At 44.1% G+C, this 110,000-nt stretch overlaps 1 protein-coding gene across 6 annotated transcripts; it reads left to right on the top strand.

Moving 5' to 3' along the window:
• Positions 1–10,076: 10,076 nt before the first annotated feature.
• Positions 10,077–77,076, top strand: LOC139404895 (histone deacetylase 9-B-like). 6 transcript variants are annotated; one of them, XM_071147437.1, is made up of 12 exons: positions 10,086–10,790; positions 11,067–11,154; positions 39,068–39,303; positions 44,069–44,237; positions 47,442–47,574; positions 48,097–48,218; positions 61,006–61,137; positions 62,511–62,626; positions 64,587–64,712; positions 67,196–67,382; positions 67,699–67,916; positions 76,699–77,076. In XM_071147437.1, the coding sequence occupies exons 2-12, from the start codon at positions 11,127–11,129 to the stop codon at positions 77,074–77,076; spliced, it is 1,845 nt and encodes a 614-aa protein (XP_071003538.1). In that variant the 5' UTR covers positions 10,086–10,790; positions 11,067–11,126. The 6 variants fall into 6 exon arrangements, with proteins under 6 accessions (XP_071003536.1, XP_071003535.1, XP_071003534.1 ...); XM_071147436.1 differs by having other exon boundaries at positions 10,087–10,790; positions 11,063–11,154; XM_071147435.1 differs by lacking the exon at positions 11,067–11,154 and having other exon boundaries at positions 10,077–10,790; positions 44,078–44,237; positions 47,451–47,574.
• Positions 77,077–110,000: the final 32,924 nt, after the last annotated feature.

A 110,000-nucleotide genomic window follows, 5' to 3' on the forward strand; every position in this document is an offset into this window, starting at 1 on the left:
TCTGTTAGCTGCCAATGAAAGCTTGTCTGTGGAGAAAGTGGGGTGATTTTGTTAGATATGACTGATTGATTCGTGCAACGTTCCAAGACATGCGTTGTTTATATGCAGTGCAAATATTAAAAATGATTCTGCTGGGGCAGCAGGTAGCCTAGTGGTTAGAACGGTGGACTAGTAACCCACAGGATGTAAGATCAAATCCCTGAGCTGACAAGGTCAAAATCTGTAGTTCGCCTCCTGAACAAGGCAGTTAATCCACTGTTCCTAGGCTGTTATTGAAGATAAGAATGTGTTCTTAACTGTCTTGCCTAGTTAAATAAAGATCATTCAGGTCAGAGTTGATAAATGCAATTATTTTTGGAATTGGTCATATTTAGGCAATATTGTAACACAGTATTCCTAGAACTCATTGTGAAATGATAATGGTATCATTATGTGACTAGTCATTCAGGAATTTCCTAGCCTGGTTAACCAGCTTTCTGTGTGTCAGGACTTTCCACCCAGTAGAGTTTTAATTTCTCAAAATAGGAATTGCATTGTCATAATCCCAAACCTAATGCCTGGACGCTTGAGACTTCCTCTGTTTAGCCTGACCTCACCTGTGACCTGTGACCTGTGACAGCTCCAGGTCTCTAGGTTTTAGGATCAGAGCTGGTCTGTCACTGTGACAGCTCCAGGTCTCTAGGCTTTAGGATCAGAGCTGGTCTGTCACTGTGACAGCTCCAGGTCTCTAGGTTTTAGGATCAGAGCTGGTCTGTCACTGTGACAGCTCCAGGTCTCTAGGTTTTAGGATCAGAGCTGGTCTGTCACTGTAACAGCTCCAGGTCTCTAGGTTTTAGGATCAGAGCTGGTCTGTCACTGTGACAGCTCCAGGCTCTAGGTTTTAGGATCAGAGCTGGTCTGTCACTGTGACAGCTCCAGGTCTCTAGGTTTTAGGATCAGAGCTGGTCTGTCACTGTGACACAGCTCCAGTCTGTCACTGTGACAGCTCCAGGTCTCTAGGTTTTAGGATCAGAGCTGGTCTGTCACTGTGACAGCTCCAGGCTCTAGGTTTTAGGATCAGAGCTGGTCTGTCACTGTGACAGCTCCAGGTCTCTAGGCTTTAGGATCAGAGCTGGTCTGTCACTGTGACAGCTCCAGGTCTCTAGGTTTTAGGATCAGAGCTGGTCTGTCACTGTGACAGCTCCAGGTCTCTAGGTTTTAGGATCAGAGCTGGTCTGTCACTGTAACAGCTCCAGGTCTCTAGGTTTTAGGATCAGAGCTGGTCTGTCACTGTGACAGCTCCAGGTCTCTAGGTTTTAGGATCAGAGCTGGTCTGTCACTGTGACAGCTCCAGGTCTCTAGGTTTTAGGATCAGAGCTGGTCTGTCACTGTGACAGCTCCAGGTCTCTAGGTTTTAGGATCAGAGCTGGTCTGTCACTGTGACAGCTCCAGGTCTCTAGGTTTTAGGATCAGAGCTGGTCTATCACTGTGACAGCTCCAGGTCTCTAGGTTTTAGGATCAGAGCTGGTCTGTCACTGTGACAGCTTCAGGTCTCTAGGCTTTAGGATCAGAGCTGGTCTGTAACTGTGACAGCTCCAGGTCTCTAGGTTTTAGGATCAGAGCTGGTCTATCACTGTGACAGCTCCAGGTCTCTAGGTTTTAGGATCAGAGCTGGTCTGTCACTGTGACAGCTCCAGGTCTCTAGGTTTTAGGATCAGAGCTGGTCTGTCACTGTGACAGCTCCAGGTCTCTAGGTTTTAGGATCAGAGCTGGTCTGTCACTGTGACAGCTCCAGGTCTCTAGGTTTTAGGATCAGAGCTGGTCTGTCACTGTGACAGCTCCAGGTCTCTAGGTTTTAGGATCAGAGCTGGTCTGTCACTGTGACAGCTCCAGGTCTCTAGGTTTTAGGATCAGAGCTGGTCTGTCACTGTGACAGCTCCAGGTCTCTAGGTTTTAGGATCAGTGCTGGTCTATCACTGTGACAGCTCCAGGTCTCTAGGTTTTAGGATCAGAGCTGGTCTGTCACTGTGACAGCTCCAGGTCTCTAGGTTTTAGGATCAGAGCTGGTCTGTCACTGTGACAGCTCCAGGTCTCTAGGTTTTAGGATCAGAGCTGGTCTGTCACTGTGACAGCTCCAGGTCTCTAGGTTTTAGGATCAGAGCTGGTGGGTCACTGTGACAGCTCCAGGTCTATAGGTTTTAGGATCAGAGCTGGTCTGTCACTGTGACAGCTCCAGGTCTCTAGGTTTTAGGATCAGAGCTGGTCTGTCACTGTGACAGCTCCAGGTCTCTAGGTTTCAGGATCAGAGCTGGTCTGTCACTGTGACAGATGGTGCAGTTGTGTTTATTATTATTAAATTTTTACGCCACAATGTCCATACACACAATAAAAAATATATTAAAGACAGACAACTTTACTATTTACATTGCAAGACTGACAGATCTTTAATCCCCCACTCCCCTCGCTGCACCACAGCCAAATTCCCCTTTAGATAGACTACATAGAGATGGATGGATCAGGAGTTTCCTAACTCTAATTGCTCTAATTTACTGGGGATTATGTCGCCTGTGGAGATAAAAACAATCACTAATTGTAGACCATGTTTTCCATGATGTAGGTACTTTAGGTTAGCCAGGCAGATAGATAAATCTTACTAGGATAGATATATTTAAATCTCACTAGAATAGATACAATGATGTACAGTATGCATGGCTCTGCAAACCCGACATTGCAATCACATTGCCTCAATCTAAATCTAACATTTAAATGTAACTCAAGCTTTTAGGTAGCTGATAATTCCCAAGGCTGTCCAAATGCTCATTGCTTTATTAAGAAAAAGAAAAAACAGTGTATTGCCTACAGTATGACGCTGTTTAATATAACAGAAACAAATATGATCATTTAGTTTTATTCCAAAATGACATAGATTTTTTTGCCACTTGAGTATAGCCTGTGAGCTGTGCATTCCCTATTATGTGTTTCCCATGTTGTGTTGTAATAAAAGCATTGAGGGTTTAACTGTTTGGCCAGCTGAAATAACACAGTCCAACTCCTTTCTCTCTTTCTCTCTCTGTCTCTCCTTCTCTCTCTCGCCCTCTCTCTCTCTCTCTCCCCTGCCTGTAGAGTCATAAAAGCGCTGAGCAGGACTCTATAAATAGCACTGTGCTGGCTTCACGCCCCTGGCTGGAGGACAGGTCAAATTATGAAGGAAAAGAAGATGACAATTTTAAAGGCAAAGCCCGCTAGCTTAGCCAGTAACTCAACCCACTAACTTAGCCTGTAACTCAGCCCGCTAGCTTAGCCAGTAACTCAACCCGCTAACTTAGCCTGTAACTCAGCCCGGTAGCTTAGCCAGTAACTCAGCCCGCTAGCTTAGCCAGTAATTTAGCCCGCTAACTTAATCTGTAAATCAACACACTAACTTAGCCTGTAACTCAGCCCGGTAGCTTAGCCAGTAACTCAGCCCGCTAACTTAGTCTGTAACTCAACCCACTAACTTAGCCTGTAACTCAGCCCGGTAGCTTAGCCAGTAACTCAGCCCGCTAACTTAGTCTGTAACTCAACCCACTAACTTAGCCTGTAACTCAGCCCAGTAGCTTAGCCAGTAACTCAGCCCGCTAGCTTAGCCAGTAACTTAGCCCGCTAACTTAGTCTGTAAATCAACACACTAACTTAGCCTGTAACTCAGCCCGGTAGCTTAGCCAGTAACTCAGCCCGCTAGCTTAGCCTGTAACTTAGCCTGTAACTCAGCCCGGTAGCTTAGCCAGTAACTCAGCCCACTAACTTAGTCTGTAACTCAACCCACTAACTTAGCCTGTAACTCAGCCCGGTAGCTTAGCCAGTAACTCAGCCCACTAACTTAGTCTATAACTCAACCCACTAACTTAGCCAGTAACTCAGCCCGGTAGCTTAGCCTATAACTCAGCCCGCTAGCTTAGCCAGTAACTCAACCCACTAACTTAGCCAGTAACTCAGCCCGGTAGCTTAGCCAGTAACTCATCCCGCTAGTCTGTAACTCAACCCACTAACTTAGCCTGTAACTCAGCCCGGTAGCTTAGTAACTCAGCCCGGTAGCAGTAACTCAGCCCACTAGCTTAGCCAGTAACTCAAGCCTGCTTAGCCAGTATCTCAGGCCCACTTAGCCAGTAAGTCAGGCCTGCGTCTATCAGTGGTCAGAGAGAACACTCGACCTGACGTGTATGTTATGAGTCTAATTATCATGTTATGGGTTCTCTACGGGGCTCTGATGGAATAATACACTGTTCTGTTTTTAGAGCCAGACCAAAGCGATTGCTTCCTTCCCCCTGCCATTCAAACAGATCATGTGGATGTATTATCAAACAATGAACTATTTTGTTCCTCTGTACCAGTGGAGGCTGCTGAGGGGAGGACGGCTCATAATAATGGCTGGAACGGAGCAAATGAAATGGCATCAAGCACATGGAAACCATAGAAACGTGAAACATAGAAATGTGTTTGATGTATTTGATACCCTTCCACTCATTCCGCTCCAGCCGTTACCACAAGCACGTCCTCCCCAATTAAGGTGCCACCCACCTCCTGTGCTCTGTAATGCCATCAATGCACAGCACTCCCTAGTGACCTAGTTCTGATGCAGTAGTTTGTGTTTAACCTGTTGTGTCACATGACTATGAAAGGGATAGTGTTGTCCTGTGTTTTAGACAAGGACAAACGGAAGCAAAGCTGAAAGCTGTTAAAGTTTTTTTTACAGTCGCTAACAAGCATTTACCTATACTTAAGATACTTTTTCTAAACTCTTAAATACAGCAACACACAATTAGCCAAATAGTTAATGTTCTGCTCAAAACCACATTTTGTTCATTAAATACATTTCAACATACAAAAACACTTTCTCTACATACACTAACTCTATCAAAACACGGTAAACCCGACTCAATATTTAATCATTTTTGTCAAAACACTAGCACATGTTTTCTATCCAAGAGGAGCATATAGTCAATCTTAGCACAATGACTTTCAAAAGACTAACAGTTGATGGCATTACAAAAACTGCATTACTGTTCAGGTTTCGGTTCTACCTGCAGACATTAGACAATATGAAATCCATCGTTTTTTATAATTCAGTTTCGAGTGTCGAATGTATGCAATTTTGGCAACATACTATCTAAAAGTGAATGAGTGATCTTTACTTCATAGAATGTACAGTAGAAACAAATAGGAAGTGCTGCAGTAAAAGCGTTATTAGCAACATGAAATTGCTGCCAGTGATCAACAAGAAATCCAACATACATGGCCTTTGGTTCAACAACACATCCAACATACATGGCCTTTGGTTCAACAACACATCCAACATACATGGCCTTTGGTTCAACAACACATCCAACATACATGGCCTTTGGTTCAACAACACATCCAACATACATGGCCTTTGGTTCAACAACACATCCAACATACATGGCCTTTGGTTCAACAACACCTCCAACATACATGGCCTTTGGTTCAACAACACATCCAACATACATGACCTTTGGTTCAACAACACATCCAACATACATGGCCTTTGGTTCAACAACACATCCAACATACATGGCCTTTGGTTCAACAACACATCCAACATACATGGCCTTTGGTTCAACAACACCTCCAACATACATGGCCTTTGGTTCAACAACACATCCAACATACATGACCTTTGGTTCAACAACACATCCAACATACATGGCCAATTACAGTAAAAAAGACACAGAAGGTAAAAACAGTAAAATGCCCCGTCCTGTTCTAATCTATACCATCTTCAGCATTTGGCCACATGTTCTCATTCACATCACATCTTATGTCGTCTCTCGCTATGCACCTTGGATAGAAACGCTTGGCCTGCCTTATCCACCCCTGACATTCTTCAGCTGAAATGTCTCTGCAGACGGCATCCATTGCATCCAGAAGGGACATTTGGTCATGTGACCGATGATCATACACTTTCCACCTCCAGGCAGAAAAAAGGTTGCGGAACGGTGAGTGGGGGGGGGGGGGGGGGGGGGGCTGTTCTCCCAGCTGTTCTTTTTCTGCTTCTGGCACCAGTTGTTGGTGGAGATCATCTAAAAACAAAAGAAGGTGCTCAGTGTTGCAGGGTCCAATCTGGCATTTCTGCAGGACCAAACCAGCACTCGAGGTTGAAGCACACATTGTGATATTTGCTCCTCTCTGACCCGGCACGTCAACAGTGGCCCTTTTCTCTATGACGTTTCTTACCCGCCAATGTGCTTTTGCCAGGTTAAACCCTGCCTCGTCTACATACATTATTTCATTATGGGGTCTGATTAGCCTCCACCTCCATGACTCTCTGAAAGAAATCAAACACAGCATGTGTAAATGCTTTTCAGTATGTCCTACTGTATGTACTGTAACCTATGTTTACATGTAGAGTAGCATAGTGTAAAACTCACTATAGAACTAGACATATTGGATAGACATCATACCTGGACGTATTGGTGCCGGAGTTCCTTGACCCGCTCACTGTTCCTTTCAAAAGTGTGTAAAACTGTTTCATTCCAACTCTATGTTTGGTCAGAGTCTGAGCAATGGTAGTCAGGCTGATGCTTTCCACATTTTTAAATACCAGGTTGTACCAAAAAAGTGTTAAACAAATTAAAATATATTTCATATTTGAGATTCTTCAAATAGCCACCCTTTGCCTTGATGACAGGGCAAAGTATTGACAAGTTTTTTTGAATTGTGAAACGAGCTTAAAGTTTTCTTTACTGACCATAATTTTCACTTGTCTGACCACTTGCATGATGACGAGTTTCTCACACAACTGGCCTATCTGGGTGATGTTTTTTCTCACACGGCTGGCCTATCTGGGTGATGTTGTTTCTCACATGACTGGCCTATCTGGGTGATGTTTTTTCTCGACTGAATGATCTGAATCTAGGATTGCAGGGACTCTCCGCAACTATATATTCAATGTGCGGGACAAAATTGAGGCTATGATTAAGGAGTTGGAGCTCTTCTCTGTCTGCATTAATAAGGACAACACACAGGTCTTTCCATCATTGTATGATTCTTTATGCAAATGAACTCAAGCTTACAGACAATGTCAAATGTGATATAGCGAAGCACCTGAGTGAGTTGGGTACGCAATTACACAGGTACTTTCCCGAAACAGATGGCACAAACAACTGAATTCGATATACCTTTCATGCCCTGCCTCCAGTTCACTTACCATATCTGAACAAGAGAGCCTCATCGAAATTGCAACAAGCGGTTCTGTGAAAATATAATTTAATCAGAAGGGAAAGCCAGATTTCTGGATTGGGCTGCGCTCAGAGTATCCTGCCTTGGCAAATCCTGCTGTTAAGACACTGATGCCCTTTGCAACCAGGTACCTATGTGAGAGTGGATTCTCGGCCCTCATGAAAACTAAATACAGGCACAGACTGTGTGTGGAAAATGATTTAGGACTGAGACTCTCTCCAATACAACCCAACATGTTTAGTCATTGCCAATTTTTGATGAACAAATACAGTTTTATATGTAAGATGGTTAAATAAAGAGCACAATTGTTGATTATTATTATATTATTATTTGTGCCCTGGTCCTATAAGAGCTCTTTGTCACTTCCCACGAGCTTTGTGGGAAGTTGTGACAAAAACTCACACTCATTGTTATGTTTAAGAAATGTACCGTATAAGTGTGGCAGGCTTACAATGATGGCAAAAAAACAGCATTTGAGAGTGCGCTGACCCTGGTGCTAGAGGGGGTATGCAGCTGGAGGTTGAATGTTTGAAGGGGTACGGGACTATAAACATTTTGGGAACCACTGCCTTAGGGCATGCTTCCTCACATGACTGGCTGGCTCACGGCATGCTTCCTCACATGACTGGCTGGCTCACGACATGCTTCCTCACACGATTGGCTGGCTCACGGCATGCTTCCTCACATGATTGGCTGGCTCACGGCATGCTTCCTCACACGATTGGCTGGCTCACGGCATGCTTCCTCACACGATTGGCTGGCTCAGGGCATGCTTCCTCACACGATTGGCTGGCTCAGGGCATGCTTCCTCACACGATTGGCTGGCTCAGGGCATGCTTCCTCACACGATTGGCTGGCTCAGGGCATGCTTCCTCACACGATTGGCTGGCTCAGGGCATGCTTCCTCACACGATTGGCTGGCTCACGGTATGCCTCCTCACACGATTGGCTGGCTCAGGGCATGCTTCCTCACACGATTGGCTGGCTCAGGGCATGCTTCCTCACACGATTGGCTGGCTCACGGCATGCTTCCTCACACGATTGGCTGGCTCACGGCATGCCTCCTCACACGATTGGCTGGCTCAGGGCATGCCCCCTCACACGATTGGCTGGCTCACGGCATGCTTCCTCACACGATTGGCTGGCTCAGGGCATGCTTCCTCAAGAGCAGTACAGATTTAGGATCTTAATTTGATGACTATTTTGTATCTGAGAATGTTCCTGCACGGCAGGAAAGGCCAACTTGTAGTGTAGGGTTAGGGTTAGGGTTAGGGTTAACCCTATTTTGTAGCTGAGAATGTTCCTGCACGGCAGGAAAGGCCAACTTGTAGGGTTAGGGTTAGGGTTAGGGTTAGGGTTATGGTTAGGGTTAGGGTTAGGGTTATGGTTAGGGTTAGGAAAGGCCAACTTGTAGTGTATTCAGGGTTTTAAAAAGGTTCTAAAGTTTGGCATTTCCACGTTAAAATGTAAGACTTGATTTGCCCTGATGAAACATGTATTAACGCCTTCATAAAAATACCCATTAATTATAATCCACACAATAATTCACATTTCTTGTTGCTGCAGGATTTGTTTCCTGTTATAGCAAACTGGCTGAAATGAAGATCCTACATCTGCAGTGTCCTGGATGCACACTGACCCCTGCTCTCTCTCCATCCTACAGTCTGAGATAATAGCTACTATTCCACTTGGTCAGGTGGTTAGGTCAGGGTGATCCGTGCTTCTACACCTGCATTGCTTGCTGTTTGGGGTTTTAGGCTGGGTTTCTGTACAGCACTTTGAGATATCAGCTGATGTACGAAGGGCTATATAAATACATTTTATTTGATTTGATTTTGATTTGATCTGGTAGGGTTGACACAGCTAGTTATATAATACATGTGTTTCTTTAACATGCAGAATATGGTGCTCGTTTGTTACTCTCAATGACTAACCAATCATCTTGAGATTGAACTAATAACCAACCTATCAGAAATGGGCTGCTTGAACTAATAACCAACCTATCAGAAATGGGCTGCTTGAACTAATAACCAACCTATCAGATATGGGCTGCTTGAACTAATAACCAACCTATCAGATATGGGCTGCTTGAACTAATAACCAACCTATCAGATATGGGCTGCTTGAACTAATAACCAACCTATCAGATATGGGCTGCTTGAACTAATAACCAACCTATCAGAAATGGGCTGCTTGAACTAATAACCAACCTATCAGAAATGGGCTGCTTGAACTAATAACCAACCTATCAGAAATGGGCTGCTTGAACTAATAACCAACCTATCAGAAATGGGCTGCTTGAACTAATAACCAACCTATCAGAAATGGGCTGCCAATAAAAATAAAAGTTACGTTGTCAAAATACAGAATATCACAGGCACCATAAACTAGAATGAAAGAAAAACAACAGTAGCAAGACCTTGTACGGATGAGGAAATATATTTGATTTGGATAGTATGTTTTGGAAAAAGGGATATAAGGATGAATCTTGTACGAGAGAAAGAAATGAAGAATCCCAGTTGAGAGAGGGTAGAGAGAGAGGGAGAGAGAGATGAGAGAGGGAGAGAGAGATAAATAGAGTTGAAATGAGAGAAAGAGTGAGAGAAAAGAGCAAGAGAGAGAGAGAGGGGGAGAGAGAGGAATCAAGCAGAGTGAGCCTCCATCTGCAGCTTGGCTGGGCTCTGCTCTGGGAGAGAGGGAGGGAGAGAGTCAGTCAGGAGACATGCCTTCTGGCAGGAATCTAGCTGTAGAGCTGTAGAAGAGACAGCTGTGTTTGGTGGAGGTATTTTTAAACGCATCAATGCTGCTCCAATCCCCTCGCCTCGGCCCTCCTATTTATAGCTGGGGCCGGCCATTGTTCTATTTCTGTCACCTGTGGGCCACGCTGTTGTTAATTCACATGCAAATGAAGCTTGCACCCTCTCCGGCTCAAGCATTACTTTCCTGTGAGAGGTTGACGGATAAACAGTGCACGGCTTAGCTCATCTCTGACTAGTACACCCCCCACTGGAAGGTTGAAACACAGGCAGGCTCACTCTCACCGCTCAGACATTACTGAGAGAGGAACAGAGAGGAGAAGACAGACAGACGAGAGAGAGATCAGAGGGAATAAGAGCAGGGTAGTAGCTCGGTGTCACAACAAGAGAAGAGAATCAGACTGCCAGTCATCTTCTAACTCTGTCTGAACAGGGACTTCTTGACTGAAGCTCTGTGTTCTATTGTGCTGTGTAGTCACAGTATATTGGGGAAAGCCTCACAGAGGGAGTGTGTGGTGTGGTTATTGTATTGCGTTTCAGCACAGCAAGAGAGAGAGAGTTTCCTCAGAGGAAAAGGAGGAGAGCTGTTTCTGTGTCTAGTATCCGTACGCCGTCGTGGTCGTTCCCCTGAGTGCACTGCTGTGAGAGGGTTGGCTCTTTAGGGACAGGAAGAGCAGGACTTGCGATGCGACCTGAGCGCTGAGTGGAGTATGCTGCAGACGATTTACGAGAGCGAGTCAAATTTCTCCACCACAACAAACAAGCTCGTTGTCCACCAGCGACTCTTGGACCAGCAGAAGATGCACAACGTGAACTCAGGTGACCAGACCCACCATGCTCTCTCTCTGCTCCTAAAGGGATCTTTCTCTTTTTCCTCTGGATTTTTACAGCACTCTTATCCTCTCTCTCTGTTTCTCTTCATCTGGCGGTCTGCCGCTCTCTCTCTCTTTTTCCTCTGGATTTTTACAGCACTCTTATCCTCTCTCTCTGTTTCTCTTCATCTGGCGGTCTGCCGCTCTCTCTCTCTTTTCTCTCACTCCCTACCTCCCTCTCCCTCGGTTTCATTCTCTCAACTCTCCGGTCTCTCCCAGTCAGTCTCTATCTGTCTGCCTCTGTGAAAGGAGGGCTCCAAACTTCTCAGCACAGCAACGCGTTATGATCAGGCACTGCTTTCTGTATCCAGGTATTTACATGTGTGATACTATACTGCATGGTTTTACAGTGTGCAGTGCTTTTGGATGGGCAGTTCCTCCTTGTATTCATTTACTGTCATTGTTTCTCTGTTTGCTTGAGTCTGAAAGGAGTAAAACAAACATGTTTAAAACGGTCTGTATAGTGAGTGTTAGTAAATACACATAGTTTTATCATTGTGTGGATATGGGACTGAATGTTTTGGTGCATATTAATAGCACTGTGCTTTTTACAGTCATTGTCACCACAATGAAATGGCATGAAAACATGGAAGGGATGTTGTGTTTGGATAGGGAGGCTTCCATGTCAGGCTTCACTTTTTGAGGTATAACAGTAGCAGGAAATGCCATGGTAAAAATACAGACAGTACAAGGCAAAGGGAAATGAACATCAAAAGATAATCTCTGCGTCTCTGTGGATGTTTACCAAACACAATGACATTCTATTCCTGACCTGAGAAATGAATCTCAGGGTTCAAACGAATCTGACATCATTCTGAGTAATGTCGGTTTTTCGGTATTCACTCAATGTGAGTCACTCTGCTATTCTCTGCCTTTTGGACTTGTGGTAGTTCAGAACATTCACTTGGCTGTTGTCATCTAATGGGACCAGCATTGTATTATGGGAAAGCACACACACTACAGTAAATGTCAGGAGTTTTGGTGGGCAGCATTGTTATGACAATACACAGATTGCGTCATGTACTGCGTATTGTGGGCAGAGTTGTATACAGGAAATGAATATTATGGCTATTGATTTCTCAATAACTTGTGAACATCAGAGATAAACGCTTAAATGATTAATTTCACACATCCTCACATTGATCACCAAGGATACCACATGCTCTGTGAACATGACTCTTATAGTGTGTTTCTGTAAACTCAGTGTATTTCTCCTCATTGTACTGTTGTCTGTTGTAGAACTATATTTAACCACCAGTACAATATATTAACTACAGGACAAACACATATCTACTTCATTAACTACAGAACAAACACATATCTACTTCATTAACTACAGAACAAACACATATCTACTTCATTAACTACAGTACCAAAACATATCTACTTCATTAACTACAGGACAAACACATATCTACTTCATTAACTACAGAACAAACACATATCTACTTCATTAACTACAGAACAAACACATATCTACTTCATTAACTACAGAACAAACACATATCTACTTCATTAACTACAGGACAAACACATATCTACTTAATTAACTACAGGACAAACACATATCTACTTCATTAACTACAGAACAAACACATCTCTACTAAATTAACTACAGGACAAACACATATCTACTTCATTAACTACAGAACATACACATATCTACTTCATTAACTACAGAACATACACATATCTACTTCATTAACTACAGAACATACACATATCTACTTCATTAACTACAGTAACATACACATATCTACTTCATTAACTACAGGACAAACACATATCTACTTCATTAACTACAGAACAAACACATATCTACTTCATTAACTACAGAACATACACATATCTACTTCATTAACTACAGAACATACACATATCTACTTAATTAACTACAGAACAAACACATATCTACTTCATTAACTACAGAACAAACACATATCTACTTCATTAACTACAGGACAAACACATATCTACTTCATTAACTACAGAACAAACACATATCTACTTAATTAACTACAGAACAAACACATATCTACTTCATTAACTACAGAACAAACACATATCTACTTAATTAACTACAGGACAAACACATATCTACTTCATTAACTACAGAACAAACACATATCTACATTAACACATACCAACACATCTACTTCATTAACTACAGAACAAACACATATCTACTTAATTAACCACAGAACAAACACATCTCTATTTAATTAACTACAGGACAAACACATTTCTACATTAACCACAGAACTAAAAATCTCTACTTCATTAACTACAGAACAAACACATATCTACTTCATTAACTACAGAACAGCCACGTCTCTACTTCATTAACTACAAACACATCTCTACTTAATTAACTACAGGACAAACACATATCTACTTAATTAACTACAGGACAAACACATATCTACTTCATTAACTACAGAACAAACACATCTCTACTAAATTAACTACAGGACAAACACATTAACTACAGAACAAACACATCTCTACTTCATTAACTACAGGACAAACACATATCTACTTAATTAACTACAGTACCAACACATCTCTACTTCATTAACTACAGAACAAACACATCTCTACTTAATTAACTACAGTACCAACACATCTCTACTTCATTAACTACAGAACAAACACATCTCTACTTAATTAACTACAGGACACACACATATCTACTTCATTAACTACAGAACAAACACATATCTACTTAATTAACTACAGTACCAACACATCTCTACTTCATTAACTACAGAACAAACACATATCTACTTAATTAACCACAGAACAAACACATCTCTATTTAATTAACTACAGGACAAACACATTTCTACTTCATTAACCACAGAACTAAAAATCTCTACTTCATTAACTACAGAACTAACACATCTCTACTCATTAACTACATACTGCATTGTTATTCTATTCTGCTCTGTTCGATTATATTCTATTATAGTATGTCTCTATTCTGTCCTATTTTATTCTGCTCTGTTCTATTATATTCTATCCTATTCTATCCTGCTCTGTTCTATTATGTCTCTTTTCTGTCCTATTCTATTCTGCTCTGTTCTATTCTATTCTGTCCTATTCTATTCGGCTCTGTTCTGCTCTATTCTATTCTGTCCTATTCTGTTCTATTCTATTCTGTCCTATTCTGTTCTATTCTATTCTGTCCTATTCTATTCGGCTCTGTTCTGCTCTATTCTATTCTGTCCTATTCTGTTCTATTCTATTCTGTCCTATTCTGTTCTGCTTTGTTCTATTATGTTCTAATCTGTCCTATTCTATTCTGCTCTGTTCGATTATGTTCTATTCTGTCATATTCTATGATATTCTACTCTGTTCTATTATATTATATTCTGTCCTATTCTGTTCTGTTCTGCTCTGTTCAATTATGTTGTATTCTATTCTTCTCTGTTCTATTTCTCTGTTCTATTCTGCTCTGTTCTATTCTGCTCTGTTCTATTCTGCTCTGTTCTATTCTGCTCTGTTTTATTCTGCTCTGTTCTATTCTGCTCTGTTCTATTCTGCTCTGTTCTATTCTGCTCTGTTCTATTCTGCTCTGTTTTATTCTGCTCTGTTCTATTCTGCTCTGTTCTATTCTGTTGTTCTTTTCTGGTCTGTTCTATTCTGCTCTGTTCTATTCTGCTCTGTTCTATTCTGCTCTGTTCTATTCTGCTCTGTTTTATTCTATTCTGTTGTATTGTATCCTGTAGACAAGCTGAAAGGTAGTACAGTACATGATCCATGGTAGTCAGCAGAACAAGAAGAGCAGAACAAGTGTGAATAAGGCTCTAGCATGACACATTCTATCTCCTCTGCTCTGTCAATAGAACACCAGGTCAATCCCAACATCCATTGCTGCTTTTCTCTCTCCTTCAAGCCAAGCATTTCATCTCTTCTTGTTCTTCTTGTTCTTGTTCTTCTTCTCACAGAACATTATCTGCCAAACAACAAGATATTTTAAGTGCCTGAAATTCAGGCTTCTTGCTTATTCTGTGGGTCAGCTATTCTTAGGTGTGTTATTTTGGGCTTATGGCATTAGCCAGCTAAGATTAGGCGCCTTGCTGTCTTTATCACTCCATCTCAGCAGCCAGCAGCACACCCCTGATATAACAGTGCTTTTGGAAGGAGAGATATACTTCATTTATCATTCATCTATTAAGTGTGTGTGTGTGTGTGTGTGTGTGTGTGTGTGTGTGTGTGTGTGTGTGTGTGTGTGTGTGTGTGTGTGTGTGTGTGTGTGTGTGTGTGTGTGTGTGTGTGTGTGTGTGTGTGTGTGTGTGTGTGTGTGTGTGTGTGTGTGTGTGTGTGTGCCTGTCTCTTATTCTGGTTTCACTTGTTGACGATTATATTTTCGGTTCTAAAAATAGCCTTGTCACATGCCTTTTATGACGGCTGCATGGGAGGCAGGGAGGCACCACAGTGACTGCTGCACAGCACACAGGTCTGTTCTGTTGGACTAAGACCATGGAGACAGGGTAAACAGTGTAGACAGGGTAAACAGGTTAAACAGGGTAGACAGGGTAAACAGGTTAAACAGGGTAAACAGTGCAGACAGGGTAAACGGGTTAAACAGGGTAGACAGGGTAAACAGGGTAGACAGGGTAAACAGGGTAGACAGGATCGACAGTGTAGACAGGGTAAACAGGTTAAACAGGGTAGACAGGGGGTTAAACAGGGTAGACAGGGTAAATCAGGGTAGACAGGGTAAACAGGGTAGACAGACAGGGTAAACAGGGTAAACAGGGTAAACAGGGTAGACAGGGTAAACAGGGTAGACAGGGTAAACAGGGTAGACAGGGTAGACAGGGTAGACAGGGTAAACAGGGTAGACAGGGTAAACAGGGTAGACAGGATCGACAGGGTAAACAGGGCAGACAGGGTAAACGGGTTAAACAGGGTAGACAGGGTAAACAGGGTAGACAGGGTAAACAGGGCAGACAGGATCGACAGGGTAGACAGGGTAAACATAAGTTGTTAGGAATTTGACCTAGTGAAGCTCACATACAGAAAGATACACATACATTCATTCCCTGACAGTACACATGTTAGACATAACATCTGAAACCATCTAAAATGGTGTGTTATGAGTGGGTTTATAATCACATTCAGTGGTGATGAAGCTGTCCTTGCCACTATCTGGAGAACCAACATTCATAAAGGTTTCTGTCCACAGAGCTCTTCATGAATTCACACTTCACTTAATAACACTCTCATCTCTCCGGCTTTCATGTTGAAGAAGCTCAATGAATTCAGAGGGAGGAAGACAACATGTCTTTGTGATTTTAATGAGATGAGCCATGTAGCAGTGACATCAACATGTTCTAACGTGACCAAAACAAAGTGCTCAGACACAAAGGCTTTTTGAAAAAGAGAAAATGACTAATTAGTTAACTGAATGTAATGTCAGGAAGTGGGATTGTTGAGAATAATAAAACACACAACAACACTGTGTTTATAATGCGCTCTAATATGACCATGGCCTCTCCTTTGTCTGCTGCTCTCTCTACCGTTATATTCATTTCAATCATCTGCTGCTTAACAAAGACTGTCATTGGTGAATTAGATTTGTATATTGCATTACAGTTACTCTGTACCCCTTCTGCATTACAAATATGTAACAAGATGTTCCTCTTGAGCTGTTAAACAATAGTTGAACGTTCCAAATATACGGTTTGAAAATGAATAATACCAAGACTACAATAAGCATAGTCTTGGTATCAAGCAATTATTTCTTCACTCTAATAATTTGATACAAATTTGATGAAATTTAGAGGAACATAATATCAGAGGAGCAGCTGTTGTTGCGTAATTTCTAATACACAACGGCCTATCAGAGTGTCTGTACGGCCTATCAGAGTGTCTGTACGGCCTATCAGAGTGTCTGTACGGCCTATCAGAGTGTCTGTACGGCCTATCAGAGTGTCTGTACGGCCTATCAGAGTGTCTGTACGGCCAATCAGAGTGTCTGTACGGCCTATCAGAGTGTCTGTACGGCCTATCAGGGTGTCTGTACGGCCTATCAGAGTGTCTGTACGGCCTATCAGAGTGTCTGTACGGCCTATCAGAGTGTCTGTACGGCCTATCAGAGTGTCTGTACGGCCTATCAGAGTGTCTGTACGGCCTATCAGAGTGTCTGTACGGCCTATCAGAGTGTCTGTACGGCCTATCAGAGTGTCTGTACGGCCTATCAGAGTGTCTGTACGGCCAATCAGAGTGTCTGTACGGCCTATCAGAGTGTCTGTACGGCCTATCAGAGTGTCTGTACGGCCTATCAGAGTGTCTGTACGGCCTATCAGAGTGTCTATACGGCCAATCAGAGTGTCTGTACGGCCAATCAGAGTGTCTGTACGGCCAATCAGAGTGTCTGTACGGCCTATCAGAGTGTCTGTACGGCCTATCAGAGTGTCTGTACGGCCTATCAGAGTGTCTGTACGGCCTATCAGAGTGTCTATACGGCCAATCAGAGTGTCTGTACGGCCAATCAGAGTGTCTGTACGGCCAATCAGAGTGTCTGTACGGCCTATCAGAGTTATCTATACGGCCTATCAGAGTGTCTGTATGGTGTGAAGCTCTGTTGAGTTGCTCTGAATGTGCTGGGCCCACATCCGTCCATCACTGGGCTGATGCTTGGACCTGTACAAGGAAAAAGACAGGCTTCGCATGGCATCCTGGGAAGGTAGTAAAGTGCTATACAAATGGGAAACGTACAGTTCTCTCTCTGTCTGCCACCCTTATGTACATTACCTTGATTGTGTTGCTATGTTACTGTACAGAACAGAACGGTAGTGATTTTGGGAGGTGACAGAGTCCTATAGACTGTATAAAGCAGTGCCCCATGGTTGGACAGTGTACAGAACAGAACGGTAGTGATTTTGGGAGGTGACAGAGTCCTATAGACTGTATAAAGCAGTGCCCCATGGTTGGACAGTGTACAGAACAGAACGGTAGTGATTTCCCATGGTTGGACAGTGTACAGAACAGAACGGTAGTGATTTTGGGAGGTGACAGAGTCCTATAGACTGTATAAAGCAGTGCCCCATGGTTGGACAGTGTACAGAACAGAACGGTAGTGATTCTGGGAGGTGACAGAGTCCTATAGACTGTATAAAGCAGTGCCCCATGGTTGGACAGTGTACAGAACAGAACGGTAGTGATTTTGGGAGGTGACAGAGTCCTATAGACTGTATAAAGCAGTGCCCCATGGTTGGACAGTGTACAGAACAGAACGGTAGTGATTTTGGGAGGTGACAGAGTCCTATAGACTGTATAAAGCAGTGCCCCATGGTTGGACAGTGTACAGAACAGAACGGTAGTGATTTTGGGAGGTGACAGAGTCCTATAGACTGTATAAAGCAGTGCCCCATGGTTGGACAGTGTACAGAACAGAACGGTAGTGATTTTGGGAGGTGACAGAGTCCTATAGACTGTATAAAGCAGTGCCCCATGGTTGGACAGTGTACAGAACAGAACGGTAGTGATTCTGGGAGGTGACAGAGTCCTATAGACTGTATAAAGCAGTGCCCCATGGTTGGACAGTGTACAGAACAGAACGGTAGTGATTTTGGGAGGTGACAGAGTCCTATAGACTGTATAAAGCAGTGCCCCATGGTTGGACAGTGTACAGAACAGAACGGTAGTGATTTTGGGAGGTGACAGAGTCCTATAGACTGTATAAAGCAGTGCCCCATGGTTGGACAGTGTACAGAACAGAACGGTAGTGATTTTGGGAGGTGACAGAGTCCTATAGACTGTATAAAGCAGTGCCCCATGGTTGGACAGTGTACAGAACAGAACGGTAGTGATTCTGGGAGGTGACAGAGTCCTATAGACTGTATAAAGCAGTGCCCCATGGTTGGACAGTGTACAGAACAGAACGGTAGTGATTTTGGGAGGTGACAGAGTCCTATAGACTGTATAAAGCAGTGCCCCATGGTTGGACAGTGTACAGAACAGAACGGTAGTGATTTTGGGAGGTGACAGAGTCCTATAGACTGTATAAAGCAGTGCCCCATGGTTGGACAGTGTACAGAACAGAACGGTAGTGATTCTGGGAGGTGACAGAGTCCTATAGACTGTATAAAGCAGTGCCCCATGGTTGGACAGTGTACAGAACAGAACGGTAGTGATTTTGGGAGGTGACAGAGTCCTATAGACTGTATAAAGCAGTGCCCCATGGTTGGACAGTGTACAGAACAGAACGGTAGTGATTTTGGGAGGTGACAGAGTCCTATAGACTGTATAAAGCAGTGCCCCATGGTTGGACAGTGTACAGAACAGAACGGTAGTGATTCTGGGAGGTGACAGAGTCCTATAGACTGTATAAAGCAGTGCCCCATGGTTGGACAGTGTACAGAACAGAACGGTAGTGATTTTGGGAGGTGACAGAGTCCTATAGACTGTATAAAGCAGTGCCCCATGGTTGGACAGTGTACAGAACAGAACGGTAGTGATTCTGGGAGGTGACAGAGTCCTATAGACTGTATAAAGCAGTGCCCCATGGTTGGACAGTGTACAGAACAGAACGGTAGTGATTTTGGGAGGTGACAGAGTCCTATAGACTGTATAAAGCAGTGCCCCATGGTTGGACAGTGTACAGAACAGAACGGTAGTGATTCTGGGAGGTGACAGAGTCCTATAGACTGTATAAAGCAGTGCCCCATGGTTGGACAGTGTACAGAACAGAACGGTAGTGATTTTGGGAGGTGACAGAGTCCTATAGACTGTATAAAGCAGTGCCCCATGGTTGGACAGTGTACAGAACAGAACGGTAGTGATTTTGGGAGGTGACAGAGTCCTATAGACTGTATAAAGCAGTGCCCCATGGTTGGACAGTGTACAGAACAGAACGGTAGTGATTTTGGGAGGTGACAGAGTCCTATAGACTGTATAAAGCAGTGCCCCATGGTTGGACAGTGTACAGAACAGAACGGTAGTGATTTTGGGAGGTGACAGAGTCCTATAGACTGTATAAAGCAGTGCCCCATGGTTGGACAGTGTACAGAACAGAACGGTAGTGATTTTGGGAGGTGACAGAGTCCTATAGACTGTATAAAGCAGTGCCCCATGGTTGGACAGTGTACAGAACAGAACGGTAGTGATTTTGGGAGGTGACAGAGTCCTATAGACTGTATAAAGCAGTGCCCCATGGTTGGACAGTGTACAGAACAGAACGGTAGTGATTTTGGGAGGTGACAGAGTCCTATAGACTGTATAAAGCAGTGCCCCATGGTTGGACAGTGTACAGAACAGAACGGTAGTGATTTTGGGAGGTGACAGAGTCCTATAGACTGTATAAAGCAGTGCCCCATGGTTGGACAGTGTACAGAACAGAACGGTAGTGATTCTGGGAGGTGACAGAGTCCTATAGACTGTATAAAGCAGTGCCCCATGGTTGGACAGTGTACAGAACAGAACGGTAGTGATTTTGGGAGGTGACAGAGTCCTATAGACTGTATAAAGCAGTGCCCCATGGTTGGACAGTGTACAGAACAGAACGGTAGTGATTTTGGGAGGTGACAGAGTCCTATAGACTGTATAAAGCAGTGCCCCATGGTTGGACAGTGTACAGAACAGAACGGTAGTGATTTTGGGAGGTGACAGAGTCCTATAGACTGTATAAAGCAGTGCCCCATGGTTGGACAGTGTACAGAACAGAACGGTAGTGATTTTGGGAGGTGACAGAGTCCTATAGACTGTATAAAGCAGTGCCCCATGGTTGGACAGTGTACAGAACAGAACGGTAGTGATTTTGGGAGGTGACAGAGTCCTATAGACTGTATAAAGCAGTGCCCCATGGTTGGACAGTGTACAGAACAGAACGGTAGTGATTTTGGGAGGTGACAGAGTCCTATAGACTGTATAAAGCAGTGCCCCATGGTTGGACAGTGTACAGAACAGAACGGTAGTGATTTTGGGAGGTGACAGAGTCCTATAGACTGTATAAAGCAGTGCCCCATGGTTGGACAGTGTACAGAACAGAACGGTAGTGATTTTGGGAGGTGACAGAGTCCTATAGACTGTATAAAGCAGTGCCCCATGGTTGGACAGTGTACAGAACAGAACGGTAGTGATTCTGGGAGGTGACAGAGTCCTATAGACTGTATAAAGCAGTGCCCCATGGTTGGACAGTGTACAGAACAGAACGGTAGTGATTTTGGGAGGTGACAGAGTCCTATAGACTGTATAAAGCAGTGCCCCATGGTTGGACAGTGTACAGAACAGAACGGTAGTGATTTTGGGAGGTGACAGAGTCCTATAGACTGTATAAAGCAGTGCCCCATGGTTGGACAGTGTACAGAACAGAACGGTAGTGATTTTGGGAGGTGACAGAGTCCTATAGACTGTATAAAGCAGTGCCCCATGGTTGGACAGTGTACAGAACAGAACGGTAGTGATTCTGGGAGGTGACAGAGTCCTATAGACTGTATAAAGCAGTGCCCCATGGTTGGACAGTGTACAGAACAGAACGGTAGTGATTTTGGGAGGTGACAGAGTCCTATAGACTGTATAAAGCAGTGCCCCATGGTTGGACAGTGTACAGAACAGAACGGTAGTGATTTTGGGAGGTGACAGAGTCCTATAGACTGTATAAAGCAGTGCCCCATGGTTGGACAGTGTACAGAACAGAACGGTAGTGATTTTGGGAGGTGACAGAGTCCTATAGACTGTATAAAGCAGTGCCCCATGGTTGGACAGTGTACAGAACAGAACGGTAGTGATTTTGGGAGGTGACAGAGTCCTATAGACTGTATAAAGCAGTGCCCCATGGTTGGACAGTGTACAGAACAGAACGGTAGTGATTCTGGGAGGTGACAGAGTCCTATAGACTGTATAAAGCAGTGCCCCATGGTTGGACAGTGTACAGAACAGAACGGTAGTGATTTTGGGAGGTGACAGAGTCCTATAGACTGTATAAAGCAGTGCCCCATGGTTGGACAGTGTACAGAACAGAACGGTAGTGATTTTGGGAGGTGACAGAGTCCTATAGACTGTATAAAGCAGTGCCCCATGGTTGGACAGTGTACAGAACAGAACGGTAGTGATTTTGGGAGGTGACAGAGTCCTATAGACTGTATAAAGCAGTGCCCCATGGTTGGACAGTGTACAGAACAGAACGGTAGTGATTTTGGGAGGTGACAGAGTCCTATAGACTGTATAAAGCAGTGCCCCATGGTTGGACAGTGTACAGAACAGAACGGTAGTGATTTTGGGAGGTGACAGAGTCCTATAGACTGTATAAAGCAGTGCCCCATGGTTGGACAGTGTACAGAACAGAACGGTAGTGATTCTGGGAGGTGACAGAGTCCTATAGACTGTATAAAGCAGTGCCCCATGGTTGGACAGTGTACAGAACAGAACGGTAGTGATTCTGGGAGGTGACAGAGTCCTATAGACTGTATAAAGCAGTGCCCCATGGTTGGACAGTGTACAGAACAGAACGGTAGTGATTCTGGGAGGTGACAGAGTCCTATAGACTGTATAAAGCAGTGCCCCATGGTTGGACAGTGTACAGAACAGAACGGTAGTGATTCTGGGAGGTGACAGAGTCCTATAGACTGTATAAAGCAGTGCCCCATGGTTGGACAGTGTACAGAACAGAACGGTAGTGATTCTGGGAGGTGACAGAGTCCTATAGACTGTATAAAGCAGTGCCCCATGGTTGGACAGTGTACAGAACAGAACGGTAGTGATTCTGGGAGGTGACAGAGTCCTATAGACTGTATAAAGCAGTGCCCCATGGTTGGACAGTGTACAGAACAGAACGGTAGTGATTCTGGGAGGTGACAGAGTCCTATAGACTGTATAAAGCAGTGCCCCATGGTTGGACAGTTTCATTACATTAAAGGCTATTTCTGGATTTTCACCAGTCAGATGAACTTGTGGATATCGTTTTTATTAGTGCAATTGTTAACTAGCATGCTTGCAGATAACCATAGACTTCCAGTCATTATGCTAACGCTAGTTAGCATTGGCTGATGAGACTACCTCTAACTTCCTTCATACTGGACACGGAGACACACCACAGAGTTCATCTGATTCTTGGGAAGTAGATAAAGGGCCTCATTGCCAAAATCCCCAAGTATCCCTTCAAGGACATACACATTAAACTCTATGGTGAATGACCAGGGTTTGAGTGGTTCGGTTTGTGGCTCGGCAGCGGCTCGGCAGCGGCTCGGCTCCTTTTGTTAGCGTTAGATGATAGCCTGCAAGCCACAGCTCTGTTTGAGCTGCGAAGACGAGCCTGACCGCCTGGGACTTAAAAATAAAGCTCTGTTTCCTGCTTTAGACGTGCCAGCTGCCCAAAAATAACAAGGCACTTAATGAGAGATCCAGCACCACATAGCAGACCCAAGCATCAGGCTATTCCTGCCCTGAAACATCTTCTGCATCTCCCAGTTTCTATTTATACAAGGCCAGTTAGAAAGAGCTCTGAGAGCTTGGTTGAATGTCACAATGTTTTTGGAAAGCAGGAAAAAGTATTGTTTGGGATTGTTGGATTGACTCTATTGCACTGTATTTATAATTAAGTGTCAGTTGTTGTGATCTAATTTTTTGTTTGTTGATGTCTTTTCACTTATATTCAGATCATTTTCGATTGTTGGATTGTAAGTGTTATATTATTATTATCATTATTGTCTTGTTGTTTGTTGCTGTCTTTTAACGAATGTGTCTGTAAGTTTCAAAACAGATGTAGAATCTTATTTGATCGCTCTTTTGTTGCTGAGAATTCTTATTTGCCACAGGAAATGCAGATGAGCTTCCTAATTTACATAAATTCACTGAAAACTCTCATTATCACACTGTTATATTAAGATTATTGCACTTTTTATAGTCTTCACAGAGATCTATAATATTATTATGGTTTTCACAGAGATCTATAATATTATTATAGTCTTCACAGAGATCTATAATATTATTATAGTCTTCACAGAGATCTATAATATTATTATGGTCTATACAGAGATCTATAATATTATTATGGTCTATACAGAGATCTATAATATTATTATAGTCTTCACAGAGATCTATAATATTATTATGGTTTTCACAGAGCTCTATAATATTATTATGGTCTATACAGAGATCTATAATATTATTATGGTCTTCACAGAGATCTATAATATTATTATGGTCTTCACAGAGATCTATAATATTATTATGGTTTTCACAGAGCTCTATAATATTATTATGGTCTATACAGAGATTTATAATATTATTATGGTTTTCACAGAGCTCTATAATATTATTATGGTCAATACAGAGATCTATAATATTATTATGGTTTTCACAGAGCTCTATAATATTATGATGGTTTTCACAGAGCTCTATAATATTATTATGGTTTTCAAAGAGCTCTATAATTTTATTATAGTCTTCACAGAGATCTATAATATTATTATGCTCTATACAGAGCTCTATAATATTATTATGGTTTTCACAGAGCTCTATAATTTTATTATAGTCTTCACAGAGATCTATAATATTATGATGGTCTATACAGAGCTCTATAATATTATTATGGTCTATACAGAGCTCTATAATATTATTATGGTTTTCACAGAGCCTTATAATATTATTATGGTTTTCACAGAGATCTATAATATTATTATGGTTTTCACAGAGATCTATAATATTATTATGGCTTTCACAGAGCTCTATAATATTATTATGGTCTATACAGAGCTCTATAATAATATTATGGTCTATACAGAGATCTATAATAATATTATGGTCTTCACGGAGATCTATAATATTATTATGGTCTATACAGAGATCTATAATATTATTATGGTCTATACAGAGCTCTATAATATTATTATGGTCTATACAGAGCTCTATAATATTATTATGGTTTTCAAAGAGCTCTATAATAATATTATGGTTTTCACAGAGCTCTATAATATTATTATGGTCTATACAGAGATCTATAATATTATTATGGTTTTCAAAGAGCTCTATAATAATATTATGGTCTTCACAGAGATCTATAATAATATTATGGTCTTCACAAAGTGTTGCTATGAGTAAGCAGTCAAGCAGTCAAAGTACCATCAGAAAGATGAATAACCCAATACTTCTTAATTAACCTAGTGGTGATATGTCTACTTAGTGTCATAGTGTCGGCCACAGTCTCATCGCCATTCAGAATGATACATTAAACACTATGGGCCAGTTTCTCGGACACTGATTAATTAAGACAATACTATATATATAAAGGTATGTGGACACCCCTTCAAATTAGTGGATTCGGCTATTTCAGCCACATCTGTTGCTGACAGCACACAGCCATGCGCACAGTCATATGATGCCACCTTTCCAACAAGTCAATTCGTCAAATGTATGCCCTGCTAGAGATGCCCCATTCAACTGTAAGTGCTGTTATTGTGAAGTGAAACGTCTAGGAGCAACAACGGCTCAGCCACAAAGTGGTAGGCCACACAAGTTCACAGAAAGAGACCTCCGAGTGCTGAAGCGCACAAAAATTGTCTGTCCTCGGTTGCAACACTCACCACCCAGTTCCAAACTGCCTCTCGAAGAAAACGTCAGCACAAGAACTGTTCGTCAGCAGCTTCACTAAATGGGTTTCCATAGCCGAGCAGTGGCACACAAGCCTAAAATCAACATGCGCAATGCCAAGCGCTGGCTGGAGTGGTGTAAAGCTCGCCACCATTGGACTCTGGAGCAGTGGAAATGTGTTTCTGGAGTGATGAATCACGCTTCACCATCTGGCGTTTGGCGGATGCCAGAAGAACACTACCTGCCCCAATGCATAGTACAGACTGTAAAGTTTGGAGGAGGAAGAATAATGGTCTGATGCTGATATTTCATGGTTTGGGCTTGGCCCCTTAGTTCCAGTGAAGGGAAAACTTTGTGGCAACAGTTTGGGGAAGGCCCTTTCCTGTTCCAGTGTGGGAGAACTTTGTGGCAACAGTTTGGGGAAGGCCCTTTCCTGTTCCAGTGGGAGAACTTCGTGGCAACAGTTTGGGGAAGGCCCTTTCCTGTTCCAGTTGGGAGAACTTTGTGGCAACAGTTTGGGGAAGGTCCTTTCCTGTTTTGGGGAAGGCAACAGTTTGGGGAAGGTCCTTTCCTGTTCCAGTGTGGGAGAACTTCGTGGCAACAGTTTGGGGAAGGCCCTTTCCTGTTCCAGGTCTGCAACAGTTTGGGGAACAGAAGCCAGGTCTGCACAGAGCCCTCACTTCAGCCACATCCAACACCTTTGGGATGAATTGGAACGTTGACTGTGAGCCAGGCCTAATCGCCCAACATCAGCGCCCGACCTCACTAATGCTCTTGTGGCTGAATGGAAGCAAGTTCCCACAGCAACGTTCCAACATCTAGTAGAAAGCCTTCCCAGAAGAGTGGAGGCTGTTATAGAAGCAAAGGGGGGGGACCATCTCCATATTAATGACCATGATTTTGGAATGAGATGTCTGACGAGCAGGTGTCCACATACCTTTGGTCATATAGAGTCTGTCACTTTTTTATTGAATGTTTTTATTGAACCTTTATTTAACTCGGTCAGTCAGTTAAGAACAAATTCCTGTTTTACAATAACGGCCTCGGCCAAACCCTCCCCTGACCCGGACGACGCTGGGTCCATTGTGTGCCGCCCTGTGATTCAATGATGAGTCTCCATTAAGCATGCTTTTTAGTCCAGGACGAGGCTTCATCTGTGTCTGGGAAACTGGCCCTATAGCCTATCCATTGACTGCAAATGAAGCAGGACACCACCTATGGTATGTAGCTGTAGGATCTAACATGGACACTGTCTTCTAGCCTATTGTCATTATTATTATTATTATTATTAGACAAATAGATGATGGGAAGAGATCCAAGAACACATATCTCACATCACAGACGTCACAACATGTAACACTCTCACCAGTCCAGACGACTTGTCTCTATTCTCTCTCTCTCTCTGCTGTGTGGTGGGTGAAACCTGCTAGTGTGACTCCTCAAGGTAAAAACAGACACGGACTGTGTCCCACATGGCACCCTATTCCCTATGGGCTCTGGTCAAAAGTAGTGCACCATATAGGAAATGGGGTGCCAATTGGGAAGCAAACACCTGCCATTGCCATGCCAACATCTCAAATGAAGGCTGTGATCGTCACTCTAACCGCCATGGGGGCTAACGAGAGACAGATCTGTTATAGAAATAAACACGTTGGGGACAGGCGGTCACGGAGCTGTGTGGTGGTAGTGTTGGCCCATGGTGTCAGAGAGGAGGCTAGTGCAGTGGGAGTGCAGCCACTGGTTATGAGTCACCCTATCCCCTGTTGGCAGGGCCCTCGGAGGGGAAGAATTTGGGCATGGGGCAGGGTGCTGCTTGTCTCTCCCTGGTGCTAAAAACAAATTGGACCTGTCATTCATAAATCTCCTTTACCCGCCAGTCCCTGCCGTTGGCGCTTAGTGATACCTCTCCACCAATGAGGAGGCCCCATCACTTCTTTCGCTCAAGGAAAACTGCAGGTGAATTAATATCTATTAGTAACAGTTTATTGTATCTTCTTCAAAAAGCCAAAGAGGTTGATTCAGTGCTCCTTCAGGGCGTTTAGCTTAAAAACAAAACTCTGTGTTAAATTAAGCAGACAGCCTGACATCCGTGACAGTCTTTCACACATTGTCTATATTAAGACCCAGGCAGCTCAGAAAGTCTATATTTAGCCGTAGTTACTGCTGCTTCCGTGTTCTCCTCCTGGTATTTGCAGTGCATCAACAGCAGATTTCAGTTTCACGTATAACATTTGACATAGTCATTTCTGAATCCTAAACTTAGCCGTAGGCAGCCACAGATATAACCAGATAGACATGGGTCTATTTTAATGTCGGTATATGATGCTGGTTAATTCAAAACAGACATGATGATAATATCTGGGGCAAAGATCTGCCTTCTTTACTATGGGTTCTGTTTAACAGGGTGCTGTGTCTCTATACAGTCTGCACTTCACCTGAACAACAGATGGCTTATGTTGATAAGAAGTGTAAGGACTAGTTTGAAAAAAATATTTCAACTTATAAAATTGTTTTCCCGCCGACTTAAAATGTTGCATCTTACAATGTAACTGTACCTTTGGTCATGTTAACTTTCGAAATGGACGTTACTTAAAGTCTGAAGGTGGCTGGGGTCACTTACCTTTCTGGAACAACTACCATTGTTTAAATGGAAGAATCTGCAGTGGAGAGTAAACCTCGCATCCTCATTCCCTATTCCCTATGCACAGTTGAAGTCTGAAGTTTACATCCTCATTCCCTATTCCCTATGCACAGTTGAAGTCTGAAGTTTACATCCTCATTCCCTATTCCCTATGCACAGTTGAAGTCTGAAGTTTACATCCTCATTCCCTATTCCCTATGCACAGTTGAAGTCTGAAGTTTACATCCTCATTCCCTATTCCCTATGCACAGTTGAAGTCTGAAGTTTACATCCTCATTCCCTATTCCCTATGCACAGTTGAAGTCTGAAGTTTACATCCTCATTCCCTATTCCCTATGCACAGTTGAAGTCTGAAGTTTACATCCTCATTCCCTATTCCCTATGCACAGTTGAAGTCTGAAGTTTACATCCTCATTCCCTATTCCCTATGCACAGTTGAAGTCTGAAGTTTACATCCTCATTCCCTATTCCCTATGCACAGTTGAAGTCTGAAGTTTACATCCTCATTCCCTATTCCCTATGCACAGTTGAAGTCTGAAGTTTACATCCTCATTCCCTATTCCCTATGCACAGTTGAAGTCTGAAGTTTACATCCTCATTCCCTATTCCCTATGCACAGTTGAAGTCTGAAGTTTACATCCTCATTCCCTATTCCCTATGCACAGTTGAAGTCTGAAGTTTACATCCTCATTCCCTATTCCCTATGCACAGTTGAAGTCTGAAGTTTACATCCTCATTCCCTATTCCCTATGCACAGTTGAAGTCTGAAGTTTACATCCTCATTCCCTATTCCCTATGCACAGTTGAAGTCTGAAGTTTACATCCTCATTCCCTATTCCCTATGCACAGTTGAAGTCTGAAGTTTACATCCTCATTCCCTATTCCATATGCACAGTTGAAGTCTGAAGTTTACATCCTCATTCCCTATTCCCTATGCACAGTTGAAGTCTGAAGTTTACATCCTCATTCCCTATTCCCTATGCACAGTTGAAGTCTGAAGTTTACATCCTCATTCCCTATTCCCTATGCACAGTTGAAGTCTGAAGTTTACATCCTCATTCCCTATTCCCTATGCACAGTTGAAGTCTGAAGTTTACATCCTCATTCCCTATTCCCTATGCACAGTTGAAGTCTGAAGTTTACATCCTCATTCCCTATTCCCTATGCACAGTTGAAGTCTGAAGTTTACATCCTCATTCCCTATTCCCTATGCACAGTTGAAGTCGGAATACATTTAAACACAGTTTTTCTTAATTCCTGACATTTAATCCTAGTAGAACGTCCCTGTCTTAGGTCAGTTAGGATCACCACTTTATTTTAAGAATGTGAAATATCAGAATAATAGTAGAGAGAATTATTTATTTCAGCTTTTATTTCTTTCATTACATTCCCAGTGGGTCAGAAGTTTACATACACTCAATTAGTATTTGGTAGCATTGCCTTTAAATTGTTTAACTTGGGTCAAACGTTTTGGGTAGCCTTCCACGAGCTTCCCATAATAAGTTGCGTCAATTTTAGCCCATTCCTCCTGACAGAGCTGGTGTAACTGAGTCAGGCCTCCGTGCTCGCACACGCTTTTTCAGTTCTGCCCACAAATTTTCTATAGGATTGAGGTCAGGGCTTTGTGATGGCCACTCCAATACCTTGATTTTGTTGTCCTTAAGTCATTTTGCCACAACTTTGCAAGTATGCTTCGGGTCATTGTCCATTTGGAAGACCCATTTGCAAACAAGCGTTAACTTCCTGACTGATGTCTTGAGATGTTGCTTCAATATATCCACCTAATTTTCCTACGTCATGATGCCATCTATTTTGTGAAGTTCACCTGTCCCTCCTGCAGAAAAGCAACCCCACAACATGATGCTGCCACCCCCGTGCTTCACGGTTGGGATGGTGTTCTTCGGCTTGCAAGTCTCCCCTTTTTTCCTCCAAACATAACGATGGTCATTATGTCCAAACAGTTCTATATTTGTTTCATCAGACTAGAGGACATTTCTCCAAAAAGTACGATCTTTGTCCCCATGTGCAGTTGCAAACCGTAGTCTGAAATTTGTGGAGATGTTGAAAAACGAGTTTTAATGATTCCAACCTAAGTGTATGTAAACTTCCGACTTCAACTGTATTTATAGTGCCCTACTTTTGAACAGGGTCGATATGTCTCTGGTCAAAAGTAGTGCACTAAATAGGAAATAAGGTCAAAGGTGTCCTTTTTCCTCACCTTTTAGAGCTTGGACCCTTACGAAAAAACACACATGAATTTCACTTGTGAACACGTGAAGTGTTCCAAAAACACATGTTGTCATGTGATCACTTGTGATCTTATGTGAAGTTAATGTAATAATGTGAAAACATGTAAAGCAACATGTGATAACCATTTCCTTTCATGTGATAACCATTTCCTTTCTGTAAGGGGAGGAGTCACATCGCTGTGTTGTGCTCTATGATTCTGCTGGAACCTCGATAGGTTGGGAGCCACAATGCTGTGCTGATTGATTCTGATTGAGTCACAGAGCTGTGCTGTATGATTCTGATGGAGTCACAGAGCTGTGCTGTATAATTCTGATGGAGTCACAGAGCTGTGCTGTATGATTCTGATTGAGTCACAGAGCTGTGCTGTATGATTCTGATGAGTCACAGAGCTGTGCTGTATGATTCTGATGGAGTCACAGAGCTGTGCTGTATGATTCTGATGAGTCACAGAGCTGTGCTGTATGATTCTGATGAGTCACAGAGCTGTGCTGTATGATTCTGATGGAGTCACAGAGCTGTGCTGTATGATTCTGATGGAGTCACAGAGCTGTGCTGTATGATTCTGATGGAGTCACAGAGCTGTGCTGTATGATTCTGATGGAGTCACAGAGCTGTGCTGTATGATTCTGATGGAGTCACAGAGCTGTGCTGTATGATTCTGATGGAGTCACAGAGCTGTGCTGTATGATTCTGATGGAGCCTCAGCTGGATTCTCCAGATCAAAGTGGAGCGTCTTAATACCCGTCACAGTGAGGGTAGGGAATTAAATATTAAATGAATAAGACATCATAGTGCTGGGTTTTCCCTCAGCCAGCCAGCAGGTGTTTCTCTGGCTATATTTAATACCATTAGAGAAGCAACAGCACCGTACCGCTAGGGTCCTTGCTGTCTGTCTGACTCACTGCAGCCAGCCAGCAGAGAGAAGCAGCAGCACCGTACCGCCAGGGTCCTTGCTGTCTGTCTGACTCACTGCAGCCAGCCAGCAGGTGTTTCTCTGGCTGTATTTAATACCATTAGAGAAGCAGCAGCACCGTACCGCCAGGGTCCTTGCTGTCTGTCTGACTCACTGCCGTACGCAGCCCTTTCATTGGTTCACAGGTTCACCGCTGCGCCTGGAACACCTCCGGTGCTGCTACAAGATAGTATTTTGTCAAGTACTTACCACTAAGATGAATATTCCCTGTCACTAGAGGAAGGCTGTGTGCTACAGGTGCTGGGCTGCTCTTTGACAGGAGTTCCTCTGTTATTTAAAATGAGCTGTTTTTAGAACACAGAGGAGAGAGAGAGAGAAGAGAGAGAGGAGAGAGAGAGGGCGAGGGAGGGAGGGAGGGAGGGAGGGAGGGAGGGAGGGAGGGAGATGAAGTACAGTCTTGGGGGAGTCCCCTTTGCTCTCTTCACTCTCTGAATGTAACAAAGAAATGAGAAAACCCCTAGCATCAAGTAAACAAAACACAAACTGGGAGGATAAGGAAATATGGTGATGGTATCTTTGATTCCATTCATGTAGCCTTTCTCAAGACAAGGTACAGGTTACAATGCAATCATTATTATTGTGTTTGTGGCATGATGTGTGTATGAATTTTTTATTTTTTTCTCCCAATGTATCAACTCTTACATAGCGATAACAGTCTAAATAGGATGATGGTAGTTTACCTACCCAAGCCCCAGTGTCACACAGCAACTGTAGCTAGGATAGGAAGGATGAGACAAGGAGAAAACACGCAACAAGACTCGATATCTGTTCTGCAGGAAGGAGGGACATTATTATGACGCCTGCCCGCCGCCTGCAAACGTTACCATGGCAGCCAGTTAGGGTGGTAGTGGTGGTGGAAAGGGTGTGGGGTTGTCAGAGCCCAGGATTGCGGCACTTGCTTTAATGTTTCTATTTATAATCATTTATAACGACAGCGCCGCCCGCTGCACCACACAGAGGGGTTGGTTGGATGGTGTAATGAAAAACTGCTTGCACCGCCACCACCAAGCGGAGGAAAGACAATATGTTTCACATTATCAGTGAACACTATAACAGGGAAGGTATGTTGTTCACGGACAACTGGGCTAATGGAGACCTTTTCTGGTAGGGCTCAACTCTGACCAACTTGGGTTTGACATTTTATGTGTTTTACATGTGCAGCACGAGTGAGGAAAGCTTAGGCTGCGTCCCAAATGGCACCCTATTCCATTTATAGTGCACTACTTTTGACCAGAACCCTATATGGGGAATATGGTGTCATTTGGGATGCACGCTTCTAGTGGCCACCGATTCCCATAGTGTGAACAGGTACAGTGAACGCTGTCAGGACTCTCACAACAGGTGCTGCCTGAAACACTGCCTGTATTTGTTCTCCTAAATGTGACCCTTGAGAAGATTACGGCAGTGAATGCACCCGATAAATCTCCCCTCAGCCTTTGGCATTTTAAGTAGGTTTGAATATTTTCTTTCAGGCTAAAAATGGAAGAGACATGTATAAGGCCTGTACAGTGTGAACTCTTCTCACAATGTGACTGATGCCATGACAAGAATAGAACTAGAATATTCTCTAAGAGTTGGTAAAAAGCTAAACGTAGCAGTGAACAAAATGTCCTGTCACCAGAGAACAGTAGTTACTATCTGGTATTATGAGACATGGGTTGCTTTAAAACAAAAGGCTTGCTGTTCTCCATAACCTCATATGACAGGAGGAGAGATACAGTGACACAGTAACCTGGGTTAAACCATCCTCTCCTCTGGGGAAGAGAGATGGACTAGCCTTGTCCTCTATGGTGTAAATGAGAGGAGGAGAGATACAGTGACACAGTAACCTGGGTTTAACCATCCTCTCCTCTGGGGAAGAGAGATGGACTAGCCTTGTCCTCTATGGTGTAAATGAGAGGAGGAGAGATACAGTGACACAGTAACCTGGGTTTAACCATCCTCTCCTCTGGGGCAGAGAGATGGACTAGCCTTGTCCTCTATGGTGTAAATGAGAGGAGGAGAGATACAGTGACACAGTAACCTGGGTTTAACCATCCTCTCCTCTGGGGCAGAGAGATGGACTAGCCTTGTCCTCTATGGTGTAAATGAGAGGAGGAGAGATACAGTGACACAGTAACCTGGGTTAAACCATCCTCTCCTCTGGGGAAGAGAGATGGACTAGCCTTGTCCTCTATGGTGTAAATGAGAGGAGGAGAGATACAGTGACACAGTAACCTGGGTTAAACCATCCTCTCCTCTGGGGAAGAGAGATGGACTAGCCTTGTCCTCTATGGTGTAAATGAGAGGAGGAGAGATACAGTGACACACTAACCTCAAATCAAATCAAATCAAATCAAATTTTATTTGTCACATACACATGGTTAGCAGATGTTAATGCGAGTGTAGCGAAATGCTTGTGCTTCTAGTTCCGACAATGCAGTAATAACAAGTAATCTAACTAACAATTCCAAAACTACTGTCTTGTACACAGTGTAAGGGGATAAAGAATATGTACACAAGGATATATGAATGAGTGATGGTACAGAGCAGCATAGGCAAGATACAGTAGATGGTATCGGGTACAGTATGTACAAATGAGATGAGTATGTAAACAAAGTGGCATAGTATAGTATAAAGTGGCTAGTGATACATGTATTACATAAGGATACCGTCGATGATATAGAGTACAGTATATACGTATGCGTATGAGATGAATAATGTAGGGTAAGTAACATTTATATAAGGTAGCATTGTTTAAAGTGGCTAGTGATATTTTTACATCATTTCCCATCAATTCCCATTATTAAAGTGGCTGGAGTTGAGTCAGTGTCAGTGTGTTGGCAGCAGCCACTCAGTGTTAGTGGTGGCTGTTTAACAGTCTGATGGCCTTGAGATAGAAGCTGTTTTTCAGTCTCTCGGTCCCAGCTTTGATGCACCTGTACTGACCTCGCCTTCTGGATGATAGCGGGGTGAACAGGCAGTGGCTCGGGTGGTTGATGTCCTTGATGATCTTTATGGCCTTCCTGTGACATCGGGTGGTGTAGGTGTCCTGGAGGGCAGGTAGTTTGCCCCCGGTGATGCGTTGTGCAGACCTCACTACCCTCTGGAGAGCCTTACGGTTGAGGGCGGTGCAGTTGCCATACCAGGCGGTGATACAGCCCGCCAGGATGCTCTCGATTGTGCATCTGTAGAAGTTTGTGAGTGCTTTTGGTGACAAGCCGAATTTCTTCAGCCTCCTGAGGTTGAAGAGGCGCTGCTGCGCCTTCTTCACGATGCTGTCTGTGTGAGTGGACCAATTCAGTTTGTCTGTGATGTGTATGCCGAGGAACTTAAAACTTGCTACCCTCTCCACTACTGTTCCATCGATGTGGATAGGGGGGTGTTCCCTCTGCTGTTTCCTGAAGTCCACAATCATCTCCTTAGTTTTGTTGACGTTGAGTGTGAGGTTGTTTTCCTGACACCACACTCCGAGGGCCCTCACCTCCTCCCTGTAGGCCGTCTCATCGTTGTTGGTAATCAAGCCTACCACTGTTGTGTCGTCCGCAAACTTGATGATTGAGTTGGAGGCGTGCGTGGCCACGCAGTCGTGGGTGAACAGGGAGTACAGGAGAGGGCTCAGAACGCAACCTTGTGGGGCCCCAGTGTTGAGGATCAGCGGGGAGGAGATGTTGTTGCCTACCCTCACCACCTGGGGGCGGCCCGTCAGGAAGTCCAGTACCCAGTTGCACAGGGCGGGGTCGAGACCCAGGGTCTCGAGCTTGATGACGAGCTTGGAGGGTACTATGGTGTTGAATGCCGAGCTGTAGTCGATGAACAGCATTCTCACATAGGTATTCCTCTTGTCCAGATGGGTTAGGGCAGTGTGCAGTGTGGTTGAGATTGCATCGTCTGTGGACCTATTTGGGCGGTAAGCAAATTGGAGTGGGTCTAGGGTGTCAGGTAGGGTGGAGGTGATATGGTCCTTGACTAGTCTCTCAAAGCACTTCATGATGACGGATGTGAGTGCTACGGGGCGGTAGTCATTTAGCTCAGTTACCTTAGCTTTCTTGGGAACAGGAACAATGGTGGCCCTCTTGAAGCATGTGGGAACAGCAGACTGGTATAGGGATTGATTGAATATGTCCGTAAACACACCGGCCAGCTGGTCTGCGCATGCTCTGAGGGCGCGGCTGGGGATGCCATCTGGGCCTGCAGCCTTGCGAGGGTTAACACGTTTAAATGTCTTACTCACCTCGGCTGCAGTGAAGGAGAGACTGCATGTTTTCGTTGCAGGCCGTGTCAGTGGCACTGTATTGTCCTCAAAGCGGGCAAAAAAGTTATTTAGTCTGCCTGGGAGCAAGACATCCTGGTCCGTGACTGGGCTGGGTTTCTTCCTGTAGTCCGTGATTGACTGTAGACCCTGCCACATGCCTCTTGTGTCTGAGCCGTTGAATTGAGATTCTACTTTGTCTCTGTACTGGCGCTTAGCTTGTTTGATAGCCTTGCGGAGGGAATAGCTGCACTGTTTGTATTTGGTCATGTTACCAGACACCTTGCCCTGATTAAAAGCAGTGGTTCGCGCTTTCAGTTTCACACGAATGCTGCCATCAATCCACGGTTTCTGGTTAGGGAATGTTTTAATCGTTGCTATGGGAACGACATCTTCAACGCATGTTCTAATGAACTCGCACACCGAATCAGCGTATTCGTCAATGTTGTTATCTGACGCAATACGAAACATCTCCCAGTCCACGTGATGGAAGCAGTCTTGGAGTGTGGAGTCAGCTTGGTCGGACCAGCGTTGGACAGACCTCAGCGTGGGAGCCTCTTGTTTTAGTTTCTGTCTGTAGGCAGGGATCAACAAAATGGAGTCGTGGTCAGCTTTTCCGAAAGGGGGGCGGGGCAGGGCCTTATATGCGTCGCGGAAGTTAGAGTAACAATGGTCCAAGGTCTTTCCTCCCCTGGTTGCGCAATCGATATGCTGATAAAATTTGGGGAGTCTTGTTTTCAGATTAGCCTTGTTAAAATCCCCAGCTACAATGAATGCAGCCTCCGGATAAATTGTTTCCAGTTTGCAGAGAGTTAAATAAAGTTCGTTCAGAGCCATCGATGTGTCTGCTTGGGGGGGGATATATACGGCTGTGATTATAATCGAAGAGAATTCTCTTGGTAGATAATGCGGTCTACATTTGATTGTGAGGAATTCTAAATCAGGTGAACAGAAGGATTTGAGTTCCTGTATGTTTCTTTCATCGCACCATGTCACGTTAGTCATAAGGCATACGCCCCCGCCCCTCTTTTTACCAGAAAGATGTTTTTTCCTGTCTGCGCGATGCGTGGAGAAACCTGTTGGCTGCACCGCTTCGGATTGCGTCTCTCCAGTAAGCCACGTTTCCGTGAAGCAAAGAACGTTACAGTCTCTGATGTCCCTCTGGAATGCTACCCTTGCTCGGATTTCATCAACCTTGTTGTCAAGAGACTGGACATTGGCAAGAAGAATGCTAGGGAGTGGTGTGCGCTGTGCCCGTCTCCGGAGTCTGACCAGAAGACCGCCTCGTTTCCCTCTCTTTCGGAGTCGTTTTTTTGGGTCGCTGCATAGGATCCACTCCGTTGTCCTGCTTGTAAGGCAGAACACAGGATCCGCGTCGCGAAAAACATATTCTTGGTCGTACTGATGGTGAGTTGATGCTGATCTTATATTCAGTAGTTCTTCTCGACTGTATGTAATGAAACCTAAGATGACCTGGGGTACTAATGTAAGAAATAACACGTAAAAAAACAAAAAACTGCATAGTTTCCTAGGAACGCGAAGCGAGGCGGCCATCTCTGTCGGCGCCGGAAGTTCATGTAAAGGTAACCTGGGTTTAACCATCCTCTCGTCTGGGGCAGAGAGAAAACATTTTGACATACCAATTAGGATCTGGCAAAAAATACTTGAATCAGTTGTAGAACCCATTGCCCTTTATGGTTGTGAGGTCTGGGGTCCGCTCACCAACCAAGAATTCACAAAATGGGCCAAACACCAAATTGAGACTCTCCATGCAGAATTCTGCAAAAATATATTTTGTGTACAACGTAAAACACCAAATAATGCTTGCAGAGCAGAATTAGGCCGATACCCGCTAATGATCAAAATCCTGAAAAGAGCTGTTAAATTCCACAACCACCTAAAAGGAAGAGATTCCCAAACCTTCCATAGCAAAGCCATCACCTACAGAGAGATAAACCTGGAGAAGAGTCCCCTCAGCAAGCTGGTCCTGGGGCTCTGTTCACAAACACAAACACACCCTACAGAGCACCAGGACAGCAACACAATCATGAGAAAACAAAGGACCCCAGCACCAGGACAGCAACACAACCATGAGGAAACAAAAAGATAATTACTTGACATATTGGAAAGAATTCACAAAAAAACTGAACAAACTAGAATGCTATTTGGCCCTAAACAGAGAGTACACAGTGACAGAATACCTGACCACTGTGACTGACCCAAACTTAAGGAAAGCTTTGACTTTGTACAGACTCAGTGAGCATAGCCTTGCTATTGAGAAAGGCCGCCGTAGGCAGACCTATGTGCTCACTGCCCAGAATATGAGGTGGAAACTGAGCTGCACTTCTTAACCTAATGCCAAATGTATGACCATATTAGAGACATATTTCCCTCAGATTACACAGATACACAAATAATTTAAAAACAAACCTAATTTTGATAAACTCCCATATTTATTGGTAAAATAACACAGTGTGCAACCACAGCAGCAAGATTTGTGACCTGTTGCCACAAGAAAAGGGAACCAGCGAAGAACAAACACCAATGTAAATTCATCCCATATTTATGTTTATTTATTGTCCCTTTTGTACTTGAACTATTTGCACATAATATGACATTTGTAATGTTTTTATTCTTTTGGAACTTTTGGAGTGTAATGTTTACTGTTCATTTTTATTGTTTATTTCAAATTTGTTTATTATCTAATTCACTTGCTTCGGCAATGTTAACATATGCTTTTCCCATGCCAATAAAGCCCTTAAATTGAATTGAATAGAGAGAGAGAGAGAGAGATAGAGAGAGAGAGAGAGAGAGAGGGAGAGAGGGAGAGAGAGAGAGAGAGAGAGAGAGAGAGAGAGAGAGAGAGAGAGAGAGAGAGAGAGAGAGAGAGAGAGAGAGAGAGAGAGGAACACCAAAACATTTGTATTTTTATTTTGTTAATATTTCAAACATTAAATTGTAAACCAGAGATGTGTTCTGGTTGATGATGCAGAGTGGAGGGAGTCAAGAGGGAGCACATCCCCTAAATGGATGCTTTATTTATTTATTTATGGAGCCGTGAACAGACAGGATTTTCATGTAAATACTTGAAATAACTACTGAGACATGTCGTGCCAAGGGTCCATTGAGTCTCTGTGCTGTTGCCCTAAGTGGGCTCCCTGAAGACTTGAAGGCTTTGTGTCAGGAAGTGATCTGCTGTTTGTTTATAGAAACTGTAATATAATTGTGGCTTTTCGAGGATGACACGAGAAGAGGAGACGCAGGGAGGAGGAGAGACAGAGGCAGGGAGGAGAGGAGGCAGGGAGAAGTTCCTGTCTTTGGTTCCTGTCTCTCTCTTTTTTCTTTTGGCTCTGTGCCCATAAGCTGTCTTTCCCTTCGAAAGCTTCTCCTCTTTCCTCTGCTGAAAACACCATGCACTTTGTATTGGGACTCATGTAATGCAAAGTACAGTTTGTTCTCTGCAACAGGACTGTTAAGTAACGCAGAGTGGGAACTCACTAAGACTAATGTAGGCATGTTTATGAATATGAATAGAAAATAGGAAAAGATTGTGCTCATAGTTCATATTCCCTCCCTCCCTCCCTCTCCCAGTGGACATTAAGCCAGAGGTACTTTTGGATCCCGTGTCTCCGTTGGACCTGCGTACAGACCTGAGGATGCTGGGGCCTGGCTCGGACCCGGGAATGTGGGAGCGTCAGTTGCAGCAGGAGCTGCTCCTCATCCAGAAACAGCAGCAGGTCCAGAAACAGCTGCTGATCAGCGAGTTCCAGAAGCAGCATGAGAATCTGACCCGCCAGCACCAGGCCCAGCTCCAGGAGCACCTCAAGGTCAGGACTACAACATCAACTACAGTATACTATGGCAACAGTAGTATAGTATAGCATAGCATAGTACAGTATAGTATAGCATAGTATAGCAACAATAGTATAGCATAGCATAGTTAGCAACAGTAGTATAGTATTGTATAGCAAAGAATAGTATAGTATAGAACCTGACACCAGGCCCAGCTCCATGAGTAAATCAAAGTCAGAATCCCTCACGGTTAAACAGAACAATAGTTTACAAACAGTAGTATAGCATAGTCAGAGTACAGTATAGAAATAGTATAGTATAGTAATAATATAGCCAAATATAGTAATAGTATAGTAATAATAGAGTATAGCATAGTAATAGCAGGATAGTATAGTAATAGTATAGTACTATTATAGTACTAATATGGTATAGTATAGCAATAGTACAGAAATAATATAGGAATCGTATGGCAATAGTATCGTGATAGTATATAAATAGTATAGTAACAGTATATAATTAGTATAGTAATAGTATAGCAATAGCGTAGTAGTAGTATAGTTGTCGTATAGTAATATTAGCATGGTATAGTAATAGTATAGTAATATTAGCATAGTATCGTAATAGTACAGAATTGTATAGTAGCAGTATAGTGATATTATCATAGTATAGTACTAGAATAGAAATAGTATAGTAATAGTTTAGCAATATTAGCATAGCATAGTAATAGTATAGAAATAGAATAGAAGTAGTATCGTATAGTAATATTATAGTAATAGTAATGTATAGTATGGTAGTAGTATACAGCAGTATAGTAATACTATTGCAATAGTGATAGTATGGTGTAGTAATATTGTAGTAATAGTAATAGTATAGTATGGTAATAGTATAGCCATAGTAATATTAGCATGGTATAGTATAGAAATTTTATAGTAATAGCAATAATACTGTATAGTATAGTATATAAATAGTATAGTATAGGGATAATATAGCATTACTATACTATTACAATAAGTAATAGTATAGTAATAATATAGTATAGTAATAGTAGGATAGTATAGTAATGCTATTGTAATAGTACAGTAATAATATAGTATGTCATAGTAATAGTATAGTATAGACATAGTATAGTAATAGTATGGTAAAAGCATCGTAGTATTATAGTGATGGTATAGCACTGGTATAGTAATATTAGCATAGTATAGCATAGTAATAATATAGTGTGGTAATAGTATACTACAGCACTATAATAGTATAGTAGTAGCATAGTAGCAGTATAGTAATAGTAATATTATAGTATAGTAATTGTATAGTAATATTAGTATGGTAATATTAGCATAGTAATATTATAGTAGTAGCAATAATATAGTATAGTTTAGTAATAGTAGCATAGTATACTATAGTAATAGTATAGTATTGTAATAGTGAATATATAGTAGTTCATAATTTTTGTGTGTGTGGTACGATATCTTTGATGCAAGGTTGCTAGAGTATAGGCTATGCTAAGAGAAAAACAGTCACAGATACTCACTGGAAACAATGCTTCAAGTGCATTCGGAAAGTATTCCCTTCCCCTTTTCCACATTTTCTTACATTACAGCCTTATTCTAAAATGGATTAAATTAATTATCATCAATCTACACACAATACCCCATAATGACAAGGCTAAAACAGGTTAGCTTATTTACATAATTTATTTTTATTTTATTTAACCAGGCAAGTAAGTTAAGAACAAATTCTTATTTTCAATGACGGGAGTGGGTTAACTGCCAGGGGCAGAGCGACAGATTTGTACCTTGTCAGCTCGGGGTTTGAACTTGCAACCTTCCGGTTACTAGTCCAACGCTCTAACCACTTGGCTACCCTGCTGCCCCATAAGTATTCAGACCTTCTGCTATGAGACTCGAAATTGAGCTCGGGTGCATCCTGTTTCCATTGATCATCCTTGAGGTGTTTCTACATCTTGATTTGAGTTCACCTGTGGTAATTTCAATTGATTGGACATGATTTGGAAAGGCACACACCTGTATATATAAAGGTCCCACAGTTGACAGTGCATGTCAGAACAAAAACCAAGCCATGGGGTCGAAGGAATTGTCCGTAGAGCTCCGAGACAGGATTGTGTTGAGGCACAGATCTGTAGCAGGATACCAAAAAATGTCTGCAGCATTGAAGGTCCCCAAGAACACAGTGGCCTCCATCATTCTTAAATGGAATTAAATGGAAGAAGTTTGGAACTAGGGCTGGGCGATCCGGCCAAAATCTCATATCCCGATATAGGTCGTTTCATATCCCGATAATGATACATATCACGATATAGCACATTTTCTGTAAATTCAATGAATAAATAGTTCATATAAAATGACCACATGTAAATGCCTATTCCTTCTTTTTGGGTCTCATCCGTAGACTCTCTTCATACTGTCTCACAAGATTCTTGCGTAGGTGGTAAGAGGTTAGTGGTGTTTGAGCCTGTTGTCTGGACCGGCCTGTTCTACATGACTCCTGCGTAGGTGGTAAGAGGTTAGTGGTGTTTGAGCCTGTTGTCAGGACCGGCCTGTTCTACATGACTCCTGCGTAGGTGGTAAAGAGGTTAGTGGTGTTTGAGCCTGTTGTCAGGACCGGCCTGTTCTACATGACTCCTGCGTAGGTGGTAAAAGAGGTTAGTTGTGTTTGAGCCTGTTGTCAGGACCGGCCTGTTCTACATGACTCCTGCGTAGGTGGTAAAAGAGGTTAGTGGTGTTTGAGCCTGTTGTCAGGACCGGCCTGTTCTACATGACTCCTGCGTAGGTGGTAAAAGAGGTTAGTGGTGTTTGAGCCTGTTGTCAGGACCGGCCTGTTCTACATGACTCCTGCGTAGGTGGTAAAAGAGGTTAGTGGTGTTTGAGCCTGTTGTCAGGACCGGCCTGTTCTACATGACTCCTGCGTAGGTGGTAAAAGAGGTTAGTGGTGTTTGAGCCTGTTGTCAGGACCGGCCTGTTCTACATGACTCCTGCGTAGGTGGTAAAAGAGGTTAGTGGTGTTTGAGCCTGTTGTCAGGACCGGCCTGTTCTACATGACTCCTGCGTAGGTGGTAAAAGAGGTTAGTGGTGTTTGAGCCTGTTGTCAGGACCGGCCTGTTCTACATGACTCCTGCGTAGGTGGTAAAGAGGTTAGTGGTGTTTGAGCCTGTTGTCAGGACCGGCCTGTTCTACATGACTCCTGCGTAGGTGGTAAAGAGGTTAGTGGTGTTTGAGCCTGTTGTCAGGACCGGCCTGTTCTACATGACTCCTGCGTAGGTGGTAAAAGAGGTTAGTGGTGTTTGAGCCTGTTGTCAGGACCGGCCTGTAGTATATTTTGCAGAGGACGGTTTTCTGGTCCATGTCAGACTTTTCATACCCAAACCACGTCCATGCGACCGAAGTAGCCCCTCTTTTAGGTACGGCTCTGTGTCTCTGTGCTCTGTGCCACTCCTCAGTAAAAGGCACATGGCAGTCCGCTTGGCTTTTGCCAAAAGGCACCTTAAGAATTCCCAGAGTATGAGAAACAAGATTCTCTGGTCTGATGAAACCAAGATTGAACTCTTTGGCTTGAATTCCAAGCGTCATGTCTGGAGGAAACCTGGCACCATTCCTACGGTGAAGCATGGTGGAGGCAGCATCATGCTGTGGGGATGTTTTTCAGCAGCAGGGACTGGGAGACTAGTCAGGATTGAGGGAAAGATGAACAGGGCAAAGTACAGAGAGATTAAAACCGGCTCCAGAGAGCTCAGGACCTCAGACTGGGGTGAAGGTCCACCTTCCAACAGGACAACGACCCTAAGCACACTGCCAAGACAACGCAGGAGTGGCTTCGGGACAAGTCTTTTAACGTCCTTGAGTGGTCCAACCAGAGCCGGAACTTGAACCCGATCGAACATCTCTGGAGAGACCTGAAAATAGCTGTGCAGCGACGCTCCCCATCCAAACTGACAGCTTGAGAGGATCTGCAAAGAAGAATGAGAGAAACTCCTAAAATACAGGTGTTTGTAGAGTCATAACCAAGAAGACGCAATGCTGTAATTGTTGCCAAAGGTGCTTCAACAAAGTACTGAGTAAAGGGTCTGAATACTTATGTAAATGTGATATTTCCTGTTTTTATTTTTAATACATTTCCAAAAATGTTGAAAAACCTGTTTTTGCTTCGTCATTATGGGGTATTGTGTATAGATTGATCCATTTTAGAATAAAGCTGTGACTTCAATATGATCTAGTTATTTTCAGTACAGGTTTCCCCCTTTTTACCAGGACTACACTACACAGCACCTTCACCACTATAGTTTGTTACTCTATGGCTGGGGTCCATACTGTCTGACTGACTGATTGACTGGATCTCTCTCTCTCTCTCTCTCTCTCTCTCTCTCTCTCTCTCTCTCTCTCTCTCTCTCTCTCTCTGTATCTCACTCTCTTGCTCTCTCTGTATCTCTGTATCTCCCTCTCTCTCACTCTCTTGCTCTCTCTGTATCTCTGTATCTCTCTCTCTCTGTCCCCTTCTCTCTCTGTATCTCACTCTCTCGCTCTCTCTTTATCTCTCTCTCTCTCTCTTTCTCTCTCTGTATCTGTATCTCTCTCTCTCTCTCTGTATCTCTGTATCTCTCTCTCTCTCTCTCTTTCTCTCTCTGTATCTCTGTATCTCTGTCTCTCTCTTTCTCTCTCTGTATCTCTGTATCTCTGTCTCTCTCTCTCTCTTTCTCTCTCTGTATCTCTGTATCTCTGTATCTCTCTCTCTCTCTCTCTCTCTCTCTCTCTCTCTCTCTCTCTCTCTCTCTCTCTCTCTGTGTGTTAGCTGCAACAGGAGCTGCAGGCCATGAAGCAGCAGCAGGAGCTGGTGGAGAAGGAGAGGAGGCAGCAGCTGCAGCAGCAGCAGAGCCAGCAGGAGAAGGAGCAGGAGAGACATCGCAGGGAGCAGCATGTCCTCTGTCTCAGCCTCAGGGGCAAGGAGCGCACCAGAGAGAGTAAGGGTTCACCACCGAGTCCACTCACCACAGCTAACTCTCTGCCCAATCACTGATAACTAACCTCCTCCCCAACTCAATTGATACTGCATATATAGACAGATAGAGGGCTCGTGAACGAGATTAATCGATAACTAACTGCTAGTTTACCAACCAAAACCTTGGAGGCAGCTAACTCACCGTGTGTCATTGTGGCTCCAAGGCTGTAGTGACTAATGAAACACTAGCCAATGCTGTAGTGACTAGTGATGACTAATGAAACACTAGCCAAGGCTGTAGTGACTAGTGATGACTAATGAAACACTAGCCAAGGCTGTAGTGACTAGTGATGACTAATGAAACACTAGCCAAGGCTGTTGTGACTAGGGATGACTAATGAAACACTAGCCAAGGCTGTAGTGACTAGTGATGACTAAAGAAACACTAGCCAAGGCTGTAGTGACTAGTGATGACTAATGAAACACTAGCCAAGGCTGTAGTGACTAGTGATGACTAATGAAACACTAACCAAGGCTGTAGTGACTAGTGATGACTAATGAAACACTAGCCAAGGCTGTAGTGACTAGTGATGACTAATGAAACACTAGCCAAAGGCTGTAGTGACTAGTGATGACTAATGAAACACTAGCCAAGGCTGTAGTGACTAATGAAACACTAACCAAGGCTGTAGTGACTAGTGATGACTAATGAAACACTAACCAAGGCTGTAGTGACTAGTGATGACTAATGAAACACTAGCCAAGGCTGTAGTGACTAATGAAACACTAGCCAAGGATGTAGTGACTAGTGATGACTAATCAAACACTAGCCAAGGCTGTAGTGACTAGTGATGACTAATGAAACACTAGCCAAGGCTGTAGTGACTAGTGATGACTAATGAAACACTAACCAAGGCTGTAGTGACTCGTGATGACTGATGAAACACTAGCCAAGGCTGTAGGGACTAATGATGACTAATGAAACACTAACCAAGGCTGTAGTGACTAGTGATGACTAATGAAACACTAGCCAAGGCTGTAGTGACTAGTGATGACTAATGAAACACTAGCCAAGGCTGTAGGGACTAGTGATGACTAATGAAACACTAACCAAGGCTGTAGTGACTAGTGATGACTAATGAAACACTAGCCAAGGCTGTAGGGACTAGTGATGACTAATGAAACACTAACCAAGGCTGTAGTGACTAGTGATGACTAATGAAACACTAGCCAAGGCTGTAGTGACTAGTGATGACTAATGAAACACTAGCCAAGGCTGTAGTGACTAGTGATGACTAATGAAAAACTAGCCAAGGCTGTTGTGACTAGTGATGACTGATGAAACACTAGCCAAGGCTGTTGTGACTAGTGATGACTAATGAAACACTAACCAAGGCTGTTGTGACTAGTGATGACTAATGAAACACTAGCCAAGGCTGTAGTGACTAGTGATGACTAATGAAACACTAGCCAAGGCTGTAGTGACTAGTGATGACTAATGAAAAACTAGCCAAGGCTGTTGTGACTAGTGATGACTGATGAAACACTAGCCAAGGCTGTTGTGACTAGTGATGACTAATGAAACACTAGCCAAGGCTGTAGAGACTAGTGATGACTAATGAAACACTAGCCAAGGCTGTAGTGACTAGTGATGACTGATGAAACACTAGCCAAGGCTGTAGTGACTAGTGATGACTAATGAAACACTAGCCAAGGCTGTAGTGACTAGTGATGACTAATGAAACACTAGCCAAGGCTGTAGTGACTAGTGATGACTGATGAAACACTAGCCAAGGCTGTAGTGACTAGTGATGACTAATGAAACACTAGCCAAGGCTGTAGTGACTAGTGATGACTGATGAAACACTAGCCAAGGCTGTAGTGACTAGTGATGACTAATGAAACACTAGCCAAGGCTGTAGTGACTAGTGATGACTAATGAAAAACTAGCCAAGGCTGTTGTGACTAGTGATGACTGATGAAACACTAGCCAAGGCTGTTGTGACTAGTGATGACTAATGAAACACTAGCCAAGGCTGTAGTGACTAGTGATGACTGATGAAACACTAGCCAAGGCTGTAGTGACTAGTGATGACTAATGAAAAACTAGCCAAGGCTGTAGTGACTAGTGATGACTAATGAAACACTAGCCAAGGCTGTAGTGACTAGTGATGACTAATGAAAAACTAGCCAAGGCTGTAGTGACTAGTGATGACTAATGAAACACTAGCCAAGGCTGTAGTGACTAGTGATGACTAATGAAACACTAGCCAAGGCTGTAGTGACTAGTGATGACTAATGAAACACTAACCAAGGCTGTAGTGACTAGTGATGACTAATGAAACACTAGCCAAGGCTGTAGTGACTAGTGATGACTAATGAAACACTAGCCAAGGCTGTAGTGACTAGTGATGACTAATGAAACACTAGCCAAGGCTGTAGTGACTAGTGATGACTAATGAAACACTAGCCAAGGCTGTCGTGACTAGTGATGACTAATGAAACACTAGCCAAGGCTGTAGTGACTAGTGATGACTAATGAAACACTAGCCAAGGCTGTAGTGACTAGTGATGACTAATGAAACACTAGCCAAGGCTGTCGTGACTAGTGATGACTAATGAAACACTAGCCAAGGCTGTAGCTTGGGCTTTATTGTTGCATGTTCTTCCCCCACTAGAGGGAGATGTTCCTACATTACATGTGGATCCACTCAGAAATATCAATTATATGAGAAATAAAATACATGATATTTGGTGTGCTAGTTATGGATATAGTCAAAAACGATACAATGTGAAATATTTCAGAGCAATACAATGTGTGGATGTGATGAAAACATACTATAGAATAGCTAAACCCAGTCTCTAACATTTCAATGCAACAATATGTGTGGATGTGATGAAATCTACTGTAGGAATACAGTGCTGTATTGATATACCTTTGGTAAACAGTCCCTGCGTCCCCAATGGCACCCTATACCCTATATAGTGTGCTATTTTTTAAATATTTTTCATTTGACCTAAGTAGTGCACTACAAAGTGAATAGTGTGCCATAGGGGACACAGTATCTAAGTCTGTACCCCCTGAGCCCCAGGGTGACCCCAATCCCGGTCCCTCTCTGAGTCTGTACCCCCTGAGCCCCAGGGTGACCCCAATCCCGGTCTCTCTCTGAGTCTGTACCCCCTGAGCCCCAGGGTGACCCCAATCCCTGTCTCTCTCTGGCTGCTGGTCTCACAGGTGCTGTGGCCAGTAATGAGGTGAAGCAGAAACTCCAAGAGTTTCTGTTGAGTAAATCAAACAAGGACCTGTCTACTGCCGGAGCCACACACATGCTCATCCACCACCCCAAGCTCTGGTACACGTAAGTACACACTGTTGTGATTCTGTCTAGTAACTTCTTCCACTACCCACTGTTGTGATTCTTTCTAGTAACTTCTTCCTCTACCCACTGTTGTGATTCTGTCTAGTAACTTCTTCCACTACCCACTGTTGTGATTCTGTCTAGTAACTTCTTCCACTACCCACTGTTGTGATTCTGTCTAGTAACTTCTTCCACTACCCACTGTTGTGATTCTGTCTAGTAACTTCTTCCACTACCCACTGTTGTGATTCTGTCTAGTAACGTCTTCCACTACCCACTGTTGTGATTCTGTCTAGTAACTTCTTCCACTACCCACTGTTGTGATTCTGTCTAGTAACTTCTTCCACTACTAGACAGTCTAAAGCAAGCACACCATTTTTCTTCAGGAAAATGAACTTTTCTAGTTACTATTTATCATTCAAAATGATGTATATATATTTATATATATATCACTATTTGCACCTGGCAAGAAGAAATAAACCAAGATTTGTGACGTGTTGGCGCTGTGTGTTCTGTGTCCAGGTCCTCCCACCACACGTCTCTGGACCAGAGTTCTTCTCCCCTGGGAGGCATGTCTCCTGTCTGCCACTACACACTCCCCTCCCCTCAGGACGGACAGGACGACTTCCCACTGAGGAAAACAGGTACGGCCACACACACACGCACCCACGCACACACATAATAGTATGAACTGCTTGACGGTCATAGATGATAATAGTATGAACTGCTTGGCAGTCATAGATGATAATAGTATGAACTGCTTGGCGGTCATAGATGATAATAGTATGAACTGCTTGGCGGTCATAGATGATAATAGTATGAACTGCTTGGCGGTCATAGATGATAATAGTATGAACTACTTGGCTGTCATAGATGATAATAGTATGAGCTGCTTGGTGGTCATAGATGATAATAGTATGAACTGCTTGGCGGTCATAGATGATAATAGTATGAACAGCTTGGCGGTCATAGATGATAATATTATGAACTGCTTGGTGGTCATAGATGATAATAGTATGAACTGCTTGGCGGTCATAGGTGATAATAGTATGAACTGCTTGACGGTCATAGATGATAATAGTATGAACTGCTTGGCGGTCATAGATGCTAATAGCATTAACTGCTTGGTGGTCATAGATGATAATAGTATGAACTGCTTGGCGGTCATAGATGATAATAGTATGAACTGCTTGGCGGTCATAGATGATAATAGTATGAACAGCTTGGCGGTCATAGATGATAATAGTATGAACAGCTTGGCGGTCATTGATGATAATAGTATGAACTGCTTGCTGATCCTAGATGATAATAGCATGAACTGCTTGGTGGTCATAGATGATAATAGTATGAACTGCTTGGCGGTCATAGGTGATAATAGTATGAACTGCTTGACGGTCATAGATGATAATAGTATGAACAGCTTGGCGGTCATAGATGATAATAGTATGAACTGCTTGGCGGTCATAGGTGATAATAGTATGAACTGCTTGGCGGTCATAGATGATAATAGTATGAACTGCTTGGCGGTCATAGATGATAATAGTATGAACTGCTTGGCGGTCATAGGTGATAATAGTATGAACTGCTTTGCGGTCATAGGTGAATAGTATGAACTGCTTGCTGATCCTAGATGATAATAGCATGAACTGCTTGGCGGTCATAGGTGATAATAGTATGAACTGCTTGGCGGTCATAGGTGATAATAGTATGAACTGCTTGGCGGTCATAGGTGATAATAATATGAACTTTCTGTTCAATAAAGGAAAGGTAAACATGAAAAAAGTTGGAACTGAACTCGTAAACGGCGACCATGTTCGGTACAACCACACGTTCACGCACAACAGCATACACTCAACCACATACACCAGCATACACTCAACCACACACACCAGCATACACTCAACCACACACACCAGCATACACTCAACCACACACACCAGCATACACTCAACCACACACAACAGCATACACTCAACCACACACACCAGCATACACTCAACCACACACACCAGCATACACTCAACCACACACACCAGCATACACTCAACCACACACACCAGCATACACTCAACCACACACACCAGCATACACTCAACCACACACTCCAGCATACACTCAACCACACACACCAGCATACACTCAACCACACACACCAGCATCAATTGACAAAACTCAACCACAATCAAACTATTTCTAACACTTCATTCCAAATGAACATTGGGACATTCCAAAGTCCTTTATATCCTTCTATTCTCATTAGTGTTAACATTAAGATACGTGTGGATAAATCCTTCAACAGACATACTGTCCTCAACCAGTAGTGTGTGTCTGTCTGCAGGGTGCTTCAATGACCTTCCATCAATGAGTTATTAATACAATGAATGTGCTGTGACCTCTGTCATCCCAGGGTTACCTCTGTGTATCCACACAGCATTTCCTGACCATACTGATGACCTGCTAATGACATCAGTTAGGCCTATTATGACCTTTGAACCTCCACCCCGCCCCCAAGGCCCCTCTCACCCCTCGTACCCCTTCAGGGGACCCCTTACTCAAATAATGGGGAGGGGTAACGAGGTAAGCCAGAGCAGTAATATCTATCAGAATCCTTCCCTCCTGTTTGACCTCTCCCAACACAGAGCCAGACGTGTGCAACCCCGACAGAACACGAACACACACTGTCGACAATATCATACAAAACCAATGCAATCTTTTTGTTGTTGTATTGTAAGTTGATGATGCTATATATTGTGTGTTATTTTCCTCACAAAGACATAGGCCACAATACTGTTCCCTAAGAACAATCTCTGGTTATTTATTGTGTTATTAGCGATAATACACAGACAAAAGGCAAGGCCTCACTGTTAGGGCTTCTCAGTTGAACAGTTAATGGACGACTTAAAGCACCTTTCATTTCTTCAGAGTTATGAGCTCCACTAACTCTTTTGAAAACACACAACTTGTCAGAAAAAGGCAGCTCAGGTTTGTCGGTTTAAAGCTGAGGATCTCTCTAGGGAACACTGTATAAATAAGAATTATACCTCCCTCTTGGTTTCGCTGCGCCACAAGCTAAAACGGTTCATAATTTTGCTGTGAGGTCACGGAAATGACATTACATTCTTTCCCTTTTGTGTCTCGTCAAATTACGACGGTAAACAATAATACCTGTTTAATGACTTTACCGCATGAGCTGGCATATTGTGTATAAACACACTTTAGGGATCAGGCTAGGGGAATTATAGTGTCAGTTTTTGTAGTACTTTGTAATATACATTTAAGCTAATTTGTAGTCATTGTGGATACTTTGTGGTTAAAATAACAATTGGGGAAGCACATGAAAGACAATTGTGTTTATTGTGTCTCTCTTTGAAAAAACAATCCCGCACCAGGAAATACCCCCTCTCGCTCTGTCTGGTAACATACCTGTAAACCTAGGAGGTTAGGAGTGGCCTGCAAGTCCAAATAACCAGTTGCCAAAGTAAAATAATGTGCCTCTACCAAATAAAAGGTTTCCCAGAAATGATTTAGAATTTATCTTGCGAGACAGACAGAGTCTTACCATCAATGCTTTAGCCTATGTTTACCTTTGACGCAAGCTGCAAAGAAACAGCACCATTTTTAACACTAACAAAACTCTGCTTGCCTTATTCTTTGCAGGACAAAATCCTATATAATCCCTATGATCTTCCTTTTGGATTATCTTGAAATAATCTCTGTTTCTCTGAGTAATTCTTATGCATTGATAAAAGCCCCTTAATAAAAAAAAATCCTTTGGATTCTAGAATCTATATGTGGTCATTTTCTGTGCGAGCCCCACCCCCCCATTTCCTGTCCATCTTCATTAAAGTCCTCTGAGAGATTGGCATGCAAACACACAAAGGTAGTGTTGTTCCTGGACACGTTGTCCGTCATCGATAGCTGACACTCTGACAGGCAGGTGTCACTGCGTTAAGAGGACTGTTGCCGGGCAGAATGAAGTAAGACACCACTGTTTGTTTAAGCAAAAACAGCCTTCTGAAAACAAAGTGGAGAAGACTTTACAGGTCTGGGTTGAGTCGCAAATGGCAGCCTATTCCCTATATAGTGTACTACTTTTGACCAGGCCCCAGAGGATTCTGGTCAAAAGTAGTGCACTATATATGCACTATATAGGGAATAGGGTGCCATTTGGGACACAGTCTGGGGGTTTGACTTCCTGGTTTTATAGCTTGGCTGGCCGTACGGTCTAACACCTTCTTTTTTTTGTGTGGGGGGGGGGGGGGGGTTGCAGTTGTTGTGGTGAAACTGTACCATTTTAGCACTTTTATGATTTGCTTTGAAGCTAGCCACTTAGCCAATTCTCCTATGCCATACCTGCCCTGCTGCCTGATGTATCTGCTGGATAAGTCAAGAGCTACTGTACTGGTTAAATTAACAATAGTAACTTTTTTAGTTCTGTCGTTTTTTTGTTTCTACAGCCACATGCCTTATGCATGTCCTTGAAAGCCACAGAACCTTTGCATTGGTTTGGACGATTTGAAAAGGATCGAACACGCATCATTTGACAGGCTATGAAATATGAATTGTTGTTGTTGATGCATTTACATTGCAGTGGGAGATGGGGAGCCCAGGTGCCCTTGTGTTGTTCCATCTACTGTACCGCTACTAGTTTGATCCTGAACTTTCAGAAACTGTTTGGTGACTTTACTAGCGTGCAGAAAATATATTTTATTTTAGACAGAAGAAGTGGACTGGCTGCTAGACATAGTGGATGTTTCAGTCTGTATCTCCCCACTGGTGACAGACGTCAGTTCAACGTCTATTCCACGTTGGTTCAACGTAATTTCATTGAATGTTGATTCAGCCAGTGTGTGTCCAGTGGGTCCTCATCTCCTCTTCATGGTGTTCCATCTACAGACTTATTAAGGCCAGTGTGTGTTCAGTGGGTCCTCGTCTCCTCTTCATGGTGTTCCATCTACAGACTTATTAAGGCCAGTGTGTGTTCAGTGGGTCCTCGTCTCCTCTTCATGGTGTTCCATCTACAGACTTATTAAGGCCAGTGTGTGTTCAGTGGGTCCTCGTCTCTTCTTCATGGTGTTCCATCTACAGACTTATTAAGGCCAGTGTGTGTCCAGTGGGTCCTCGTCTCCTCTTCATGGTGTTCCATCTACAGACTTATTAAGGCCAGTGTGTGTTCAGTGGGTCCTCGTCTCCTCTTCATGGTGTTCCATCTACAGACTTATTAAGGCCAGTGTGTGTTCAGTGGGTCCTCGTCTCCTCTTCATGGTGTTCCATCTACAGACTTATTAAGGCCAGTGTGTGTTCAGTGGGTCCTCGTCTCTTCTTCATGGTGTTCCATCTACAGACTTATTAAGGCCAGTGTGTGTTCAGTGGGTCCTCGTCTCTTCTTCATGGTGTTCCATCTACAGACTTATTAAGGCCAGTGTGTGTCCAGTGGGTCCTCGTCTCCTCTTCATGGTGTTCCATCTACAGACTTATTAAGGCCAGTGTGTGTCCAGTGGGTCCTCGTCTCCTCTTCATGGTGTTACATCTACAGACTTATTAAGGCCAGTGTGTGTCCAGTGGGTCCTCGTCTCCTCTTCATGGTGTTCCATCTACAGACTTATTAAGGCCAGTGTGTGTCCAGTGGGTCCTCGTCTCCTCTTCATGGTGTTCCATCTACAGACTTATTAAGGCCAGTGTGTGTCCAGTGGGTCCTCGTCTCCTCTTCATGGTGTTCCATCTACAGACTTATTAAGGCCAGTGTGTGTTCAGTGGGTCCTCGTCTCCTCTTCATGGTGTTCCATCTACAGACTTATTAAGGCCAGTGTGTGTTCAGTGGGTCCTCGTCTCCTCTTCATGGTGTTCCATCTACAGACTTATTAAGGCCAGTGTGTGTTCAGTGGGTCCTCGTCTCCTCTTCATGGTGTTCCATCTACAGACTTATTAAGGTGAAGGCTGTTTAAGAACTAAGCCCATAAGCATTACAAATTCTTCCTCTCCTCTGGAATCAGTCCATGTTAGGCTTCTCTAATCAGAAAAGGCCTAGCGGAGTCATCGTGCTTTGATCACAAGACCGTCCCTTGAATACATCCCCCCCCCCCCGCCCCCCCAAAAAAGCTTTTTATTCCACAAAGCAATACAATTCCACGTGATAAACTTGTTTACTTGGCCGTACATCCTCTTTATGCAATGTCCAAGAATAGACGGGTCTCAGATCATGTGATGCCCCGGGCCGTGGTAAGAACAGCCTGACTTAGAGGAAAGGAGAGGTGCAACACCCTCATCTCCACTCTTGACCCACTTACCAAACGTGTGTAGCAGGTGCAGTGGAAGGAGGGTTTCACATTGCTTTCTGAAACCAGGGGATATTTTAAGGCCTGGAAGCCTGGAGGCAAAGTAACCCGCTCCTTGTACCTCCCCATGGTGAGACAATGATCCGTGCTCATTCCAATAGTAATAGAATCGGGTGAAACGTTGTACATTTGTCTGGACTGGATGAGTTCATGGAAGGGTTCATGGATTTTGAAGCCGGTGGCTTTTGATAAGTATCGTAGAATGACTTATGAACAGGGAAAGAATCTGGTCGAGCTGTATAGCTTACACAGCTGAGCCGAGCTGTATAGCTTACCAAGGTGAGCCAGCTGTATAGCTTACCAAGGTGAGCCAGCTGTATATCTTACCAAGGTGAGCCAGCTGTATAGCTTACCAAGGTGAGCCAGCTGTATAGCTTACCAAGGTGAGCCAGCTGTATATCTGAGCCAGTACAGAACAGTTCAAGTATGTATGAAAAGGGTATAACAGTAAGGCCTTGTAGCCAACAGAGCACAGTGTCCCAGCATATAGTCTTTCTGTAAGGCTCGGTCCCAAATGGCACCCTATTCCCTACATAGTGCACTACGGTCCATCTGGGCCTGGTCAAAAGCAGTGCACTATATTGGAAATAGAGTGCCATTTGGGACACAGCCTAAGAGTCCCCCTAGCCAGCCACCTGGCCTTGTCTTGGTCCGGCAGCCTAACGGAGAAGGCATCACACTGACAGCAGAGTTAACATTGAGATGTAGTGGAGACAGGCATCACACTGACGGCAGAGTTAACATTGAGATGTAGTGGAGACAGGCATCACACTGACAGCAGAGTTAACATTGAGATGTAGTGGAGACAGGCATCACACTGACAGCAGAGTTAACATTGAGATGAGGTGGAGACAGGCAGAGTTAACATTGAGATGGAGTGGAGACAGGCAGAGTTAACATTGAGATGGAGAGGAGACAGGCATCACACTGACAGCAGAGTTAACATTGAGATGGAGTGGAGACAGGCATCACACTGACAGCAGAGTTAACATTGAGATGGAGTGGAGACAGGCATCACACTGACAGCAGAGTTAACATTGAGATGTAGTGGAGACAGGCATCACACTGACAGCAGAGTTAACATTGAGATGGAGTGGAGACAGGCATCACACTGACAGCAGAGTTAACATTGAGATGAGGTGGAGACAGGCAGAGTTAACATTGAGATGGAGTGGAGACAGGCAGAGTTAACATTGAGATGGAGAGGAGACAGGCATCACACTGACAGCAGAGTTAACATTGAGATGGAGTGGAGACAGGCATCACACTGACAGCAGAGTTAACATTGAGATGTAGTGGAGACAGGCATCACACTGACGGCAGAGTTAACATTGAGATGGAGTGGAGACAGGCAGAGTTAACATTGAGATGGAGAGGAGACAGGCATCACACTGACAGCAGAGTTAACATTGAGATGGAGAGGAGACAGGCATCACACTAACAGCAGAGTTAACATTGAGATGGAGTGGAGACAGGCATCACACTGACAGCAGAGTTAACATTGAGATGGAGTGGAGACAGGCATCACACTAACAGCAGAGTTAACATTGAGATGTAGTGGAGACAGGCATCACACTGACAGCAGAGTTAACATTGAGATGGAGTGGAGACAGGCATCACATTAACAGCAGAGTTAACATTGAGATGTAGTGGAGACAGGCATCACACTGACAGCAGAGTTAACATTGAGATGGAGTGGAGACAGGCATCACATTAACAGCAGAGTTAACATTGAGATGGAGAGGAGACAGGCATCACACTGACAGCAGAGTTAACATTGAAATGTAGTGGAGACAGGCATCACACATTCAGCCTCCACCAACCTCCAACCCAGGACTTTCTACTGTAATAACCTGGTTGTTGTATGGGCATGTTAAACCCATCGTGGCTCATTCATATTGCCACCTGTTTTAGTTGAGTGATGTGTTCTTGGCACTTTGCCAGTTAACCAATGAAGTGGCCCAGGTGTTTGTATCAACATGAGAGCTGTGTTAGTTAGAGATGTCTGCTGCCAGCTTCCCTTCCTGTTGCGTCGTAGGCAGGTAACGCTACCGCTGGTTTTTCCACAGAGACTAATGACATGCGTCCTAAATGGTACCCTTTGCCTTAAAAACAGTAGTGCACTATATAGGGAATAGGGTGCTATTTGGAACACAAACACGGTGACAAAGTCTGTCCGTTTCCCACTTCGCCGCTGTCTGGCGTTCCCGTGGCGACGGAGCGCTTGGTGGCAGCGAACGGAGCAGTGCTAAAAATAGAAAGCAATCAGGGCAGCGGGGCATGAAGAGGATTCATGAAGACTCCCTGCAGCGCTTTCTCTCCCTCTGTCTCGCTCTCTCTCTCGCTCTTTCTCTCTTTCAGTACCCCTCACTCACAGGACGGATGGCTGATAGACAGGGAAAGAGAGGGGCTGGTGCTGCTGTATTTGACAGGACTCTCAAAATAGAAGCATCTGGCCCTGTCAACCCCCCCCTAACCCCCCCCCCCCCCCCCCCCCCCCCCCCCCCGCTCGTGTTCTCGTCTCCCTTGTGCAACATCACGTCGTATGGTCGCATCACAAAAACAACCCTTCTCAATAATTGATCTCAAGGAAAGGATAAATAATTGAAACAACATGGTGTTTAGTTATTGTATAATACTGAGATGGCCGTTTATGTAACTTTGTGCTCCATCCTCCTCCTACAGCACTAGTAGGTTGACCTCTGTGTTGATCTGGATCCTCCTCCTACAGCACTAGTAGGTTGACCTCTGTGTTGACCTGGATCCTCCTCCTACAGCACTAGTAGGTTGACCTCTGTGTTGATCTGGATCCTCCTCCTACAGCACTAGTAGGTTGACCTCTGTGTTGACCTGGATCCTCCTCCTACAGCACTAGTAGGTTGACCTCTGTGTTGATCTGGATCCTCCTCCTACAGCACTAGTAGGTTGACCTCTGTGTTGACCTGGATCCTCCTCCTACAGCACTAGTAGGTTGATCTCTGTGTTGACCTGGATCGTCCTCCTACAGCACTAGTAGGTTGATCTCTGTGTTGATCTGGATCCTCCTCCTACCGCACTAGTAGGTTGACCTCTGTGTTGACCTGGATCCTCCTCCTACAGCACTAGTAGGTTGACCTCTGTGTTGACCTCTGTGTTGACCTGGATCGTCCTCCTACAGCACTAGTAGGTTGACCTCTGTGTTGATCTGGATCCTCCTCCTACAGCACTAGTAGGTTGACCTCTGTGTTGACCTGGATCCTCCTCCTACAGCACTAGTAGGTTGACCTCTGTGTTGACCTGGATCGTACTCCTACAGCACTAGTAGGTTGACCTCTGTGTTGACCTGGATCCTCCTCCTACAGCACTAGTAGGTTGACCTCTGTGTTGACCTCTGTGTTGACCTGGATCGTCCTCCTACAGCACTAGTAGGTTGACCTCTGTGTTGATCTGGATCCTCCTCCTACAGCACTAGTAGGTTGACCTCTGTGTTGATCTGGATCCTCCTCCTACAGCACTAGTAGGTTGACCTCTGTGTTGATCTGTATCCTCCTCCTACAGCACTAGTAGGTTGACCTCTGTGTTGACCTGGATCCTCCTCCTACAGCACTAGTAGGTTGACCTCTGTGTTGACCTGGATCCTCCTCCTACAGCACTAGTAGGTTGACCTCTGTGTTGACCTGGATCCTCCTCCTACAGCACTAGTAGGTTGATCTCTGTGTTGATCTGTATCCTCCTCCTACAGCACTAGTAGGTTGATCTCTGTGTTGATCTGGATCCTCCTCCTACAGCACTAGTAGGTTGACCTCTGTGTTGACCTGGATCCTCCTCCTACAGCACTAGTAGGTTGACCTCTGTGTTGACCTCTGTGTTGACCTGGATCGTCCTCCTACAGCACTAGTAGGTTGACCTCTGTGTTGACCTGGATCCTCCTCCTACAGCACTAGTAGGTTGACCTCTGTGTTGACCTGGATCCTCCTCCTACAGCACTAGTAGGTTGACCTCTGTGTTGATCTGGATCCTCCTCCTACAGCACTAGTAGGTTGACCTCTGTGTTGATCTGGATCCTACAGCACTAGTAGGTTGACCTCTGTGTTGACCTGGATCCTCCTCCTACAGCACTAGTAGGTTGACCTCTGTGTTGATCTGGATCCTCCTAGTACAGCACTAGTAGGTTGACCTCTGTGTTGACCTGGATCCTCCTCCAACAGCACTAGTAGGTTGACCTCTGTGTTGACCTGGATCCTCCTCCTACAGCACTAGTAGGTTGACCTCTGTGTTGATCTGGATGTCAGTAGTGTTAAAGTGTGAGTGGAGGGGATTCCAGGGCTGTAGAGAGAGAGAGAGGGGGGGGGGGGGGCATAGGGAGACATTATTAGCGCCCATAGGGCTCTGGTCAAAAGTAGTGCACTAAATAGGCAATAGGGTGTCATTTGGGGTGAGTTGAGCTAGGCTGAGCTGGCCTACTGACTGACTCCTCCTCAGGGCTTGACAGGATCATCCTCATCATCACCGCCACGCCTCAAAAACACTCAGACACAACAACAACCTTTCGTTATATCAACACACTCAGTGGCAGTCTGTACTGTGTGATGCTAGATAGATATTTGACTGAAATATTAAAGGTTTTTTCCCAATAGATTTCTGTATATACCAATGATGTTGCTTTTGCTGTTGGTGATTCTCTGATCCACCTCTACGCAGACGACACCATTCTGTATACATCTGGCCCTTCAACTGCTCTTAAACACTAGTAAAACCAAATGCATGCTTTTCAACCGTTCGCTGCCCATACCCTCCCGCCCGACTAGCATCACTACTCTGTACGGTTCTGACTTAGAATATGTGGACAACTACAAATACCTAGGTGTCTGGTTAGACTGTAAACTCTCCTTCCAGACTCACATTAAGAATCTCCAATCCAAAATGAAATCTAGAATCGGCTTCCTATTTTGCAACAAAGCCTCCTTCACTCATGCCGCCAAACATACCCTTGTAAAACTGACTATCCTACCGATCCTTGACTTTGGCGATGTCTTTTCCAAAATAGCCTCCAACACTCTACTCAGCAAATTGGATGTAGTCTATCACAGTGCCATCCGTTTTATCACCAAAGCCCCATATACTACCCACCACTGCGACCTGTATGATCTTGTTGGATGGCCCTCACCACATATCCGTCGCCAAACCCACTGGCTCCAGGTCATCTATAAGTGTTTGCTAGGTAAAGCCCCTCCTTATCTCAGCTCACTGGTCACCATAGCAACACCCACCCGCAGCACGCGCTCCAGCAGGTATATCTCACTGGTCATCCACAAAGCCAACACTTCCTTTAGCCGCCTTTCCTTCCAGTTCTCTGCTGCCAATGACTGGAGCAAATTGCAAAAATCTCTGAAGCTGGAGTCTTATATCTCCCTCTCTAACTTTAAGCATCAGCTGTCAGAGCAGCTTACCAATCACTGTACCTGTACACAGCCAATCTGTAAATAGCACCCCGACTACCTCATCCCCATATTATTACTTAACCTCTTGCTCTTATGCACCCCAGTATCTCTACTTGCACATCATCATCTGCATATCTATCACTCCAGTATTAATGCTAAATTGTAATTATTTTCGCCTCTAGAGTCTATGTATTGCCCACCTCCCTACTCTTCTACATTTCCAAACACTGTACATACATTTTTATATTTTTCTTTTCTTTTGTGTTATTGGCTGTACGTTTGTTTATGTGTAACTCTGTGTTGTTGTCTGTATGTTTGTTTACTCCATGTGTAACTCTGTGTTGTTGTCTGTTCACACTGCTTTGCTTTATCTTGGCCAGGTTGTAAATGAGAACTTGTTCTCAACTGGCCTATCTGGTTAAATAAAGGTGTTCTCAACGGGCCTACCTGGTTAAATAAAGGTGTTCTCAACTGGCCTACCTGGTTAAATAAAGGTGTTCTCAACTGGCCTACCTGGTTAAATAAAGGTGTTCTCAACTGGCCTACCTGGTTAAGGGTTAAAGGTGAAATAAATCAATAAATAAATAGTAGGAGCTGATCATTTGGCTTGGTTCCATGTTATTTGTCCATGTTTCCTACTCCTTGGTAGCAGTCCAGTAGTCACTCTCTCAACTTCTCTCTGTCACTACTTGACTTTCTTCATATTCCTGTCGAAGAGAGGCTGTCCATTAAGACTTCATCTAAAAGTGGGTTTGGATTCATTTAGCCTGGGACGTGTTTGTCCAGTGACATGTGTGTGTGTGTGTGTGTGTGTGTGTTTGTGTGTTTGTGTGTGTGTGTGTGTGTGTGTGTGTGGGGGGGGGGGGGTATCTCTGGTTTGCATTAGGAATGTGGAGATGGTGTGAGGAACGCATCTGAAACATCTGCCATGCGTTTGTTTTAGTTTAACTGCTGCTACTGTATCAGGCTGTGGTCACCAGGGCAGCAGGTAGCGACCACTTCACCCTGTGTGTTGCTCAACCTAATTTAGACCAGATGAGGTGGAAATGGGCCCAATCTTGACTCATTGCATCTCCTCAAACAGCTCAGAATCTCCTCTCCTCTCTGAAATGGTGTCATTTGGTTGAAGAGAAACCACCAGAACTGTGTCTATATTTCTGCTTACAGGTTTAAATGTATTACAACTTTGACAGGACCACTGTTCTGACCTTGCTGAGTTGTTCCTCATTTTTAGGATTGTGTTTAAAGATATGGAGGTATGTGTCATTCTGTCCTGGTCGGGTCTACAATATATCAAAACCATCTTTGGAATCCTGTCAGGCGTGAGCTACAGTCCCTCCCACTGGTAAACATTTCTTTGAGGGAACTCAAGCTGATTGGTGGATGTCTTCTGTTAGTGACAGTGGCCACCAACATCAACCACTACAGGCATATAAATAGATCTAGTACATGGAGTATGAACTATGCTGAACCATAGTCTCTCTCTCCCCCTCCAGCCTCGTCTTACGAAACCACTCTCTCTCTCTCTCTCTCTCTCTCTCTCTCTCTCCCTCCCCTTCTCTCTCTCCCTCTCTCCCCCTCTCCCTCTCTCTCTCTCTCTCTCTCTCTCTGTTCTCCTCTAGCCTGAGTCTTACTAAACCATCCCCTCTCTCCCTCCTCTCTCTGTCCTCCTCCAGCCTCAGAGCCCAACCTGAAGGTGAAGTCTAGACTGAAGCAGAAGGTAGCAGAGAGGAGGAGTAGTCCACTGCTGAAGAGGAAAGACAGCAACGTCATGACCCCCTACAAGAAGAGGGCCCTAGAAATGATGGGTATGATTGTTGACACATATTGTAGCAGTTCTGCTGTGGAATAACTCTGTATTGACAGAGAGAGCTGTGATGGTGCAGCCAAAGGACGCATTATGGTGTTAGGAGCTTGTTTCCCTGTCACTCCTTTATGTCTATTTATGTCCTCTCTATAGCCAATAACATTATCTCTGTCCCATTCACAAACTCTACAGCCACTAATATTATCTCTGTCCTCTCTATAGCCAATAACAATCTATATCTCTGTCCCCTTCACAAACTCTACAGCCACTAACATTATCTTTGTCCTCTCTATAGCCAATAACATTATCTCTGTCCCCTTCACAAACTCTACAGCCACTAACATTATCTCTGTCCTCTCTATAGCCAATAACAATCTATATCTCTGTCCCCTTCACAAACTCTACAGCCACTAACATTATCTCTGTCCTCTCTATAGCCAATAACATTATCTCTGTCCCCTTCACAAACTCTACAGCCACTAACATTATCTCTGTCCTCTCTATAGCCAATAACAATCTATATCTCTGTCCCCTTAACAAACTCTACAGCCACTAACATTATCTCTGTCCTCTCTATAGCCAATAACATTATCTCTGTCCCCTTCACAAACTCTACAGCCACTAACATTATCTCTGTCCTCTCTATAGCCAATAACAATCTATATCTCTGTCCCCTTCACAAACTCTACAGCCAATAACATTATCTCTGTCCTCTCTATAGCCAATAACAATCTATATCTCTGTCCCCTTCACAGACTCTACAGCCACTAACATTATCTCTGTCCTCTCTATAGCCAATAACAATCTATATCTATGTCCCCTTTACAAACTCTACAGCCACTAATATGATCTCTGTACTCTTCACAGACGCTACAGTCATTAACATTATCTCTGTCCTCTTCACAGACTCTACAGCCACTAACATTATCTCTGTCCCCTTCACAGACTCTACAGTCACTAACATTATCTCTGTCCTCTTCACAGACGCTACAGTCACTAACATTATCTCTGTCCTCTCCACAGACTCTACAGCCACTAACATTATCTCTGTCCTCTCCACAGACTCTACAGCCACTAACATTATCTCTGTCCTCTTCACAGACTCTACAGTCACTAACATTATCTCTGTCCTCTTCACAGACTCTACAGTCACTAACATTATCTCTGTCCTTTTCACAGACTCTACAGTCACTAACATTATCTCTGTCCTCTTCACAGACTCTACAGCCACTAACATTATCTCTGTCCCCTTCACAGACGCTACAGTCACTAACATTAACTCTGTCCTCTTCACAGACTCTACAGCCACTAACATTATCTCTGTCCTCTTCACAGACTCTACAGCCCCTAACATTATCTCTGTCCTTTTCACAGACTCTACAGTCACTAACAGTGCCCCAGGCTCAGGACCCAGCTCTCCCATCGGAGCCTCCAGCGCCCTGGGGGCCGAGAACGGGCCCTCCTCTCTCCCCACCACCACAAAAACCGAGGTACGAACCCAGACCATCAATCAATCCATTTTATTTTATAAAGCCTTTTTTACATCAGCAGTTGTCACAAAGTGCTTCACAGTGACCCGGCTTAAACCCCAAGGAGCAACCAAAGCAAAAGCTAAAGAACAGTAGCCAGACCGCTCGTATTTATCCTCTACACACTACGGTGACTTTTAATTGATTCAAGTGGATTCAAGATAAATAATCTGAATCATGAAAATCTAACTTCTTAAGTCATGTCTCACACGGGGTGTCTGTCTGCCTGCCTGCCTGCCTGTGTATGTGTGTGTCTGTGTGTGTGTCTGTGTGTGTGTGTGTGCAGCTATGAAAACAGCCAGTTGTCCCTGCCGTCTGTCTCTAAGCAGTCTGTTACAGTCCAGTAGAAATGACTCCCCGCACTGAGGGTAAAGAGACACAGCTCTCCCATAATGTCGACATACGTAATACACACCTGCTTTACTTATTTCTTTCTACTTACTATTTATTTTCCTTTTTCTTCTTATGTCTTATTTTTCATAAAGGGTGAAATGCAAAGCGTTTGCATATCCATGGCATGAACTCTTATGGTGAGGCAAAATTGGCAGCAACATTTTTGTTGCAATTCAATCTCTATAAATTCTCAGGGCAGAAAGCATCTTGGATCCCTGTGTGTTTCCCTATGGTTTTGTGGTTAAAAATGCCTCATCCAGTATCTCGATTCACAATTTTCATACCTCTTGATTTTTTCCCTTGCTCAACACGTTTCGTGCAAGCTATTTAGCTACTCTACGCTACAATAGAATCCAAATATTCAACAACAACAAAAATATTCCAAAAGCAGTCTAAAAGAATCCAAGCTAAGCGTTCTGTTGGCGTGTCATAGTATATCTGTCACTGAGCTGTCTGACCACAGCCCTGTGAGTTGTTCCCTTCCTTCTGAGGCCTTCCCCAATAGATTCATGACTCAGTAACTAGCTGGGGGCAGGGGCTCTCCTAGGACCCCAGCCTCACAAAACACTGCGTTCTAGCGGGTGGCAGATATGATACATCTCTGAACCATCTTTAACAGAGCAGCTGTGTTTTCTTTAAGCAGCGATGTTTACTCTTTCAGGGACCTCAGTGACATTGAGAGGGGAGTAACAGGCCTGCCATTGGGGTGGAGGGGGGTAGGAGGGGGGGAACCGTGGAGCTTAATTGATATCCCAGGCGCTGGTAGCCAAAGACACCCACCCACATGCTAACAACATAAACACACAGGATTGCTATTGTATCAGCCCAAAGCTAAGACTCGTTCTCTCATGAAACGTACTGTGGCGGGACTGTTAGTGGGGGCTAACTGGCGGGGGCTAACCGAAGGCCTCATGCCTGTTGCAAAAGCAAGTCGTGTTTGTGCACCGTTACATTAGGTATCCTTTTTCAGAGGGAACGGGTCCCTGGGGTGGAATACAGGCCGGATATCCCTGTTCAGGTCACTGAATACTAGAGGGGGTTGGAAGGATAAACACGGCCCTTCCAGAACCACATGCTGCTAGGCTGCTCTGCTGGCCCTGCTGGGTACAGGAAGCATGCCCCAGCTACACTGATGTTCTCTGGTAGAGAGAGTAGCCTGAGGAGGGTGAGGCCTGGGGCTGGAGGATGGGAAGACCAGGGACAGGGTACAGAGATCTTTTGAAGAGAAGGGTAGATTTCTGGTGGATGGGGGCGGGGGGGTGATGCTAAACGATACCTGATCATGTTGTCTTCACAATATCCTACAATTTGATGACACACTTTTAAGTGGCACTCATTTTGATCATCCGTCAGTAATAGCGCATATCTTTCTGCTATACTGCAGGGAGCCGGAACGTCGTCCGTCTTAGTGCATTAATGTTTATTACAGTGCTCTTGTTGCTCTTTTAAATGTTCCATAGTCCGATTTTCTAAATCTCTCTATCTATCTCTCTCTATCTCTCCCTCGCTCTCTTTCCTGTCATTTCAGCGCTGGCCATCACAGCCTAGGTTATTTCGTCCAGAGGGCTCCATGTCCAACCTTCTGAGCTTATACACGTCTCCCTCCTTACCCAACATCACCCTGGGCCTCTCCGCCACCTCCTCCCAGATCAGCGTGAGTACCACCAGCCACCATGACCTGATCCTGGTCAGCCAGCACAACCAGCCACCATGCCCGGATCCTGGTTAGCCAGTACAACCAGCCACCATGACTCATCCTGGTTAGCTAGTACAACCAGCCATCATGCCCTGATCCTGGTTAGCCAGGACAACCAGCCACCATGACTCATCCTGGTTAGCTAGTACAACCAGCCACCATGCCCTGATCCTGGTTAGCCAGTACAACCAGCCACCATGACTCATCCTGGTTAGCCAGTACAACCAGCCACCATGACCTGATCCTGGTTAGCCAGTACAACCAGCCACCATGACTCATCCTGGTTAGCTAGTACAACCAGCCACCATGACTCATCCTGGTTAGCCAGTACAACCAGCCACCATGACTCATCCTGGTTAGCCAGTACAACCAGCCACCATGCCCTGATCCTGGTTAGCCAGGACAACCAGACACCATGCCCTGATCCTGGTTAACCAGGACAACCAGCCACCATGACTCATCCTGGTTAGCTAGTACAACCAGCCACCATGCCCTGATCCTGGTTAGCCAGTACAACCAGCCACCATGACTCATCCTGGTTAGCCAGTACAACCAGCCACCATGACCTGATCCTGGTTAGCCAGTACAACCAGCCACCATGACTCATCCTGGTTAGCCAGTACAACCAGCCACCATGACCTGATCCTGGTTAGCCAGTACAACCAGCCACCATGACTCATCCTGGTTAGCTAGTACAACCAGCCACCATGACTCATCCTGGTTAGCCAGTACAACCAGCCACCATGACTCATCCTGGTTAGCCAGTACAACCAGCCACCATGCCCTGATCCTGGTTAGCCAGCACAACCAGACACCATGCCCTGATCCTGGCTAGCTAGTACAACCAGCCACCATGACCTCATCCCGGTTAGCTAGTACAACCAGCCACCATGACCTGATCCTGGTTAGCCAGTACAACCAGCCACCATGACTCATCCTGGTTAGCCAGTACAACCAGCCACCATGACCTGATCCTGGTTAGCCAGTACAACCAGCCACCATGACTCATCCTGGTTAGCTAGTACAACCAGCCACCATGACTCATCCTGGTTAGCCAGTACAACCAGCCACCATGACTCATCCTGGTTAGCCAGTACAACCAGCCACCATGCCCTGATCCTGGTTAGCCAGCACAACCAGACACCATGCCCTGATCCTGGCTAGCTAGTACAACCAGCCACCATGACCTCATCCCGGTTAGCTAGTACAACCAGCCACCATGACTCATCCTGGTTAGCTAGTACAACCAGCCACCATGACCTGATCCTGGTTAGCCAGTACAACCAGCCACCATGACTCATCCTGGTTAGCCAGTACAACCAGCCACCATGACCGGATCCTGGTTAGCTAGTACAACCAGCCACCCTTGACCTGATCCTGGCTAGCTAGTACAACCAGCCACCCTTGATCTGATCCTGGTTAGCTAGTACAACCAGCCACCATGACCTGATCCTGGTTAGCTAGTACAACCAGCCACCATGACCTGATCCTGGCTAGCTAGTACAACCAGCCACCCTTGACCTGATCCTGGTTAGCCAGTACAACCAGCCACCATGACTCATCCTGGTTAGCTAGTACAACCAGCCACCATGACCTGATCGTGGCTAGCTAGTACAACCAGCCACCCTTGACCTGATCCTGGTTAGCTAGCTGGCTAGCTTTTACACCTTTACACCTCACAAACACAGGCCATTGGAGAGAGGATTTCTAATTTGTTACGTAGATAGCTATCAACTAGTCTTTCATTTGTAGAACAACATTCTGTAACGCTTTTAATTGAACCACGTTTGTAATACATAGCCAGGTGGTTCAAAAAAGGTTTTAGCCAACAATAGACTCTTAGATAACAAAGTCAGGTTTTCACTAAAAACAAAGGGAAGTGTAGTTTGAGAGATGTTCTCTGCCTTGTCTGGCTGTTGAAAGACTTCAGCATCAGTGGCTGTCAGGATTATACATACGGCAGCAGGGCAACGACCTTTAACCCCAGATTATTTTATTCCACTTAAATGTTAGATGTTGTTAAGAGTCTGTTGTCAGGCCTCCTCTTATCTCTCTCTATATGACCTCATTAATCACAGCTTTTTAAAACGTCCCAGCGGCCCCTTGCCCGGTCAAGTACAGCTAGCTCCAGTCCAGATAAGGGCCAAATGATACATCACTTTTAGCTCCCTGACACATTCCTTACATTGAGACCTGTCTGGTACATCAGCTGGATAGAAAGGGTGTAACCATTTGAAGAGGTGATTGTCAAAAACAAAATTATATCAAGTGTTTCTGGCAAATAATGCAGAAAAAAACTGACTGCACAAAATGACAACCCTTCTCAGTTTTTTTGGAATGAAAACTTAATAGAATATATAGAAGCACCATTATATTGTGAGAACTTTAGTCCTCAGCTGTATTTCTAAGCCCCTGCTCTGTGTGTCTCTGTGTTCTCTCAGGCTGCCATCGGGCTGAAGGAGAAGACTGGGGAGGTCAGGCATGGTCTACCAGGGCAGCTCCTGGGGCCTGTGCCCATGCCCACGGTGACCTCCATGGAGACCAAGGTGTCCCCCAGCCATCAGGCCCTGCTCCAACACCTCCTTCAGAAGGAGCAGATAAGACGGCAGAAGATCCTCTCCTCCTCTGGTGAGTCCTTATCCTTACACTGAGACAGACTTAAACCGAGATGTAGGGCCCGTTTCCCAGACATTGATTAAGCTTAGTCCTGGACTAAAAAGCATACTCAATGGAAAATCACAGTGGAACTTTTCAGTCCAAGACTACAATCTGACCAGGTTACTGGGCAATAGAATTACACCACTTTGAATGGGAGAGATATTGAATTATTAAATATTGCTTATAATTAGTTGAAGAAGTGGTCATGAAGATCATGAATTAAATGAGTTGGAATTAGTGTAGATTTAGAACGTTGAATCTTAGTGCCGCCGTCTTGCCCCTCCAGGTCAAGGCTCCATGCCCACCCACCCCCACTCCCCTCTGGCCATGAAGGACAGGCCCTCCTCCAACAGCAGACCCAAGCTACCCAAGCACCGGCCCCTGAACCGGACCCAGTCAGCCCCTCTGCCCCAGAGCACCCTGGCTCAGCTGGTCATCCAGCAGCAACACCAGCACTTCCTGGAGAAGCAGAAACAATACCAGCAGCAGATCCACATCAATAAGGTAAGAAACAGTACCAGCAGCAGAGTAGGAGTGTGTATCTAGGATCAGGTCCCCCTGTCCATTCATTTTGATGTAGAAAACTAAACTGATCCACATCAATAAGGTAAGAAACAGTACCAGCAGCAGAGTAGGAGTGTGTATCTAGGATCAGGTCCCCCTGTCCATTCATTTTGATGTAGAAAACTAAACTGATCCACATCAATAAGGTAAGAAACAGTACCAGCAGCAGAGTAGGAGTGTGTATCTAGGATCAGGTCCCCCTGTCCATTCATTTTGATGTAGAAAACTAAACTGATCCACATCAATAAGGTAAGAAACAGTACCAGCAGCAGAGTAGGAGTGTGTATCTAGGATCAGGTCCCCCTGTCCATTCATTTTGATGTAGAAAACTAAACTGATCCACATCAATAAGGTAAGAAACAGTACCAGCAGCAGAGTAGGAGTGTGTATCTAGGATCAGGTCCCCCTGTCCATTCATTTTGATGTAGAAAACTAAACTGATCCACATCAATAAGGTAAGAAACAGTACCAGCAGCAGAGTAGGAGTGTGTATCTAGGATCAGGTCCCCCTGTCCATTCATTTTGATGTAGAAAACTAAACTGATCCACATCAATCAGCTAACTGACCTTTACTGTACTTTTGCTGTACACTAACATCCCCATATCGCCTGTAAATAATACATGCAACCTATACATTAAAATCACCAAGTGTGTGCCCAGTGGGGATTTTAATTTCAGCAGTTTATACACACAAATTCTGAGGCTATATTTAGTCTTATCAAACTTTCTGTGGTAGCTGCTTTGTGTTTACAGAGCCCTTCCACCCGGCTCAGCCTCCCTGTGCTATTTCTGCTAAGTAAACATGTTGAGCCTGACTTCAAATAGGGGAAGAAATGCTTCCCATAGCACTAATTCTGTTATCATAGCTTAAGGCATCAGTGGCATTCGCATGCAAACCCTGTGAAATTCAATTCAGCCAAATTCAAATGGCCCCAGAATACACGCTTTTGTTCCTCTGTGGCAATATTTGTGTTTCTGTGAGCAGGCTGTGGTGACCGTGCCATCGGCAGAGTGCAATTATTCAGCCACGGGAAGTGAGTGGTTGAGGTGGCGGACATACAGAGACACAGCCAGAGAGACACAGTAAAAGGCAGCATTGTGTTGCTCTCACACTGATCTGTCCCAATGCACAAGCCCTCAAACAGCCATGGGAATCTGAGAGCAACAAGACGCGCAATCTCACTTAAAACTAACAAGGAAGGGCCTCAAAAGTCCCCTAACTACACAGTTTAAGTCTCCCCAGTCAAACTTCCCAATGATGCCATAAGCTGTTTAAAACACTTCCTTAGTTCTGATTCTAGTCCCTCTTAATCAATATACAAAAAAAATTATGCAGTGACTCAAAATAGGTTGTGCTATGCACAAGCATTCCTTGAGCTTGAAGGTGCATTTGATTAACCGGAGGAAGGGGCATTGGATGTTTATCTAAACAAATAACCCTAGCTACCCTATCACCCCTGATGTGAGCACTCAGGTCAATAACAGTAGATACTTTAGACCAGGGGTGTCAAAGTCAAATGGACGGAGGGCCAAATAAAAAAATCAGCTACAAGACGAGGGCCGGACTGTTCGAATGTTCATTGAAAAATTTTTAAATGACGCATATAGTCTAGTGAACCTAATTGAACCTACTGAAAACCTAACAAATATATTACAATATGATCAGATAAATAAAGCAATATTTTCTTATGGCTCTGTCAGTAATCTTTAATTTTCAACAGACACAAAAGACAAATTTCCTTTATATAAATATCCCCATAACATGAACATTAAATGAAAGAAACCGGTATTCAAGGCACCATCAGTAGACTATATTTTCTATTTTAGCAAAAGTGGGCTAAATTTACTTCAAAGAAAAAACAATAATAGCAATTTTCTATCATCCACTCAACTGAAATATTTTTAAAATATAATTGGATTGAAATACAAAAAAATAAAGTGCAAAAATCTATTAATCAAAAACAACACTTTGTTTAAGGAGAAGTAACATGCAGTGAAAACAAATATTACATTTTAACTTTTAAACTTGAACTGAGTAAAAACTCTAAATATGTGATTGCACAGTAATGTTCACTTGTTTGAGGTTGAGGGTGATACTTGGTGGTGTCCCATCTTTTCCACAAGTTCATCAATGTTCGGGGTAAGGCTCTGAGCTGAAGAAATCCTCAGAATTGAGTGGAGGTGTTCAGCAGTAAGTCGACTTCTGTGTGATGTTTTGTTCAGGTTCATCAAAGAAAACAGTTGTTCACACAGGTATGTGCTGCCAAACATAGACAACGTTTGAGCAGCCTGGATGCGCAGCTGGGGCATTGTGCCGGGGAGGAAACGGGCGAACTCCGCAGCACCCACTGCCGCATATTTTGCCCTCAGTGCATCATTGCATTGGAGGTCAATCAACTCCATTTGGAGGTTTGGTGGTGAGCTTTCCACGTCAACAGCAAATGGGTTACCGAGCAGTTCCAACCTGCTTTTTTGTGCTTCAAAGTCAGCAAATCGGCGTCGAAAGTCAGCGGCAAGCATACCTATTTTATCAGCCAACTGTGTGCTCGGGAACGCACTGGTAGAGAGCTTCTCTTTCATGGTCTGGCAGCTGGGAAAGTGGCTCAAATTTTCTTTCCGCATCTGCGTCTCCCACAGAGTCAGTTTGGTTTTAAATGCCTTCACTGTACTGTACATATCAGAGATGACACGATCCCGACCCTGCAGCTGCAAGTTTATTGCATTCAGATGACTCGTAATGTCACACAGAAAAGCCATTTCACACAGAAACATTTCGTCTCGGAGTTGTGTTGTGTCTTTCCCTTTGCTGTCCAAGAACAGACACATCTCCTCACGAAGCTCGAAACATCTTTGAAGCACCTTTCCCTGGCTTAGCCATCGCACCTCTGTGTGATAAGGCAAATCACCATGCTCCGTTTCTAACTCCGTCAGAAATGCCTTGAACTGGCGGTGATTCAAACCTTTGGCTCTGATAAAGTTAACTGTGCGCGTGATGATGCTCATTACATGCTCCATTTTCAAGGCTTTACCGCACAACGCTTCCTGGTGTATGATACAATGATAAGCTGTCAGCTCACCTGTCGCGTTTTCCTCTTGCATCTTTTCCCGTATCTTCGCCACCAGTCCGCTCCTGTGTCCACACATCGCAGGTGCTCCGTCGGTTGTCAAACCCACGAGTTTTTCCCAAGGCAGCTCCATCTCATTTACACATCTTGACACCTCTTCATACAAATCATGCCCCGTAGTTGTGCCATGCATAGGACGTAAAGCCAAAAACTCCTCTGTCACGCTTAGGTTGGAGTCCACTCCGCGGATGAAAATTGACAACTGGGCAATGTCAGAAATGTCGGTGCTCTCATCCACAGCCAAGGAATATGCAATAAAATCTTTTCCCTTTTTCACAAGCTGCTCTTTTAGATTGATGGACAACTGGTCTACTCTCTCGGCAATGGTGTTTCTGCTCAGACTCACATTTAAAAAGAGTTGCCTTTTTTCTGGGCAAACTTCGTCACAAACTTTAATCATGCAGTTTTTGATGAAATCCCCCTCCGTAAATGGCCGGGCTGATTTAGCGATCTCTTCTGCCAAAATAAAACTGGCCTTGACAGTTGCGTCCGCGTGTGTGTCCGCGTGTTTCGTTTCATAATGTCGTCTCAGATTATACTCTTTCAGTACCGCCACACTTTCTCCACACAGAAGACACACAGGTTTTCCAGCTACCTTCGTGAACATATACTCCGACTCCCACCTTGTTTGAAACCCCCGGTTCTCAGTATCCACCTTCCGTTTTGCCATTTTTGATGGGTATCTGAAAGTTAATTTTACTGTGATGCTGACGACTGCTGTGCCAATAAATATTGAAATGAAGCAGCCTACTGCTCGGTGCGTCACCTTTGCATTGTGGGAAATGTAGTATTGGTGCGTGTAAAAGATCTGCGGGCTGCCGGCTTGCTGCGGGCCGGTTCTAATAATAAATCAAGATCATCCCAGGGGCCGTAAAAAACCTTCTTGCGGGCCGGATGTGGCCCGCGGGCCTTGACTCTGACATATGTGCTTTAGACCAAAGCACCTCTCTCACTAAGAGGAGGTTATAAATGTCTACTAATCAGAGATGAGCTCTGTGTTTATTTAGAAGGATCTTAGCCATTGGCCCAATTAATTTACAGCAGTAGCAGTAACAGTAGTAGTAGTAGCAGTAGAGGTAGCAGCAGCAGGGGTAGAAGTAGCAGTAGCAATAGGAGTTGTACTGTAGTAGCAAAGGGTAGCAGTAGCAGTAGTGGTAACAGTAGCTGTAGCAGTAGCAGCAGCAGTTGTAGCGGTACTGGTAGCGGTAACAGTAGCAGCAGCAATAGTAGCGGTAGTGGTAACAGTAGCAGCAACAATAGTAGCGGTAGTAGTGGTAGCAGTAGCAACAGCAGTAGTAGCATTAGCGGTAGTGGTAACAGTAGCAGTAGTAGCGGTAGTGGTAGTGGTAGCAGTAGCAACAGCAGACCCGTGGCACTCACATCCGTAGCCATGAAGTGCTTTGAAAGGCTGGTAACATCATTATCCCAGAAACCCTAGACCTACCCTAATTTGCATACTGCCCAAAAAGATCCACAAATGATGCAATCTCTATTGCACTTCACACTGCCCTTTCCCACCTGGACAAAAGGAACACCTATGTGAGAATGCTATTCATTGACTACAGCTCAGCGTTCAACACCATAGTATCCTCAAAGCTCATCACTAAGCTAAGGATCCTGGGACTAAACACCACCCTCTGCAACTGGATCCTGGACTTCCTGACGGGCCGCCCCCAGGTGGTGAGGGTAGGTAGCAACACATCTGCCACACTGATCCTCAACACTGGAGCTCCCCAGGGGTGCGTGCTCAGTCCCCTCCTGTACTCCCTGTTCACCCACGACTGCATGGCCAGGCACGACTCAAAACACCATCATTTGATGACACAACAGTGGGAGGCCTGATCACCGACAAGACAGCCTATAGGGAGGAGGTCAGAGACCTGGCCGGGTGGCACCAGAATAACAACCTATCCCTCAACCTGGGATGATTGTGGACTACAGGAAAAGGTGCACCGAGCACGTCCCCATTCTCATCGACGGGGCTGTAGTGGAGCAGGTTGAGAGCTTCAAGTTCCTTGGTGTCCACATCAACAACAAACTAGAATGGTTCAAACACACCAAGACAGTCGTGAAGAGGGCACGACAAAGCCTATTCCCCCTCAGGAAACTAAAAAGATTTGGCATTGATCCTGAGATCCTCAAAAGGTTCGAAAGCTGCAACATCGAGAGCATCCTGACCGGTTGCATCACTGCCTGGTACGGCAATTGCACGGCCTCCGACCGCAAGGCACTTCAGAGGGAAGTGTTTACGGCACAGGACATTACTGGGGCAAAGCTGCCTGCCATCCAGGACCTCTACACCAGGCGGTGTCAGAGGAAGGCCCTGAAAATTGTCAAAGACCCTAGCCACCCCAGTCATAGACTGTTCTCTCTACTGCCGCATGGCAAGCGGTACCGGAGTGCCAAGTCTAGGACAAAAAGGCCTCTCAACAGTTTTTACTCCCAAGCCATACTCCCAAGCCATAAGACTCCTGAACAGGTAACCAAATGGCATTGTGTGCCTCCCCCAACCCCTCTTTTACACTGCTGCTACTCTCTGTTTATCTTATATGCATAGTCACTTTAACTATACATTCATGTACATACTACCTCAATTGGCCCGACCAACCAGTGCTCCTGCACATTGGCTAACCGAGCTATCTGCATTGTGACCCACCACCCGCCAACCCCTCTTTTTACGCTACTGCTACTCTCTGTTCATAATATATGCATAGTCACTTTAACCATACCCACATGTACATACTACCTCAATAAGCCTGACTAACCGGTGTCTGTATATAGCCTTGCTACTCTTATTTTCAAATGTATTTTTACTGTTGTTTTATTTCTTTACTTACCTACACACACACACATAGTTTAAAAAAATATTCTCTCTGCACTATTGGTTAGAGTAAGTGAGCATTTCACTGTAATGTCTACACCTGTTGTATTTGGCGCACGTGACAAATAAACTTTGATTTGATTTCATTTAGTAGCAGTAGCGGTAGTGGTAACAGTAGCAGTAGTAGTGGTAGTAGTAACAGTAGCAGTAGTAGCAGTATGTGGTAGCGGTAGTGGTAACAGTATCAGTAGTAGCGATAGTAGTAGCGGTAGTGGTAAGAGTTGACTTTATTTATTTATCCTTTATTTAACCAGGAAGGGCTCAAGATAGGCAGCACCAAGTCATTACTGGAACAGTTAGCAGGATAAAGTCCAGCGAACGAAGAGAGTATCCACCACATTTCTGAACAGTTTAAAATAAATCTCAAAGTGCCATGGTAAAGAGTGTCAACAGTAGCAGCAGCAATAGTAGCAGTAGTAGCGGTAATGGTAGTGATAGTGGTAACATTAGCAGTAGTAGCGGTAGTGGTAGTTGTAACAGAGGCAGTAGTAGCGGTAGTGGTAGTGGTAGCAGTAGCAACAGCAGTAGTAGCAGTAGCGGTAGTGGTAGTAGTAGTAGCGGTAGTGGTAACAGTATCAGTAGTAGAGGCAGTGGTAGTAGGGGTAGTGGTAGTGGTAGTGGTAACAGTAGCAGTAGTAGTGGTAACAGTAGCAGTAGTAGCGGTAGTAGTAGTAGCGATAGTGGTAACAGTAGCAGTAGTAGTGGTAGTGGTAACAGTAGCAGTAGTAGCGGTAGTGGTAACAGTAGCAGTAGTAGTGGTAGCAGTAGTAGCGGTAGTGGTAAGAGTAGCAGTAGTAGCGGTAGTGGTAACAGTAGCAGTAGTATCGGTAATGGTAACAGTAGCAGTAGTAGCGGTAGTGGTAACAGCAGCAGTAGTAGCGGTAGTGGTAACAGTAGCAGCAGCAGCAGTAGTAGCGGTAGTGGTAACAGTAGCAGTAGTTGTAACAGTAGCAGTAGTAGTGGTAGTGGTAACAGTAGCAACAGCAGTAGTATCAGTAGCGGTAGTGGTAACAGTAGCAGTAGTAGCGGTAATGGTAACAGTAGCAGTAGTAGCATTAGCGGTAGTGGTAACAGCAGCAGTAGTAGTGGTAGCAGTAGTAGCAGTAGTGGTAACAGTAGCAGTAGCAGTAGTAGCGGTAGTGGTAAGAGTAGCAGTAGTAGCGGTAATGGTAACAGTAGCAGTAGTAGCATTAGCGGTAGTGGTAACAGCAGCAGTAGTAGCAGTAGTAGCGGTAGTGGTAACAGTAGCAGTAGCAGTAGTAGCGGTAGTGGTAAGAGTAGCAGTAGTAGCGGTAATGGTAACAGTAGCAGTAGTAGCATTAGCGGTAGTGGTAACAGCAGCAGTAGTAGCAGTAGTAGCGGTAGTGGTAACAGTAGCAGTAGCAGTAGTAGCGGTAGTGGTAAGAGTAGCAGTAGTAGCGGTAATGGTAACAGTAGCAGTAGTAGCATTAGCGGTAGTGGTAACAGCAGCAGTAGTAGCAGTAGTAGCGGTAGTGGTAACAGTAGCAGTAGCAGTAGTAGCGGTAGTGGTAAGAGTAGCAGTAGTAGCGGTAATGGTAACAGTAGCAGTAGTAGCATTAGCGGTAGTGGTAACAGCAGCAGTAGTAGCAGTAGTAGCGGTAGTGGTAACAGTAGCAGTAGCAGTAGTAGCGGTAGTGGTAAGAGTAGCAGTAGTAGCGGTAATGGTAACAGTAGCAGTAGTAGCATTAGCGGTAGTGGTAACAGCAGCAGTAGTAGTGGTAGCAGTAGTAGCGGTAGTGGTAACAGTAGCAGTAGCAGTAGTAGCGGTAGTGGTAAGAGTAGCAGTAGTAGCGGTAATGATAACAGTAGCAGTAGTAGCATTAGCGGTAGTGGTAACAGTAGCAGCAGCAGCAGTAGTAGCAGTATTGGTAGTGGTAGCAGTAGCAACAGCAGTAGTAGCAGAAGCGGTAGTGGTAACAGTAGCAGCAGCAGCAGTAGCAGTAGTGTTAACATTAGTGGTAGTGTTAACAGTAGCAGCAATAGCGTTAGCATTAGCGGTAGTGATAACAGCGGCAGTAGCGTTAGCATTAGCGGTAGTGGTAACAGCAGCAGTAGCGTTAGCATTAGCGGTAGTGGTAACAGCAGCAGCAGTAGTAGCAGTATTGGAACCAGTAGCAGCACCAGTAATGGTAGGAATAACAGTAGCACTATGGCGCAGGATTGTTTTGCAAGGTTGGTATTTTGTAAGGTTTTTACACCAACAATAGGGGCCACTAATCACTAATGGACATTTACAAGAGCTTAGAGAAGATTTTAAAGGGAGGTATAAAAAGCGTTGACTAATACCAAGATAAAGAGGCTAATTCTCTGCCGGAGAGATATTTATACCAGGCCTACGTTCTTAAGCTAAAGTGTTTGTGCTATCTTACGAGCTGTCAATGGTTAAGGTGTTTAAGTGATTGCTCCACTTTCTGTTGTCTAACAAATAAAGTTTGACTAGATGTTGAGACATGAAACCCATAGCAGTGCCTCATAGTACTGTCTGGGGCATGCTCTTAGGGAGACAACACCAGTGACTGCATTCTCTGTGTAGCCTTATTTATGCGGAAATGTAGTGTTAATTTGGATGAATTTGACTTGTGCTGCTTTGCACAGAACACCCTACTCTCTACTGGCTAGGTCAAACTCATAATAAAACGTAAAGATAAATTGAGCATTATAACTAAATTACCTCTGATGCTGTACCTCTCTGCAGCTGCTGTCCAAGTCCATCGAGCAACTCCGTCAGCCCAGCTCCCTGGTCAACCCACACCTGCAGGAGTCAGAGGAGGAGGAGGAGGACAACACCCGGAGGATGGCGGATGAGAGGATGGACATGCAGGAGGACAGGATGCCCCCTGGTGGTGTGATCCAGAAACACACCCTTCGCTCCAGCAACAGCAGTGGCAGCAACAGCTCTCTCGGGGAGCTGTCCTCCATCGTAGAGGCCCACCACCGCCTGGGGGTCATAAAGGTGAAAGAGGAGCCAATCGACAGCGAGGACGAGTCCCTGTCCAGTCAGAGCCTAGCGGCGGAGCAGAGGGCCTCACTCCACCAGGTCAAAGGTCAGCTGGTGATAAGAGCTGTGATCTGAGAGGGGGTAGAAGATGAAGGAGATCACACACTGCGACATTCAGAGACGCATACGTACACACACACACACACACACACACACACACACACACACACACACACACTGCAGCCAACACACACACACAGAGCCGACTAGGACTCCCCAGGCAGTCCTCTCCCTGCCCTGAGATGTGACGCTGTCTCAGTGAAGTGCAGCCGCACCCCAAACCCCCACCAGACTGACTCTCTGTTTGTGAACTTTGTGAAGTGATCTGTAATGTAAAGTATGTTTCACCGTGCTGTATATAACATGAAGAGAAGATTTACTAGAAGAGTGCTCCTTCTTTTTTTACTTCTAAGGAACTGCTTTGATTGTTTTCAGGTTCTGCTCAATTGACAGAATGTAGTATGTATGTATACAGTAGATTTAGCGTAAGAGAATATTCTAGAAGGGATGGAAAGTTTAACCGTTGTACAATTTATGAATGCCATTTTATGTTCCCATAGTGTAACATTTATGCCATCAATTCACTTCAACTTTGACTTGCTGACTGTTGTTGTTTTATTCAAATGTCATATTCTCCGTCGTTCTCCAAAAAGCTGTGATGTTCTGTGTTCAGTGGTCTCTGAAAATGACATGAAAATAAGGAAGCATGCTCATGTCTGTATGAGAGAGAATGTATTGTTCAACCTTAACACAACACAGCCCACCCTTACGACTGAGTACAGCCAGCCTACACTGGGAATGAGACTGTTTATTGATGTACAGTACTGCAGAGTGGAGGAGCAAACGCTAAATCAGTGGATGGATGGATGGATGGATGGATGGATGGATGGATGGATGGATGGATGGATAGATGATGGAGGGATATATGAATGGATGGATGGATAGATAGATAGATGGAGGGAGGGAGGGATGGATGGATGATGAATGGAGGGAGGGATGGATATATGGATGGATAGATGATGGATGGATGGATGGATGGATGGTGCAGGCAGTCAGCTCCATCAGACCATAGGACCAGGTCTGCTTCTCAAATGGCATCCCTTAGGCCTCAGGTTAAAAGTTATGTGCTATATAGGGAATATAGCAAGAACAAAACAACAAAATCATCCTGTGTTGAGATGCCGTGTCATCCTAATCTTCCTCGTTCTCCTCTTCCTCGACCTCCTCTTCCTTCTCTTCCTCCTCCTCCTCCCCTCTGGGTCCAATTCAAAGCTCAGCCAGGTTCCTACCCAACTTTCAACAGAGGATTCACTAACAGAGAGAATGAGAGAGAAAGAGAGGGAGAGAAAGAACAAGAGAGAAGGAGGGGGAGAGAGAGAGTGAGTGAGAGAGAGAGAGAAATAGAAGAAGAGAAATAGCGAGAGGGAGAGAGAGAGAGAGAAGGAGAAGGAGAGAAAGAGAGAGTGAGAGAGAGAGGGAGAGAAAGAGAGTGAGAGTGAGAGAGGAGAGGGAGAGAGAGAGAGAGAGAAAGAAGGAGAGGAGAGGAGAGAGTAGAGGGCGGGCAGGAAATGCCTTCTAGAAGCCAGGAGTCGGAATGATTCATGTGTGCAGGAATGTTAGGGGAGAGGAGGACCCAGGGTTGTAGGAGTCCAAGGGGCCAGGCTTGAGAATTGATTTACTGTCAAGGCGAATTACAAAGCGAGTGGGGATATGGTTAAGGGAGACCCTTTTTTAAAGGGAATCGCTTCCTTCGTACTCCCCAGTGACATGCTTACCTCCACACGCAGGTTTGATGTTACTTCAATAAAATAAAAAACAAGATGGGACCTTTCTCCTTCTCCCCATCCCCCACCCCTGACTCCCTCTTGAAATTGCCCCATGCAACATGTCGACTCTGGTCTTAATGTGGTCAATCAATGTATGTAAAGCTGTAACTTTTTTTCCTGTTTCGTTTGTCTTGTCAATGTGTAAAATATTACTATGGGGTTCTGTGTTTGGGTTCCTGTGAAAGACATAAACTATGTCTGTCAGTTTGTCTGTCTGCCTGTCTGACTCATACTGTACATTTAGCTCAGCCCATTCTAATGTTTGTAGTGTAAAAACCACTTTCAATCCGAACAATGTCAGTCTTGTTCCCTTGCTTCTTTGATTGGGCTGTACCGGGGCCCCTTCTCTACCCGTGGGGGGGGCCCTGGATTCTGTTCATAGCTGTTTGCGTTTGTTCTCTTTTTTTTCTGCCTTGTGCTACAAACCTTTCTTTTATCAAATAAAGTTCATTCCCCTACTGTGCAACTGTCTGGTCTTTGTAGAGGATGTTTCTAACATGTCATACAGCTTGAGTCTATACTTCCAACTTCTCATAGCCTAAATTTTGGGCCATAGATTTTCATTTTTCACATTCAAGACCCAACACAAGACTGTGTTCATGTTATTGTACATCTCAGATGTCTCCCCCTAAACTAAACCATTAGCCCACTTTCCCCACACTCAGTCACATAACCCACTAAACACAGGCCAGCTCCTCATTTCTCTGGGATCTGTGTAACCCTTTAAAGGAGAGCTTAAGGGGCTTTCTAAGCAGCTCTTTGATGAGCAGAGAGGCTCCTAGCGGCAGCATTACAGCAGTTAAGACTAGGTGAGGCTAGGCTAGGAGTGGGTGATAGGTATGACTTAAACTGAGCTTAAGCAATTTCACACCCAGGCTTAGTTCTTTCTTGCACTGGTAAGACTTGATATATTTCACACTACACGCAATAATGACAATAGGAAAGATCACAGCTCAGACCCTTGAGCAGTTTTCTGCAATTTAAGGTAGGCTGTTTGGGATGGTTGTTATTTGTCTCCAGTGACATTTCTGTAGCCAAAGTAACTGCTGCAAATGTAGTAAATATTGGGCAACCATTTCTTCTTCTTTCAGTTTCAGCCTTCTTCCCTCAAAGCTTCCAGATACCTCTTCCGGAACATTCACAAAGGTGTAATGTTACCTTATATTAGGAAGTATTCAGAGTCAAATTAAACCTTGATTATTTTTTAAGTTGATGCCATCTGTCTTGGGGCCTCTTGCCCTTGTGGTTTTAAATGAGCTGTTACAAAGGCAGAACAAATAATGGAGTCCCCATCTATCTGCACCAGCCCTCCCCAAGGTGCCCACAGACCCAGTTGTAAAAGCAAACAAGCATTTTTAAAGGGTGGCCAAGCAGGGGAGGAAGCAAGAAAACATACCTATTTCCTCTCCGCACCGAGTTATAGTGTGTAGGGGGGTCTTCATTAGGAGAGCATAGTGTGCAGGGGGGGTCTTCATAAGGAGAGCATAGTGTGCAGGGGGTCTTCATAAGGAGAGCATAGTGTGCAGGGGGGGTCTTCATAAGGAGATCATAGTGTGTAGGGGGGGTCTTCATAAGGAGAGCATAGTGTGCAGGGGGTCTTCATAAGGAGATCATAGTGTGCAGGGGGGGTCTTCATAAGGAGAGCATAGTGTGCAGGGGGGTCTTCATAAGGAGAGCATAGTGGGGCAGGGGGGTCTTCATAAGGAGAGCATAGTGTGTAGGGGGGGTCTTCATAAGGAGAGCATAGTGTGCAGGGGGTCTTCATAAGGAGATCATAGTGGGGCAGGGGGGTCTTCATAAGGAGATCATAGTGTGTAGGGGGGGTCTTCATAAGGAGAGCATAGTGTGTAGGGGGGGTCTTCATAAGGAGAGCATAGTGTGCAGGGGGTCTTCATAAGGAGAGCATAGTGTGCAGGGGGGGTCTTCATAAGGAGATCATAGTGTGTAGGGGGGGTCTTCATAAGGAGAGCATAGTGTGCAGGGGGTCTTCATAAGGAGATCATAGTGTGCAGGGGGGGTCTTCATAAGGAGAGCATAGTGTGCAGGGGGGGTCTTCATAAGGAGAGCATAGTGGGGCAGGGGGGTCTTCATAAGGAGAGCATAGTGTGCAGGGGGGGTCTTCATAAGGAGAGCATAGTGTGTAGGGGGTCTTCATAAGGAGAGCATAGTGTGCAGGGGGGTCTTCATAAGGAGAGCATAGTGTGCTCTAAAGATTGGGATGTTGTGTGTGGGTGCGTGTGTGTGTGTGTGTGTGTGTGTGTGTGTGTGTGTGTGTGTGTGTGTGTGTGTGTGTGTGTGATAGATGATGATACACTTCCTGTCAATTAATCTCTCCCAAAGCACCTCAAATTCTCAGAATTTGGTCCCTAGTGCTTCCCAAATGGCATTCCTATCCTATATAGTGTACTACTTACTCCAAGGCGTTTTACTATGACTTCAGCAGTCCATGGCCGGTCAAACCAAATCATGGGCCCTGGGAAGGAACATTTTAAAGTCCTGCCTTTTGACATCAGAGATAAAATATTGTAGTTTTCAAACAAATGTTCTGTAATTCTACACATTTTGTCATGAGTAAAGATTTTTGGTTTTTGCAGCTTTAACAATAATATCCTGCATTTTGTTATGGGGCAGAGACAAAATGTTGCAGTTTTAAAGCTTCAATTACATTGCATGTATGTATATATAAAAAAGAAGTAGGGAGTGGGAAAATGTAGAATTGGTGGAGTACTGTAGATACCAATATCCCTGTGAGCCTCCCAAGCCCATGCTGCCCAGGGTTAAAACATACCTTTTAGATGAATAATGTTACATTGTATTATAATACACACCATAAACTTATTCCACTGATCCTTTGGCCAAAATTGGTTTCATCTTTTGTTCTTAGTACTATTCATATAAAAATATGTACTGTATGTAAATCAAAATCTATTCATTTGTAATATATTTTGAGATCTAGCTGCAGTACCCCACTTGGAGAAGCCCTGATATAGGGAACAGGGTCCATTTGGGACAGAACTCCTGTCTGTGTTGAGGCCTAAATAATGAGCTGGAGCGTTCCCATGAGGAGTTCCGCCCCCTGGGGCTCCGGCAGCAAGATATGGGACAGAACCTCTGTCTGTGCTGAGGTAGGCCTAAATGATGATCTGGAGGGTTCCCATGAGTAGTCCTGCCTCCTGGGGCTCTGGCAGCAAGACATGGGACATCGCCTGGCTGGAAGCAGAGAAAACCAGGATAGCCTGAGGTCCAGCTGTCAGGAGGAAGTCAGAGTAGTGGACTACAACACTATTGTCAGTCTCTCTGTCTCTCTAGCCCTGTTCATACCTTGTTCTAGCATAAGGCCATAAGGCCACATTTTTAGTCAGGTGTAGATGATTAAAAGACGTATTGGGATCTGATTGTGATCAAATCTTGAAAGTGTAAACGGATAGGATCAGGACAAGATCAGGGCGAAGGACACATGTTAACAGGGCTTCTGTCACTCTCTCTCTCTCTCTGTCCATCTGTCAGTCCGTCCGTCCGTCTTTCTTCTCTTATCAGTAAGTTTTAATATTACCTTACTGTAATTTCCTTTCATTTACTCATAGCAAAAGTAAATTTTCTTGCTTATTTTAGGCAAGGTACTAAGAACTGTTTTAGCTAACTGTGTGAAAACATATGTTAAACATTGGCCCCTGTATTAAAACTTTTTGGAACCAAGTTCCTTGGGTCAGTTTGTTAGAAAAGATTATCGAACCGCGGCTGAGACTTCAGTTCATTTGATTAGCTTTGGTTTCATTAAAAGCGGCGTCACTAGAGACGTCATTATAGACCCGGGTTCAATCCCGGCCTGATTCATAACCGGCCTTGATCGGGAGTCCCATAGGGCGGTGCACAATTGGCCCAACATCGTCCGGGTTAGGGAAGGGTTTGCCCAGGGTAGGCCATCATTGTAAGTAAGAATTTGTTCTTAACTGACTTGCCCAGTTAAATAAAGGTTAACTAAAATTAATTCATTCATTTGAAAAATCAACTAGATGAGGCATGATTGCCACACAATCGTACCAGTTCGTATAACTGTCTATGTTTTTACTTGTCATGCTAACGATAGCATAAAGTTGGCTGTTCGGTGAAGACCTTATACCCTGTGTTTCTATTTCCTGACTAAAACCCTGTTTATTATTCTCCGTTGTCTGATCAAACCCTGTGCTATTTGAAAGCCACTTGCACAGCTGAAATGGAAGCAGATGAATAGTACGGCACAGCATTGAAGTTTTCCAGCTTTCTCGTGTGGATGTGAGGGGATTTTTGCGATGTTGGCATCCACTTGGAAGCTATAATACAACGGGCTGTTTTTCTTTCCATTTGCTCGTACCAATGCTGGAGGTGTGGGACACTGACATTACAGCAGAGACACCACTGGCAGCAAAGAAAGTAGACACTGTGTTTGTCTGCTAGCTAGTGTCAAAAAGACCACCTGGAACTTTAAAGAAATAGTGCTCTGGTAGACTGGGGACTGACTGTGGTGGACTCATTTATGTTGGAGGCCTCTGTGTGCCCAGTTCTCCAGGGTTTGGGCTGAGGTTATTTTCACAAGACTGTCAAACCAAATGTACTCGCAGTACCGTCCAATTGTTCAAGTTTGTTCCAAGTTGGCTGAGCCTGATGGTCTGTCTACTGAGCTTTGTTTGGTCCGGTGGGGCTGGTGGGCATGACATCATTGGAGACAAACTGTAATTTAATATATGATGAGATATGTAATATGGGGCGAAGAGAATAAATCAAAAGCTTCTCTATTTTTTAATACCTATTCAAAGTACATTTAGTTATGTTTATGTACTTTGCAACTAATGCGATTTTGGAACATGATTTTCAAATCAAACAAATACATCTTTTCAACCCAAATCATTCTGAAAGACCACCATCACTACAAGAAGTAACTACTGGTCTTCCTCTCACATGAACCAGGGGTTTTCTCTTCTCTTCTCTTTTCTCTTCTCTTTTCTCTTCTCTTCTCTTTTCTCTTCTCTTCTCTTTTCTCTTCTCTTCTCTTTTCTCTTCTCTTCTCTTTTCCTTCTCTTCTCTTTTCCTTCTCTTCTCTTTTCTCTTCTCTTCTCTTTTCCTTCTCTTCTCTTTTCCTTCTCTTCTCTTCTTCTTCACCTTCTCTTCTTCTTCAACTTCTCTTCTGTTCTATTTTCTTCTTATCTTTTCTTCTTCACCTTCTCGTCTCTTCCATGTTCTTCTTCTTCCCTTCTCTTCCTTCTTCTTCTCCTTCTCCAGACAGAGATGAAACACCCAAAGCCAGTCAGATAGATAGTGTCCAGGGGTTTATACCTCTGTCTCCTTGAGCGGTGTCATCCATACTGTTATCTTAGCTCCACCAGGATTAATGCTCCTTTTCAAGTTTAATGAGATAAGAGACCTGGGGGAGGCATCCCCCTGCCGTGTTCAAAGACACTGCAGCCCCACCAGGAACTGCTTTATCTCAGCCCAATGATTGGCCTGGCTGATAGGTGATTCTGAGGAACTGCAGTGGCCCAGAGAAGTGGGATCTGGGGGTGATGGGGTGGGAGTGGGACAGACTGGCAAACTTGGCCTCTTCTCTTAAAAGAAAGAAAGCTCCACCGTTGTGGCTCAGGCATCCCCGAGATGCCTCCTGTTCCCCCTCTCTATTTGATTCCAGCGACCAGGACACTTTTTAAGTGCCTGCCTCCCTCACACCACCGGTGCTCCAGAGCCCATAAAGCAAGTGGGCCCGCTCCCGGAGGCTCAGAGGCTAGTTGGACAGGACGTGTTTGTAAGCGTTGCCTGAATGCACCGCCAGGAGAAACAACACCCCCAGGGCTCGTAAGGCTTGTGAGTTTTTCTTCCAACTCCAAGCCAAGAAGCCATTTCCAGTTCCAGCTCAATTCCTCTAGTCGTTTGTGGCCTGTGTGATCATGAAGCATCGGGACCTACCTCATGGTCTACATGGCATGCTAAATGATATCTGTTAGGGAAAAAGGCCGTAACTGATAGGGGACAGAGTAAACTAATATACTGCCCTGATTAAATCTCCATCATCAAACTGCATGTCCTTTAATGACTATAGAATTAGCATTGTTTCCATGTTCCAAAAAATGTGTAATATTCTAGAATATCCGTCAGGTCCGGTTTCAGTTCCGCAGTTAGAATTTGACCTTAAACCATTAGAGCATGAAGCACTGATGTCATATATCAAGTCTACTAAGTTGCACACATACAGTACCACTCAAAAGTTTGGACACACCCACTCATTCAAGGATATTTCTTTATTTTTTACTATTTTCTATATTGGAGAATAATAGTCAAAACATCAAAACTATGAAATAACATATATGGAATCATGTAGTGACCAAAAAAGTGTTAGACAAATTTAAACATACTTTATATTTGAGATTCTTCAAAGTAGCCACAATTTGCCTTGATGACAGCTTTGCACACGCTTGGAATTCTCTCAACCAGCTTCATGAGGAAAGCTTTTCCAACAGTCTCGAAGGAGTTCCCACATATCCTGAGCACTTCTCCTTTACTCTGCGGTCCAACTCATCCCAAATCATCTCAATTGGGTTGAGGTCGGGTGATTGTGGAGGCCAGGTCATCTGATGTAGCACTCCATCACTCTCCTTGGTGAAATAGCCCTTACACGGCCTGGAGGTGTGTTTTGGGTCAATGTTGTGTTGAAAAACAAATGATAGTACCACTAAGCGCGAAACAGATGGGATGGCGTATAGCTGAAGAATGCTGTGGTAGCCATGCTGGTTAAGTGTGCCATGAATTCTAAATAAATCACTGATAGTGTCACCAGCAAAGCACCATCACACCTCCTCTTCCATGCTTCCCGGTGGGAACCACACATGCGGAGATCATCCGTTCACCTACCCTGGTGTCCATTAGTAGTGGTTTCTTTGCAGCAATTGACCATGAAGGCCTGATTCACACAGTCTCCTCTGAACAGTTGATGTTGAGATGTGTATGTTACTTAAACTCTGTGAAGCATTTATTTGTTTTGCAATCTGAGGTGCAGTTAACTCTAATGAACTTATCCTCTGCAGCAGAGGTAATTCTGGGGCTTAATTTCCTGTGGCGGTCCTCATGAGAGCCAGTTTCATCACAAAGTTTGATGCTTTTTGCGACTGCACTTGTTGAAACTTTCAAAGTTCTTGAAATGTTCCGTATTGACTGACCTTCATGTCTTAAATTAATCATGGACTGTCATTTCTCTTTGCTTATCTGAGCTGTTCTTGACATAATATGGACTGTCATTTCTCTTTGCTTATCTGAGCTGTTCTTGACATAATATGGACTGTCATTTCTCTTTGCTTATTTGAGCTGTTCTTGACATAATATGGACTGTCATTTCTCTTTGCTTATCTGAGCTGTTCTTGACATAATATGGACTGTCATTTCTCTTTGCTTATTTGAGCTGTTCTTGACATAATATGGACTGTCATTTCTCTTTGCTTATTTGAGCTGTTCTTGACATAATATGGACTGTCATTTCTCTTTGCTTATTTGAGCTGTTCTGGACATAATATGGACTTGGTCATTTCTCTTTGCTTATCTGAGCTGTTCTTGACATAATATGGACTGTCATTTCTCTTTGCTTATCTGAGCTGTTCTTGACATAATATGGACTTGGTCATTTTTTTACTTATCTATTTTTTACTTAACACTTATTTTCCTTAAACTGCATTGTTGGTTACGGGCTTTTAAGTCAGCATTTCACCTGTTGTTTTCGGCGCATGTGACAAATAAAGTTACATTTGATTTGATTTGGTATTTTACCAAATTTTGTATTTTACCAAATCAAATCAAATCAAAATGTATTTGTCACATGCGCCGAATACAACAAGTGTAGACTTTACCGCGAAATGCTTACTTACAAGCCCTTAACCAACAGTGCAAGAAAATAGTAAAAAGTAACACAATAAGAATAACAATAACGAGGCTATATACAGGGGGCACCGGTACTGAGTCAGTAATTTGTACATGTAGGTAGGGGGGATGTAACTATGCATAGATAATAAACAGCGAGTAGCAGCAGCGTACAAAAGGGAGGGAGGGTACCGCTTACCATGCGGTAGCATGGCAAGCTTTGTGGGCACTATGGTGTTGAACCCTGAGCTGTAGTCAATGAACAGCATTCTCACATAGGTGTTCCTTTTGTCTAGTGGGTCTAAGGTGTTTGGGAGGATGCTGTTGATGTGAGCCATGACCAGCCTTTCAAAGCACTTCATGGCTACCGACGTGAGTGCCACGGAGCGGTAATAATTTAGGCAGGTTACCTTCACTTCCTTGGGCAGAGGGACTATGGTGGTCTGCTTGAAACATGTAGGGATTACAGACTCGGTCAGGGAGAGGTTGAAAATGTCAGTGAAGACACTTGACAGTTGGCCCGCACATGCTTTGAGTTCACGTCCTGGTAATCCGTCTGGCCCAGCGGATTTGGAATGTCGACCTGTTTAAAAGGTTTTGTTCACATCGGCTACCGAGAGCGTTATCACAGTCATCCAGAACAGCTAGTGCTCTCGTGCATGCTTCAGTGTTGCTTGCCTCGAAGTAAGCATAAAAGGCATTCAGCTCATCTGGTAGGCTCGCGTCACTGGGCAGCTTGCGTCTGGGTTTCCCTTTGTAGTCCGTAATACTTTTCAAGCCCTGCCACATCCGACGAGCATCAGAACTGGTGTAGTAGGATTCACTCTTAATCCTGTATTGACGCTTTGCTTGTTAGATGGTTCATCTGAGGGCATAGAAGGATTTCTTATAAGCGTCCGGATTAGTCTCCCGTTCATTGAAAGCGGCAGCTCTTAGCCTTTAACCCGATGCAGATGTTGCCTATAATCCATGGCTTCAGGTTGGGATATGTACGTACAGTCACTGTGGGCATGATGTCATCGATGCACTTATTGATGAAGCTGATGACTGAGGTAGTGTACTCCTCAGTGCCATTAGATGAATCCCAGAACATATTACAGTCTGTGCTAGCAAAACAGTCCTGTAGTGTAGCATTCACGTCATCTGACCACTTCCGTATTGAGCGAGTCACTGGTACTTCCTGCTTTAGTTTTTGCTTGTAGGCAGGATTCAGGAGGATAGAATTATGGTCAAATTTGCCAAATGGTGGGCGGGGGAGAGCTTTGTATGGATCTGTAAGGAGTAAAGGTGGTCTAGGATTTTTTTTCTCTGGTTGCACATGTGATATGCTGGTAAAATTTGGTTAAACTGATTTAAGTTTGCCTGCATTAAATTCCCTGGCCACTAGGAGCGCCGCTTCTGGGTGAGCATTTTCTTCTTTGCTTATGGCCTTAAAGAGTTGGTTGAGAGCTGTCTTAGTGCCAGCTTCGTTCTGTCGTGGTAAATAGATGGCTATGAATAATATAGATGAGAACTCTCTTGGTAGATAGCGTGGTCTACAGCTTATCATAAGGTACTCTACCTCAGGCGAGCAATACCTTGAGACTTGTTTAATATTAGACATCACGCACCAGCTGTTATTGACAAATAGACACACACCCCCACCCCTCCTCTTACCAGAGGTAGTGTCTCTGTTCTGCCGGTGCATGGAAAACCCTGCTAGCTCTATATTGTCTGTATCATCGCTCAGCCACGTCTCGGTGAAACATAAGATGTTCCAGTTTTTAATGTCCCGTTGGTAGGATAATCTTAATCGTAGGTCATCAATTTTATTTTCCAATGATTGCACGTTAGCAAGAAGAATGGACGGCAGTGGGAGTTAACTCACTTGCCGACAGATTCTCAGAAGGATCTCGATCTGCGGCCCCTTTTCTTACGTCTTTTCTTCATGCAAAAGGTCAGGATCTGGGCCTGTTTCATTGAAAGCAGGATATCCTTCTCGTCGAACTCGTTAAATTAAAAAGTTTCTTCCAGTCCGCGGTGAGTAATCGCTGTTCTGATGTCCAGAAGTTATTTTAGGTCTTAAGAGATGGAAGCAGCAACATTATGTACACAATAAGTTAACAAATAAGTTACACTATACACAAAAAAAACGAACAAAATAGCACAATTGGTTGGGAGAATGTAAAATGTCAGCCATGTTCTTCGGCACCATCATCTGTATACCACCCTACCTTGTCACAACAAAACTGACTGGGTCAAACACATTAAGAATCAAAGAAATTCCACAAATTAACAAGGCACACCTGTTAATTTAAATGCATTCCAGGTGACCACCTCGTGAAGCTGGTTGAGAGAATGCCAAGAAAGTGCAAAGCTGTCATCAAGGCAAAGGGTGGTAACTTTAAAGAATCTCAAATATAAAATAGATTTAGATTTAGATTTGTTTAACTCTTTTTGCTTACTACATGATTACATATATGTTTTTTTCATAGTTTTGATGTCTTCACTATTATTTTACAGTAAAAAGAAAGAAAAACCGTGGAATGAGTAGCTGTGTCTAATCTTTTCACTGGTACTATGTATGTATAGCCACTTACACATTGACTTCTCTAAAGAATGCATTTCAGTCTATAGGATACAGTTATTTCCAGATCTTCTAGAGGAGATCTAAGACAGGTTTTGAGTAATGTTATTAAGTGGCTCTGGGGAATTCAGCTCGAGGCACATTTTTCAAGGTTGGGGTGAAGGATTCCCTCATTATCACTATATATTGAGAAAATGAAACAAAGGACCCAGGAGAGGTCCCAAAGGCATCCACCCCGTCCCGCATGGCATGCAGGGGAGTTGACTGTCCTTCATGCTACACACTATATCACTATAGGGCTAATCTCTGGGGTGAACATCTGTATGGTGATACGTAAGGCGCGTGGTTGTGCATGTAGACTAACCTCTAACAGGGTCAGTGGGAAATACAGGGCTCCAACGGCCATTAATGTCACTGGCAGCCATGTTTGTTCATCTGTGTAATGTTCAAATTGCGTCATCACTCCAATACATTACAGAGGAGGCCCTGTCTTCGGGTCCAAAGGGCACCATATTCCCTATTTAGTGCACTGCTCTTGATCAGAGCCCTATTATGGAATAGGGTGTCATTTGGGATGCAGCCCTTGCTTGTGGAGCCATGTCCATAGCTCATGTTGGATTCCACATTATGTGAAGTGTATAAAATATCCATAAAAAGTATGTTCCCACAAGAGGTACTGAAACTTCAAATCTTGTATCTTTAGTACGGTGGTGTAAATATTAGACAGACTGTATAGACAGAGTGGGGTTTCTGTCAAGCTACTGGGAATGTCAAACTCTCAAATAAGCAATGCAGCCTGTGCCAAACTGAGTGGTTCTTTGTAGTATGTTTAAAATGTACAACAAACTCTGTGAGGTTTCCTGTTTCCAATTTGAATGACGAGTAGACTTGGAGGACAGCTTTTTCACTTAAATATATATATTTTTTATCTCTGAAATAAAATCTAATTACACCAAATATTTGTTTGAATCTCGTTCTATTTTTCCTTAATATTGTTTACTTTAGCTAAGTAAGAGAGAGGTCACATCAAAACTAGAGCTGTGGAATGTTAGGGTGCTTAACTCAATATCTAATACAAACATCTCGGAGCAAGGCTGTCTGTCCAACACCATTATGAGGGTCATCATCTGTCTCTGAGCGGTATGAGGCTCCTGGCCAAGTCCCTGGGCTAAGGCCAAGTCATATAAAGTGCATTACTGACCAGGACTCCATAAAAGTCATATGCTCTCCTTTACTATGGACTTCTCAGTAGTTGGTATTCAGTCTTATGCAGATGCCCTATGGACTTCTCAGTAGTTGGTATTCAGTCTTATGCAGATGTGACTTCTCAGTAGTTGGTATTCAGTCTTATGCAGATGCCTTTACTATGGACTTCTCAGTAGTTGGTATTCAGTCTTATGCAGATGCCTTTACTATGGACTTCTCAGTAGTTGGTATTCAGTCTTATGCAGATGCCTTTACTATGGACTTCTCAGTAGTTGGTATTCAGTCTTATGCAGATGCCTTTACTATGGACTTCTCAGTAGTTGGTATTCAGTCTTATGCAGATGCCTTTACTATGGACTTCTCAGTAGTTGGTATTCAGTCTTATGCAGATGCCTTTACTATGGACTTCTCAGTAGTTGGTATTCAGTCTTATGCAGATGCATAATGGGCTTTGCAGGCGTGGTCCTCTTGAGCGCGCTGAATAAATGTCATTCAACCACTGAAAACCTTCCCACTTGCTGGCCAACAGATTGTATAATGGAGTTTTCATTTAATAGGGTTTTCAGTACATTTAAATAAAGCCATCTCTTTAAATTTGGTGTACCACTTTTACTGCAGTGGGCTAAATCAGGGTCCGAGTGTTTCTTAGTCAAACAAATCTACCTGGAAACAAAAGTATACACCTCACACACATGGTTATGGGCTTTAAAAAATGAAGACACCTGTACCATGTCAGATATTGAGTTGAAATGTACTCAATTTTGAGTTTGCATCCCCATATTACACTTTATATACATCACAGAAGACTGAAAATATCAACACCGTTTGACATAGAAACACCGAATTTTCGGCTGTTTAAAAAAATCAATAATGTTTATTAATTACAAAATGATGAAACGATCCACCCATGAGACCGTTTTTGACTGCAGGAAAAGGGCTATACTTTGAAATTTCTCGACAGGCTCACTAGAATATATGGAGAGAACGTTCCGAATATTAGGATCAATGACAGAAAGCCATGTCAATACATGCATATTCGTCTCGTTTTCAGCATCAATTGGTGGACAAAAAATACTCTGATCTTGCTTAATATTTAGGGTTAGGAAAGTATTCATGAATAATAATAAAAACAGGGTTGAAGAGTCTTTATGAATTTATTGGTGAATAAAAAATACAGTGGTTTGATTCATCTTGAAAGTTGCCATATTCAATTGTTCCATCCATAAAATATTGAATGGTGTGAAAAGTACACAATAGGGATTTGAAAAATAATCCTATACATCTACCCTAATAATCCTCACTAATCATGGACCTGTGATGAAATGGGTCCAGTGGGAATGAACCGTGCTCCAGGGTCCAGGTTTAAACTGGTGTCTCTGGTCTGCGTCCCATAATGATTGAAATAGGCTTGTAATGCATCAACCTATTATGTTCCTTCCACTATTGTTAGTTGTCCTGAGGAACCACCACACGGACATGACAGAGGAAAGAAATGTAAACTAATAATGGCATGAAGGAAACTAACACTAAAGTGACAGTTATAAATGTAAGGAAACTAACACTAAAGTGACAGTTATAAATGTCAGGAAACTAACACTAAAGTGACAGTTATAAATGTCAGGAAACTAACACTAAAGTGACAGTTATAAATGTCAGGAAACTAACACTAAAGTGACAGTTATAAATGTCAGGAAACTAACACTAAAGTGACAGTTCAGTAAGGAAACTATAAAGTGACAGTTATAAAAGGAAACTAACACTAAAGTGACAGTTATAAATGTAAGGAAACTAACACTAAAGTGACAGTTATAAATGTAAGGAAACTAACACTAAAGTGACAGTTATAAATGTAAGGAAACTAACACTAAAGTGACAGTTATAAATGTAAGGAAACTAACACTAAAGTGACAGTTATAAATGTCAGGAAACTAACACTAAAGTGACAGTTATAAATGTCAGGAAACTAACACTAAAGTGACAGTTCTAAATGTCAGGAAACTAACACTAAAGTGACAGTTATAAATGTAAGGAAACTAACACTAAAGTGACAGTTATAAATGTCAGGAAACTAACACTAAAGTGACAGTTATAAATGTAAGGAAACTAACACTAAAGTGACAGTTATAAATGTAAGGAAACTAACACTAAAGTGACAGTTCTAAATCAATGTGGGTATACTTGATTGTTGTTACAGATAGTGGCTATTATTTAACACCATACAAATGGTAAAAAATACAATAAAAATTCTGAGCATATAATGAAAACCTTCTTAAAATCACAAATCAAGTCGGTAGGTTTGGCGCTATATACTGTCATTTGCGCTTGGCTACAGAAGCCTATAGCTTGGGTCTCCAAATGTTATCCCTGCAAGTTAACAAGGCCAGCATTTCAGAAGCTGCACTGTGGAAAAGGTGATAGATATGTTGCTATGCTTCAGTTAATCCGTTTGCTGCCATATGACTGGTTTCACATTTGTCTCCAGCGATCATAAGATAAAATAGATCTAAAACAATTGTAATATATATTTACCACCCCCTTACCCAAACAGCTTACTCATTTACCTCGCTCTTATCAATAGTTCTTATCAATCTGTAAATTACAGTGCATGGAGAATGCTGTTATTTCTATCAGAAAAGATCAAGTAGATGAGGTTCACCGTTTCAGGTGAAGTAATTATGAGGGAGTTAAGTCAAGGTCAGAATAGGGTGTATCTGTAGACACACCTCCCCCACACCTTCATTTATTTGACCTCCAGTGATCTCCGATTAGCGGTGAATACCACGCTATTCTCATGCTTTAGTTCAAAGTTGTAATACACGTAGAGAGAAAAGTGCTTAAAAGAGGTCTGAATTCAGCACTCCCCATGAGCCCTGGAGCATCCCTGTCCCTAAGAGACATGGAATGGGCAGGCAATTCCCCATGAGCCCTGGAGCATCCCTGTCCCTAAGAGACATAGAATGGGCAGGTAATTCACCAAGAGCCCTGGAGCATCCCTGTCCCTAAGATACATAGAATGGGCAGGCAATTCACCATGAGCTAAGTATCCTTACTCTCCTGCATGTTGTGCATCCATCCTCTGAAAGCAGTGATGATTATGTACTCAACAGTATTTCACATTATTTAGTCTTTAGGAAAGGCCAGAGTATGAGACAAGGCTGAATATCATAGAGCTCATTATAAGAATTAAAGATGTGTTTAATCAAGTTCCCAATATGTGTGTGTTCAGATTATGAGTTCATGTACATATGAGCTGGTGATATCCTGGCAAGGCATTCAACGCACATAGTTCAACTTTGAGTTTGAATTGAGTTATAAATGAATTACTCCCATCGTACAGGTGTTGACTATCATTATTTTCTGAGGTTTAATCAAACATTGAGTCTTGCCAAATGTGAGGCTCAAGCATAGTACAGCTGCACACAGTATCTGCAGAGAAAATATCTCTCGTCATTATCACCATCATAGTTGCTATTTGGGTCTAGTCCTGTTCAGTGTGAGAAAGCAGAAAGAAGCTTTGCAGGAACAGTGGTCTCCTGACAGAACACAGAATCAGAACCTGACTCGCTTCATGAATCCATCCTATCCACAGTCATTAGTCGGAGTCAGGAACAGTGGTCTCCTGACAGAACACAGAACCAGAACCTGACTCACTTCCTGAATCCATCCAATCCACAGTCATTAGTCGGAGTCAGGAGCAGTGATGACAAACATTCTAGAATCAGTTGAAGAGGTTCTGAGGAGGGAGCTCACAGTCTCCTAAACCCGACCCTAGGCAACAGTCTGCCTAGGAAGACTATAGGAGCTGCACAGTCTCCTAAACCCGACCCTAGGCAACAGTCTGCCTAGGAAGACTATAGGAGCTCCAGCATCACTGTTGATCCAAGAGAATCTGTCCGGATCAGTTTGGATCTGGTTAGCCAGCCAAGCAGCAAGTTTATAGGAAATTACGTAAATGAGTAAAAACAGTGTTTCACCTTCATTTGCTTGTATAACAGGAGCTCCATGACCAAGGGGCTCACACTGTTCCAAGATACCCACGTGGATGTTACTACAGTGGGCATGACTACTACTGGACACAACCCTCACCCTGGTGCCATGGCCCTGCCAGTGTTTCAATCAAGTGTTCTACACTAATGTAAGGATGCATGACTCGCCTGGACTAGAATGTATGCCCCTCTCGAGCACGACACTACAAGTCTTTTCAGACAGGGATTTGCTTTTGACGACCCTGGAAATCGCCAGATACAACACAGGAGGTTGGTGGCATCTTAACTGGAGAGGACTGGCTCGTGGTAATGGCTGGAGCGGAATAGGTGGAACGGTTCAAATACATTCAACACATGGTTTCCAGGTCTTTGATGCCATTCCATTTGATCCGTTCCAGCAATTACTATGAGCCGTCCTCCCCTCAGCAGTCTCCACTAATATACAAGTATGGGGATTATCGGATTTAAATGCACAGGATGCCACACTGTGCTGCTGCTGCAGTTTTGATGTTCAGCTGGCACTGCCCACCTTATCTGGGCTGGTGGTAATCCTCCATGAACAAGCTTCACATTATGCTGAGAGCAGTGTGGAAGTAACTGCAGAACAGGTGGTCTCTCTCTCTCTCTCTCTCTCTCTCTCTCTCTCTCCGACTATATATATATATATATATATATATATATATATATATATATATATATATAGAGAGAGAGAGAGAGAGAGAGAGAGAGAGAGAGAGAGAGAGTACCAGTCAAAAGTTTGGACACACCTACTCATTCAAGGGTTTTTCTTTATTTTACTATTTTCTACATTAACGACAGCTTTGCACACTCTTGACATTATCTCAACCAGCTTCATGAGGTGGTCACCTGGAATGCATTTAAATTAACAGGTGTTCCTTGTTAAAAGTTAATATGTGGAATTGATTTCCTTTTGAATGCATTTGAGCCAATCAGTTGTGTTGTGACAAGGTAGGGGTGGTATACAGAAGATAGCCCTATTTGGTAAAAGTCCATATTATGTCAAGAACAGCTCAAATAAGCAAAGAGAAATGACAGTCCATCATTACTTTAAGACATGAAGGTCAGTCAATCCAGACAATTTCAAGAACTTTGAAAGTTTCTTCAAGTGCAGTCGCAAAAACCATCAAGTTCTATGATGAAACTGACACTCATGAGGAACACCACAGGGAAGGAAGACCCAGAGTTACCTCTGCTGCAGAGGATAAGTTCATTAGAGTTAACTGTCTCTCATGATTAACACCACAGGGAAGGAAGACCCAGAGTTACCTCTGCTGCAGAGGATAAGTTCATTAGAGTTAACTGTCTCTCATGAGGACCGCCACAGGGAAGGAAGACCCAGAGATAAGTTCATTAGAGTTAACTGCACCTCAGAAAATGCAACCCAAATAAATGCTTCACAGAGTTCAACTAACAGACACATCTCAACATCAACTGTTCAGAGGAGACTGCGTGAATCATGCGTTAATGGTCAAATTGCTGCAAAGAAACCACTACTAAAGGACACCAATAGTAAGAAAAGACTTGCTTGGGCCAAGAAACACAAGCAATGGACATTAGACCGGTGGAAATATGTCCTTTGGTCTGATGAGTTCAAATTGTAGATTTTTGGTTCCAACCGCCGTGTCTTCCTGTGGCTGTCCTCATGAGAGTCAGTTTCATCATAGAGCTGGATGGTTTTTGCGATTGCACTTGAAGAAACTTTCAAAGTTCTTGACATTTTCTGGATTGACTGACCTTCATGTCTTAAGGTATGGAGAGTAGGTGAAAGAATAATCTCCACATATGTGGTTCCCACCGTGAAGCATGGAGAAGGAGGTGTGATGGTGTGGGGGTGCTTTGCTGGTGACACTATCAGTAATTATTTCAAATTCAAGGGACACTTAATGGCTACCTCAGCATTCTGCAGCAATACACCATCCCATCTGGTTTGCGCTTAGTGGGACTATCATTTGTTTTTCAACAGGGCAACGACCCAAAACACACCTCCAGTGCTGCATCAGATGACCTGGCTTCCACAATCACCTGCCCTCAACCCAATTAAGATGAGTTGAATCGCAGGGTGAAAGAAAAGCAGCCAAAAAGTGCTCATAGCATATGTTTGAAACACTATCCTCATGAAGCTGGTTGAGAGAATGCCAAGAGTGTGCAAAGCTGTCATCAAGGCAAAGGGTGGCTACTTTGAAGAATCTCAAATATAAAATATATTTGATTTGTTTAACTTATTTGGTAACTACATGATTCAATATGTGTTATTTAATAGTTTTGATGTCTTCTCTATTATTCTACAATGTAGAAAATATTAAAAATAAAGAAAAACCATTGACTGTATATATATTATTCTCTCTCTCACATTCGCTCTCTCTCTCTCTACTTCTTTGGCCTTCTCTTTCTCAGTTCAATAAAATTCAAAGGGCTTCCATGGCATGGGAAACAGATAATAAACTAAACTGAAATAAACAATGTCAAATGAACAGTAAACATTACACTCACACAAGATCCAAAGGAATAAAGACATTTCAAATGTCATATTATGGCTATATATATATATACAGTGTTGTAACCATGTGCAAATAGTTCAAGTACAAATGGGAAAATAAATAAACATATGGGTCGTTTTTACATTTTCTCTCTGTCTCATTCTCTCTCCTACCCCCCAACAATACAAACTCTATTTATGGTCATGAAAATAGTTTCTGAAAACATAATGAACCATTCTAAGCCTCCACATTCATCCTATGACAAGTTAGTAGTCAGGGAGGAAATTCCCCCAGAACAATGTGCAGCAGTGGCTACCCAGAAAACCAAAATTGGTTCTGTGAAAGTTTCCAGAACATTCATTATGTCGTGGCCAGGTTCATCTTCATTCTTCAGAGGACACATATCTTCTTGTTTTTTTACAGCTTTTCTGCTACATATACATACATTTTACATACACATTTTACATACATTGTACTTTTATATAAAGCAGTCACATAACAATAATACATTACCAAACATCAGCTCTTTAATCCCACCCCTCAGCCACTCTCAGCCCATCCCACCTATCACAATAGACCTCAGATCTTTAATCCCACCCCTCAGCCACTCTCAGCCCATCCCACCTATTACAATAGACCTCAGATCTTTAATCCCACCCCTCAGCCACTCTCAGCCCATCCCACCTATCACCATAGACCTCAGCTCTTTAATTCCACCCCTCAGCCACTCTCAGCCAATCCCACCTATCACAATAGACCTCAGCTCTTTAATCCCACCCCTCAGCCACTCTCAGCCCATCCCACCTATCACAATAGACCTCAGCTCTTTAATCCCACCCCTCTGCCACTCTCAGCCCATCCCACCTATCACCATAGACCTCAGCTCTTTAATCCCACCCCTCTGCCACTCTCAGCCCATCCCACCTATCACCATAGACCTCAGATCTTTAATCCCACCCCTCTGCCACTCTCAGCCCATCCCACCTATCACAATAGACCTCAGATCTTTAATCCCACCCCTCTGCCACTCTCAGTCCATCCCACCTATCACATAGACCTCAGATCACCCCTCAGCCACTCTCAGCCCATCCCACCCCTCTGCCACTCTCAGCCCATCCCACCTATCACAATAGACCTCAGCCCATCTTCACCATAGACCTCAGCCTACCCCTCTGCCACTCTCAGCCCATCCCACCTATCACAATCAGACCTCAGACCTCAGCTCTTTAATCCCACCCCTCTGCCACTCTCAGCCCATCCCACCTATCACCATAGACCTCAGCTCTTTAATTCCACCCCTCAGCCATTCTCAGCCCATCCCACCTATCACAATAGACCTCAGATCTTTAATCCCACCCCTCTGCCACTCTCAGCCCATCCCACCTATCACAATAGACCTCAGATCTTTAATCCCACCCCTCTGCCACTCTCAGCCCATCCCACCTATCACAATAGACCTCAGCTCTTTAATCTCACCCCTCAGCCACTCTCAGCCCATCCCTCCTATCACAATAGACCTCAGCTCTTTAATCCCACCCCTCAGTCACTCTCAGCCCATCCCACCTATCACCATAGACCTCAGCTCTTTAATCCCACCCCTCTGCCTCTCTCAGCCCATCCCACCTATCACCATAGACCTCAGCTCTTTAATCCCACCCCTCTGCCACTCTCAGCCCATCCCACCTATCACAATAGACCTCAGCTCTTTAATCCCACCCCTGTGCCACTCTCAGCCCATCCCACCTATCACCATAGACCTCAGCTCTTTAATCCCACCCCTCTGCCACTCTCAGCCCATCCCACCTATCACCATAGACCTCAGCTCTTTAATCCCACCCCTCTGCCACTCTCAGCCCATCCCACCTATCACCATAGACCTCAGCTCTTTAATCCCACCCCTCTGCCACTCTCAGCCCATCCCACCTATCACCAATAGACCTCAGCTCTTTAATCCCAACCCTCTGCCACTCTCAGCCCATCCCACCTATCACCATAGACCTCAGCTCTTTAATCCCACCCCTCTGCCACTCTCAGCCCATCCCACCTATCACCATAGACCTCAGCTCTTTAATCCCACCCCTCTGCCACTCTCAGCCCATCCCACCTATCACCATAGTCCACCCTCGATTGGTTTCCATATATTTTTCAATTGTTCTGTGATATTTTAGATACATTTCTAACCTTTCTAATCGTATAGTATCCCCAGATTGTGAGCTAAAGATGAAATCCTTTCCTACAAATCTTTTTATATTAGTGACTGACTATGACTGTTTTTAGAATTGTTCATTGTGTTTTTAGATACTCTTTACATTACCATACATATGGTTTCCGCTGTTCTATTAAAATGGCATGATTCTTGCACCTGTCAAACGCATGATAGTGAAATATACTAACCTATAACATACATAATATGCATCTGTCATAACATCCTTTGAGAGCATTTTTGCAATTTTCCCAATCTGGATCTTGAGATTGCACAGACCTGTGGAGCTTGATCAACTCAGAATAGCACACTTAACGTTACCTGTGTTGAAGAGCACAAGGAGAACACAGATCTCTGACTGTTCTCTCGGATATTATTTAAGTCGGTATATTCCTGTCTGTTAGACAACAGAAGCATCTCCTTTGTAAAGATGGCGTCATCACATCTTTAAAAGACCCTGCTGTCCACAGTTGTTATCATTTATAGAATTGGCTGGAGCAGATGATGCAATTCCTTGGACTGAGGGAAAATCAATAACAGATTGTCTCCAAACCTTTCTCTGGCATCGAGGACTCTGACAAAGGATTGTAACACCTCACTACTGGCTGGGAAATGCAGCAGGAAGAGCTCGTGTTCTGTGTGTTTGGATGAGGGCTAAGCCCTCTTACTGTGCAAGGTATCTTGGATTGGCTTCAGGTGGCACGCTGAGCACAACAGTAAACAATGTTTGCTTCTATTTGGGGTGGAACCCACTGTGAGACGTTGGCTTGGGTTTCACCTGCCGCAGAGTCGCAGACTCTCAACCTAAAGAGTTCTTCAAGTCACAAAGAAATTAACGGCCCTTCATTGTCCATAATATGGGACAGCTGAATGTAAACTCCATACTCTCAACAAATCTCATTTGGATTTATTCTAAGAGGATATGACACCTCTGAGAGTAAACCAGAGCGCTGGCGTTTCCAGGTCTCCTGCACTGCTGCTGTGATATCGTGACTAGTCAGACCTCTCCCTCCATCTTTGTTTGGGTCCCAAATAGCACCATATTCATTATATAGTGCACTCCTTTTGACATATAGTGCACTCCTTTTGACATATAGTGCACTCCTTTTGACATATAGTGCACTCCTTTTGACATATAGTGCACTCCTTTTGACATATAGTGCACTCCTTTTGACATATAGTGCACTACTTTTGACCAGGGCCTATGGGGTAGTGCACCATATACGGAATAGACTGTCAGGTGTCAGTCAGCAACACCCAAGAGCCTCCTGGGGAGAGATGAGAGCTGAAACTCACTGATGCTGGGCTTGGAGCAAGATGAGAGGGTCTGGAGGAGAGGGAGGAGAGGTAAGGTCTGCTTTCCATAAAGTCCTGGCCTCCTATATGAGATAGAACCACTTCACATGCATAAATCGTGTCAGCGAGAGTCAGCGCTTGGGGCATTTTTCAATATAACAACAGGAAAATTCAATGAAATAAAAAAAATGGTCATATTTGGCAAAGGAGTTGATCTCAAAAGTATGAAAAGTATGAAATCAATCACATTCACCCTAGAATGTCTAAAGGGAAGAAATACAGTGCATCCCGATGTCTTGAAAGGTTTCCGTTTCCGTATATAATAAGATAACTGAAAAACAGAAAACCAATACTAGTCAGCGCAAAGTTAAACACCAGTTCAGGCCTGGATATAATGTCAAAGAATTCCACGTGCTTAGAGGAACTTGTTGGAAGAGGCATCCCTGTTATTTTGGCGTGTTATTGATATTTGGCTCAGTACAGTGGGCCTACTGAGTAAATAGAGGAAAATGTGAGTTGTGATGACTGTCTGTTCCCCCTCCATGTGCTGTCTGTCTGCGATAGCTAGGGCCTAATTTTTTACCTCTCTCCCCTTGGCCCTGGCTCGCTGAGTGCAGAGAGCTGAGGTCCGTATGCAGCCCCTTTCTCTCTGACTCTGGCTGGATGTGCCCTAGCCAGCTCCAGCCCATGTGTGTAATGCTGTTTGTAATGAGAAATCTAAACAGGGAACAGCAGTGAGGCATTACAGGAATGTGTTTCCATTGGAGAGAGTCACTCCGTCAGCGCTAGAAAAAGAAAAGAAAGAAGAAGAAGTAGCAGGAGAAGGAAAGAAACGGCTCAGAGTACAGTAAAGGAAGGCAGCTAGCAGAGAGAGAGAGAGAGAGAGAGAGAGAGAGAGAGATGTCCAGAAGGAGTACTCACTGGGCCAAGGCGGAAGACTAATGTTATTGTACATTGGCTGTCACTTTGCCAGCCCTCCCTCACCAATTGGATCCTCACGCCTCCTTACCCCTCTCCCCCCTCTACTCTGCCCCCCTCCCTGGTTCCCCGGGACTCTGTTTGCTCAGGTGGACAGTGACATGGTTTTTAAATGAGCCCAAGTCGTCCTCTCTCACTGTCTCTGTCTCTGTCTCTGTCTATCCGACTCTCTCTCTCTCTCTCTCTCTCTCTCTCTCTCTCTCTCTCTCTCTCTCTCTCTCTCTATTCAATTCAATTCAAGGTGCTTTATTGGCATGGGAAACATGTGTTAACATTGCCAAAGCAAGTGAGGTAGATAATATACAAAGTGAAATAAACAATACAAATTTACAGCAAACATTACACATACAGAAGTTTCAAAACAATAAAGACATTACAAATGTCATATTATGTATATATACAGTGTTGTAACAACAAACAAATGGTTAAAGTACACAAGGGTAAAATTAATAAGCATAAATAAGGGTTGTATTTACAATGGTGTTTGTTCTTCACTGGTTGCCCTTTTCTTGTGGCAACAGGTCACAAATCTTGCTGCTGTGATGGCACACTGTGGGATTTCACCCAGTAGATATGGGAGTTGATCAAAATTGGGTTTGTTTTGGAATTCTTTGTGGATCTGTGTAATCTGAGGGAAATATGTGTCTCTAATATGGTCATACATTGGGCAGGAGGTTAGGAAGTGCACCTCAGTTTCCACCTCATTTTGTGGGCAGTGTGCACATAGCCTGTCTTCTCTTAAGAGCCATGTCTGCCTACGGCGGCCTTTCTCAATAGCAAGGCTATGCTCACTGAGTCTGTACATTGTCAAAGTTTGGGTCAGTCACAGTGGTCAGGTATTCTGCCACTGTGTACTCTCTGTTTAGGGCCAAATAGCATTCTAGTTTGCTCTGTTTTTTTGTTAATTCTTTCCAATGTGTCAAGTAATTATCTTTTTGTTTCCTTGTGATTTGGTTGGGTCTAATTGTGCTCTTGTCTTGGGGCTCTGTGGGGCGTGTTTGTGTTTGTGAGCAGAGCCCCAGGACCAGATTGCTTAGGGGACTCTTCTCCAGGTTCATCTCTCTGTAGGTGATGGCTTTGTTATGGAAGGTTTGGGAATAGCTTCCTTTTAGGTGGTTGTAGAATTTAACGTCTCTTTTCTGGATTTTGATAATTAGTGGGTATCGGCCTAATTCTGCTCTGCGTGCATTATTTGGTGTTCTACGTTGTACACAAAGGATTTATTTGCAGAATTCTGCATACAGAGTCTCAATTTGGTGTTTGTCCCATTTTGTGAAATCTTGGTTGGTGAGCGGACCCCAGACCTCACAACCATAAAGGGCAATGGGTTCTATAACTGATTCAAGTATTTTTAGCCAGATCCTAATTGGTATGTTGAATGTTATGTTCCTTTTGATGGCATAGAATGCCCTTCTTGCCTTGTCTCAGATCGTTCACAGCTTTGTGGAAGTTACCTGTGGCTCTGATGTTTAGGCCAAGGTATGTATAGTTTTTTGTGTGCTCTAGGGCAACGGTGTCTAGATGGAATTTGTATTTGTGGTCCTGGCGACTGGACCTTTTTTGGAACACCATTATTTTGGTCTTACTGAGATTTACTGTCAGGGCCCAGGTCTCTCTCTCTCTCTCTCTCTCAATTCAATTAAATTCAAAGGGCTTTTATATTGCCAAAGCAAGTGAAATAGATTATAAACAAAAGTGAAATTAACTATATAAAATTAACAGTAAACATTACACTCACAAAAGTTTAAAAGGAATAGAGACATTTCAAATGTCATATTATAGCTGTGTACAGTGTTGTAACGATGTGCAAATAGTTAACGTACAACATGCAAAATAAATAAACATAAATATGGGTTGAATTTAAAATGGTGTTCGTTTTTCACTGGTTGCCCTTTTCTTGTGGCAACAGGTCACAAATCTTGCTGCTGTGAGGGCACACTGTGGTATTTCACCTAATAGATATGGGAGTTTCTCAAAATTTGATAAGTTTTCAAATTTTGGAGGGGTCTGTGTAATCTGAGGGAAATACGTGTCTATAATATACATTGTGCAGGAGGTTAGGAAGCGCAGCTCAGTTTCCACCTCATTTTGTGGGCAGGGTGCACACACTGTATAATCAACATTACAGGCCTTTTTGGGTTGGAGAGTTTGTATTTTGCCCTGTAGCTCATCCAATGTAAATGGAGAATCCAGTGGGTTCTGGTAGTCTTTAAAAGCTGATTCTAAGTTTTTCTAATGATTATGTCTATGTTTGTTCTTGGTTCTTTGTTAAAGGGACAAAATGGTTGGAGAAGTAGTTTCTCCATACATCTCCGTTTTGGATAGATAGCTCTTCGTGTTGTTGTTTGTTTAGTGTGTTCCAATTTTTCCAGAAGTGATTTAAGTCTATGGATTCTTCAATCACATGGAGCTGATTTCTGATATGCTGTTCCTTCTTTTTTCGTAGTGTATTTCTGTATTGTTTTAGTGTTTCACCATTGTGAAGGTGTACATTTGGGTTTTCTGGGTCTGTAGGTTTTTGCATTCTTCACCAAACCATTTCTCATTGCTGTTGGTTTAAAATGTTATATGATAGCTGATAGGTCAAATATAGTGTTCAGGCTTCCTACTGCTAAGTCCACCTTCACTATTGCAGGAAAAAATGTTTTCCAGGAAGTTGAACAGTAAGGATTGGATTTTTTGTTGGCCAACAGTTTGTGGGTAGGGGTGTCAGTGGGCTGACTGTGAATGCTCTGAGAGACTCTGGGTTGAGGTCAGTGATAAAGTAGTACAGTACTACTGCCAAGGGATGAGCTGTAGGTGTACCGTAGGAGTCCCTTCGAAGCCTACCATTGACTATGGAGGTCAGTGATAAAGTAGTACAGTACTACTGCCAAGGGATGAGCTGTAGGTGTACCGTAGGAGTCCCTTCGAAGCCTACCATTGACTATGGAGGTCAGTGATAAAGTAGTACAGTACTACTGCCAAGGGATGAGCTGTAGGTGTACCGTAGGAGTCCCTTCGAAGCCTACCATTGACTATGGAGGTCAGTGATAAAGTAGTACAGTACTACTGCCAAGGGATGAGCTGTAGGTGTACCGTAGGAGTCCCTTCGAAGCCTACCATTGACTATGGAGGTCAGTGATAAAGTAGTACAGTACTACTGCCAAGGGATGAGCTGTAGGTGTACCGTAGGAGTCCCTTCGAAGCCTACCATTGACTATGGAGGTCAGTGATAAAGTAGTACAGTACTACTGCCAAGGGATGAGCTGTAGGTGCACCGTAGGAGTCCCTTCGAAGCCTACCATTGACTATGGAGGTCAGTGATAAAGTAGTACAGTACTACTGCCAAGGGATGAGCTGTAGGTGTACCGTAGGAGTCCCTTCGAAGCCTACCATTGACTATGGAGGTCAGTGATAAAGTAGTACAGTACTACTGCCAAGGGATGAGCTGTAGGTGTACCGTAGGAGTCCCTTCGAAGCCTACCATTGACTATGGAGGTCAGTGATAAAGTAGTACAGTACTACTGCCAAGGGATGAGCTGTAGGTGTACCGTAGGAGTCCCTTCGAAGCCTACCATTGACTATGGAGGTCAGTGATAAAGTAGTACAGTACTACTGCCAAGGGATGAGCTGTAGGTGTACCGTAGGAGTCCCTTCGAAGCCTACCATTGACTATGGAGGTCAGTGATAAAGTAGTACAGTACTACTGCCAAGGGATGAGCTGTAGGTGTACCGTAGGAGTCCCTTCGAAGCCTACCATTGACTATGGAGGTCAGTGATAAAGTAGTACAGTACTACTGCCAAGGGATGAGCTGTAGGTGTACCGTAGGAGTCCCTTCGAAGCCTACCATTGACTATGGAGGTCAGTGATAAAGTAGTACAGTACTACTGCCAAGGGATGAGCTGTAGGTGTACCGTAGGAGTCCCTTCGAAGCCTACCATTGACTATGGAGGTCAGTGATAAAGTAGTACAGTACTACTGCCAAGGGATGAGCTGTAGGTGTACCGTAGGAGTCCCTTCGAAGCCTACCATTGACTATGGAGGTCAGTGATAAAGTAGTACAGTACTACTGCCAAGGGATGAGCTGTAGGTGTACCGTAGGAGTCCCTTCGAAGCCTACCATTGACTATGGAGGTCAGTGATAAAGTAGTACAGTACTACTGCCAAGGGATGAGCTGTAGGTGTACCGTAGGAGTCCCTTCGAAGCCTACCATTGACTATGGAGGTCAGTGATAAAGTAGTACAGTACTACTGCCAAGGGATGAGCTGTAGGTGTACCGTAGGAGTCCCTTCGAAGCCTACCATTGACTATGGAGGTCAGTGATAAAGTAGTACAGTACTACTGCCAAGGGATGAGCTGTAGGTGTACCGTAGGAGTCCCTTCGAAGCCTACCATTGACTATGGAGGTCAGTGATAAAGTAGTACAGTACTACTGCCAAGGGATGAGCTGTAGGTGTACCGTAGGAGTCCCTTCGAAGCCTACCATTGACTATGGAGGTCAGTGATAAAGTAGTACAGTACTACTGCCAAGGGATGAGCTGTAGGTGTACCGTAGGAGTCCCTTCGAAGCCTACCATTGACTATGGAGGTCAGTGATAAAGTAGTACAGTACTACTGCCAAGGGATGAGCTGTAGGTGTACCGTAGGAGTCCCTTCGAAGCCTACCATTGACTATGGAGGTCAGTGATAAAGTAGTACAGTACTACTGCCAAGGGATGAGCTGTAGGTGTACCGTAGGAGTCCCTTCGAAGCCTACCATTGACTATGGAGGTCAGTGATAAAGTAGTACAGTACTACTGCCAAGGGATGAGCTGTAGGTGTACCGTAGGAGTCCCTTCGAAGCCTACCATTGACTATGGAGGTCAGTGATAAAGTAGTACAGTACTACTGCCAAGGGATGAGCTGTAGGTGTACCGTAGGAGTCCCTTCGAAGCCTACCATTGACTATGGAGGTCAGTGATAAAGTAGTACAGTACTACTGCCAAGGGATGAGCTGTAGGTGTACCGTAGGAGTCCCTTCGAAGCCTACCATTGACTATGGAGGTCAGTGATAAAGTAGTACAGTACTACTGCCAAGGGATGAGCTGTAGGTGTACCGTAGGAGTCCCTTCGAAGCCTACCATTGACTATGGAGGTCAGTGATAAAGTAGTACAGTACTACTGCCAAGGGATGAGCTGTAGGTGTACCGTAGGAGTCCCTTCGAAGCCTACCATTGACTATGGAGGTCAGTGATAAAGTAGTACAGTACTACTGCCAAGGGATGAGCTGTAGGTGTACCGTAGGAGTCCCTTCGAAGCCTACCATTGACTATGGAGGTCAGTGATAAAGTAGTACAGTACTACTGCCAAGGGATGAGCTGTAGGTGTACCGTAGGAGTCCCTTCGAAGCCTACCATTGACTATGGAGGTCAGTGATAAAGTAGTACAGTACTACTGCCAAGGGATGAGCTGTAGGTGTACCGTAGGAGTCCCTTCGAAGCCTACCATTGACTATGGAGGTCAGTGATAAAGTAGTACAGTACTACTGCCAAGGGATGAGCTGTAGGTGTACCGTAGGAGTCCCTTCGAAGCCTACCATTGACTATGGAGGTCAGTGATAAAGTAGTACAGTACTACTGCCAAGGGATGAGCTGTAGGTGTACCGTAGGAGTCCCTTCGAAGCCTACCATTGACTATGGAGGTCAGTGATAAAGTAGTACAGTACTACTGCCAAGGGATGAGCTGTAGGTGTACCGTAGGAGTCCCTTCGAAGCCTACCATTGACTATGGAGGTCAGTGATAAAGTAGTACAGTACTACTGCCAAGGGATGAGCTGTAGGTGTACCGTAGGAGTCCCTTCGAAGCCTACCATTGACTATGGAGGTCAGTGATAAAGTAGTACAGTACTACTGCCAAGGGATGAGCTGTAGGTGTACCGTAGGAGTCCCTTCGAAGCCTACCATTGACTATGGAGGTCAGTGATAAAGTAGTACAGTACTACTGCCAAGGGATGAGCTGTAGGTGTACCGTAGGAGTCCCTTCGAAGCCTACCATTGACTATGGAGGTCAGTGATAAAGTAGTACAGTACTACTGCCAAGGGATGAGCTGTAGGTGTACCGTAGGAGTCCCTTCGAAGCCTACCATTGACTATGGAGGTCAGTGATAAAGTAGTACAGTACTACTGCCAAGGGATGAGCTGTAGGTGTACCGTAGGAGTCCCTTCGAAGCCTACCATTGACTATGGAGGTCAGTGATAAAGTAGTACAGTACTACTGCCAAGGGATGAGCTGTAGGTGTACCGTAGGAGTCCCTTCGAAGCCTACCATTGACTATGGAGGTCAGTGATAAAGTAGTACAGTACTACTGCCAAGGGATGAGCTGTAGGTGTACCGTAGGAGTCCCTTCGAAGCCTACCATTGACTATGGAGGTCAGTGATAAAGTAGTACAGTACTACTGCCAAGGGATGAGCTGTAGGTGTACCGTAGGAGTCCCTTCGAAGCCTACCATTGACTATGGAGGTCAGTGATAAAGTAGTACAGTACTACTGCCAAGGGATGAGCTGTAGGTGTACCGTAGGAGTCCCTTCGAAGCCTACCATTGACTATGGAGGTCAGTGATAAAGTAGTACAGTACTACTGCCAAGGGATGAGCTGTAGGTGTACCGTAGGAGTCCCTTCGAAGCCTACCATTGACTATGGAGGTCAGTGATAAAGTAGTACAGTACTACTGCCAAGGGATGAGCTGTAGGTGTACCGTAGGAGTCCCTTCGAAGCCTACCATTGACTATGGAGGTCAGTGATAAAGTAGTACAGTACTACTGCCAAGGGATGAGCTGTAGGTGTACCGTAGGAGTCCCTTCGAAGCCTACCATTGACTATGGAGGTCAGTGATAAAGTAGTACAGTACTACTGCCAAGGGATGAGCTGTAGGTGTACCGTAGGAGTCCCTTCGAAGCCTACCATTGACTATGGAGGTCAGTGATAAAGTAGTACAGTACTACTGCCAAGGGATGAGCTGTAGGTGTACCGTAGGAGTCCCTTCGAAGCCTACCATTGACTATGGAGGTCAGTGATAAAGTAGTACAGTACTACTGCCAAGGGATGAGCTGTAGGTGTACCGTAGGAGTCCCTTCGAAGCCTACCATTGACTATGGAGGTCAGTGATAAAGTAGTACAGTACTACTGCCAAGGGATGAGCTGTAGGTGTACCGTAGGAGTCCCTTCGAAGCCTACCATTGACTATGGAGGTCAGTGATAAAGTAGTACAGTACTACTGCCAAGGGATGAGCTGTAGGTGTACCGTAGGAGTCCCTTCGAAGCCTACCATTGACTATGGAGGTCAGTGATAAAGTAGTACAGTACTACTGCCAAGGGATGAGCTGTAGGTGTACCGTAGGAGTCCCTTCGAAGCCTACCATTGACTATGGAGGTCAGTGATAAAGTAGTACAGTACTACTGCCAAGGGATGAGCTGTAGGTGTACCGTAGGAGTCCCTTCGAAGCCTACCATTGACTATGGAGGTCAGTGATAAAGTAGTACAGTACTACTGCCAAGGGATGAGCTGTAGGTGTACCGTAGGAGTCCCTTCGAAGCCTACCATTGACTATGGAGGTCAGTGATAAAGTAGTACAGTACTACTGCCAAGGGATGAGCTGTAGGTGTACCGTAGGAGTCCCTTCGAAGCCTACCATTGACTATGGAGGTCAGTGATAAAGTAGTACAGTACTACTGCCAAGGGATGAGCTGTAGGTGTACCGTAGGAGTCCCTTCGAAGCCTACCATTGACTATGGAGGTCAGTGATAAAGTAGTACAGTACTACTGCCAAGGGATGAGCTGTAGGTGTACCGTAGGAGTCCCTTCGAAGCCTACCATTGACTATGGAGGTCAGTGATAAAGTAGTACAGTACTACTGCCAAGGGATGAGCTGTAGGTGTACCGTAGGAGTCCCTTCGAAGCCTACCATTGACTATGGAGGTCAGTGATAAAGTAGTACAGTACTACTGCCAAGGGATGAGCTGTAGGTGTACCGTAGGAGTCCCTTCGAAGCCTACCATTGACTATGGAGGTCAGTGATAAAGTAGTACAGTACTACTGCCAAGGGATGAGCTGTAGGTGTACCGTAGGAGTCCCTTCGAAGCCTACCATTGACTATGGAGGTCAGTGATAAAGTAGTACAGTACTACTGCCAAGGGATGAGCTGTAGGTGTACCGTAGGAGTCCCTTCGAAGCCTACCATTGACTATGGAGGTCAGTGATAAAGTAGTACAGTACTACTGCCAAGGGATGAGCTGTAGGTGTACCGTAGGAGTCCCTTCGAAGCCTACCATTGACTATGGAGGTCAGTGATAAAGTAGTACAGTACTACTGCCAAGGGATGAGCTGTAGGTGTACCGTAGGAGTCCCTTCGAAGCCTACCATTGACTATGGAGGTCAGTGATAAAGTAGTACAGTACTACTGCCAAGGGATGAGCTGTAGGTGTACCGTAGGAGTCCCTTCGAAGCCTACCATTGACTATGGAGGTCAGTGATAAAGTAGTACAGTACTACTGCCAAGGGATGAGCTGTAGGTGTACCGTAGGAGTCCCTTCGAAGCCTACCATTGA

The sequence above is a fragment of the Oncorhynchus clarkii genome, unplaced genomic scaffold, assembly GCF_045791955.1.
Source record: "Oncorhynchus clarkii lewisi isolate Uvic-CL-2024 unplaced genomic scaffold, UVic_Ocla_1.0 unplaced_contig_7596_pilon_pilon, whole genome shotgun sequence".
Taxonomy (NCBI): domain Eukaryota; kingdom Metazoa; phylum Chordata; class Actinopteri; order Salmoniformes; family Salmonidae; genus Oncorhynchus; species Oncorhynchus clarkii.

What these genes read in the sequence shown, in the direction of transcription:
- LOC139404895 (XM_071147432.1), top strand. Translation starts at nt 10,682, where the DNA reads ATGCTGCAGACGATTTACGAGAGCGAGTCAAATTTCTCCACCACAACA. An exon ending in CAAGGAGCGCACCAGAGAGA is followed by an intron (nt 44,238 to 47,441) that starts GTAAGGGTTCAC and finishes CTCTGGCTGCTG; the next exon opens with GTCTCACAGGTGCTGTGGCC. An exon ending in CTTCCCACTGAGGAAAACAG is followed by an intron (nt 48,219 to 61,005) that starts GTACGGCCACAC and finishes GTCCTCCTCCAG; the next exon opens with CCTCAGAGCCCAACCTGAAG.